Below are 121896 nucleotides of genomic sequence, written 5' to 3'. Positions count from 1 at the left end.
GTGAAGACAGAGACACGGTGTAGAACAGGTGCTCTATAAATAGAAATCCAATGACAGAGGGGCAAACAAAGGACCCTGAATAGGTAATTGGATGGTTAAGGCTGCAACAGACAGGAGCATGGATAGACTGTGGATACGTTGCTGCTTGATTTTGTGGCTGAACAAGGAGTCTTCTCTGGGGCCAGGATTGGTCTCAACTAGCCCTAGACACCCCCATACTTGGACCCCAGCCAGACCCCTCACGTCAGCCCTTAGGCAGAGGGCCAGATGGATGAACCACTAAGATTTACCTCTCAATTGCCTGTTCTCTACACATCATTGCCTCAGGATGCCCACCAGATTCATGGAGCGAGAGATGAGATTACAGATCCAGAGAGAGAGAAATACTAGGTAGGGTCACACAGCAGGCAGAGGCTGGAACAGGAGCCCGAGTGTACCGGCAGCCAGTGTGGGCCTGTCACGGGGATTCTGTGCCAAGGCTGACAGGAGCCAGACCTGAAACTGGATTATATGTGGGCAGAGCACTCAGGAAACTTCGAACATGCAGGCAGTCGGGCTGTCAGGCAAGGACGGATATGTAGCTTTCTTTCCTTCCCATCAGACAGAGACAAGCATTGGAATAAGAAGTTCAGAGAGAGAGAATCAGAGTGAAAGAGAGGGGGGAGAACCTGGAAGAGAGACCAAGAAATAGACACAATTAGACAGAGTCAGACACAAAAATAGAGATGCAGAGAAAAAAAGATGTGAGTCAGAGACATGGAGAAAGGGAGATGCAGGAGGGAGAGCCATGCAATTTAAGACATAAAGATAAAGGAAGACATGAAGTCACAGAGAAATACTGTCTCAGAGTCATAGAGCAACAGTTACATGGAGTCAAATATATACAGACAGGGACAGACAGAACTCAGAGACTGAGAGACAGAAACGAAAAAACAGGAGGGAGAAATAGAGGTGGAGACAGAAAGATCAAGGGAGGCAGAGAGATGGAGAGAGAGCAAGGAGACAAAGACAGAGTGAGGCAAAGAAAATGATCAAAACAGCAGGAAAGGGAAAAGCAGGCGACAGAGGAGAGCCTCTTGGTCTCCAGTCTCTCCAGCCTGGCCTCCCCAGGGTTTGGGCCCCCCTTTGCTATTCTTTGGTTTCCATAGCAACAGGGAGGGCAGCACTAAATTTGCATATACATTTACATCCTTTCGGTCTGCATAATTCAACAGGTTTCTGTGCATATTCATGAGACTGTGAATGAAGGTGACTCTCCCAAACCCTGCTCAAAACCTGGCTGTGGTGCCCCCTGCCGGCAATACTTGGTCATGTCTCCAGGCCCAACCTCAAGGGTTAGCCAGACCTTGTTAAAACATTCCTCCTCTTTCCCCGACACTCCCTTGTATTTTCCTATCTCCAGACCTTTCTTTAGGTGATGCCCCTCTGCCTGCCAGAGATGCCCTTCCCTCAGCATCAGTCCTGCCAGTGGTACACATGTACTCGTACAAACACACACACACACACACATACACACATTGGTGGGGTGGGGGGCATGGCAGGGAGTGACAGCTGCAGAGGAGGAGGCCCCTCAGTCACACTTCTGTCTGTTGTTTCTGTCAAAGAAGGAGGTGGGTGAAAGGACCATGCTGCGGGAAGCTGGGATGTAGTGTGAACTGAAGGCTGACACATCTACCAAAAGAATGGGGACATAGGAACTGTGGGCCTCAAATGGAAACTGACAAAGGACGCTGGTTCCAACCAGAATAACCAGGAGAGCTAAGACAGAGACAAAAGGGGCCTCTGAAACAGAAGGGCTGAGGTGGCTTAAATGGTGGTGAAGAGGGTGCCTAGGGCCAAGAACTCTTTCAAAGTGCCAGGCTTTGGAAGCTCTTGTGGACTGGGAGGGGCTTCTCTAAGGCTCCACCCATCATTTTGGCTTTACCATCTCTCCCTGGACCCCTACAGAACCCTCTTCACTGCCCTTTCTGACCTGTGTCCCCAATCTACTATCCACACTGGAGCAGCCAGAGCTCTAAGACATGAATCTGATATGCCACATTTCCTCCTAAAAGCCTTCAGTGACTCTCCATCACCCTCAAGAAAAAATCCAGGCTCCTTGGCCCAGCACTCAGGCCCTTCCTCACATTCCCTGCCTTGAACTTCATGCTCCAGTATGATCTCTGTGCTCTTCTCACCTCTATGCCTTAGTTCATGCCTGTCCTTTAAAAATTTTTTTAAAAATTTATTTGAGAGAGAGAATGCGAGAGTGAGCATGAGAAGGGAGAGGTCAGAGGGAGAAGCAGACTCCCCGCTGAGCAGGGAGCCCAATGTGGGACTTGATTCTGGGACTCCAGGATCACAACCTGAGCCAAAGGCAGTTGCTTAACCAACTGAACCACCCAGGCGCCCCAGTTCATGCCTGTCCTTTACCTAGAATGTCCTCTTCACTTTCTACTTCTGGAGTTTTTTCGAGATTCTACACAGGCATCATCTCTTCTTTGAAGCTTTGTCCCTAAAGGCTGGATGAGGGCCTCTGAACTCTTGGAGTCTAACAAAATTCTCTAATCCCTCTGTGTATCATACCAATAATGAAACTATCTACGTATGTGGCTATTGGCCTCTTGGGGTGGGAAGTTCTGAAGCCAGTGGCTGCATTTGTCACATTAAGTGTAGCCATTGGCTGTTTGTTGAACAAACGAATAATCTTTGTAAGCCTAGACTAACTATCCTGTCTTGAGGCTCCTGGAACCTCGGCCCAAACCCTGAAACAGGATGGGGCATCCCTTTGTAAATGCTGCCACCTTGTGGTCATGTTCAGAAGTGCAGCCAAACATCACCTTCCCAGGGGGAGGACGAAAGTGGGAGTTGGAGGTACCCATCAGAATCAGGCCAAGTCCCGGGGCGCCTGGGTGGCTCAGTGGGTTAAAGCCTCTGCATTCGGCTCAGGTCATGATCCCAGGGTCTTGGGATGGAGCCCCGCATCGGGCTCTCTGCTCAGCAGGGAGCCTGCTTCCTCCTCTCTCTCTGCCAGCCTCTCTGCCTACTTGTGATCTCTGTCAAATAAATTAAAAAAAAAAAAAAAAAAGAATCAGGCCAAATCCCAAATGGCGGAGGAAGGGGGCAGGGAGAGGAGTGGTGAGGAGGGAGGTCCTCAGGGCAGAGTGCCCAGAGCTTAGCGTTCTTTGAACAGTTCTGATGAGTTCCAAGCAGACAGAATGGCTCAGAAGCAGAAAATATCATGGCATGTGAGAAAAGTAAGGCATTAATGTGTGGCCAGAGCCCAAGTCCAAGAGCAGTGGGCCAAAGATGAGCTGAGCAATGGCAGTGACTAAGCAAGGGGGTCCTTTAAGACTACCCAGTGAATGGGGGCACCTGGGTGGCTCAGTGGGTTAAGCCTCTGCCTTCTGCTCGGGTCATGATCTCAGGGTCCTGGGACTGAGCCCCGCATTGGGCTCTCTGCTTGCTGGGAGCCTGCCTCCCCCTCTCTCTGCCTGCCTCTCTGTCTACTTGTGATCTCTCTCTCCTTGTCAAATAAATAAATGAAATCTTAAAAAAAAAAAAAAAAGACTATCCAGTGAATGAATTTGGATTTTGTCTTATAATCTGGACATGGGGAGGTTGAGGGAGAATGACAGATGGCCTAAATATTTATCAAGCACCTACTATATAACCAAGCAATGTTCAAGATTAATCAAAAAAACAAAGATTCCTGCCTTTTCCAAGCTTACATTCTCATCTAGAGGAGACAAGACAATAAACAAAAACACTATTTTAGAGAAGTAAATTAGAAGTGCGGGGGAAGGCAGGGTAAGGGACTGATGGGGCACCTGGGTGGCTTAGTCAGTTAAGCATCTGACTGTTGGTTTCAGCTCAGGTCATGATCTCCTGGTCCTGGGATTGAGCCCTGTGTTGAGCTCCATACTCAGTGTGGAGTCCGCTTCAGATTCTCGTTTCCTCTGCCTGCTTATTCTCACTCACATGCGCCCTCTCTCTTATTTCTTTTTAAACAAATTAAACCCTTAAAAAAAAAAAAAGAAGAAGTACAGAAGTGTTTGACTGCAATCTTAAATGGATCTGTCAGAAAAGGCCTTGCTGAGGTGACATTTGAGCAAAGGCTTAAAGGAGGAAGGGAGACAGCCAGGAAGGAATCTGGCAGAAGAGCATTCTGAATAAAGGAAACTTGGTTTGAAGGAGAGCTCAGAAGGGTGTAAAGCAAGGAGACCAGTAAGGAGAATGTCCTAAGATAATGAGGGGCATAAAACAAGAGGCCATGGGAATGGAGAGACACCTAGGAAGCAAAATTTGCAGGACCTGGTGTCTGCTTGCACGGGGAAGGTATATAACACCTCCAGTCATGTTGTGTTTCTAAGTCCTGATCCCAAGACTACCAAAATCACCTGACATGCCACCTCCAAACCAGGCAACAAGAATGCTCAGCACATTCCATCCTGGATGACTCCATTGCCCATCCTGATGCCCAACTCCTGCCCCCAACACACTGCCACCCTCCCCAGCTTCTTAATTCTTCAGCCTCATCTTCAGTGACTTTTCCTCCAGGCCACCCAGCTATCCACTCTCATGGCCACAACAAAGTCCAGTCAGCTCCTAAAACTCTCAAAACCACCTTCTTCCATCTCATCCTTTAGTTAATGTTAAATTATGTCCCTCTATAAAGGATATGTTTAAGTCCTAACCCCAGTACGAGAAAAGGTGACTTTATTTGTAAATAAGATCTTTACAGAGGGAATCAAATTAAAATGAGGCTATTTGGGTGGGCCCTAATCCAATATGATCAGTTTCCTTATAAAAAGGAGAAAACTGAACATAGAAACAGACACAAGGGAAGAAAGGGTAAAGATGAAAGACTGGAGTCATTTTAGAATGACATCTAAAAGCTAGGAAGGCCAAAGACTGACAAATCAGAAATTAGGATGAGTCTGGGGTGCCTGAGTGCTTCAGTTGGTTAAGCGTCCGCCTTGGGCTCAGGTCGTGATCCCAGTCTGAGGATGGAGTCCCAGGGCCTGAGGATGGAGCCCTGCATTGTCAGGCTGCTTGCTCAGCGGGGAGCCTGCTTTCCCCCTTGCCTGCCACTCCCCCAGCTTGTGGTCTCTGTCAAATAAAATCTTTTAAAACAAACAAACAAACAAACAAATTAGGACAAGTCAAGGAAGGAAGGTTTCTGAGGGAAAATGGCCCTGCTGATGCCAACTTGAGACTTCTAGTCTCCCAACACTGTCAGGCAATACATTTCTGTTGTTCTAGGCCACTCTGTGGTACTTTGGTATGACTGCCCTAGAAGTAGGGCAGTGCCCTGTCCTAGTTCTCGACTACTCCATTTCATTCCACCCCACCCCAGACATCTTCATGTGGATCTCCAGGACAGTGACTTCTACCCCTTTCTATCTTCACTTGTCTCCTGGCCCACTTTGGATTCCTTGACTCTTCACTACATCTTGCTATTCTCCCCACTCTTCTTTCATCATTTCTGCCAGTCTCAACCACAGTCTGGAAGAATGCAACAGTGATTTCTCTTGAGTCCTCACCTATCCTATGGATGCTACTGAAGCTCACACACTCTGATAACACTACAAGTTCATGGTCACCAGCCTCACCTGGGCTTTTAGACCTGCCTGGTCATCCTCCTGTACCTCTCTGGTTCTCTCTCCTGCAACAACTATCTCGCTCTACTTTCCCACCAGCCTCCTCATTCCACTCTCAGCAGCAGAGCTAGATTCCTGCTTCAAGAAGAAATAGAAACCTTCTGAACTCCCTTATATCCCACCTTCACCTCCACATGCTTCCTCATGCACACCCATCTTCAACTCCTTCTCTGGGAACTTACAGGGAGTCCTCTCTCCTGTCCCCTTTGGGAGGCCCATACCTCCATGGTTCTGGCTCCCATTCCCTTTTACCTCTTACAGAGTCTCATTCTGAGTTAACCACAGTCTCTTGAATCTTTCTCTTTCTCTACTAGCTTCTTCCACCAACCTACAAGTATGCTCAAATTTCTAAGTCATTAAAATAAAAAACTCTCTGTATCTCACATTCCTCTACATTTACCACCTCTCCTCCCATTCACAAACCTACTTCTGGAAAGAGCTATCTCTACTTTCTTACCTTTCATACCAAAGCATAACCTTTCCTAAGAAATTATGGAGGCAGAAGCCACACTGGAGTGGATTGAGAATGTGGGAAGAAACTGAATCAGCAGTTACACACAACTCTTATGTCCCTCCTAAGTTGGGTCAAGATTTCTGGTTCTAAAGGTCTATCTTCTCTCTGGCTCCCTCCCTATAATTCCTCCTCTAGGTTCCAATAGGGCCCCACAGAAACCCAGGAGGAAAAATACCCCAGAATCACTAGTCATCCCTCTCTAAACTTCTGGCCTATTTCCTGATTCTTGGAACTGCAGATCCTGTTCCTCCCAATTTTGACCCCAGCTGTTTCCCTCACACATACCCCTGCCATCATCCTGGAGTTGCCAGGTGGTGCCTCAGTGTGCTGCCCAAATGGGAGCCCCTCCTAGGACTCCCAGGGCTTGTGATACCACCTTACTGAAGCATTCATTCAGTACCAGTCACCATGTTTATTCCACTTGCCCATACACCATGGCTAGAGCAGACTGGATCAGGAAGGGATGTTGAGGTACGTAACAGAAGTCTTCAAGAGGCTGGTCCTGAAGTTCTGGGGACTAGGAACACTCGGAAAGCTGTTCATGGTAGAAAACACCAAGTGATGCTTAGAGAAAAGTCAATATGCAGAAGTTGGGAAGGAGCAAAAACCCGAGTTAGCCACAAAGAGAATAGGGAGAAGTCAGGCAGTTGCTGCTAGCAAGACACCAGAGTGCCTGCCAGAGCTTCTAGGGGTGTGTTAGATGCTCCTTGACCTTCTGTGTTTGAGAGGCCTGGCTGGGGAGCTGCTCAGAGGATTTCACGTCTCTAGTATACCCTGAATCTGCATCACTTGCCTCTCCTCAGAGTCTTCTCTATTACGCTGGGCAACCTCCTTGAAAAGCACAGAATCAGCATTCAAAGCTTGATCACAGCCTTCTGGCCTTACACTTGGTCTCCTAATCCCTGCCCTAAACCTCTTATTGAGGCCTCTGTCCTCCATTTCTCCCAACCTCCTAACCCCTCCCACCTAGACTCAGCCAAATATCATTTCACGACTCTCAAATTGCTGGGCCCTCCATGCCACAATGTGAGCCCAGAAGAGCCCCAAGTTCGTGCTTTCCTGGTGAATGGACACTCAGTCTACTGGATACATTGGAGACCTCAAAATCCAGTGGGAGACTCACCTGACTTAACTCTTCACTGAATCTACACTGCCCACAATCCTGCTCTGTTCCTGCAGACTCCTGGCTACTACTGCAATCTTCACCTCTCCTCATGCCCCTGCCTTACCATGGTGAATGTAAGAGTCTATGGCCAAGTTGAGACAAAAAAGGAGCAGCAAGGGATAAAAAGGAAGGATGAAACCTGGAGAGGAGATATGAAATTGAGCTATTTTTTTTTTAAGATTTTATTTATTTGACAGAGAGAAATCACAAATAGATGGAGAGGCAGGCAGAGAGAGAGGGAAGCAGGCTTCCTGCTGAGCAGAGAGCCTGATGCGGGACTCGATCCCAGGATCCTGGGATCATGACCTGAGCCGAAGGCAGCGGCTTAACCCACTGAGCCACCCAGGCGCCCCTGAGCTATTTTTTTTACAAGATTTTATTTATTTATTTGACAGAGAGGACAAGTAGGCAGAGAGAGGGGGAAGCAGGCTCTCTGCTGAGCAGAGCCTGATGTGGGGCTCAATCCCAGGACCTGAGATCATGACCTGAGCTGAAGGCAGAGGCTTAACCCACTGAGCCACCCAGGCGCCCCAAGCTATAGGTTTTTTGTTTTTTAAAGTCTATCTATTTAAGTAGTCTCTACACCTAACATGGGGCTTGAACTCATGACCCTGAGATCAAGAGCCACATGATATTCCAACTGAGCCAGCCAGGTGCCCTGTGAGTTATTTTTAAGATAGGAAAAAATATGTAAGTGGAGTTATTAATAATGATAGCAATTAACATTTATATAACACTATACACCCAGGTGGTATCTAAGAGTTGTATGTGTATATTTCTACATTTAATCCTCATAACAACCCTATGAGGTAAAACCCACATATATCCTGTGTTATGGATGGGATCACTAAGGCTCAGAGTACTACTTGCCCAAGTTCACAAAGCAGTAACTTACTAGCAAATGGCAGAACTAGGATTCAAATTGAGACCATGACCTTAATCACTACTTTGTAAATCACTACAATGTAAAAAATCTGCAAAAGAAAAATGTCCCTAAACTAGGGGTGGGATGGAAGGGTACAGGGACTCCCCCTCCTTTACTCCCACCTCCACATAGCAGATCAAGCAGAGGCTCATCAAACAAATGGGCAGAACGTTTATTTCCTAACCCACTCCCTGGATCTCTGTCAGAAGAAAGGACAGAGGCACAGTAGGTAGAATGCCAAGTAAACCCTTCTTAAGCAATCCAGACCCCAGCTGAGACCGCACACCTTTTAACTCTTCATAGCAGTCCCTTTTCACACTGCAGAAAGAAGGAAGCAGGACAGGGAGGCTGTGAATTCAAGTCTTGTTGGGGATGTTGAACAGTTACAAGAGGCTTTCCTGAGGAGGCAAAGCCATCCTAGACATTCATGCGTGGAAAACAGCTTGCTTGGCACATCTTTAGGACCAGGTGTCTCGAACCCTTCTTCGGGGTCGTGGACCACAGCTGGAGCTTGATGTGGGGCCCAGGCCAGGGGGTGCTCCTGGAGGCTGGTAGCCACACTCATTGGGGTCCAAGGGGTCCCGGCTGAGCAGTACCCACACTGCAGGTACATGGCGGCGTACCGTGAGGGGATCCAGGCCTGTGTCAGGTGAGACTGGCACCCAGCTGTCCTCGGTCTGCAGGAAGCGCAGCTTGGTAAGCTGGTGCAGGCCCGGTACACGCCGCTTGACAATCTCAGCACAGCTGACTGCCTTCCCTGCAGCCCGACCAGAACCTGAGAACACCACATGCCGTGCACCACCACCCTCCAATCGACCCAGTGCCAGCCCCAGTAGGTTGCGGATTTTGCTGCCATCTCGGACCCGCATCTCCAGGGTATCAGGAGGTAGCCGCGGCATCGGAGAAGGTGCTGGGAGTTCCACAGAGCCAGCTTTCCGGTAGTGCTCCATTCCTCTTGCTGTTGTGTCTGAATTTCACGGTCCACTGCAGGGAAGTGTCAGATGAATGCTGGGCAATATGCCCCAAGCCATCCTCTAACCCCAGCTCTCCAGTAAATGGTCCCGCTCCTCATCCCAGACTTCCCAGGAACAGGACTGCATCCCCTCATCCCTGGCTTCTCAGCACAGGTGCCATGCCTACTTTATCCTGGGAAAGGGCAGTATCCCAAATGTCCCATTCTTCTGGACATAGCCATAAGCCTCCCTCCACCGTGCAGTCCCTGACACACGGCCAAATTCATCAAAAACTGGTCTCTTTAGGATAGGCCAAGCCCCCTCATCCTAAGCTCCCTAGGACTGGGACTGAGCCTCGTTCACCTTGAGTTACTTGGGACAGGGCTGTGCCCTTGAACATGGACTTCGAGTACCTCCATTTTTACCTCAACTTGTACTTTCTAATAAAGTTCTTTCCAGTTTATCTTTCTTCCATCCTTTTTTTTTTTTTAAAAAGCTCTACACCCAACATGGGGCTCCAACCTACAACCCCCAAGATCAAGAGTTGCATGCTCTACTGAGCCAGCAACGCACCCCTTTAGCTATCTTTTAACTCGGGCAAAAAAGACCCTGCAAGCAAAGCATCCCCTGATGCGAACCAAAACTACTCCTCAAGCAGTAAGGGCTGTGTTAAGGCCAGCAAGACCCTCTTTGGCCTCAAGACAATGATGGACCTGCCTTTTACTGCCCATTGCACCTACAGACTGACCGTTGCCCCACGTTCTCCCTGTATAAACACAGAAGCACTGTCAGCACTTTGAAGACAGTTTTTGAGTTTTTGAGACAGCACTGAGTCCGCTGTCTTCTCAGTGCTGGATCCACTGAAATAAAGTCCTTTCTTGTTTTATCAACACTCATCTCTCTGCCTTTGGATTTTGTCAGCCGGGAGTGGCAGAATCTGTTCTGTTCGGGACCCCCAGAGCCAGGTGCTTTTGCGTCCCTGTGCCCCGGTTACAACCTTGCCGTAGACTTTTGAAAACAAGACTAAGCGCCCCTCACCCACAGCTCTTTAAGATAGGGCCAAGGACCCCTCACTCCGCTCGGAGAGGTTCCTACACTCCAAGCTGCCTGGCAAGAGCAAAGAACCCTCCTCCACATGCTCCTCAAACAGAACTGAACCCCTCCCCCCATTCCGGGATCCTAAGAATAGGGCCAAGCACCTCTCACCCTGAGATTCCCAGTGTTGATGCTCCCAACCCAGGTCACTCAGAAACTCAGAGGCTTGACGCGGAGCGCTGCGTGGGCTACTCCTAGAGCGGGGTCCACAGCACGGCCCGCTCCATCGCCACGAGCGGTCCAAAGCCCAGCATGCCTCAGACACCAAGGAGCCTGCCTCAGCTCTCCTCCCTGTACATCCAGACACCCGTATCACCGACCCCAAACCCGCCTCGCTCCAGCTCTCACCGCCACGGCTGCGCACACCTCCGATTAGATATGGAGCCAAGATGGCGCGCACGCTGGGAGCGCGCCGAAGCCGCGGGGCCGCGCACGCCGGGTAGAGGCGGGGCCTACGGGGCCGTGACCTACCCGGCCGTAGCCCGCGTGCCTCATTGGTAAAACGGAGTATGGCCTGGACGTCTAGGAGTGAGCTGAGCCAGGGCAACCTGAGACCATGAACATACAGGCAGTTTCCGCTGTTACGCCCTGGGGAAGGGGCACCCCTACCGGGGCGCAGAAGAGCCCCGCGGAGAGGAGCCACCATCAGAGACTCGCGTCCCAAAAATGGGGAGGATCCGGCCCTGAGAAGATGGCCGGGGGCGTCACCAGTAGAGCGCCTGCAATAGCAAAGACGAAGCAGTGGGTTTCACTTGACGGGGCAAGAGGTTCCGTTTGAAGTGGCTGCTGCTGCGCGGGGGAGAGCATTGGTCACCGAGTTCTGAGCTTCGACCTCATCCTGTGGGCATGGCGAGCCACGGTGGCTTTTCATCAGGGGCCAGTCAAACCAGTTTGTGTGCACAGCTCACTCTGGCTGCCGCCAAAGGGGGTGGGAGCGGGGAAACTGGTCTGCAACCTCGGGTGAACAGTCGGCTGGGTGCCGGGGGCGCGCCCACGGAGACTCGTATGGTGCCTAGCGCATAGTAGAAGCTCAAATATTTGTTAAATGATTTAAGAGAATGAAACAAATAGTTGGAATAGAGAAAAGTAGATTAAGTTGGGAGATAATAGGAGGTAGGTTTGGTGAGTTGGTGACTGTACTGAGAAGAAGGTTAAAATCTAGGATGTCTCCCAAGTTTCCATCTTAGGACATGCTGAATTTGAGATGCTAGCGAAACGATGCAGGTGGGGTGGCGGGCGGGCAGGCAGCTCTAAAGGGGTTTGGGGCCCCAGCGCTCCCTGAGACCACAAGGGGGCAGCAAACACTTGGTGGAGTGAGGCACCAATCTCCATCTAGGCTCCATCAAGCTCCCTCCGTCTCTATCCCAGCCACCACTCCAAAAACAGCCCATGCCCACCAAAGAGCCCAAAGCCCTGCAACCAAACCTATTCTGGGCTCCGCTTCCCGCTTAACAGCACCAAGTAAGCTCCTAAGAGAGAAACCTCAAGGATCTTGCCTTTGCACATGCTGCTCCCCAGCTCCCGAATACCCTGCATATCACCTTCCAAGGCTGCCTCCCCCATCCCTTTTTCTTTAGTGCTCCAAAGGACCCAGTGCCCAACAGGTGGGATGGGTCTTTTCCTTGATCATCTCTGCAGCTAATCCGTGCAGGGCAGGGATCACATCCTCCCCACCTAGCATGGTATCTGACATTTGGAGGATACTTGATAAATGTGAAATAAATGAATGCACAAACAAATCTTCCACTCATATTAATCAAATGAGAGTATCTGTGCTGAGAGCTCTACATCCCCCAGAAAGCCAGACCAGGATGAGTATAGCTCCCGGTCCAACCACTAGCAAGGCTGACAATTCTGCCCTCTACCACCCTCATCTTCACCATCATTCCCATCATAGACCAGGAAGTTGGCACACACCTCCAGTGATTTCTATAGTTTATTGTCACTGGAATAGGACACTGATGTGGGGAAAGGGTGCAAATAGCAAATGTCAAGTAGCTAGAGCTCTGACCTCAGAGCCCCACCTGAATGCAGGTAGGCTGAGAATCCAGTAAATATAGAGCTGCCTCTGCCCTGTTACAAAGGCAGTTTAGCACATGGCCCTGGAGCCTGGCTGTCCTGGTCCACCCAGCAATGGGAAGCAGCCATCATTCCTCTGCTGGCTTCACTTGCTTGGCGGCCTCTAGCTGGCAAAGTAGCTCATCCCACTGCACAAACTGCTTGGAGAGAAGCATCGTCTGGTGGCAGGTCAAGGTGAGAACAAGAGCTTGAATGAGGGAGTGGAGAGATCTTCCATCTGCCAAAGGGTTGGGGAGGAGGGGAATAGACAGGGTCATTGGGATGGGGTAAAACAGCCAGAGCTGGAGATGGAACAAAAGGACAGGGCTTTGGACAGCATTCTTTTAGGGGCCTGGCCGAGCAGAAAGGATACAGTCTTGTTGTATTCCTCCAGGAGAGCCTTCGACTCCTCAGTGATCTCCACACACTGGTCCTATGGGGCCAACGTATGACAAAGGAGCTGGATAAAGTCCCCACTTCCCACTAACTTTTCTGCCTTATAAGGGGCCCTCACTCCCCATAAAGCCTAGAAAAGGTAGTGTTTAACTCCAGAGCCAAAAGGAACAAATTTCTAGCAAGGCACAATCAAGCTCCAAGATGGGTACCTTAACAGCAGTCCTAAGGGGGAGTGGACCACTCATTTAAGGAAATATTCCTGCTAGTTTATAGACATATATATACCTCCTTCCCTGTCCCCTACGTTTGAATCCTCTCTGAAGGATTAATCTAAGGCCTGGGAATGGTAAAACAAAACAAAACAGAAAACAGCTCCTCCACTCATAGTCAAAGACACACCATCCCCAGAAATTCTTGGGCACCTCCCATTATCAACCTTCTGGTGTCTCAGAACAGTCCTACTCAGAGGCAAGAGACCTAAGGCAGATGGAAGATAAAGGATAAATCTTCAAGTTTCCCCTGGAGCTGACATGAGGGTAGCCTGAGGCTGCTTCCCCAGGTAGCACGGGTGGGGACTAGGAGCCTCGCCACCTCTACTTTCCCTTCCAGTCCTCTCCCATCCCATACCTGCTGCTGGATGTGGATCTGGGCCAAGCGCTGCAGGCGGGCAGCATGCTCAGGAACGGCTGTAAAACACAACACACACTGCCTGATGATGCTTGTGCCTTCCCCTGGGACTGCTCAATAGTCTATTAGGTCTTCAGCAGGATTAGAGTATTGAGTGGAGAAGCTAAGCAAACGCCAGGCTTCATCGACCACTGCAGCTAAAGGTGGCGGGGCTCCCTGCCCACCCCAGTCTTACTCTAGGACCCAGAGGGGGTGAAGATACAGGCTCCTAGGAGAAAACAAGGAGGGGGTCCCCAGAGTTGCCCCATGTCCCCACCCCAGTGCTGTAAGCAGGATGAAGTAAAGAAAGCTTTGCCTATCATAGGATCTCTCCCTTTGCTCTCAATCCAGTGGGACCAGGTCTGCCTGGAACAGGGAGCCTGCAGGTGGGTTGAAGATGAATGCCAGGTTCCTATGCTGGACACCTAGAATCCAACACCAGAGCCTTGGCCACCATGCTGGCCCTCAGCTTAAGGCTGTCAGACCCTCAGCAGATAGCTGATCAGGGGTGGGGATAGGGAACTAGGAAAAAACACCTCCAGAGACAGACAAGATGGATATCTGGATTCAATTAAAGTCACTGTCTGCCTGTAAAAACAGGCCCAGGGACTGCTCTGGGAAGTGCGGTGAGAAGAATTTACACACGTTCACAAGCCTGGCAGGAACTCGGGCTTCACAGCACCATGCAGAACAGATGCTGAGAGGGTGAGGAAGAAGGTATAAGGAATACCCAGAGTTGGGGGCTGCTGGACTTAAACTAGTGTCCTTACGTCCAAACTGCCTGAGGTTCTGAAACTGACTCTGCTCTGGCCATTTTAATCCCAATTCAGGTAGCAGGATGAGGGTAAAGATAAGGAACAGACTTAGCTTGAACCCAGGGCACCTGAGGCACAGGGAAGTCCTGGCCATCCACCCACCTCCCCAAGCAGAATAGTAGAGCTGCAGCCCCAAAGAGGTACCTTTGATGTGAGCGCTGTCCAGCATGGGCACCAAAGCCTCCACCTGCTCCAGGAGTGCAATCTGGGATAAGATAAACTGCTCCTCTGAGGCAAAAACAGACAAGACAGTGAGGTAAGCCTGGGCACTGCTACTCCTATGTGAGGGGCTGAGAACATGGCAGGGGAGATGGCTGAGTCCTGGAGCATGGGGCAGCTACTCTGCCCACTGCCCCTTCTCTAGGTGCATATTCCCCTATTCTGCCCCCACCTCTCCTAGATGCCTCCAGTATGAGCCATCTTGAGCCCAAGGAGCCTCAACGTTTCTCCAAATCCCACCGGTCTTCAAGTTTTAACTCTAGGGCCTCTTCCTCTAGCCTCCTATTATCAAACTCAGTAAGTCCTTCTGACACCACAGGAGACAGAGTACTTCAGACTTAGGTCTCCATGCCTAAGGACTCCTGGGATGGTATGAAAGAGGAGACATGCGCCAGACTACCAGGCAGGTTCTGCTCAGTGGCCCTGAGATGCAGGGACAATTACAAGCTTCTGGAGAGCTCGGGCAGTTAACAACAGAGCCCAGTGAGAAGAGCAGGATCTGGACTGGACCTGGAACAGGTGATTTCAATGGCTGCAGCGAGTAGGAAGCACATTCAAGAAGAAATGACTATTATGTCAAATGTTAGGAGGCAAGGATGCTTATCAATTAACAGAGGAAAAAGAATTCAATTGGCTGAACTGGTGCAAGGAGAGCACAGGAAACAGAACTGCATGGGAAGGTGGATCCACAGACTATAGAAGGCTCTGAATGGCAGGCTAAGGAATTAGGATTTTACTCTAGCAAGGAGAGAGATGGAGATGCTGAGGTTCCAAAGTAGACAAAGTAGCATATTGATGTGTTTGGGGAAAAGGATACTGGATCACATGCATGGAGAGAAAGACTAGGGTCAGGAAGAGGACTCGACTGTAACTATTTATGTATGAGGGGACAGACACTGAGGCAGTGGACAGGGAGGGATGCAGAGGCTGGACTCCATAGTCGGTGTAGGAGAAGATCTCCTGAACTTGGTACCTGAGCCATGGCAATGGTTTAGGGATGTCCTGGTTCACCACCATATACCTCACACCAAGGATGGTCTGGATCACAGCAGATGATCAGTCACTAAACATCTTTTGAATGAATGAACAAACACAGATACTTGGCAAGCCCTACCTCATGGAGTGGCTGACTAAACTGGGTAGCAGACATTGCCAGGTCTAGAACTATGAAATCCCAGTGCTTTCTCACATGAAAGAAAAATGTTGAAACTCATACCAATATTCTCGCCTCTCCCAAATGCAATGTTCTGCTCCCACCCTTTCCTAGAAGCTCTCCTGTCTAGTGAATGGAAGTGAGGAAGGTTCTGAAGGAAAATCCTAGAACACTGAAGTAGTTCCCACTATTGCTGGCACTATGGCCTGCAGCTGGCTCAGAATGATACCACACCCAAAGCCTACTAGAGGACTACAGGATGACCTCAGGCCTCAGCCCAGAGCTAGGCCAGAATTCCAGACAGCAGATTCCAGAGCTGTTATCCATGAAAGGACTGGCAGGGTGGCCATCTCGGTGCCCAGCTTCCCCCACAAACCAAAATCCCCAGATGCATGTGCACACATTGTCCAGCACTACCTGCTAATATGAACTGCAGCTTAGAGGCATCAGGTATGGCAATGCGGTCAATGTATTCAGGATCCAGATATTTGATCAGGTCTTCAACTAGAAAAGAAGCAAGATGGAAAATGGAATGGGGCTGGGGAGTGGGGAATCTGTCTTATGAAGGATATTAGGGGATATTAGAAGGATATCAGTGGTCAACCTTGGGGAGAGCCCTGAGTGGGAAGATGACATCGACAGTGCCCATCAGCAGACCTCCATCAGGCCCCACCTCCCTTTCTCTCCCCTCTGACCACCTCCTGGTTAACCTCAGCCTTTACAGCTGGGAACACAATTGCCTCCACTATTCTGGGGCCCTCACCTTTCCCACTGACCTATCTTCAACAAAGGTGGAAGTTCCCTTGCCCCTTAGTACCACCAAGACAAGTCAGAGCTTTTTCCAATTTTTAGGTTGCTTGCTTTGACATAGCAAAAAGACATGGATAAAAAAAAAATAAGGTATGGGAAAAAAAAATAAATTTACACCATGGGGCTCTCAGGGTCTAATTTCTTTTCCTGCCTTTGAACCTTGCCTATGGAAATCCCATATCTCTCCTCCTTACTCTACCAAGAGGATCTTTGAGGCAGAGGTCTTACCCCATAATTTAGGACACTATCATGGGCTTGGAGTTTAAGCACAACACCCCACTTTACCGTTTCAGCAGGAAAACATGTTCACATTCTATCCCTATAGGGCAATTCCAGTGACCTTGCTGGCCTGGAGGGCAAAGACCACATCCCACGAAGCACAGGCATAGGAAGGTCAGGCAATCACTTACTCTTTTTGTACAGAATCTTCACTCTCTCCCTCTTGCTGGCAATGTTCCCCAAAGCCACCTGTACCTTGACTAGGCCATCAGCCACCTGTAAGGGGATTGAAAGTTAATTCCAAGACTCACCTCTTGACTCAAGGCTTGAAAGGGGTAAAAAACACTCATTCCCTCAGACTCCCAAATCTCCTTGTCCCAGCAAAGTAGGCTGGCCCCTTCTTTTGCCTTAAAGGAGATGCAACCCCACCTTCCGGGAATCCTCAGTGTGAAGGGGACGATAATCATGTAGTCCTTGGGAAGCTTCAAATCTGATTAGGGAGATAATTAACTATAATTGCGTTCATAGGGCATTAGTATATCCTATATATTATATTCCCTGGTTCCTACCTCTCTAGCTGAACCTACATAGACTTTAGGGGTAGAGGGTGTGGAGTCCCAATATTAAAGTGTTAAACAAAGGGAGAGGCTATAGGAGTGAATGATCTCACTCAGGTTTCTAAAACCTGTATTTTAGAATACAAGATAAAGAACGCCAATATGCAAGGGTCAAATATATGGGGAGGCAAATAGGACTAAGCAGCAACAGCTATAGAGGAAGGAGGGAAATTAGGATTTAGTGTCATAGATGTCAACTGAAGCACATGTTTTGAGAAATCAGTTCTCAAATGGGACATAATCTGTTACTGACAACTTATTCCAGAAGAAATGTACAAAAAGACATCATTACCTCTGATGCACTTAACGCCAGGGAATGCCTGACACTCCGCCTTCAGTAAAAGATCTTCTCATAGTAAAAAGGGAATGAGGGGGTGGGGGTTGAGAGAACTAAGCTTCACGGTTGTCAAAATCCAGTCACTGGTGTGAAGGAGTCCGGGTCCATATCTCAACACCCGGTACCCAATCTCTTCCCCTCCTAGTCCTAGCTCTTTCAGACCTCGCCTCCCATCCCGGGGGCCTTCCTTATCCACCTTTGCTCTGCCTCCTCTGGCGTTCCATGGCCTTCTTTCTGTACAGTATTTAGCAATTAATGACACGGCGCTCTGTGACGGCCCTTCCACTGCGGACTCCAGCTCTTCACGATACTCTCTCTAGTCAGTTTTCTCGAGTGTGTTAGGTCTCCCCAAGCTAGTCCGCGAGGACAGAGGAGGAGTCTTAGTCACAGTTCACACCGAGCCCATTGCAATTGGTCCTAATAACCCGAAGTGCACGCCATATGAAAATGGACCCCGAGGATCCGATAAACTCTGGAAGGCTTCGAACCTTTATTATGTCAAAAGCCAGGCTGAGGGAGATGAAACTGGAGTGGTAGCATCCATCCCAGGGACCAGGCCAGTAGACCGCTCTTGCTCTACCCCAAAAAGAGAGCACTGGAAAACAGATCGCTCACCTTCCGCGAGCCCCGCGGCCCGCCCGACCCGTACACCCAGCGCTCCAGTTCCTCCACACGGGCCTGTAGCCGCTGCACATCGGTCACAGCCGCCATAGCTACTGCCACCCCGCCTCAACCGGGGATCAGCCAGAAGGCGGGACATCCGGCCAAATAGAGAAGGTTGGCTAATCCGACTGCGAGGGTGAACCACGATACGGGAAGTGGCGTCACGATTCAGCCCTCCGATGCCGGAAGTGACCGACTGGGCGGGTGAAAGATGTCAAAAGCTGTCTGGTTACCTAGGCAACGGTTACCCTAGCCAAGTTGTCAAGCCCTACCTTAGCTTCCTGCTTCTGCTTGTCAAGACAAGGTTTTGCCGGTCTTCTAATTCCAGGGAGCCGGAGAGGTTTCCCACCCTATTCCCCGAGATTGCCCATATAAATACACCTATTTTTAAAGGATTGATCCTTTCCCAAAGATCAGTAGGGGACTCCCTGGGATACCACAATCAAGAGTCTTAGAGGTTCAAGCGATTAAATGTCTTGCCCAAGGCCACCCCACACTCTAGTAGTAGAATCAGGATTTGAACTCAGGCAGTCCGAGTCATGAAATCCAGCCCCTCTATTTTCCTTCCTTCTTCCTTTTTAAAAAAAGATTTTATTTATTTATTTGACAAATCACAAGTAGGCAGAGAGGTAGGCAGAGAGAGGGGGCTCTCCGGAGCAGAGAGCCTGATGAGGGGGCTCGATCCCGGGACCCTGAGACCACGACCTGAGCCAAAGGCAGAGGCTTAACTTACTAAGCCACCCAGGCACCCCTCCAGCCCCTCTACTTTCATGGACCTTTGCTGTTCTCTCGTCCCCTCTGAGAACCTCTGGCCTCAACCCCCAGACCCAAAGAAAAAGGAGAGGAGGCACTGGAGAGGGAGGGACTGCAGCTTTATTATTCAGATGTGACCTGAGGGACGACTCCTTCACAACACCCCAACCTAACCCTTCACATGGCTTCTGAAGAGAAGCAGGTATGATTTGAAGAGGTGGGGTCCTAGAGATGACATTGATACAGGGAAGCACATGAGGAGATGATTGGGGTTACTGGGGGCAGAACTCTTTGGTAGATGCTGATGCTGCTGAGGCAGGCAGGGAGGAGATGCTCTCCCTTTACAATGAGGTAGATGTAACACTGAAAGAAAACTCTTTGGCTTCAATCCCACATGGCATCTTGCGGGGGCGGGGGGCATATCCCAGGGCTGGGTCCTAGAGTGGGCACCCTGAAAGAATCAAGGTGTGGGGGATGTCTCCTCCCCTCCCCTCAGCATTGGAGCTGGGACTCTTAATTCCAAGTGGGAGTTCTCATGGTGAGGTGCTGGAAGGGGGTCCTGTAGGGAGAAGAGGTGCAGGGTTGGTTGGACCCTGGGAAGCTGGCACAGGCTGGCGACGGGCAAAGAGGACACCTGACAAAGGGGTGAGGAGATGGTTAGAGGGAAAACACAGGCAGGAAGGGGTGGGCACAGAAACAGAAGAGGAAAACAAAAGTCAATGTCCTGATTGTTAGAATACCACACACATATCCCTGCCACAAACCAATGAGGACAAACCCCTTAGGTCAGTGGAGACTCCTGTGCCAATATAGATACCCTCAAACAGGTAAACAAGAAATATTTACACTCATACATAGGCCCATGACAAGGCAGACATCCCATGGTACCCATGCCAGAGAGGTCATGCCTTAGACCCCATGCCATTGTAGACACCCCTTTAACCCATGCCATTGTAGCAATCCCCTGACCACCACATTACCCATGCAAGTTTGGATATCCCTGAACCTCATGCTAGCTGAGAAATTCTAAAATCCCCATGCCAGAGCAAATACCCCTGACCTCATGCCAGTATAGACAGCCTGCAGTACCCATACCAGTGTAGACCACCCCGTTGATCTCTAGTGCCATGTTGATACTGCTGATACCACTGCCTGCCAGATTGAGAGGCCCATCCAGCCGCTCTTCTGTCCAGGAGGGGCAGGGAGTCACATTTTGGAGAATCAGGCTTCAGACTTATAAGCTCCCCCCTCCATCCTTATAGACAACCCCCATTCCACTTCTGCCCGACACCTATAATCACACAGTTGTCTATTGAGGGATCTTTCTGCCCCACCTCCAACACCTATGTTCTCCCTCAGTGCACAGACCCCTCCTCACCCCTTAGGGGAACCTTGCCACGGGGCAGGAAACTGGGGGGAACTCCAGGTCGAGGTGGGTCCATGTGCCCCATCAGCACAGCCCTCTTCTCTGGTGGCTCCTCTGGTGCCAACTTCTCCCTTGCAGTTCCCAAAGCCAGGCCCACAGGCAGTGCCAGTCGAGGGGTTGGAATTCCGCTTTCCTCTGGAAGAACAGGTCATTCAACTCTCTGGACCAACCAACTCTGCCTCTGCATTTGGTTCACCTCCCAGGCCTGGGACCAATGGAAGTTACCCAAGCTGAAGCACCAAGTGTGATCCGCCCCGCCCCCGCCCCGCCCCATCCAGAGTCTCAGCCTCAAGGCTCTGAAGCTGGCGTGCCCAAAGGGCCAGTATATGCCTAGGTTGGTCCAAGATAATGTGGGGGCTTTTCTTGTTCTTATTTATTAAATAATACAGGTCACAGGTGGCAAAAACTACATGCAAACAGGAGCCCAAGTTGGACAGGTATGGAATGGAGCTCCTCTAGATAAATGGCCTTTTTCTGAGCTTCAGGCCCACATCGCAGTAACCTGTACCCCAGACCTCCCACAGCTTCATTGACCCCAAACCTCAGTACGCCTGAACCTTAGCGATCGGCAAACCCCAGTGCCCTGTCAGTCCTTACTGCCCTCATACCTCAATGCCTCCCAGACTTCAGAGTCGCCACATTTTAATGTTCTCTATATTTCAGCACACCCCCTAGGTCTCAGAGACGCCCAAACCTCAGCCCCTCTCCCCTCACACCTTTCTTAATGGGGCTCGGGCTCAGCTGCGCGCAGGCGTGGGCCGGCAGGCCTGAGGCGGAGCCCTGGGCTGTACCGGGGCTGGGCGTAGGCGTCAGCTGGGCTGCACCGGGACCCGAGAGGTGGCCCGGGGTTCCCCGAGGGGTAGGCCCAGCTAAGCCGTAGAGCGGAGCGGCGGTATAAGCTTGACGACGGCCCTCGCGTCGGTTGCTGTCGATGGCTGCCTGGAGCTCCCCCGGGGAGCTAAGCGCCCGCGTCTCGCACTCGTAGGGGTACAGGTACTTCATGTACCTAGGGACGGACGAACAAGGCAGGGTGGGTGGGAGGCTGGACCCAACTGATCAAGCCCACCGCGAAAGTACCCCTAGGTCCTCCACGCCCTGTGGTCCCCTTCCCGCGCGCGCCTTCCAGCGCCTTCCCCAATACGCTCGCGCGCCTGGCCTCACTGGGTGCGTAGAGTGAAGGCTGCCGACGTGATGGTGGTGGGCAGGCTGAGGCCGCGCGTGACCTCCCGCCACACCTTGCGGTTGATGACTTCCACCAGGCCGCCTTTGGCTGTCACCAGACGGAAGAGCGCGTACAGGTCCAGCACCTGTTTTGCCATGATGGGCACACGGTTCACTGGCGTCCCTGGTGGGAGGTGGACAGAGCGTCAGGACATTAAGACTGAGATCCTGTCTGCGGACAAGCTCAAAGACTGAAGGAGTCAGTTACCTGGGTGGGGCCAGGGTACAGGGCAAGACCTCTGAGAAAAGGGAATAGGGAGGGATAGGGAGGTGGGATTCCAGGCAGAGTCCACAGAGCCCCCAAGTCCTGCATTGTAGCAGGAAGGACAGGAAGCTAGATCAGGGGTCAGCAAACTCTGTAAAGGTCCAGACGGTAAATATTACAGGCTTTGAGGGTCAAACCTCTTCTGTCCGAACTACTCCACTCTGCCATAGATTGAAAGCAGGTATAGATAATATTTAGAGGAATGGGCCCGGCTGTGTTGCAATAAAAACTTTATTTACAGACCCTGAAATTCGAATTTCACATGTCCTTAAATGTCATTCGTCTTTTAAATTTTTCCCACTATTTAAAAATGTAAAAACCATTCTTATCCTGCTAGATTTGGCCAGCAGGCTTAAGTTTGCCGACCCCTGGGGTAGACCCCTGGGGTAGACTGTAGTAAGGACTTCCTGATAGTGCTTTAGAGCTGGACTCCCCTAAGCAGGGGCCCCAGGATGGCTGCCCGAGACCGGGGGATGGCTGATAGGAGAAGCAGCGGCCCCCCGGCTCGGCTCGCCAACTCCGCAGCTCACACCGCCCCCGCTGGCCAGTCCTGACAAAGGGGCCTGTCTGCGCTGAGCGATGGGCCCCAGTTAATTCCTTACCGATCCCGTCCCCTTCCGCCGCCGCCTTTGGACCCGAACAATTAGCTGCGGCCTGATTAATGGGGGGAAATTATCGGTCCCGCGGGACCTCCTCCCCCAGCAGAGGGAGCGGCGGGAGGCAGGGACCGGAGGGAGGCAGAGCTCCCGGCCAGAGGGTGATGCGAGGGAATACTGGGACCTGCTCAGACCACCCTACCCCACTGCCTCAGCGGAGGCAGACCTCGAGGAAAGGAAGGGAGGGGACATTGGGACCAGAATGACTGGGCCTCCCTGGGAAGCAAAAAAGACCTGGGGTCCCACTGATGCTCCCTGGCTATAAAGGATCCCAAAAGGGGATGCTGGGCCTGCAGTGGGAGCCTGGGGGACTTTGACCAGCAGCTGCAATAAGGAAGGGGGGGGTGCGGTGCAGCTAGTTAATTAGTGGCTTATCAGGCCAAGCTCCGAGTGAGTTAATTAGCTTTGTAGAGAGAGATAATGAGTCAGTCTTCGGACCCATGAATCTGGGGAGAAGCCTAAGTGATGGACTGCCGCCCACCCTGATCTCCTAGACCCTTGCATTTTCTTCTAGCACTGAGATTCCTGGAAAGGAATTCCTCCTCCTCCACAACCTCAAATCACATGGTCCCCAGCCTACCCCTTGGGAAGTCCTTCCTTCAGTCTAATCCCAGTCCTTCCTGCTGTGGAGCACATTGGGTGTCCCCTGCCTAAAGCAAGGGGAAACTGAGGAGAGACAAGGCTGGACAAAGGGCCACTAAAAGAGGAACAAGGCATTCCCAGCCCCCCAATCCTGGGAACCACCCCCAAGCCAACCCCCTACCAGTTCCCCCTCCCACCCTCCCAATTGATCCCACACTCATTAACCTGCCAGTGGGCTGGCCACTAATTAATCCCTGGGTGGAGGAGGGGGGCAGGGTCAGAGGTTAAAGACGCTATTGAGGGCCCAAAGGATAGGTGTTGCCAAGCTCAGGCCTCTGCAGAGAGGACCCAATCTAGGGACTAAACCCTGGTGTCTCCCTTCCTCAGAACTGGTAGGTAGGGGTCCTTCCCTTACATCATCCCACTCACCCCTCTTCTGCATGAAGCTAAACAGGTCATCCAGAAATTCCTTCCTCTTGGGGTCTGCATCAAGCTCGTACAGCTGGGGAAGGACTGAGGTCATTTTTCAGCTCCACTGACTTCCCCCTCCCCCTGGGACCCCAACTCAGGTTATACCCTGAATAAGGGTTCTTAGCTGAAAGGGTGAGTAGGGTCTGAAATATGGACTCCCTGGCATTAGACTCTCTCTCCCCATGAGGGTAGGTAGGGGCACTTTTTTCTAATATACACAGAGACCCTCCATTGGCCAGGAAGGCCCTGGGAAACTCAAACGCTCCCTCTGGGGAATAGGGGACTGAGAGGAAGCTTAGCTGCCCTCTAGGGCATGCACAGAGCCCTAGGGAGGAAGTCAGGCTAGGAGAGTGCATCACATTGAAGAAACTGACAGATGTCTCTGAGGCGCTCATTTACTCTTGCTCATTCCTGCAAAGGCTTCTTGCTTTTCACATCTCCATGTATCAAGGCTGGGGACGAAGGGCAGAGATACCTCTAAACCATTCCTCAGGCAGAGTGGATGCTCAGAAGCTCCTGGATTGAAACTTGGGGCCCCTGAGCCCACCTTCTGGTCTCTTACCAGCAACAGTGACCTCTCCACTATAGAGGCTGCCACAGAGGTAATGGCCCTGCACCACTCAGGACATTTGGGGTCAGAACTTGGAAGGCCCAGAGGTCATTCCACACATTTCCAGTCACCTGAAGCCTCATCTCCAGTTTCACCTCCCAAATACCACCCAGGACAAACAATCCCAAGAGTAACAGTCATTTACCCAGAATAACAGTCCCTGAGTAACACCAATAGGTAACACTCCATTCCCCAAGAAGAATTCTCAGAACAACAACAAAAAACACCCATAAGTAACAAACCCTAGAGTTCCACTACACTCCCATAAGAACTGAGCCCTAAGTATTAGATGGATACACACAAATAACACACATGCTCTCCAAGTAATAATTCCCAGAATTATAGCCAGAAGAGACAGTCGCTAGAACCACAGAGCTCTGAATAACTCTTCCAGTTTGACGCTAATGCCACAGAGTACTAGGCACAGATGAATACTTCTGGAAAATACCCAAGACCAACATCCTACAAGTAACATTACCAGGACAACACAGCTAGAGTCAGAGTCCCTCATAATACCCTCATAGTGACAACCTGAAGCAGTGCCTTAGAATAACAACCAGATGCATTCCACAGAGAGGAAGAACCTCAAATTAAGGCTCTATGAGTAAGATCTTGTCATTCCCAGCTGTGCAGGAGTCCTTTAGTCACACTGCGGCTGTAGTGGCCATCACAGACTAGGAACTGTCACCCACAGACTTCAGGCCATGGAGAGGTTTGGATGAGGGCAGTGCACCAGGGAAGAGATGAGGCGGCTATCAGCTTGCCAGAGAACTAGCAACCTCCAGCCTGCTTCGAAAGACAGAAATAGGCAGCCCAGGAAACCCCCACTGGTTGCTGGAATATGACCTTGTGACTTGATGTGGGAGAAGGTAGGGTATGATGGTTCTGGCACTGGAATCCTCATTCCTCAGATCCCACTCCCTCAGAAGAATTCTTGAAGCTCCTCACCCCTCCCACTTTTCCTTCCAGCCTCACCAAAAGCCTCTAGTCTGTCATGCCTCCATGTTTCTGGGCGTCTCCTGCACCTTTCAGTGTGTGCCTATGCACTTCTTTCCATGTCTCTGGGTGTCTGTTTCTCCCTTCCTGTCATTTTCTATCTTTCAGTCTTCCCCCTCTCTCCAAGTCTCTGTGTCTCTGTCTTTCCATCCTGAAGAGGGCAGTGGGGGTGGTTGGGCTAAAAATCCCCTGGTTTTGCCTTTGCCCAGAGAAAGGGGAGAGGGCCCGACATCGAGGGGGTCCTACCTGCTTGAACTGTTCCTCGTAGGTCCATTCATGGGGATGAGGTCCAGGGGGTTGGCTGGAAGGTGAGCTGGGGCCCCGTGTCCCTGGACGGCTCTCCTCGGCTGCCTCCTCCTCTGCCCCGGCTTCCTCCCCTTCCTCATCCTCTTCAGCATCCTCCTCTTCTTCAGTCCCAACCTCCCCCAAGGCCCCCTCAGGGGCCTGCAGGGACCGGGGGCCAGGCAAAGGAGGTAGTGGTGGTGGCAGTGAGCGTGGGGGGGCCAATGGCCCCACCCCTTGGGCCAGGCGGGCTGCCTGCTGCCTCTGCAGGGCCTCCATTACAGCTTCCAGGCGCAGTCCCCCCGCTGGTGAGGGGGCTGGCACCAGGCGGGGCCCCGAGGAAAGGGCCGCCTGTGGGGGTGGGAATTATGAGTGTTGGGCCCTGCTGCCCCCACAACCCTCAGCACAAGAGGAGCTGGTCACTGATGCCGGGAAGTGTAAGGGGGCCACAAGAAAAAAAGCAGAAAGATAGCTTTTCCAGAGATTGACAGACACGGGTAGAAAGAGCAGGAGAGACAAGAAACGAGACCCAAAGAGATGGAAAGAGACATTGACAGAGGACAGGTAGAGACAGCAGATCAGAGAGGGTGACAAGGACTAAGAAACAGAGAGAAGAGGGGAGGGGGGAGAGAAGGCGAGAGCAAAAGAGAGATCCAAGGGAGAGACAATGAAAGGAGAGGTACAGAAATAGAAATAGAGATGAGACTGAGAGACAATGAGAGATAGAGGTGGGAAGAGACAGAGATATCCAGCAAAGACAAGAACGGAGAGACAGAAGTGGGGACAGATGAGATTGATAGAGATGCTGGGTAAAGAGGGAAGGTAAGAGACATAGAGAAGCAAGAGATAAATAACAAGACCTGAGTGGCAGGCAGTCCAGAGAGGGACAGGGACAGAGACAGAGCTGGAGAGACAAATAGTGAGACAGTGGTTGAGAGGGACCGGGAAATAGCGACGCAGCATGAAAGAGACAGAGACTGAAGAGAGAGAAGAGATTAGAAGGAAACAGGGGGAGACAGTAAATACGGGAAAACAGAGACAGAGGCAAGGAAACAGACGGAGAGACGGGGCAGAGACGCTGAGGACCAGCACTGAGGAGGCGCGGGAACAGAGGGCGGTGGGGACAGAGCCTGGGACCGGGCGGGCTAGGGACCACGACCGCGGGGTCTCGACGCCCGCTCTCTGGCTTCCCACGGCCCGCGGCGCACTCACCAGCCTGGAGCGGCCCGGTGCCCCCGGCGTCTCCACGGCGCTCCCTCTGCTCCGCCCGCCTCTCGGGCAGCCACTTGCTCCGCTCGCTTCCCTGCGCGGGGTCCCCCGCCGTGCGCTCCTGCCGCCGTGCGCTCTTCTGGCCGCGGTGCGCTCACAAGCGGCTCTGCCGGCGCGGCCGCGGGGGCGGGACCCGACAGGGGCAGGGCGGGAGGGGGCGCGGGGGGAGAGGCCCCGGGGGCCTCTGCCGATCCCAGCCCCCCAACAGGTGTTTCCCCCTTCGTACTATCAGACGGGGGCGGAGAGGGCGCTGGAGAGCTGCCGGGGATCGTTCAAAGGAGAGTGAGGAGTCTCACACCACTGGACTCTGGACCAGTGCTCCGTCACACCAAGTCGTACCCCCCAAATCCACACTCAGTGCCTGGCATTCACACACAGATAACCGTGTTCCTACCCTGTCACAAGTTCAGGCACACAGCCGCCCTGTCTCACATATCTGGTTACACGGACATTACAGCACCAGTGGCCTGGGCAGGTTGTGATCATGAGGGGACTCTCTCGGCAAGATGCTAGGTGAATGTGGAGGGCCTGCACAGAGCAAAAGCTTTCCCTCTGCCCTGCTCAAGCGCTGTTCCCAAACGCATGCACGCTGCAGCTTGCGCAGTCCGTGCCCACGGTGGTGAAGGCACACATCTGCACAGACACGCAGTCAATGAACTGCTTCGGCACCCACATCAGCAGGCTACACACGCCACGCGCAGACACATTCACACTTTGTTGTTGTTGTTTTGTTTTAAAGCTTTTGTAACCTTCTGTTATGGACATTTTCAAACATATACCCAAGGAGAATAGTATTATGAACCTCTGGTATCCATCCGACATTTCAACTGTCATTCTTATCATTTTGCCAATCTTCACATGCTTCCTCAACCATTTTGTGTGTGACTCCACAGTCTGTATTTCCAGACCCCTTCAGCCAACCGTTCCAGGCCCACTCTACCCCCTGTGATCCCCCAGAGACTGAGATTCTTTATCTTATTTGGGGGCACTGAGTGGCAGGCCACGATTTGATTTTTCCTCTGAGAGGCTTGGATACCCCCTCCCTTTCCTAGGCACCCTCATAACTTCTCCAGTTTCTTCCTGTGCCCAATGGGATGGACCTACCAAAAGCATGACAGCCATCCAGAAATGATTCGAAGTATGTGAGTGAACAACCTGTATCTGTTGGTTTGACACCTGGCTTGAGTATGAAACTCAGCTATGTCAGAGCCAGCACCAGGGACCATCCTCTGACCTCACACCCAGTGAGGCACACTGTTCCCAGGGCCAAGATTCCTCGAGGAGGCAGAAATCCAGGTGTGACTTTGTCTCCCCTGCCCTCCCTCCTCTCAGACCCAGCTTGTCCTGGCCTGGATCACTAGCTCTTCCTACTTCTCTTCTTTTTTTTTTTTTTAAATTTTATTTATTTATTTATTTGATAGAGAAAGATCACAAGTAGGCAGAAGGCAGGCAGAGAGAGGGGAAAGCAGGCTCCCCGCTGAGCAGAGAGCCTGATGTGGGGCTCGATCCCAGGACCCCGAGATCATGACCTGAGTTGAAGGCAGAGGCTTAACCCACTGAGCCACTCAGGCGCCCCTCCTACTTCTCTTCTTGTGTAACACCTTGCAGGTCTTTTTTTTTTTTTTTTTTGAAAGACTTTATTTATTTATTTGACACACAGAGAGAGATCACAAGTAGGCAGAGAGGCAGGCAGAGAGAGAGGGGGAAGGAGGCTCCCCACTGAGCAGAAAGTCCCATGTGGGGCTCAATCCCAGCACCCTGAGATCATGACCTGAGCTGAAGGCAGAGGCTTAACCCACTGAGCCACCCAGGCGCCCCACCTTGCCACTCTTCTTGTCCTCTAACCTCCACCTTTGTCCCTCGTCCAGATTCCACTGCAGCACTAAGTCCTTGTTCTCTTTGCCCCATCCCTGGTCATACTGAAACTCAGTACTGCTCATACCTTTGGCTCACTCCAGTGTTCTCCTGCTTACATTTCAGACCTGACAGCCAGACAACCCCAACCTCCCAAGCAGCAGCCTTGGTGATCCAACTGCCTTCAGTACTGATGCCTGCTCCCCCATAGCTTTGTGTGCTGTGAGTTCTCCTGAAGAGTCCTGCTCCCTCTTTGGGACCCAGAGGGGAGAATCTGAAGGTGCAGAAGCTGGCAGACATGTCTTAGGGGCTCCTGGGGAATGAGGACAGAGGGTAGAGCTCTGAAGAACTCCTGTGCCCACCTTGCTCCCCTTAAGCCCTACCCCATACCCAAACCCCTGCTTTGAAAAGAGGGGGTACCTGGAGAGAGAGATGATTAAGATTTTTCTTGGAAAGACAGAAACTGGCTTAGGTTAATTCCAGTTCTGAGAGTTTGGAGACTGCTTTGCAGAGGGTGGAGGAGGACAGGGGCAAGGGATTGGGCAACTAATCCCAAAAGGAAGGAAATCAATCTTGAATCAAGCATAGTAAACCTGTCCTTGGGGTCTGGGCCAGGAGGGCTACAACTGAGAAGGGCTGAGAGGAAGCAATAAGCATCACTGGGACCTGGTTTACCTCTCTCTTCATCTGTAAAGAGGAGACGCTGTCTCTTACACCCTCACTGAACTCCCATCTGATCCTAAACCACTTCACAGAGACAAAGACAGAAAGACACAGACCTCCATTTATCCAACACATATTTACTGAGCACCTTTATGCTAGATGCTGTTGGACATGGGAATGAATAAAACATATTATAATGGTATAATTCCAGTGGGGGAAATACACAGTATATCAGATGGCAATAATTAAAGTGGGGAAAAATAAATCTGGGTTGAGGGGAATAGAAAGGAAAGGATACATGCTACCCATTACATTGTAACAAACTACACTTAAACGTAGCAAGCTTAAAACAACATTTATTTTCTCACAATTCAGTGGATCAGGAATTTGAGAGTGGCGTAGCTGGGTGGTTCTGGCTCACTTCTCATGAGGTTGTAGTGCAAATACTGGCTGTAGCTACAGCTCCATGAAGACTGGACTGAAATTGGAGGATTCACCTCCAGGATGGCTCACTCCCATGGCTGTTGGTGGGAAGCTGTTCTCCTTGATGGACCTCTCCAGAGGACAGGGCCTTGTGCCTCAGTGTCTTCCTAACATGGAGTTGGTTTCCCCCAGATTGACCCAAGAGAGACTAAAGAGGCTGCAATGCTTTTTTATGGGCTAATCCTGGAAATCACAGTCACTTCTGACATGTATTTGTTAAAATTACATAACGAAGTCCAGGCCATATTCAAGGGGAAGGGAATTAGTCTTCATCTCTTAAAGGGAGGAGTATCAAAAATTTTATGGAGGCATTTTAAAACCACCATAGAAGGGTGCCTGGGTGGCTCAAATGGTTCAGCATCTGCCCTGCATTGGGCTTGCAGCTCAGTGGGGAGTCTGCTTCTCCCCCTGCCCCTGCTTGTGCTCTCTCTCAAATGAATAAATAAAAAATCTTAAAAAACAAAAAACAAAAAACAACTGGGGCGCCTGGGTGGCTTAGTCGTTAACTGTCTGCCTTCAGCTCATGTCAAGATCCCAGAGATCAAGTCCTGCTCAGTGAGCCTGCTTCTCCCTCTCCCTTTCCCTCTGCTGCTCCCCTGCTGTGCTCTATCAAACAAATAAATAAAATCTTTAAAACATAAAGAAAGAAATAAAAATAAAACCACCACAGAACAGGGAGAGGGACAGTGCCTGGCTGGCTCAGTCGGCAAAGCATATGACTTTTTTTTTTTTTTAAAGATTTATTTTATTTATTCTAGAGAGAGAAGGAGTGTGTAGTGGGATGGACAGAGGGAGCGGGAGAGAGAATCTCAAGCAGACTCCCCACTAAGCGTGGAACCCAATACAGGGCTCAATCTCATGACCATGAGATCATGGTCTGAGCCCAAATAGAGTTGGATGCTTAACCAACTGAGCCACCTAGGCACCCCAGAGCATGCAACTCATGTTATCAGGATTGTGAGTTTGATCCCCATGTTGAGTGTGGGTCTACTTAAACAAATAATAAATTAAAACAAACAAACACCCTTTTGTGTTTACAGAAATGTTAAGGGAAGAACCAAGTATTGAAGGAGTGGAAGGAAAGAGCCACAGGCATAGGGAAGAGCACAGCAGCCAGAACAGCAGGTGCAAATATCCTGTGGTGGAAGTTTGCTTGGTGTATTGGAGGAAAGCAAGGAAGACACTGTGCTAAAATAAGGTAGCCAGGGTAAATGATTAGACGTTTGGTCACAGCTAACATGGGCCTTAGAGTTGGTAGGTACCTGGAGGCAGTGAAAGGACTAAATGAGATGGAAACCATTAGAAATGTCTGAGCATAAGGAAAGACAAAGAAATGTCTGAGCAGAGAGAAGATAGAAGTCTGACTCAGGCTACTGTGTGGAGAATCATCCACACAGGAAACAAACATGAGGATTAAGAAGCTGTTGCAGTAATCCAGGTCCAAGATGCCCTGGACCAAATGGTAACAGTGAAAGTGGCAAGACATGGGTAGATTCTGATATGTTTTATCTTTAAAACAGGATCTGGGGGTGCCTGGGTGGCTCAGTGGGTTGGGCCTCTGCCTTCGGCTCAGGTCATGATCTCAGGGTCCTGGGGTCGAGCCCTGCATCAGGCTCTCCGCTCGATGGGGAGCTTGCTTCCCCCTCTCTCTCTGCCTACTTGTGATCCCTATCAAATAAATAAACAAAATCTTTAAAACAAACAAACAAACAAACAAACAAACAAAAAACAGGATCTGTACGGGGCACCTGGGTGGCTCAGATGGTTAAGCATCTACCTTTGGCCCAGTTTGTGATCTGGGGGTCCTGGGATCCCTGCTCAGCAAGGAGCCTGCTTCCCCATCTCTCTGCCTGCCTCTGCCTACTTGTGATCTCTGTCAAATAAATTAATAAAATCTTAAAACAAAAACAAAAACAAAAACAGGATCTGTTGATGGATATCGGATGTGAGAATGAAAGGTCTTCAAGATGGGACGCCTGGTTGGCTGAGTTAGTACAGTATGTGACTCTTGATCTTGGGGTTGTGAGTTCAAGCCCCATGTTGGGTGTAAAGATTACTTAAAATTAAAATCTTTTAAAAAATTTTATTCATTTATTCACTTGACAGAGAGAGAAAGAGAGAGCAGATGGGGGAAGGAGCAGAGGGAGAGGGACAAACAGACTCCGCACTGGGCAGAGCCTGATCCAACAACCCTGAGATCACAACCTAAGCCAAAATCAAGAGCTGGCCATTCAACCACTGAGCCATCCAGGTGCCCCTAAAAATAAAATCTTAAAAAAATACATTAAAAAAATAATAAAATCTTTTTCCTTTAGATTTTGTTTGTTGGAGAGAGTGAGCACACAAGAACAGGGGGAGAGGCAGGTGGAGGGAGAAACAGGCTCCTTGCCAAGCAAGAAGACCGATATGGGAAATGATCCCAGGACCCTGGGATCATGACCTGAGCTGAAGGCAGATGCTTAACTGACTGAGCCACCCAGGCACCCAAAAATAAAATCTTAAGGCAAAAAAAAAGGTACTCAAGATGACGCCAAGGTTCTTGGCAGCTGAGTAAATGTAGGTACCCTGAACTCAGACAGTAAAGACTGTAAGAGGTGCTGGGCTAGGAGCGAAATCAGTTTGTGCTGCCATTTTATTTTATTTTTTTAACTTTTTAAAAAAGATTTTATTTATTTATTTGACAGATAGAGATCGCAAGTAGGAGAGAGGCAGGCAGAGAAAGAGAGAGGAGGAAGCAGGCTCCCTGCTGAGCAGAGAGCCCAATGCAGGGCTCAATCCCAGGACCCTGGGATCATGACTCGAGCCGAAGGCAGAGGCTTTAACCCACTGAGCCACCCTGGCGCCCCTATTTTTTTTTTTTTAAAGTTTTATTTGTTTGGGAGAGAGAGCACAAACAGGCAGAGTGGCAGGCACAGGGAGTGGGAGAGGCAGATGCTTAGCCAGCCAACTGAACCGCCCAGGAGCCCCTCCCTGCCATTTTAAGTTTGCGATGCCAATGAAACAGTCAAGTGGAGAAGACCGTCTGGTATCTGAACCCTGAGCTCAGAGGTCTAGGTTAAGACAAAACAAACCCCCCACCACCCCATACACATACACACACATACACACACACAACACAGGAGTTAAGGCATACAGATGGTCCTCAAGACCCATCCATGTTGTTATAAATGGCAGGTTTTCCTTTTTTAATGGCTGAATAATATTCCGTGGTATGTTCATATGGACCTTCATACATATATACATTTTCTTTATACATTCATCTTTGCAGACATTATGCTAAGTGAGGTTAAGTCAGATGAAGACAAATACTCTATGTTCTCATTTATATGTGAACTCTACAAATATCCAAACCCACAGAAACGGAGAACAGACTGATAGTTGCCAGCGGTGGGGGTAGGTGGGCATGAGGGCAGGGTTGGGGGGTAGTGGAGGAATGAGGGAAGGTAGTTAAGAGGCACAAACTTCCAGCTGTAAAATAAGTCCTGTGGATGTAATGTGAAGCTTAGTGCTCTAATACTGTATTATTTAAGAGTATATGAAACACCATACAGAGAGGGACACCTGGGTGCCTCAGTCGGTTAAGTGTTTGCCTTCAGCTCAGGTCATGATCCCAGGGTCCTGGGATCCAGCCCTCCATTGGCTTCCCTGCTCCTCCTCTTCCTGTCACTCCCACTGCTTATACTCTGACAAAGAAAGATATAAAATCTTGGAAAAAAAAAAAAAAACAACTACATATAGAATTGAAAAGTTGCTGGGAGTAGATATTGGAAGTTCTCACCTCAAGAAAAAAAAGGAACTATGTGAGACGATGGATGCTAACTTACTGCGGTAATCATTCCACCATACACGTATCAAATCATTATACTGAACACCTTAAATGAACAGAATGTTATAGGTCAATATAGTTTGACGAAACTGTTAAAAAAAAAAAGACAAAGATGGTTGAAAACACCTGGGAGGGTTATATAGAGAGAAGTTTGAGCATTAACTCTTGGGAAGTCAAAGGAGCCAATCTAGGATTTATGGAGGTAAGAGCAAGGTAAGGAGCCAATTTAGGGCGAGTGGAGTCCAGGAAACTTGAGTGTTTTATGAGGAATTAACTGCATCAAAAGAAAGTTAAGAAATACCCATTGGGTCTCGCAACTCAGGGAGGAGTCTGGGAGCCTAGCCCCACGTGGAAAAGAGGAAAGAGGACAAGCAGAGCTAGGGCATTCCTGATAGATGTGGTCTCTGAGCTGAGGCAGAGCTGGGTTACAGGATGGAAGAAATCCTTAGAGGAATGGCTTTGCAACCCAGTGGAGAAGCCCCAGCCAAGACCTGTCATAGCCAACACAGCTGTGGTAGTGAGAATGGCCATCTTGCCTGGGCCTCACATTCACTGAGGTACAAACCGAAACTTGGTTTCCCAATGGTTTTATATGTAGTCTTTTGCGTTGTTGTTCATTAGGATGTTATTTGGGGATGCCTGAGTGGGTCAGTTGGGTGTCTGTCTTCAGCTCATAATCCCAGAGTCCTGGATCTAGTCCAGCACTGGGCTCCTTGCTCAGTGGGGACTCTACTTCTCCCTTTGCTTGCTGCTCTCTCAAAAGATTGTATATACTGTTGAGTTTGTATATAAAAACTGAGTATTTTGGGGGCACCTGGGTGGCTCAGTTGGTTAAGCGTCTGCCTTGGGCTCAGGTCGTATCTCAGGGTCCTGGGATCAAGCCCCATTTCAGGCTCTGTGCTCAGTGGGGAGTCTGCTTTTCCCTCTCCCTGACCCTCCCCACCACTAGTGCTCTCTCTCCATCTCAAACAAAATCTTTTAAAAAATTGTGTATTTTTATAACCAGTTTCCTTCTGTTCTTAATATAGCAGGAGGCGTAAGAAGTGACAGTGGCTTGGCTCTTACTCAACCTCAGAACAAGGCCAGGAGGAAGGTGAGTCCAGCCAGATGCCAGGGTGCAAAATTTAAGAGGTCAAAGGTGGTGTCCCTGGGAGTGACAGCACCTTAGGCACCTCTTTTACCCCACCCTAGCACCAGGACACCTCGGACACCACCAGGTAGTACCAGGAGTACTCTTGCTCTCCACCCCTGGGGGCTTCTACGAAGTCAGGTGTTCTAGAAGACAGACTGGAGAGGAAGAACTCCTACTCTGGGTGGGCATTATCATCCTAGAAAACAAACAAAAATGATTGTGCCTCCTTCAGCTCAAAAGTGGGTATACACTGCCACCCAGTGGCCATCCAGGGTTGAAGTCCCAGGACTATTTCCAGAATGGCTCAGGCAAAGGTTAAGGCAAGAACAAGTCACACACTACCTCACCCAGGCCTTAATTTCTTCACATTAGCAGGTTTTCCTGCTGCTGAGACACACGAAGAAGTGAAACTGCTCAACAGGTCTTTATTAACAGAGACAGATGGACAGACAGTGCACCAAAGGCAGTGTCTGAAAGCTGTGATGGGGGTATATGTGTGCAGACCTTCTCTAGGCAAGGGATGGTTCCCTGGACCTAGGCTAACCTCTCTAGGTCCCCTGCCCAGCAGTGGGTCCTGAGCTGAGGCCAGCCTCCCCATCATACTCCTGAGGGATGAATGGGGTTGGGGGCAGGGTCTTTCAGGATAAGAGGACCCTGACCTCAGCATTCTCCATTCTTATGGTTCCCCAGTTGACTTGGTTGCTGGGAGGGTGGGGGACAGGCCACGAGAGCACTTGCATAGCAGGGGAAGAGAATGGGGGTAAGGCATATGGTGAGGACAGGGAGATGATGGGGGCCACCACAGGCAACCCTTCATCTTTCTCCCCCCTCAACTGCTGCTAGATTAAGGGGTCAGGCCCAGACAAGAGTGTGATACCCACACCCATCCCTAATTCCAGAGCCCTGACTGCTGGCAGGGAAGCTCTGAAAGGCCTGAGTTACTGAGTCAAGCCTATAGTATGTGTGTCTCAATATGACTGGCCCCCTGGGTATATGTGGGGCTCCCTCTCTGGGCAGGTGTGAATGCATGGAACTGTATCTGCATGTATGTCCCATATGTTCCCATGAGTCTATGTTTGTTTGTATAAGCATGTATGTCCTTGCTCGTACACCAGGAACTGGAATAGTTGCATGTTGTGAATATGTCCCTGTCTTTTCACGTGAGCTCCAGAAAGAGGATGCATGCGGGCCTGCCCGCTCCTTTCTATCCACAGGTCCTCCTTCACGCCTGGCTGGTCAGGGGTCCTGGCCGAAGAGGTAGGTGGTAAACTCAAGCCGGAGGCCCCGGGCATAGGCGCGAAGAGTATAGAAGAGTGTGAGGAAGTCCTGGGTGCTGAAGATCGTGTCAGCCAGCGCGAAGGCCAGGGTGGATGGGATGACACCCCGACCATACTCCACCATCCACGTGTTTGGCCCCCATTCCACAGCCGTTGCCTCACCAGGCCCATGCACCACGGTCTCTCCTGGGGAACAGGGAGCGTGCACATAAGAAGCCTAGCCCTGTCCTTCCATTGCTGCCACTTCCCTAGCCCACGGGCTATCTAGGGGCAGGGAACAGAGCAGGAGCTTCAGGGAAGGAAAAGGCCTTACCTCACTGGCCTTGTCGCCCATCTGGAAGAGTAAGAAGCCAAGATAGCCACTCCTAAGTTTTCCTCTGTGCCATCACCTGGCTCATGTCCTCTTTGGGGGGAAGCCAGGGAGGGCCACCTCACCAGGCCATGGGCCATTGAATGGGAGTCCTGGAAGTCTGCATTCCCAAACCTCACTCATGTCAGGCAGAAATTTAGCTAAACTTGGGCTGGGCCTGTTAGATAGGGAGGGAGTGATAATAAGACTTGTGTGGCTTTCTGAAAAATGCCGCTGTCATGTGTCATGCCTGTTAACACTCAACCTCAAACTTATATGGAAGTCCAAAGCTCTACTTTTTATGTAAAGTGCTTTAACCACAGAAACAAAGAAGACGATAATCTGTCTTGTCTTTGGAGGTATGAGAACATACCTGATTACCCAACTGTCTCCCCAACAACTGCTGGAATGTTGGATGAACAGAACAGTGTCTTAACAGGAAGCTGTTTTGTTTTGTTTCCTTTTGACAGTGGGAAGCAACAGGGGCGTTTGGACCTGCTTCAATCGAGGGCCTGTGGTGCACCGGCGGGCGGTAAGGGAACCAGAAAAGAGCCCCCACCCCACCCCCCTTCCAGGATATGGCTCTACTCCAACTATGGGCACCCCAGAACGAACGGACCCACATAACAGAGCCCCCCTACCCACCTGGGTAGAAGACCTCACTTTTGGTAGTGCCCTCTCTCCACTGGTGGAAGGTGCCAGAGATGATGGTGTCCGAGATCTCAGCCCAATAGCGTCCTGAGGGACAATCAGATGGACACCGAAGATCAGGGTATCAGCGCCAATACATGGCTTGGCCAAACATCAGAAAGGAAGGCATGAGCCCCTGCACAGCCCCAGCCTCCCAGTTCGGCCCGCCGCCAGCACTGACCCGAGTGGCCGCGAGAGCCTAGGGCGGTGCCGAAGAGCAGCACGTACTCGGACAGTGAGGCGTGCAGAAGGCACATGGCGCCCATCCAGCCGCCCGCGTTTACGAACACCCACTGCAGCTCCTCGTCCGGCAACACGTGGCCTGGGTGCAGCCGCCGTAGTTCCACGATCAGCCGAGAGAAGGCCAGCTCGTGGTCCAGCCCTGGCGGGGTCAGAAGAACAACAAAGTCAGAGCCAAAACCACTGCGAACTGGAAAGGCGCTTCTGAAACTCCCAGCTCAGTTCGGGCCTCCCCAGGCCCCTGCCCTCCACCCGCTCACTCGCCCGGTCATCCGTCGGCTCACCCGCGTACTGCCTGGCCAGCTGCGCGATCTCTTCGTGCTGGAAGACGAAGCTTTGCGTGCCCAGCCAGAGCCAGACCACCTGGGTCAGCACAGCCGCGGCAGCCAGGAGCAGCGCGGCCCACACCCACCGCCGGCCCAGTGCCCACTGCATCCCGGCGGGCGGCCTGGCACAGAGAAGCGAAGGACCGAACTGAGGCCTGGAGCTGTGACTCCCACTTCCTCCAAACCTGCGGAGCGCTGTCCACTATCGTTCCCCCGCCATCGCCGTGGTACGGCTTGCCTTGGCCAATCAGAACAGTCCGGGCACCCGGGTACCGCCCCTCGGGTTGAACCATTCCTTCTCGGGAAGCGGGGAGCGCGAAGGGGTGGGGCGGAGCCTCGCGCGTGATGCGAAGGGGCGGGGCTAAGCCATCCCGGCGGCCTCGTTTAGGGTCCACAGGCTGGGTAGCTTTCCAGTGCCAAACCAGGTGTGGGTGGGGGTGTGAGTGTGGGTGGGGCTAGGTGGCCGTGACACTCAGAATGGACTGGCCTGTTTGGGCTCCCAGGTGAATAAGGCGAGCCCGGAAGTAGAGCTTCCTGGGACTTGTGATTGTCACCTTTGCTAGCACAGAAAGTAGAAGGCGCTTTTGCCTGGGAATGTTAGGGAAGGCTTTCCAGAGGCGGTGACGCCTGAGCTATGTATCTAAGGGAAATGGGGGAGGCGGAATGAGGCCTATTCCAAGTAAAAGATGCCATGAAGAGACAGCATGGGGGTTTTTTGGAGCCTACGATTCATTCTTTGTTTTGAAGCACAAAATGTGAGAAGAGGGCATTGTAAACCAACAGGGTTACAGGGAGGGTATGATAAAGGAAGAGGAGCAAAGGAGAAAAAAGGCAGCAAAGTGCAGTGATTAAGAAAGAAACTCTGGAGGGGTGCCTGGGTGACTCGGTGTGTTAAGCCTCTGCCTTTGGCTCAGGTCATGTTCTCAGGGTCTTGGGTCCTGCTTGGCAGGAAGCCTGCTTCCCCCACTCACTGCCTGTCTCTCTGCCTACTTGCGAGCTCTGTCAAATAAATAAATAAATAGATAGATAGATAGATAGATAGATGATAGATAGATAGATAGACAGATAGATAGACTAGACTGGAGCTGGACTGGGTTAATAAGCCTGGCTCTGGATACCTACTAGTTGTGTGATCTTGGGTAAGTTATTTAAACCCTGTGACTCAGTTTTCTCATCTGTGAAATGGGATGAATAAAAGTACCTACCTCATAGTACATACCTTCGTTGTGATGAAGTTTAAATGAGTTAATATTTATAAAGCAATTAGTGCCTGGCAAGTGGTGACATACGTGTTTGTTTTATAAATAAAACACAAAGGAGAAGAGAACTGGAAGAGCATAGCATCATACATGATTGTGATGGAATGAAGGGTCAACACAGTCAAATGTAGTTGAGAGTTTCAATAAAATAATGGGAAATGGTCAGTAGGTTTCTTAGTAGGGACATGTAGCACAGATGATAATATATACATTCACAAATCTATTTCCTTTTGCTCTTGGGCAGTCAGATTACATTCCACAGTATACTCTGTAGTTGATGAGGCCATATGATTGTGTTCTGGCCAATGAAGTATAGCCAGAAACCATGTATGTCACTTTCAGATCTAGCTCCTAAAACCTGTGAAATTCTTTACATTTTCACTCTTTTCTCATTTATTATCTTAATTACAGAGAATTAAGTAGTGGAGAATTCTGAATGCTGCTTTCCCTATCCCCCCACAATGGACTGTGTTGCTAAGCCACTGAGTTTGGGGGGGGTGTCATTTGCTACAGCAGCTAAGATTACTTAATCTAATACAGACCATTAGACATGTTACAGTGTATTGTACAGGTAAGAGTAAAGGCTGGGAAGATGGACTATTTTTTGAGAAACTTGGCCAAGAAGGTTAAGGTAAAGAAGGGATTATCTAGGGGCACCTGGGTGGCTCAGTGGGTTAAGCCGCTGCCTTCGGCTCAGGTCAGGATCTCGGGGTCCTGGGATTGAGTCCCGCATCAGGCACTCTGCTCAGCAGGGAGCCTGCTTCCTCCTCTCTCTCTCTGCCTGCCTCTATGCCTACTTGTGATCTCTCTCTCTCTCTGTCAAATAAATAAATAAATAAATAAATAATCTTTTAAAAAAAAAGAAGAAGGGATTATCTAGAGGAGACTGCATGATGGTGGGAAAATTATTTATTTATTTATTTATTTGACAGATAGAGATCACAAGTAGGCAGTGAGGCAGGCAGAGAGAGAGGAGGAAGCAGGCTCCCCACTGAGCAGAGAGCTGTAAGGGCCTATTTAGCCAGAGGGATGCAATCAGGTTAAACAGTGATTTTGTTGTTTATGCAGTAAATCTTAAACTGTCCCTGCCCCTTCTCTCCCCAGGGGACCTACTTAAAAATAAGTCCCGGGGGCGCCTGGGTGGCTCAGTGGGTTAAGCCACTGCCTTTGGCTCAGGTCATGATCTCAGGGTCCTGGTATCGAGTCCCGAATCGGGCTCTCTGCTCAGCAGGGAGCCTGCTTCCTCCTCTCTCTTTGCCTGCCTCTCTGCCTACTTGTGATTTCTCTCTGTCAAATAAATAAATCTTTAAAAAAAAAAAAAAAAAAAAAAAACAAGTCCCGGAAACCAGTTCCAGGTAACAAAGCCCAAATACAAGGGTGGGTCAGGCCAGGTGGAGGTATTCAATCAGTGGGGGCACATACTGTCTCCCTAGCTATCAAGGAATATGGGCCCCGCCTTTTTGGGTGCCTTTTGGGTGCCAATTCTGACCAAGGTGATAGGCTAGTTCAAATATCTACTATAGGGTAAATTGTAATTCAATTGGTCACTTTTGTGTGACCTAGCATGACTGTGCAGCTTTCTCGTGTTACAATCTCATTGGCCACCTGTGTGTGGCCAGGCCCAACCACATGGCCTTTGCCCTTAAAAGCTAGTCTGTAAGGCAGAGAGAGGTTGCCTCTTTGTAAGAGACGGCCCTGGCTGGTTAGTTTGATTCTCGATGCTTGGCGCAAAATAAAGCTTTGCTTGACCTTCAGCTTTGTATCAGTCTCGCTCCTTTGACCATGGACCCAACAGAGCCCAATGTGGGGCTCGATCCCAGGACCCCAGGATCATGACCCGAGATGAAGGCAGAGGCTTTAACCCACTGAGCTACCCAGGCGCCCCTATGGTGGAAACGTTTTTTATATTGGCTCTGGCTTCTGTGACACTCCTGAGCTGACCATTCTCTTAAGAGCCCTGAGAACCAGGGACTAACCCCAAAATCTGGCCTCTGTGCCCCTGTTCAGGCAGAACTCTCTGGGACTCTTTAGGTCTACAGTTTCCCTGGTCTTTCAGAAGGCTTCTCTAGCACAAACTGTTTTATAAAAAAATTAGTCACAGCCATATTTAGATATTACAAAACAAAATTCAACCAAGTAAATCTGAAGGCCTAATTGGCTTTATTAAACAATTCATGAATCAGGCGGCACCCCATCTAGCAAGTAGAAGGGAACTCCGAGGAGGAGGTATATAAAATGGAAGGTTTTTATTTTTATTTCTTAAAGATTTATTTATTTTGAGGAGTGCCTGGGTAGCTCAGTTGTTGAGCATCTGCCTTTGGCTCAGGTCATGATCCCAGGGTCCTGGGATCAAGCCCTGCATAGGGCTCCCTGCTCGCCAGGAAGCCTGCTTCTCCCTCTCCCACTCCCCACTTCTCTCTCTCTCTTGCTGTCTCTGCCAAATAAATAAATATATATTTTTTTAAAGTTTAAAAATATTTATTTTGAGAGAGAGGGAGAGCATGCCCCCTGTGCACGGAATGGGGAGTGGCAGAGGAAGAGGGAGAGAATCTCCCAGCAGATTCCCGGCTGAGTGGGGTGCTGACTCAGGGCTCTATCTCAAGATAGACCTTGTGACATAAGCCAGAATCAAGAGTTTGATGCTTAAGGTGCCCCGGAAGTGGAAGTTTTTTTTTTTTTTTTAAAGGAAGCAGTCTGGGACAGGAAGATTAGAAAGAGAAAAGGATTGCTCCAGGCCTGTTCCTTTTGCCTTAAGGGGAAAAGCAGGGACTCTTATTATGCAGATTACCTTGTCTTCCTTTGGGGGAGAGGACCCAGGTAGGGAATCATTGGTGCTAATCAGAAAATTCTGGTTGACCAGGGAAGACTGTATTTCTGGGGAAGTTGAAACCATAGTTAGATGAGGCATTAAGCCTCTGTTTGAAAACTTGTCATATGTGACGCCAGTTTGGGCCTACAGTTTTTTTTTTGTTTTTTTTTTTAAGATTTTATTTATTTACTTGACAGAGATCACAAGGAGGCAGAGAGGCAGACGGGGGAGCGGATGAGGGGGGTAAGCAGGCTCCCTGCTGAGCAGAGAGCCTGATGCAGGGCTCGATCCTAAGACCCTGGGATCATGACCTGAGCCGAAGGCAGAGGCTTTAACCCACTGAGACACTCAGGTGCCCCTATAATGTTCTTTTTAACAACATTGTAGAAGAGATCTTGGAGGAGAAGGGCTCGGTAGGCCCCATCTCAGCCATTTTACTCTTCCCCCAAAAAGTGATGGTGGGGAGACAGAAGAGAAGTTTGGAAAGTTTGGAGATGTTTCTGAAGGGGGTAAGGAGTTAGCTGGCATTGATGAGGGGTCAGAAGGCAAGCAAGGACAAAGCACAAGCTGACACCATGCAAGCAAGCCCCTCCCCCCCCACAGGGGGCAATGTCACACTGGTGGGACAAGTGTGACATTCCTCAGGCCCTGCTGGCTGCGGGACAGCTACGGAAAAACAAATGCTTAACTTACAGAGATCACAGTCCAACTAGACAGCGGCCTCCCTCAATTTACAAATGTTTTAGTGATATTTGCAAGAAAAAAAATTCTTATCAATAACCCAACTTCCAGAAGGAAGCTCCCAACTGTCTTCAGGTTAATGCTTTACTAGAGGACAGGGCCTCCAATCTCTAGAAGGTCCTCTTTACCATATGAAAGTTTCTTAAAAATCTCACTTTTACCCGCGCCTGGGTGGCTCAGTCATTAAGCGTCTGCCTTTGGTCCAATTCATAATCCCAGGGTCCTGAGGGTGAGCCCCACATTAGACTCCCTGCTCTGCAGGAGCCCTGCTTCTCCCTCTGCCACTCCCCCTGCTTGTGTTCCCTCTCTCACTGTGTCTCTCTCTGTCAAATGAATAAATAAATAAAATCTTGGAAAAAACAAAAACAAAAAAAACCCTTTTTCCTTACCCCCAACTCCCAAGTATATAATCAACCACTCCTCACAACTCTGGTGCAGCCCCTCTTTCTGTCCAGGGTCCTGTCCCTTTGCTTTAATAAAATCACCTTTTTCCACCAAAGACATCTTAAAATTCCTTCTTGGCCATGGGCTCTGGACCTCACCTACATTCAAAACTACATCATCACAATCCAAGAAGTGGCACCAAAGCACTGGTGTTCTTGGGAAAATGGGGCTGCCTACAAAATCCAGTCACTCCCAACAACAAAGATGGCTGAGAGAGGAGGAAAACAAATCTTCTATCTCAGCTCCCCTCACCCCACTCCAAAGAATGAAAAGCCAGTGGTATATGTAAAAGCCTCATTTCTCAGTTCCCTGCCCCCTACCTAATAGCCTCTTTAGATTCCAGTCTGAAGACCTAGGGCAGAGATTAGGTCAATGACCAAAGACCCAGTTTTTGCATCTGAGCTGCAAAACACCGGTTGGCCTGGCCTGGGTTGGGGGAAGGGGCCTCCCTGCTACTGTAGGGTTCCTAGCTCACTAGATTTCTGTCTTGAGTCTCACAGAAATCTCAGAGGCATTTTAGAGCAGTGAGAAGAGCCTGGAAACCTGGGTTCAAATCTTAGGCCACTAATCCTCTGGCTGACCTTAGGCTTCTGTCCTTCACTGTGGAATACGGAGGAGGTTGAAACAATATTTAGATGTCTTTTTGAAAGTGTCAGGGGAGGAATTAATTTGGATTTTAACTTAGTGTAAAGGAAACACCCCTGATCCCACCTAGGTGGTGGCTGGAGCTACTGGCCATGGGGTCCTCTTCACACTTTCATGATTTTTCTTTTCTTTTCTTCTTCTTCTTCTTTTAAAATTTATTTTATATTTTTAAAGATTTGATTTATTTATTTATTTGTGAAAGAGAGAGAGAGAGAGAGTGCGAGCACACGCACAAGCTGGCAGAGTGCCAGGCAGAGGCAGAGAGAGAGAGAGAGAGAGAGAGAGAGAAACAGGCTCCCTGCTGAGCAAGGAGCCTGATGTGGGACTCCATCCCAGGACCCTGGGATTATGACCTGAGCCGAAGACAGTGGCTTAACCAACTGAGCCACCCAGGCGCCCCTCTTTTGTTTTTTTTTAAACAAGAAGGTGTGCTTTCTTTTCTTTCTCTCTTTAAAAAAAGATTTTATTTACTATTTGACAGAGAGCACAAGCAAGGGGAGTGAGAGGGAGCAGGAAGCCCAATGCAGGGCTTGATCCCCAAACCCTGGGATCAGGACCTGAGCCAAAGGCAGAGCCTGGCGGACTAATCCACTCTGGTGCCCCCATTTACTTCCAGGTTTCTTTCTTTCTTTTTTTTTCTTAAGATTTTTTTTTTTACATTTATTTGACAGAGATCACAAGTAGGCAGAGAGGCAGGCAGAGAAAGAGGGGGAAGCAGGCTCCCCGCTGAGCAGAGAGCCCCATGGGCGGCTATATCTCAGGACCCCAGGACCATGACCCGTGGGAAGGCAGAGGCTTTAAACCACTGGGCCACCCAGGCGCCCCACTTCCAGATTTCTTATAGTCCCCTTACACTGCTTACTTCTTGTGCTTTCGGCACGAGCGTGTGTGAGAGAGTATGGTTACTTAGCCTTTTTTTCCAAACCTGTTTCTCCTGCCTGGAGGGGGTGGGCTGTGATTTTGGAGAGCTATCCACTCCTCCAGGTACTAACTGGAGGCCAGGGTTCAGCTAAAGCAGATCACTCCCACCCTCAACCCCATACTATTTTGCTTCTCCTCCACTAAAGCTATTGAGCAAGTAAGTGAGGTAGCTATGGAGCCAGGGTTATACCCCTACTTGGCCCTAGACTGTAAGCTGCGGGAGAGCAGAGACCATGCCTGACTGGTGCAGGGGCATCCCTTTGCCCCACATGGAGCCTAGGCTAGGGGCCTGGCACACAAATATTCAGTAAATATTTGCTAAATGAATGACCGAATGGACCACTGCATGCAGCAAAGAAATCTTGGAAATGTCATGGAGCTGAGGGATCTGCAATACGTGGCTTTTACAGAGAGTCTTCTAAGGTAGTGACTTTGCCCAAAGGTGTACTGGGATGACCAAAGCCGCCCCTCCAAAGTGCTAGGCTTTCCTGAATCCGGCTCGCGATTGGGCGGGTGCGTGGGCGGGCCCTTTGGCAGTCACGTGCTGGCTACTGGCCAGTCACCCGGGCGGGGCGGGGCAGACCCGGAGGTGAGTGAGAGTCGGCTCTGTACAGTTCCAGACGATCCCCACCCACACAAGTGGTCTAATGTCGCGCGGCGGATCAATTCCTGAGCAGCGCCGGCAGGCGTCAGAAGCAGACGCCGCCGCCACCACCTTCCGGGCTAGCGGTAACTGCAGGGCGTCTGGGACTCGCTGGAACGCGGAGCCGAGCCCTCCCTTTGCTTAGAAAGTTATCGTCCTTTCCCTCCCAGGTCGGCGCGCCCACCCCTCCAAGCTGGCGCGACTGAGTTGTGGTCCCAGGCTAATGGAAGCTGGGAAAGCTCAAGCTCGGGCCATTGGCTCCTGAGCCGGACAGGGCTGAGAGGGTGCTTCTGAGGTTGGGCCTGCTGGTGGGTGAGACCCAGGGCAGAGAGGGTCAGAGAGTTTTGCCGACTGATCTTGTCTCTCTGTCCCCAGAACATCAGCATATCCGCTACAACCCGCTTCAAGATGAGTGGGTGCTGGTGTCAGCTCACCGCATGAAGCGGCCCTGGCAGGGGCAAGTAGAGCCGCCTCTCCTGACGACAGTTCCCCGCCATGACCCCCACAACCCTCTGTGTCCCGGGGCCACACGGGCCAATGGAGAGGTAAGCCTTTAGAACCTACTTCTGCAACCGGAACAGGAGTAGTAGCTCCCTCTTAAAGCTGCCCCTCACCCACAAGGGAGTAGACGACCTTCTGTTAGGTCCCACGGAGTCTTTGACCCCACAGCCCATCTTCCACACCCCCTTGTAGTCTGTCCAGCCCTGAAGCCCACGTGACTGGTGGGTAGGGAGCAGCAAATGCTTCTACCAAAACCTTGTCAGTAGGTGAATCCCAACTATGACGGTACCTTTGTGTTTGACAACGACTTCCCAGCGCTGCAGCCTGATGCCCCCAATCCAGGTAATCTGGCTGTAGCTGCTGTTGGCGGGGGAGGGGGGGAAGGGGTGGGGAAGGGGGGAAGGGGAGAGGAGGCTGGACCTCTTAGGGGACTTCTGTTGTCAGACCACAACCTTTTACCTCAGGACCCAGTGATCATCCCCTTTTCCAAGCAGAGGCTGCTCGAGGAGTTTGGTAACTATAGATTTCCTTTTTTCAACCCAGGGCTTAGACTGAGTGCTAGGGTTGGGCTCTGCGCCTAGCAACAGCTAAGCCCTGTATCTCTCATTTCTTCTCCCACACTACCTAGTAAGGTCATGTGCTTCCACCCCTGGTCGGATGTAACACTACCACTCATGTCGGTGCCTGAGATCCGCACTGTCATTGATGCATGGGCCTCAGTGACAGAGGAGCTGGGAGCCCGGTATCCTTGGGTGCAGGTCTGTGAGGTTGCCTCCTCCCTTGGATGGACAGGGAGGGGGTGACACAGCTTTGGTGCTGGGAAGCGGTATTCCTGTTCTCAAAGGGTGTGGTCAGGAGAGGTTGATTTGGTGTCTCTCTGGCCACTAAAGCTCCCTACCTCTACCTGATAGATCTTTGAAAACAAAGGAGCTATGATGGGTTGTTCCAACCCCCATCCCCACTGCCAGGTAAGTGTGCCAGGGGCTCCAGTGGATTTCTGGGCTGAGTCCAAGGCAGTATTGTGGGGAAAGGAACTGGAGGGAGAGACTAAGTAATGTGGAGGCTTGGGGGTGAAGGATCTGCCAGCTCTTCACTCCTCCTGCCCCTTGACAGGTGTGGGCCAGTAGTTTTCTGCCGGATATTGCCCAGCGTGAGGAGCGAACTCAGCGGGCCTATCAGAGTCAACGTGGAGAGCCCCTGCTAATGGAATATGGCCACCAGGAGCTGCTCAGAAAGGTGGGAAAAACCCAGACCCTGTTTTCCCAAGGAACCCCTAATCTCACCACAGAAGAGAAAGGTCTGTGAAGGAGAAGGGTAGAAGGGAAATAGCAGGAGACTTGATGGGAAGCCATAGCAGTTATCTAAAAGAAAGAGGATGGTGGCTTACATTGGGTGGTAGTGGTGGAGGTGGCGAGAAGCCATCAGATTCTGAGTACGTTTTTTCTCCTATTTGCTGACAACTCCTCCCCTGTCTCACCTCTCCCCCACTTTGATGACTTCATGTCCACTCGGTCTGCCCAGGAACGTTTGGTCTTAACCAGTGAGCACTGGTTGGTACTGGTCCCCTTTTGGGCAGTGTGGCCCTACCAGACACTGCTGCTGCCCCGTAGGCATGTGCGGCGCCTGCCTGAGCTGACCCCTGCTGAGCGTGATGGTGAGTCTCCCAACTGACCCAGGGGCCACGTACAGGATGGGGATGGCTCTGGTAGGGCCAACATCTTGGCTCCAGCTGAGAGTCAGGCTCTGATTCCAGATCTAGCCTCTATCATGAAGAAGCTCTTGACCAAGTATGACAACCTTTTTGAGACGTCCTTTCCCTACTCCATGGGCTGGCATGGTAAGACTTTGAGCATCCATACCTATCCCCAGTGTCATTTTTGTGGTCCTGAGGCCGAGATTAGTGGACTGTAGCTCCCAGCAGGCTTTGAAATACTTTTTGTGGGGTGTGTCCTGAGCAGGGATACTGGGACTGAAAGTGGAAGAACAAACTTGGTGAAACTATGTTTCCCAGGGTTTTCCAATGCCTGGTTTACTTACTGGCAAGGAATGCTGGGAGATGTAGTTTTCAGGTACCCAACCTGGTTTGGGGGTAGAGGCTAGGCGGAAGAATTAAAAATGGGCTCTCCAGTTTTCTCTTCTTCCTGTTAGGGGCTCCCACAGGATCAGATGCTGGAGCCAACTGGGATCACTGGCAGCTGCATGCTCATTACTACCCTCCACTCCTGCGCTCTGCCACCATCCGGAAATTCATGGTTGGCTATGAAATGCTTGCCCAGGCCCAGAGGGACCTCACTCCCGAGCAGGTCAGATTTCAGAGCACCCTGGGTTCTTGGGATCCTTTTCTCTCCCATTTCTCCAAGGGAGTCTAAAAATCATAACCCTGAAAACCTCATAACCTAGACATTCCTAAGGACTCAAGCTGCTCATCTCTACCTCTGGTTATTCTGGCAGTCCTATCACCAGCCTCCTGGTCCTACAAGCCTTCCCCCCAGTGTCTGCTAGGCAGTCGTTACTACTGTTCCGCTCATACGACTCCATATCACCATTCTGGGCAGCCCTTATCCTCCCTGATTGTCCCCTGTTCCCTTCCAGGCTGCGGAGAGACTAAGGACACTTCCTGAGGTTCATTACCGCCTGGGGCAGAAGGATAGGGAGACAGCAACCATCGCCTGACCACACTGACCACAGGGCCTTCTGCTTGAGGGAACCAGGGACTGGGGTTGGGAAGATGTGGGATCAATAAAACTAAACTGTGTTTCTCAAACTTTAATCACATATTCTAATGACAGAGGAGTATGAACTATAATCCTCAGGGATCTGGGTTAAAGGCCGATGGCACAGCACCAGCCACAACTTCTTTTGCCTGCTGATACTCAAAAACTTAGAGTACAAAATTTCCACCCCAAATCTCAATCCAAGTGAAGATTCATTGCTATATCTGGCCTATAGATTCTCGTATTTCTGGAGTAACAGAGGCATCATAGTTTCAAGAAATGTTTAAAATCCTGAGTTCTTGTCTGTGGCTAAGGCTTTGGGAAGCCCAGAGCCCCTTTCACCACCACCCCTAGGATGATACGTCAGCTCATTAGGCCTAGGCCTGAGGCTTTGGTGGGGAGCTGGTGAACAGGATCCTGGTCCCAGTGGTCAGTGGCCAGACACTGGGCTGCTGGCCAGAATCCTGGCTTTGTGAGTGGCTGCAGCTTGGCTCTGCCCCAGCCCACAGGGGCTGAAGGGGTGGGTAGGGAACGTGCACGTGGCTTTGTGTCCTTGACTTGTCTAGACTTTCACGTGCAGCATATATGGGCAGGCTCTGCCCACTTGTATTGCCCATGGGCCCCCATCATTGCAGGGAAGGAAAGCAAGAAAACAGCTTTGGCAGGAAAGGGCCTGTGAGAGTTAGGAGCCCCAGCCTGGGAAGAAGGGACCCTTGAGTCTGCTCCCTCTTCTCTGCACCTGTTCCCTTGGTAAGATTATGAGAGTGTGTGGCAATAATAGGGCATGCGACCCAGGAGACCTGATGCCACCTAGTGCCCTCCAAACTTCAGGGGAGGATAGGGCCTGTGAGCAATGCAAGGATGGCCTGAGGCTTTTCATCTCAATTCTTTTCTCAATGTAACAGTTCGGGAGGGGCTCTCATGCCAAGGCTAGGCAGTGATGACTTGGCCCAGGAGTACCTGAGGATTTTCATCTTCATTCTTATCTCAAGGTAACAGTTCAGGAGGGGCTCTCATGCCAAGGCTAGGCAGTGATGACTTGGCCCAGGAGTACCTTGGCTGCCTGCCTTCTAGTCCCGGGGTTTTTGTTTCTTTTTTTTTTTCCTTCAGACCCTGCAGGGGTAGGACCTGGGACTTAGAGCGTCTGGAGGGAGCTCAGACAGACATGGTACACATCTCCCTTGAGACCGCAGTGACTGGGGAGTGATGTGAACCCTGAAGGGGGGTGGCTGGTTTCTTAAGGCATACACCTACAAACACCTGATCCTACACCCTTGACTTGGCTGCATTTTGGAATCATTTGAGAGTTTTCAACACCGATGCCAAGGCCAGCTTCCAAAGATTCGAATTTAATTGGTTTGGAGTGTGACTTGCCAGTTTTAAAACCACAAGGTCCAGCAAAGTTTGAGAACCATTGCCCCACAATAGTCCTTATCTGGAGTCTGGGGCAACTTCAGCTTCTCCAGTCACCTGCCCAATGGCTCCCGAGCCACTGAACTTGTGGCTTTGTTTTTGGACTGCTGGAAGGAGGAGGGGCCTGAAAACTTCCAGTCCTGCTGTTCCAGCAGGGTAGTGCTGTGGACGAGGACCCAGGAACCCAGCTCCACACTCTGTCCCACAGCAGTCTCCTCAGTCCCGGACGGGACAGGAAGTGTCCGGCAGAGGTGGGGTGGAGGTGATTGGCAGTTGGAGGCTCCAATGGGCCCAGACCCCCTCCCTTCTCACCCCTGTCCTTCCATTGGTGCCTGGGCGGAGCCGCCCCCTCTGCTGGGGCCCCAGGGCGGGAGGGAGCAGAGGCCGGGGCAGAGGGCGAGGGCGGAGGGCGCAGGCGGCGGAGGCCGCAGAAGGTGAGGCCTTGGCGCGGGCGGGGGAGTGGTGGCGGCGGCGGGAGTCCCCGGGGAAGGCCTGCCAGGAGAGGGCGGGGCAGAGTAGTGAACGATCTGAAGGGCATGGACCGGCTGACGGACTGTCTGTGTGTGCGTGTGACTCTTAGGCTGTGTGTGACGATGTCAGCGTGTGGACCTGGAACTGAGTACCGCTTGGTGCAGCTGTCAGTTACATGACGGCGTGTGTCAGTGCGCGTGTGGTCGAGTGTGCATGCGGCTGTGTGAGTGTGGGATTATGTGTTCTGTCCATGTGCAGTTTTTGGTGAGAGACTGGGTTGTGTGTTGGTGTGTGAGAGGGCCTGTCACAGCATGGGGAATGGGTTTGGGGAAGGTCTCTGTGGGGTTTAAGACTATGTGAGAGTGGGTGGCTGGGTTTATGTGTGCACTGTGTGACTTGAGCAGTAGCAGAGCGAGAGGGAGACTTGTAGTATGTGTGTGTCCTGTGTCAGACCGTGTATTATGTGTGTGTCCTGTGTGCTGTGTTAGACTGCGTGAGAGTGGAGCTGTGTTGTATCTTGGGGACCAACTTCATCAGTCAGTGGGACGACTGACCTTTCTGCTTAACGCCCAGCAAAGACAGACCCACGCCAGCATATTTATCTTCCCTTCCTTTCTGTGCCCTGGAATCCCTCTCATTGGTCTACTGCTTATTTTCTGTTTCCCTGTCCCAGTTTCCTTTTATTTCTTTTTCTCTCCTTACTATCGTCTTTCTAGAGCTGTCAGTCATTTGTGTCTCCTCCTCACAATTTTGTCTGCCCAGGTATCTCTTGTGTATCTGCCTCTCACATCCTCTGCATCTCTGTCTCTCTCTCTCTCTGTACCCCTGTGCCTAGCTCCCTTGCTCACCTTTGTCTCTTTGGGTACATGGGGGCCTGAGCGGTGATGAGATGTGGGATCTGCCATGCTAAGAGCTCCCTGAAAGAAGGGCTGAAACCATCATGAGGATTTGCTTTTAGGGAGTGCTGCATCCCCATCCCAGGGGCAGAGTGCTAAGTGCCTATGTGTCTGTGTGTGAGGGTATGGGTATGAGTCTGAGTGGGGGTGTCTGAGTGTGTTCATGTGACTGTGAGTGGCTATATCTGAGAGTGTGTGTCTGAGGGTAAGTGTGGGTCTTGTGTATCTGGCACCAAGGGACCAAAGGCATTTCCTGGTGCTGGGGCCCAAAGAGTGGAGGGGGAGGTGAGAAATGGCTGGAACGTCCAGGGGCAGAGGGACTGGACTCTGGGTTTTCTTTATACCTCCCAACCTGGGGCCTCCCTTCCCCTCAAAAAACAGCTAGCTGTGCCCCAAGGAAATATTTGCTGGGGAGTGAAAAGAGTGGGGGCCGGAGTCTGTGTCTGATTTTTCATTTGGTTATGCCCCTGTGTGTTCAAGGGAGTGTCTTTTTGTTGACTGTGCTTAGTTGAGTCCACGCATGAATGTGGCTGGGTGAAAACACAGGGAATCTCTCCCTGACAGGGACATAAGCAGCCCTCCTTTCCCTCTTGCTGGCCCTGGCTGTGCCTGTGGCTTCCTTTCCAGACTGGGGGGAGGCCTCTTCCCTTCCCAGGGCCTCGGTTGGGAGGGGGGGCAAAAGGGGAGGAGGGAGGAGGAATGAGGGAGGTGGGGGCCTCGCTCAGGGCGGCTGAGCTCTAGGGCCCAGAAGGGCGGAGGAGGGAAAGGGAAGGAGGGGATGATTCTGGGGTCCCAGAACTGAGTGGAGCTGGGACGGGTGCTGTAGCTGGTGCGAGGAAGTCCTGGAGGCCATGGACAGTCAGCTACTGGGATCACCGAGGTAGGGCGGGGCTGAGCAGGGTGAATGTAGCTGGGGTGGGGGTGGGGGGGAGTGTGAGCCACTAGACACATTCAGACCGATACACAGACATGTGGAGGCCCTTGTTCTGCTCTGCTTGAGAGGGCTCAGTGCTCTTCCTCTTTTGGAGCCCTTGCTTGCTTGGGCCCTCTCCCGATGTGCTCCTCCTGTGCCCATGGCCACTTCCCCACTGCCTTTCTCATCCTGCTCGTCTCCCATCCAAAATCCCTCTCTCCCAGCACTCCCACGGGCAGTGGTTATCATACACCTCCTTTGCTTTTCTAGTTCCCTCTGCCCTAGCCCAGCCCTTGCGTCCCTGAACCCCACCACCTCCTGGTTTTGATGTCGGAGCATCTTTTGGTCCTGTAGCCTCCACCCCAGGCCCCTTCCCTGCAGGCTTCTCCCTCCTCTCAGCCTTCTCTCCCCTCCCCGACACCCTGTCTCCATCTCCTGGCTCCTTGCCCACCTCCAGCCTCTGGCAGCAGCCAAGGCATCTGGATCTGCTTAACTCTGCAGCCTCAGCCTGCACCCCAGCCCCATCCAGCCTCACAGGCTCGGGACCAACAAGATTCCAGAGTTAGGCCTAGATGAGTGGCCCAGGGAACTGGGCTCAGGAGAGAAGAGGCCTGGCAGCCAGAGCAGGCTAGGCTCGTGGTAGGAAGACAGCGTGGGCTCAGACCCACCACGACAGCACCCCCACCCAAGTTTGATGAAGGCTGTCTCAGGTTAACCAGAGGCAGTGAGTCGCCCTGGGCCAGGTCGGGGTAGACCCTGGAATTCCCAACAGCTGGGTTGGAGGAGTTAATGGGAGTGACTGAGCTGGTGCCAGCACTTGGTGCCAGGGGTGGGCGCCAAGGGTGGTGTGTGTGTGTGTGGGGGGGTACTGCTGGCACAGTCTGTCGCCTCCGGCTTTTGTTCTGGGCCTTAGGCCCAGGACTGAGATGGAGGGTGTGTGTGTGTGTGTGTGTTGTGTGTTGTGTGTTGTGTGTTTGCATGTATGTGTATGGGTGTATGGTGGAAAGGGGGACCTTAGATCAGATCTCTTGCTGTTTTCTGATACCCTGATCCCATTTGGGACCAGTTTTCTTCTAGAAGTTCCCAGTTTAGAAGAGGAGGAGGCAGGCTTTAGCCTTGCATCTGGGCATGGGGGATTGCTGACCCTGCCTCTCTCTCCACAGATGAGCAGCAGCTGCTCAGGGTTGAGCAGGGTCCTGCTTGCCTTGGCTGTAGCCTTGGTGTCCGCTGCCTCCCCCTGTCCCGAGGCCTGGGGCCCCCCAGGTGAGAAGAATCCTGCTGTATGCCTCCAACTCTGACTTACGACTTGCCATCCTCCCTGTGAACCCTTTTCTTGCCTAGTTTGTGACCCCCAACCCCTGACATCCAACCAGGCAACATTCCTTCTCTGCCCTGTCTTCTGACCTCTGTCTCTAGATTATAACATGATGCTTTGAGCCAGTGACCCCACCCAGCCTTAAAAGTCTGCTGTTTACCCCGTCGTGCGCACTAAGAGGGGGCTGGGATGGGAGAGAGGGACAGAAAGAGCCTTTCCTCAGAAATGCCCTCCACAGGGGTCCAGTATGGGCAGGCTGGCAGGTCCATGACACTGTGTTGCCCTGGAGTGACTGCTGGGTAAGTCCCCCACCCCTGCCCACCGGGCTGACAGTCATGACCCTTTCTTGACTCTCTCCAGTCCTCATGCCCCTCCCACCTTTGCCCCGTGTCTTTAATCCTTATCTCTTTAGCTATGCTAACCCTCAGACCATCCTTATTTAATGGAAAATTTGAACCAACATGTATTGAGCACCTGCTCAGTCCCTGGTCTGTTCTAGGCTTTGGGATCTAGCAGTGCACATGCCTGGCAAGATGCCTGCCTGTGTAGAGGTTAGATTCTAGTAGGCCAGACAGATAATAAGCAAATATAAATCTTGCTAGGGAGTGGTACCTGCAGGGCAGAAAATCAGAAGAAAGTGATGTGGAAGAGGATAACCGATTGGTTACTTCTTCTCTTCTTCTTCTTCTTTTTTTTTTTAAAAAAGATTTTATTATTTATTTGACAGAGAGAGAGATCACAAGTAGGCTGAGAGGCAGACAGAGAGAGGGGGGGAAGTAGGCTCCCTGCCCAGCAGAGAGCCCGATGCGGGGCTCGATCCCAGGACCCCAAGATCATGACTGGAGCTGAAGGCAGAGGCTTAACCCACTGAGCCACCCAGGCGCCTCTGATTGATTACTTTTTATTGGTAATAAGGGAAGGCTTCTCTGAGGAGGTGACACTGAAGCTAATTTCTGAAAGTCAAGAAATAGGCAGCCATGCACGTGTTAGGCATTCCTGACTGAGGGAATAGCTAGTGCAAATGCCCTGAGGTGTGAATGAGTTCAATACTCTTGAACAGAAAGAAGACCAATGTGACTGAAGTGTAGTGGGTTAGGGGGCGAGAGGGAGGAGCTGAAGAAGGAAAGGAAGGCAAGGGCTAGATCACCAGGGGCTTTGTAAGCCCCTGGATTAAAAGGACCTAAAAGGGTTTTATTGCAAGTGCAGTGAGAAGCCAATGGAGAGCTGTGGCTTGGGTTAACACTTTAAATCTTCCCTCTATCATCATCTCGTCTCACCCCCAGGGCCCCGGTGTCCTGGTTTCGGGACGGGGAGACGAGACAGCTCCAGGGACCTGACTCTGGGCTAGGGCATGAACTGGTCTTGGCCCGGGCAGACAGCACCGACGAAGGCACCTACATCTGCCGGACCCTGGATGGTGCACTTGGGGGAATTGTGACCCTACAGCTGGGCTGTGAGTTGGGGAGGGAGTATTGGGTGGCCGTGATGAGGCAAGGGGCTGCTGAGGGCATCCAGGCCCTGAGTAGGCCCTCTAGGATGGGAAGGACCTGGGGACTTCTCAGACTCCAGTTGCACCTTCTGCCTCTAGACCCCCCAGCCCGCCCTGTTGTCTCCTGCCAAGCAGCTGACTATGAGAACTTCTCTTGCACTTGGAGTCCCAGTCAGGTCAGCGGTTTACCCACCCGCTACCTCACCTCCTACAGGTGTGTGCATGATTGGGTGTGTAAGCCTATACATTTGGGTGTGCGTGGGAGGCAGAAGGCCTCAGAGGGAGGGAGGATCCTCTTTTCCTTCCTGACCTCAGGTGGTCCCCTTCCTGCCAGGAAGAAGACCGTACCAGGAGCTGATGGCATGAGGTAGGACATAAAGGAGAGGCTGGGGACTCCAGCTGGATCCCCTAATGAGCATTTCCAAAACCCACAACCACATTGTCCCTCCTAGGATGAGTCCATCCACAGGGCCCTGGCCATGCCCACAGGATCCTCCAGGGGCTGCCCGCTGTGTAGTCCATGGGGCAGAGTTCTGGAGCCAGTACCGAATAAATGTGACTGAGGTGAACCCGCTGGGGGCCAGCACACGCCTGCTGGATGTGAGCTTGCAGAGCATCTGTGAGTACCCATTCCCGCTGCACCTCAGGGACCCCAGATGGACTTCAGGGCACAGATACCCCAACACCGAACCTCCACCTGCCAGAGCTCCCAAACAGTTCCCTCCCGATGGAGACCCCATTTTAGCACACAGGTAGCTACCGTGGAGACTAAGAAGCCGAAGAGATCAGCCCAGGAGGCAGGGTTACCTCAGCCTCTAGGGATTGCTACCCCTAGCTCCTCCTGGCTTCTAATGCACAAGTCCTTCCTGGGTGCCTAGCCCCAGACTGCCTCTGGTTCCAGGCCCTGTGCTAAAGGCAACCATGCCTTGTGTCCTCCCTGCCCAGTGTAAGCCCTTGCTGGCCTCTCTTTCTTTTGATCCGTATGTGGGAGGGGGAACTAAAGCTCTAGTTAAGAGCTAGAGAGAGACAAGCAGACCCCATGCTGAGCATGGAGCCTGACGTGTGCTCAATCCCATAACCCTGAGATCCTGACCCGAGCTGAAACTAAGAGTAGGACGCCCAACTGGCTGAGCCACCTAGGCGCCCCAGCTCATTTTATGACAGGGATAACAGACAGGTCCTGAGCCCAGAGGATGATCAAGCTCAAGATTTCCCCAAACCCCTTGGAAATGCCTCCTTCAGGTACCTTTAGGCATATACCCACCTTCCCTTGATGGGTATATACCTTTGTCCTGTCCTGACTTTGTGTCTCCACTACCCTCAGTGCGCCCTGACCCACCCCAGGGGCTTCGGGTAGAGTCGGTTCCTGGCTACCCCCGCCGTCTGCATGCCAGCTGGACATACCCTGACTCTTGGCCCCGTCAGCCCCACTTTCTGCTCAAGTTCCGACTGCAGTACCGTCCAGCGCAGCATCCAGCCTGGTCCATGGTGAGGCCTGGAATGTGCCCCATTCTGGGGCTATGGCTTCTGCCTCTGGTTTCATGTGCCTGGCTATTCTACGTAGCGTACTGGCAGGTGACCAGAGCCCTGTCACCTCCCCCAGTAGAGTACTGTCCCTGGGTGATCCTTTGTGCCGGGTGTTGGGGTTGCCGCTGGGTGTGAAAGGCCCAGTCTCTGCCCTGTGGGGGCTGTAACTCTGATGCCAGCCCATCTGTAGGAGGACAGGAGTGGCTTTTTGCAAATGACTTTTCTAGAAAAAGGAGTGCCTTTCACCCAGAGGCACATTCTCATACAAACATTCATATATCCAGATGAGGACAGTAGTGAATTTCCACCTCTGAAGATATTAAAAATTGGCAGGCAGCAAGTCTGGGGAGCAGCGGCTTCAGATAATGCCCAGTATTTATTGGGCGCTGCCTGCCCACCAGGGCATACTACACATTTAGTATGCATTGTCTTATTTGGGTATATTCTCCGCTATTTTACAAATGAAGAAACCAAGGCACAGAGTGGCCCAAGGTCACTCAGTAAGTGCTACAGCAAGGATTTGAACCCAGGCAGGCTGCCTGTGTAACCACTATGCACTTTCATCTTCCACACACTTGGTGTACACCTGACGCCACCAGCCACCCCACATGAGGCCCAGACAGCTCCCGCAATCTGACAGGGATGGAACTGGGAGGAAGGGGTGCTCTTTGCTAACTAAGACTGGGGGGAGATGGGCTTGGCATTAACAACCTAGATAACTGGCCGAGGAGCCATCTTCATTCCCAGGTGGAACCAGCTGGATTGGAGGAAGTGATCACGGACGCCGTGGCTGGGCTGCCCCACGCTGTACGAGTCAGTGCCCGGGACTTTCTGGATGCTGGCACATGGAGTGCTTGGAGTCCTGAGGCCTGGGGAACTCCGAGCACCGGTGAGAGACAGCCCAGGGCACAGGCACCAAGCCCGTCCTGCAGCATCTGTTGGCTGGATTGGTGTGCAAGTGGGCTGCACGCACATGCCCTGCCAGTGGCAATTGAGGTCCCAGTCTTCAGCCTTCGCTCTCTTCAGCCCTTCCCCAGTTTAAGCCCTGCCCCTCAGCCTCCACCTCCGTTAGGTCCCCAGAAGCTGGCTCTACCCTTTCAGCTTCCACCTCCTGGGCTCCCCCCATGTCCAAGCCAGGCCCTGGCCTCCCCTCGCAGACCCTGTCTTCCACCGCCACCCCGTGTGGAGAGTTCTCTTCCAAGTCTCGCTTCCATTCAGGGCCTTTGCTGAAGGAGATGCCAGCTGAGGGACAGCTACAGAAGCCCCTGGAGAAAGAGCCTCAGGCAGACAGCCCCGCTCCCCCCAGGCCCTCCCTCCTGCCGGACCCACGGCCACTTGGTAAGCTTGGGCAGTGAACAAAGGTTGTATAGTATGGGAAAGGGTTTGGTCAGGCAGCCTCACTGTGACTGTGGCCTGTGACCCTCCCCCCTCAGACCACAGAGACCCCCTGGAGCAGGTAGCAGTGTTGGCATCTTTGGGAATCTTCTCTTTCCTGGGACTGGCAGCTGGGGCCCTGGCACTGGGGCTCTGGTAAGTAACTGCCAGTAGTCCCTCAAATTTGGATCCCACACAGATGTTCTGATACCCACAGACTACACCCGTTCCCACCCTTCATGATTTCCCAGGGAAACTCTGATTCTGGAACAACTCCCCCCTTCTCCCTCCAACCCCCACTTCATTATTGGCACTGATTTCTCTCCTGACGTTGTATTTATACACTGTTTTGGAGGAGACAAAGATGCCCACTACCTTTTTGTGCTCCAGGCTGAGACTGAGACCAGATGGGAAGGATGGACCCCAAAAGCCTGGGTTCTTGGCTCCAGTGATTCCAGTAGACAAGATTCCAGGTGAGTAGGTCATCTAGGAGGTTTGGACTCAGAGGAGTGTACCCTCATTTTGAGTGTCTGGATTAATAGGCGGATGCTCTTGTCACTTTAAGGCAATCAGAGTTGGGTCACCTCATTCATACAAAGTCTGAGCTCAGGGATGGACCTTTCATTCTTGAGTCCTTGAGCTCAGAGTTGGGTCTCTTCCTTCCCTCACATGGTATTTGGGTTCTTTGATTGGGCCCCCCCTCATTTTCAGGGTGTTAAGCTAAGAGCTGGATATCTATCTTGATTCTGGGGTGTCTTAGATCAGAGCTGGGTCCTCTCCCTTATTCTCAATGTATCTGGGTCCAGAACTAGGAACACTTCATCTTCAGGGTGTTGGGGTTCAGAGCTGGGTTCCCCTACTCATTCTTGGTGTTGGGCTCAGACCTTCTTCCCCTCCCTCATTTTCAGGGTGTCTGGGCCAAAATCTAGTCCTTTTATCTTCCTTGATTTGCCTCCTGCTTCTTCTAGGAGCCCCAAACCTGTAGATGACCCAGGAGGGCTTCAGCTGATTTCACCTATAACTCTGTCTTGCTGGTGTGGATGGACAGATGGAATCCAGGCAGGATAGTAGATCCCCACGGAGGCAGGAGGGCGGGGAGTGGTCTCAGCTGGAGATTCTGTTTGGAACCCAGTTCTGTCAGACTTTGTTCCAGACTTGCCAGCTGAAAGGTGCCTGGACCTCTCATTTCATCTCAGAGCTGGAGGTCCACCTGAGGAATGTGTGTAGATGTGTGTTCGTGCCCATGTGTGCCCATGTGTATGTGAGGTAGGGAACATGTTTTCTCTCAATGTATGCATGTAGGTGCCTGGGGAATATCTGTGACTCCTTGGCACTTGGCTTTGCCCCTGGAGGGGTTTGTGAAGATGTGAATAAAGAGAACGAGGAGGTTCTTCTGTTTATTAACACGTCTCCCAGATTCAGATTCGGGGCCCACAGGAGAATGCACAGAATTTGGAAACCACAGTCAGAGACTGTTGTCCAGTGCTGCTTTATTGTTCCAGCTCCTGGGGCCCCTGGCCCATTTTCCCTATCAGCCCCAAATTCAGGTTAGGCAGAGTCCCCTGGAGCCTCCTCCCTTGGCGCTCGAACCACCGAGCCAGGCTGCGGTTCTGAGGGTGGATGCAGACACTGCGTCGAGACAGATGAAGCCTAGGAAAGGAAAGGTGCAAAGCCATAGTCATAGCTTGGCGATGAGGTTAGAGTCCAGGGGTTAGGACAAAGGCTAGATGAAAACCCAAGTCAGCATCAGAATTAGCAGTTGGGGTTGGGGTTGGCATCAGCATCAGGGGATGGGACTGAGGTCAGGGGTCTGTATAAGGGAGAGGGTCAGAGCTCACACGAAGGCCTGGAGGTGACAGTCCCCATCAGCTTCCTGCACTTCCACCCGGATGACCCTCCTCAGTAGCTTGTTCGAGAGTGGCTGGCGGTAGAGCTGAGTACAGCAGGTAATGCTGGTTGGCAGTGGCAGTGCTAGGGGACAATGGGGCCATATGTTCAGAGGGCTCCTGACCCAAAACCCTTCCATCAGACACCTGGAGGATAGACTTCCTTGGTCCCTTTCCCTCCATCCCATTCACCCAGAGGCATTCTGAGGAAATGCCCTTCTAGACTCCCCAAATGCTCACCTGCTCCAGGGTCTGGGCTCAGCAGCAGCAACAGCAGCAGCAGCTGGAGGCTGCTTGTGGATGAGGGCCCCTTCATGCTGCTCAGCCTGGGTACTTCTCTCTCTCCTCCTCCTTCTCCCCTACCTTTTATCTGGTGCCTTTTACCTGGGGCACCAGGTGAGTCAGAGGCAGATGAAGATGTATTGCTCATCCTGTGACATTCCTGGGCCCTAATTGCCACAGACCCCTTCCTCTTCCAGGGCTGCCATTTCGCTTGGCTTCTAAGCCCTGGACAGAGAAGCTGGAGAGAGGGGTAGTGCCTGATGTGAAGACTGATGGTACAGTGACTGAGTAAGGGCACCTAAGTATCCACATGTTCAGGGATGGACATTCACACTCACAAACCCACAGTCATAGTCACACCTCAATCACTCAGTCAACCTTATGTCCAGAGACAGAATCACATAGCCCCAGTTGTACTCGAAGTCCCACTCCCACATAGTTGTGTCTTCACAATCATTCAATCACACACAAATTCTCATAGGGATTGTGGGTGGGGTGGGAGCAGATGGCAGGCCAGCACCAACTTGCCTTCATCTTCCCCTCTCTCCTTCCTGCCCTAGCCTGCCTGTCTTATCAGGAAAAATTGATGGGTATGGATCCTTAAAGCAAGCTCTGCTGGCTGAGGATGAGTCTTGGCTGGGACAGTCACATCCAGAGTGAGGAGCTGGGTGCTACTGGGGTACCTTTGGGATGCTCAGGTGAGGGCTGCTTTACCCAGGGAGATGAGACAGGGCGGAAGGATGGGGTGGATAAGGCGGAAAGATAAGAGAAGATAAAGTTCTTTGGTGCCAGGTTGCTGCTGTCAAACAAGAAAAAGACCCAAGAAATCTTACCATCCTGTTTTTGCCTGGTCTTGTCCCAGAAATAGCAGCCTCTTACCAGCAGGGGCCTGGGGGTTCCAGACTCAGTCCTGGCTTATTGAGACATCAGACTCAAGAGCTCAATTACTTCTCTTTTGTTCTATTCAAATTCCAGCCTCTCCCTGCTGCCCACCCAGATCCAGTAATTCACCCCCCCAAACCTTATACATTTTGCATCCCTGCATCCCATCGTCTTGCTAAAACCCTAACTTCTCCTCTCCTTCCTGTCTCTTTTCTCCTAATTGCATTTCCAGCCCCCACTCCCTTCTTCCCCTTACCCCCTAAAGCAAAAGTCCTTCTCCTCCTCTTGTCCTTTCCAGGAAGCCAGGGACTGCCTGTGGTGGGGACAAGCTGCTAAGTTTAGTGCCTCTGGCACCTTGAATTTCCCACTCCTGGTCTGGGGATTTCAATCCTCAAGTCCTGCTTTCTTTTTGAAACATAAACTGAGTCATAACCTAGTAATCCAGACCTTATCTGGTTGTTGTAAGGGTGCCTTCTGCAGCCTTCTGCTCTGTGGCCAACTCTCCTCTAAGGGGCAGGCCTTCTCCCAGGATAGGGATGCAGACCTATCCTGGGCATCTTGCTGCTGCAGGGCTGCTGAAACAAGTGGGAGGGACCATCCGTTACAAGAGTAAGAACTAGTCCCCGTCCCATGCTGACTAACTCAAGCTTCTCCTCCTTCCTGTCTAGGATAAGGCCTGAAGGCCCTTTCCTGGAGTTTGTCTTATTGATACTCAGGAATTCTGAAAGTGTCCTGGTGAGGTGTTGGCCCGGGGCGGGACAGGGCACTCCACTTTTGACAGGGTTCCTGATGTAGACGTTCTGAGGAAATGGCTCAGGAACCTGGGTCCGTTCTTGAACGTGGCCACAACCCAGAGGTCACTCATCTTGAACTGCTAGTACCTAGAGGCCTTGGAGTCTCTCTCCCACCCTCCAGTCTGGACTTGGGTGCAGCTCTTGGGAGGCCATTTACTTATCCCAGATCTCCATCAGCTGGTTGTCTGCCACATACTTTGTGGTCTTTCCTGGACCAATCGGTCCAGATACCTGGGAAGACAAGAAATGAATTCTTCCAGGTATGCACCCATCTCTCCCCTTTGGCTCTTCCAAAGATAGGGCCAAGTCTTCTCCCTAGCCACAGTCTGCTATGATGGGGGGAGCCCCAGGCTGAAAGTTAGCTTTGCCCCATAAATTGGGCCGTCTCTTTTAACTTAATCTTCCCTGTACCTTTTCTGGTGCTGGGTCTCCTCCCTAACTGAAAGCAGGCCCACTAGGAGTCCCTCACCCTCAGCACTTCAGGAGCTAGAGAGTCTCAGGTCAACTAGGTGACAAGACAGGGGTGGCAGGGAGCTGTGTCCTTTGGGTTCTCCTAGGGATAAAGCAAGAACTGCTATGTAAGCTGATGCCAAGTATCTTTAACCTGGGAAACACTGGGGGAGCCAGAAGTTGCGGTATTAATTGTAGGAAAGATCTCCAACCATCCCAAGTCACTCCCCTGTGGCGGGCTGAGGGAGTCCGCGTCTAGAAATCTTCTCTCACAGCCCACTTCCTACAACTCTGGGCTTACAGTAGTTTAGATTCACTCTCAGAAGAAGATTCTCCAGACACCTGGCCAAGTCCTGTCTAGAAGGAAGGTGGAACACATCAATGTGGGGATAGGCTGGGAGGAAGACAGGGACAGGGTTACTTAGTTCCCAGCATATAGGCTATTTACAGTTAAGAGTGTGTGTGTGTGTGTGTGGCGGGGGGTGGGGGTGGGGGTTAGGTGGCGCAGGGCAGTGACACTGAGAAGGGATCCTTAGTAGTAACCGGGGCCAGGATATGGAAGGGCACCCTATCAGGGAGGGAAGCCCTGTCAGTAACGAAAAGCAGGCGTGTAGAGGGGCTCCCAGCCCGAATGGCGGCAGCGGCGGCAGAGTCAGGAGGGCAGCACGGTGGCTTCGGTTTAAATCTTTAATGCACCGGCTGGCTGGGCAGTGGCGGTGGGGGTGCGGCGGGGGAGGCCGCGACCGGAGCGCTGGGGTGCAGGGCCCAGGCCGCTTGACAGACAGCTCATCAGGCCTCGTAGAGGCTCCAGCTTCTGCTCCCGGGGATGCGCCGAGCTGTGGGGCAACCCGACAGTGGCATGAGGCAGGGAGGGGACTCCCGGATTCCCCCCATCCGTCCTCCTGAGGCTGAGCCTCGTATGCCCCGGGCGGGTCCGCGGTGTCGCAGCCCCCTCACCTCCTGTCCCTCCGCCACATGCGCAGCCAGGGAAAAAAGTAGAAGCAACCCCAGTAGATCCTGCAGAGAGAAGGCCGGGCCGGGCGGGGCGGGGCGGGGCTGACCCCACGGACTCCGCCGTTCAGACGCCTCGCCCCTCCCTTGGAAGGCCCCGCCCTTTGGAGGCGGTTCCCTCCGCAGCCCACGCCCCCTGATGGGCCCCACGCCTCCCGCCCGCGGAGAACTCGCGCCCTCCCCCAACCCCGGAGCGGCTAGGTTCCTCCTCCGCAGAACCCGCCTCCACTCACTCCTCCTCCGCCTCCAGCGCCACCTCGTATCTCCTCAATCCCGACATGTCCTGGGCTCCGAACGTCTCCTGGGGAGCGGCATGATTGGATCAAGAATACTCCAACCCCAGGTCCCCTCTGTCATTCTCGGGACCAGTCTGACCTGTTCTCAGATAATCTGAGGCAGGTGCCCCCGGGAAGCCTCAATTGCCACATTGGGACAGGGTGGGACTGAAGAATTGGGAGGCATCAGACGTTAAGGAATTAGGAGGTCGGTCACCGCGGGGGCCTGGTGCATCCAGGGGGTCAGGACGAAAGATTTTTCGGTCATGGACCTGGGATATTTGGGGCCCTAGGTGAGGATTTCGGGGGCTGGCATCACCTGGAGGGGGGCTGAGGGGTCGGCGCAGCCTAAACTCCCGCCCTCCCTGGCTCCACCCCGGAAACAGACCGTTACCGTTACGTCATAGGGACTCCGTCGCGCTCCAGGGGTGGGGTTTGCCTATTACCCGGAAGGGGCGAAGTCTGAGCGTTTCTTCAGAGGAGGAGGAGTTAAAGTGTCACGCGGGAGGTGGAGCCAGGGTCCTTCTATCACTAAAGGGGCGGAGTCGGGCCCTATTACCTAGGTTGCGGACGGAGTGTGGGACTGTCTTTTGTCAGGGATAGTGTCAGATTGTGGAACTCCCTCCCTGGAGACCTCAGGCCCAGGCAGCAAAATGAGAGCTTTGGGACTCTATCCAGTACTGTTTTCCCAGTCTTCTCTCGTCCTGCTCTGCCCTCTACCCTGCCACTTGTTTGGCTGTGGTCTGAGAAGGAATAGGTCTCCAGAGAGGTCTCAGCTTAGATGAAGCAGACTACAGAAGTCCTTGATGTGTGAGTGGCTTTGTCCAAGTCACTTGATGGCCAGGGGGTCACAGCCCTTCCTCTCTGAGCTGAAATTTATCTTCCTCTGATTTTTTTGTTCCTACAGTCAGTCATTCGGTCAGCAAATATATCATGCTAGGAATGGGTATACAGCAGTAGAGCAGCCAGATTATTACAGGAAACATAGCACAGTGGTTGGAGGCAATAGAGCGTGTTGCAGTAGAACCTAGAGAGCGCAATTAACCAAGCATGGGAGGTTGGGAATAGCTGTCTCTTTGAATTTCCCATGTAATAGCAATGTCTTTTTTTTTTTTTTTTTTTTTATGAGCCCCTTGGATAGTCACACCTGAGTTTATGCTAAGAGATGGGATGACTTAGGATCATCTGGGGAGGGAGGAAGAGACCCTTCTGGCTGGACTGTAGGGGAGTGACCAGAGTCATTCAGGCTTTAGTGTGGCAAATGGGTACACTACTCTTTTCCCCCATCCCACCGTTTTTCTCCCTCTCATACCTCTCTTCCCCTGCCTGGGCCACAAACAAGATTGTAGACAGGTCCGTGGGTACCGGTTGGGTTTCTACTGGAAGCATTGCTGTCTTGAGTGTAGAGGAGAAGCTGCGCTCCTGCCACACTCACTCCTGCTCACACTCACACTCCCATTGACACTCCAGGCCCTGTCTCTGCTGGGTCAGGTCTGGTGCAGAGCTGCTGGAGTCCTGGTCCTCTCTTCTGATCCTTGGTTCCCCAGGACTGCAGTGAGTCACATCCCTTCACTTGGACACAGGGCTCCCTCTGGGGCTGCCATGGGTTAACTACAGTGGTGCTCCGAGGGCAGGAAGGAGAGGCAGGGGCATGGGTTGGGGTCTTGAGCAGGGGCTGTGAGGGAGGAGGCAGGACTGGGGAGGGTTGGGGTTGCCTTTGCAGAGTTCTTCTGCAGTCTCCAGATGATGCAGTCCACCCAGGACTGGTCTGGAGGGGCATAAAGGTGGTGATTTCTCAGTGCAGTGAACCTGGAATAAGAAGGAATGGAAAAGAGTCCTGGAACCCAGCTTCCTGGCAGGCCCTGGTGTGAGGGGCAGAAACTGAGGACCGCATCTGGGACCCTGTTTCAGGGCTTCCTTGTGGTGAGGAGCTTGGCAAGGAGAAGGGAAGTAAAATGATGAGTGGAGGCCCAGGTGACAGAGGAGGTGATTGGAAGAGGAAGAGACCAGTTCATTTTCACCGCCTCCCCCACAAAGACAGTGGTACCCTACAGCCATCATTGAGAAGGAGATAGGAACAAAAAGGCACCAGAAATGTTCCTGGAAATCGGGTATTGGTTCACCAAGAGACAGTGTCCTCCGAGTTGTTGGCATCACTCAGAGCTGGGGTGTGGGTGTAAGGGTTAGGGTTTGAGGGACTTTTACATGGGAAGACCACAGCACTGACTGGAATTCAGGATGCCTATCTGCTGCACCATAGCTTTAGTGTTCCTTTCTTTTCCGTCCACGTGCACTAGCCTCCTCTTCCTCTGGAAGCCCAGGCTAAAGGAGATAGACCCTCTACAGAGCAGGGCAGCCAGAGGCCCCAGGACCCATCCAGCTGTTGACACATTAAGGAATAGCAGGGGCACAGGCACATCTGTATCACACAGGTGCACACCTGGGTCACAGGCACACCCACACACAAGTCTGTGTATACATGGCACATGAATGTGCACATGAATGTCGGGTACACCCGACAGTACACAAGAACGCAATCACAAGGGCACACCATTTGGCACGTGTACGCTCTCAGATTCACAGACTCACTTGGACCTGAACTCACAGTGTCCTCCACAGACTCCCCGATCCCTCCTCTGCCCCTCATCTTACCATTTTACCCCTTCCCCTTCCCAGGGGAGACCAAGAAAGCAGTATGCTGAGAAGAGGAGTGGTGCTGTGCAGGTGGCCACGAAAGATGGAGGGAGATGGACAGATGGTAGACTCTTTGCAAGCAGCAAGTGTGTGGGTTGCAGGAGTCCTGCTTGTGTGCAGTCTTTGGGAGACTGTGATGCTGGATGGCAGAGATTGAGTGGAAGACGGTAAGGGGGAGGGATCCATGATGGTTCTGTGATATGTATGTGAGGCTCTTGCTGTCTTGTTTATGGCCTCCTGAAGCCTTCATTTTTTTTATATATATCCAAAAATTTCTTCCTTTCTGTTGTATAATAAAGAATTTGACTGGTCTTTGTCTCTGATTTCTGAAAGGGAGATTTTAAATCTTTTAATTTCCCATGTAATAGGAATATCTTTGTTATTTATGAGCCCCTTGGATAGTCACACCTGAGTTTATGCTAAGAGATGGGATGATTTAGGATCATCTGAGGGATGGTCACAAGAAAACCATCCATGTCACTGAAGAGTTGGGGCTTTGAGGGGCACTGGAGATTGAGTTCAGCCAATTCAGTCATGCCTACATAACGAAATTTCAATAAAAATTCTGGACACCAGAACTTGTAGAACTTCCTGGTTGGTGGACACATTGATGTGCCAGGAGGGTGATGTGTCCATGAGGTTTAGAGCATGAAGCTCTGTATTTGAGACCTTCCCAGACCTTGCCCTGTGTGTATCTTCATTTGGCTCTTCCTGATTTATATTCTTTACAAAAAACTGTAAATATAGCCCTCCCGACTTTCGCGAGTCATTCTCGTGACATACTGAAGCTGAAGGATCATGGGATCTCCCTGGGCTTATAGCCAGTTGGTCAGAAATGCACGTCTTGTGGGGAACCCCACAAGTAGGGGCAGACGTGTTGGGGACTGTGCCCTTAAGCTTATGGAGTACAATGCAGAGTGGTTAGTGTGTGACCTGAATTGGAGTACGTGAGTTGGTAGAATACCTTTCCACTGAATATATTTTTTTAAGATTTTATTTATTTGATAGAGATAGAGCCAGAGAGCACATGATAGTTGTGTGTGTGGCGGGGGGGGGGAATGGGAGAGGGAGAAGCAGACTCCCCGCTGAGCAGGGAGCCTGATGCAGGACTCGATTCCAAGACCCTGGAATCATGACCTGAGCCAAAGGCTGTTGCCCAGCCAACTGAGCCACCCAGGCTCCACTGAATATTTTACCCACTATCTATCTAGAAGAACCTCCTATTCCTTTCATAACTCCTCAGTAGCCTCCCCATACCCATTTCCCGTTCTTTATCTTTTACCTCTGAGAATCTTAGTAAATCAGCAGTTTGTACAAGACAAGGTATGTGTGTGGGACCTGTTGGCACTGTCACCCTTAGGGGAATCTTTACAGTGTCCTCTCCTGGAGGAATTTGAACAATCAGTCTCAAGGCTTGGTTCCAGATTAGAGGTCAGAGTAAGGAGTACCTCCCTTTCTCAGGCTTCTCAGCTTACCTCTTCTTTGTGGTTCTAAGACACTTGGGAATGGGGGGCACTTAGGTGGCTCAGTCAGTTAAGCATCTGTCTTCTGCTCAGGTCACAGTCCCAGAGTCCTGAGTCAGACTTCCTACTCAGGCTGGGAGACTCTACCTGTTGCTTCCCCTGCTTGTGCGTGCACTCTCTCTCTCTGTGTTTCAAATAAATAAACTCTTTAAAAAAAAAAAGAAAGAAAGAAAGGAAAAAAAAAAAAGATACTGGGGGATGGGAGGAGTGGGAAAATTGGGAGTCAGCTGGTTCTCCAGATTTCCTAGAACAATGACAAAGTAGCAAGATAAAACTAGAGAAGGTGGAGCACCTGGGTGGCTCAGTTAAGTGTGTCCCTTCAGCTCAGGTCATGATCCTGGAATCCTGGAATGGAGCTCTGGATGGGTGGGGCTCTGCTCAGTGGGTGGTCTGCCTCTGCCTCTGCTTCTATGCCAACCCCTGCCCCCCTGCCCATGTGCAGGTGCATGCTCTCTCTCACTCACTCAAATAATATAAAGTCTTTAAAAAGCAAAAACAAAACAAAAACAAAACAAAACCTGGAGAAGTTCCCTTCTCAGGTTCACAAGTCTCCCTAGGCCCATCACAGTGTCTATGCTTCTGTCATTTGAGACCTGGTCTTCCCTCAGACAAGTTTTGCTAAAGGGAAAGTTTTCTGGAAGCAGATACAATTCCTGTATCTCACATCTGAGGACTCTAGGGCTTCACCCTCCTGACCCAGCCAGCACTGACCCTTTGCCCTGTTGACCCATTTTCCTATGCCCCAAGCTGAGTCAGAGGAATAGCTTGAGGGGAATCTGGCCTAGAATGCCCCTCCTACCGTGCTTTCCCTATCGTGGGAATGAAGAGAGAATTTCTGAGAGAGGCTGGTCAGCTTACAGCAACAAGGAAACTAGGTAGGAGGAAGAGGAGCAAGTGCTTTCCTTACCTGATAAGAGGATCAAGAGACAGACCAGAGGAGGAGACCTCCCCTAACAGACGAATTGTGGAGCGCTCCTCTGTTTCCTTTTCCAGCCCTAGAGCATATGATGTGACAAACTTAACTGCAGACCCAAATTTTTCTACCTTGTCTATCACCCATTCTCGGGTCCATGTCCACCCTTCTTTGTCTATCTGTCTATTCTTCCTTCTTCCATCTTTCATACATCTTTTCATATCTTCATTTCCATTTGTACATGCATATGTTCAACCATTTTAATCCAGTCATCATCTATTAATGTATTGTTTATCCATCTATTATGTTAATAATTCATATTTGTTGGTACTTGAGTGCCAGGTACCATGCTAAATTCTTTAAATTCATTGTCTCATGGCAAATCTATGAAGTAGAGTGCTGTAGGCTATGCTTTTGTTCATGCAGAAACTTTTTTTTTTTTTTAGACTGTATTTATTTATTTGAGAGAGGGAGAGAATGAAAGAGCATGAGAGGGGAGAAGGTCAGAGGGAGAAGCAGACTCCCTACTGAGCAGGGAGCCCAATGCAGGACTCCATCCTGGGACTCTGGGATCATGACCTGAGCCAAAGGCAGATGATTAACTGACTGAGACACCTAAGTGCCCCTATTTTTTAAGTATTTTATTCTTAAGTAATCTCTACACACAACATGGGGCTTGAACTCACAATTCTGAGAACAAAATTCATATGCTGTATCCACTGAACTAGCCAGGTATCCCAGACAACCTGTTTTAGATGGCTCACTATAAAATGTAGACTTGAGGGGATGCCTGGGTGGCTCAGTCGGTTAAGCGGCTGCCTCTGGCTCAAGTCATGATCTCAGGGTCCTGGGATCGAGTCCCACATTGGGTTCCTTGCTCCACAGGGAGCCTGCTTCTCCCTCTGCCTCTACCTGCCACTCTGCCTGCCTATACTCTCTCTATCTCTCTGACAAATAAATAAATAAAATCTTTAAAATGTAGACTTGAGGCTTCTAGGGTCCATATTTCCTGCTGTTAGAACAGTACCTATCTACAAGAAGAATGAACCTCCCTAAAAAGAATAAGAAGTTAAGAGGAGTTAACATCATTTGGACCCCTAGGGCAGAAGTAGACGAAAATGTATTAAAAAAAAGTTTGTTTTTTTTTTGAGAGAGAGAGCGTGCAGGTGCATGAGTGAGCATGAGTTGGGGGGATGGGCAGAGGGAGCAGGAAAGAGAATCCTAAGCAGGCTCCACACCCAGCTGTAGAGTCCAATGTGGGGCTCAATCTCACAACCCTGAGATCCTGAGCTGAACCAAAATCAATAGGCAGATGCTTCCCTAACTGAGCCACACAGGTGCCCCCAAAATCTATTTTTAATGCTCCTAGTTCTGTGATACAACAATTTTAACTTTTTGTTTAAGCACTTTAAGTTGGGTTTTTGTCATTTGCCATGGGAGGAGCTCTGAATAATGATTACTATTATTCCCATTTTACAGACGAGGAACCTAAGACACAGAAAATTTCCCAAGGTTTTCTAGCATATAAATGGCAGAACATTGGTATTTAGAATGCAAACTCTGGTATATTACCTATAGTATCCATCTACCTGTGCAATCATCCTTGCTCTATCCCTTTCATTTATTTACTTGACTAACCCTTCAGGACTAAGACTCTGAAGACAATAAGCCTTGTCTCACTTGCTAACTCCAGTTCTGAGACGGAGTTTGGATCAGGGGCTGGCAAACTTTTATCTGTAAAGGGCCAGACAGTATATATTTAAGATTTTGCTGGCTAAACCGTCTCTGTAGTGACTACTCAGCTTTGCTGTTGTAGCCCCAAAGCAACCACAGACAACATATAAATGAACAGGTATGGCAGCATTTCCATAAAGCTTTGTTTACAAAACAGGTGGCAGGCTGGATCTCTCCCACGGGCCATAGTTTGCCAATCCTTAGTCTGGATCAATATTTTTGGGAACATGATTTGGGAGTGGGAGCATGTATGCCTTGCATTTGTCCTTACCAATGAAGGAAAACAACAGGATTTTAATATTCAAACTCATGTTTGAATCTGGCTTTATGATCTTGGACAAATGAGGAGAGAGATGACCGTTTCCTTATCTGTAAAACAGAACTAATGTATATCCTATGAGGTAGTTCATGTGCCTGACTCACGATGGGAAATCAGTGAAGGTCAGGTCCATCGCCGTTCTCATTTATCACCTGGCACGTATCGCCAGTATCAAGAGACTTCTCCATATGGTACTCTGGATACAGTGAGGACAGCTCAGCCCCGCTGGCTGAGTTCAGGAAACCAGCTTCTAAGAATGAGATTTTGTACGAGTTATATAGATTAAGCTCTTGCAAACTCCAAATTTCTTTTTTTGTTTCCAAATTTCTTTTTAATAGCTCTAACCCATCTCTTATCTGTGCTGTTCCAAACGGAAAACCCCTCTAGCACCCAGCAAAACACAAAATTGTCTCTCTAGTCAATAAGTTCTATTAGACCTAGAAGCGGTTCAGCCTCCTTTTACATCACTCAGAATACTACCCTGTTCCCCTGGTGGCTTTTCAACCCATTTCTTCCAAACAAATACTCCTCTTTAGGAGAAAAGATTACATCCATGTGTGTTCGTGTGTCTGTGTGTCTGTGACATGTGCATGAATCATGTGTGTCTGATATGCCCTTGTGTCCGTCCATATTGTGATTTTAAGATTAAATGTCTACGGTGTGTCCTTTGATGTATATGAGTGATGGACTGTGTATGCGTACGTGGGTAGGACATATGTAGTGGGTGAGGGTGTCGGCACTTTGTGTGTGTGTGTGTGTGTATTCTGGTTGTTGTTCAGTCCATCCCTTTGTGATTCCCAACCTCACAGCACCTGCAGGCAGCACAGGGAAAGGGGATAGGAGGCTTCCGGCTTGGGCTCTCAACCTCACAGAGCCTGTAGAGGGCGTCCAGGGTATGCAGAAAATGAGAATGTGTGGCTCCTAGCTTGTGGAGTGGGGGCTTTGGCCTGAGGATGCTGGGCTGTCTTGTTCCAGAAAGGAGCTGGAAATGAACAAGAAACCAAATGACTCAGTCCCCGAAAGTCCCTGATCGTGGGAAGGGGTCTGCTTCACATCCCATCCTTTTCTAAACCTTCTTCCATATTCAGAGGCTCCTGGCCCAGCCAGAAGGGCAGAGCTTGGCCCTTTGGTCTCAGGGTGTGGGTAGAACATTGCACAGGACTTCCAGAGATGACAGGACATCAGGATGGGGAGAAATCTTGAGCAATAGTACACCCCCCCCTTCCTGCTTTCTGCCCTCTGGAGCTTGAAATAACACCACTGCCAGGATTTTCTAATATCCCCTCTCCTTCGTTTCCTGCAATTCGGGCTACTCCAGGCCCCAAGGTTCCTTGCTGGGAGAAGTGCAAGAAACAGGGGTCCCTGAACCCAAAATAGAAAGTGATATACAGGGGCACCTGGGTGGCTCAGTGGGTTAAAGCCTCTGCCTTCGGCTCAGGTCATGATCTCAGGGTCCTGGGATCGAGCCCCGCATCGGGCTCTCTGCTCAGTAGGGAGCCTGCCTCCCCCTCTCTATCTGCCTGCCTCTCTGCTTACTTGTGATTTCTGTCTGTCAAATAAATAAATAAAACCTTAAAAAAAAAAAAAAAAGAAAGTGATATACGTAGCTGGAGATGAAGTATCTGTAAGGCTGGAGATGAAGAATCTGTAAGGGCCTATTTAGCCAGAGGGATGCCATCCGGTTAAACAGTGATTTTGTTGTTTATGCAGTAAAACTTAATCTGACCCTGCCCCCAATCAGGGATTTACTTAGAAGCAAGTCCCGGAATCCAGTCCCAGGTAACAAAGCCCAAATACAAGGGTGGGTCAGGCCAGGTGGGGGTATTCAGTCAGTGAGGGCGCATACTGTCTCCCTAGCTACCAAGGAGTATGGGCCCCGCCTTTTGGGTGCCTTTTGGGCGCCAATTCTGACCAAGGTGATAGGCTGGTTCAAATATCTACTATAGGGTAAATTGTAATTCAATTGGTCACTTATGTGTGACCTAGCATGACTGTGCAGCTTTCCCTCTGTGTTACAATGTCATTGGCCACCTGTGCATGGCCAGGCCCAACCACATGGCCTTTGCCCTTAAAAGCTAGTCTGTAAGGCAGGGAGAGGTCGCCTCTTTGTAAGAGACAGCCCTGACCAGTTGGTTTGATGCTCGATGCTTGGCACGAAATAAAGCTTTGCTTGACCTTCGCTTGTATCAGTCTTGCTCCTTTAATCACGGACCCATTATTGGGGGACCTTTCAAACCCTTGAAGGTCAGAGAGGAGGCTACATGGAGGAAGGACCTCTGCAGAGCCTCGAGGGTGGGTGAGGCAGGAGGGAGGACATTCCAAGTAGAATGAACAGTAAGCACCGAGGCTCAGAGGAGGGAGAGGGGTTTGGGATTAATCCCAGTGTGGGCAAGGAAGGGGAAGGACAAGTGGTGAGAGGCTCTATGTGTGTGGGTAATACCTGGGGTACTTGGGGCACTTCCTCTTGGTGATGCCAAAATTTTAAAAAAATTAATAAAGTCCCTGATCAGTTGACTTTGAGTTAATCAAAAGAGAGGTTACCTTGGATGGGCCTGACCTAATCAGGTGGGTCCTTTAAAAAAGTATATAGAGATTAGAAATAAGCAGTAGCCTTAAATTTTTTTTTAAAGATTTTATTTATTTATTTGACAGAAATCACAAGCTCTCAGAGAGGCAGACAGAGGAGGTGGGGGAAGAAGGCTCCATGCTGAGCAGAGAGCCCGATGTGGGGCTCCATCCCATGACCTTGAGATCATGTCCTGAGCCGAAGGCAGAGGCTTAACCCACTGAGCCACTCAGGCGCCCCTAAAATTTTTTTTTAAAAAGGGGGTGCCTTGGGGCATCAGAATGGCTAGTTGGTTAAGCACCTGACTCTTGATTTTGGCTCAGGTCATGATTTCAGTGTTGTGAGATTGAGCCCTGCAGCCAGGCTCCATGCTGGGTGTGAAACCTTCTTAGGATTCTCCCTCTGCACACACACTGCTGTCCCCCTCTCCCCGACTCATGTGTTCAATCTCTCTCTCTGTCTCTCTCTTAAAAAAAGGGGAATGTGTCTGGATGACTCATTTGATAGAGCTTGTGACCCTTGATCTTGGGGTCATGAGTTCAAGCCCCATGTGTGGCATAGGGTTTACTTAGAAAAAAGAAAGAAAGGAAGAAAAAAAGAGAAATAAGCAGCAGCAGATGCTGTCATGTTGGTTGTGAAGAAGCAAACTGCCATGTTGTAGAAGGGGCCATGTGGCGGGCAGCTACAGGAACTCAGGACCTCAGTCCTACAAGCACAGCTGCCAATACCCCATGAGTCTGAAAGACGAATCTGAATCTGAAATGCAACTGCAGCCCGGACTGAGTCTAAGTTCAGTCTGGTGAGACCCCGAGCAGAGAGGACCCAGTCAGCATGTCCCTGGACTCTTGACCCATAGAAACTGTGAAATAGTAAATCTGGATTTTTTGAAGCTACTAAGTTTGTGGTGATTTGTTACATAGCAATAGAAAATGAGTATGAGAAGGAAGAAGACAATAAATGTTAGTTAAGCCCCAGGGGTAGTTTCATAACAACAGACTATAGCTTTTTTTTTTCTTTTTTAAAAGATTATTTATTTATTTATTTGACAGACAGAGATCACAAATAGGCAGAGAGACAGGCAGAGAGAGAGGAGGAAGCAGGCTCCCTGCCACGCAGAGGACCCGATGCCAGGCTCGATCCCAGGACCCTGGGATCATGACCTCAGCCAAAGGCAGAGGCTCTAACCCACTGAGCCACCCAAGCACCCCCAGACTATAGCTTTTAACCATGTTTTCCTCCTAGCTTTGAAATGCCCTTCTTTCTTTAACTGACTCCCCTTTTCTTTCATCCTCCTTTATTCCATTTTTTAAAAAAGACTTTATTTATTTATTTGAAAAAATAGAGAGCATGATGGTGAGACCAGAGGGAGAGGGAGAAACAGACTCCCTGCCGAGCAGGAGTTGAGGAGGGGGCTGGCGCTTGGTCCCAGGACCCCGGGATCATGACCTGAGCCAGAAGCAGATGCTTAACCAACTGAATCACCCAGGTGCCCCTATTCCATTCTTGAAGATAGATTTTTGTGCGGATATTATTACTACTCACCAAGACTTTGATCTACTTCTCCTCCCAGCCATTGTTTCCTTCAAGTTAAGTATGGCTGGGGGCACCTGGGTGGCTTAATCAGTTAAGCGTCTGCCTTCGGTTCAGGTCATGATCCCAGGGTCCTGGGATCCAGTCCTACATCGGGCTCCCTGCTCAGTGGGAAGTCTGCTTGTCCCTCTCTGTCTGCCCCTCCCCCTGCTCATGCTCTCTCACTCATGATCTCTCTCTCTCAAATAAATAAATAAAATCTTTTAAAAAAATGTTAAGTGTGGTTGTATGACACACTTTGGCCAATAAAATGTGTATAGAAATGGCATGTGTCATTTGTGGATAGACGTGTTTAAACAAGAGATGCCCATCTTTCCTGGCTGCAATGATGTTGGAAATATGTGTTGAGATGAAGGAGCATGCCAGAAGATCAAGGCAGCCTAGAATGTTGAGCCGCCACATGGAAAACAGCTGTGCTAAAGACCCGCCTAGACCCAAAGCGGGCTTGGAATGCATGGGGTTAGAGTTTTGTTGTGTTAAGGCACTCAGATTTGGTGTCATCTGTTATTGCAACATAACTAGCCTATCCTGACCAATCAGGTGTGTCGTTGGTGGTTACCAGGCATTGTGCAACAGAGATGGGATTATAACAAACTAGAAGAAGAATGGATGTCACCCTGAGATCTTGGATTTAGAATTGGATTTTGCTGTGGGCCGAATTGTTTCTGTGTGACCGTATCTGGAAATAAGATCTTTAGGAAGTAATTTAAAGTAAATGAGGTCATAAAGGTAGGGCCCTAATCTGCTAGGACTGTGGCCTTATAAGAAAAGAAAGAGAGGTGTGCCTGGGTGGTTCAGTGGGTTAAGGCCTCTGCCTTCAGCTCAGGTCATGATCCTGGGGATCCTGGATCAAGCCCCACATTGAGCCTCACATCGGGCTCTCTGCTTGGCGGGGAGCCTACTTCCTCCTCTCTCTCTGTCTGCCTGCCTCTCTGCCTACTTGTGATCTCTCTCTGTTAAATAAATAAATGCAATGTTAAAAAAAAAAAAGAGAGAGAGAGAGAGAGATCTTTTTCTCTCTGTTGTGGGACAGAGTAAGGCGACGGCCATCTGCAAGACAGGTGGGGAGCTCTCACCAGAAACTGACCATGCTGGCACCTTGATCTTGAACTTGTAATCTGCAGAACTGTGAGAAAATAAATGTCTGTTGTTTAAGCCACCCAGACTATGATATTTCATTTTGGCAGCCCAAGCTAAGACAGATGTGGTAATTGCTAAAACTCTGAAGTCTCTCTTTGAGGAGGAGTGAAGTTTTTTGGTTGTATAAGCAAAAGTGATTATTATATTAGGTGATAGCCTTAAATTTTTAAGAGGCCTAGGGTTTGAGACAAAGGGTGTATTTTGATGTTGGCTAGTCAGAGGGTAGGCTATAGAGGTATTTATTATTATTTTCACTGCCCACATCCTTAACCCCTTACAGTATTTGAGGAATTTCCTATTATATTAGTCTTAGTTCCCAATAGTTATCTTCCATCATAAAATGCCCCACGGTCACATACTAATTCCTGCCCCCCTTTGCTGTTTGACCTTGGACGTATGACTTGGATTTAGCCCATCAGAAGCACCTTCCAATGATTGTGAGTAGGTAGTTAGCAGTGATGCAAAGTAGCAGGATTAGTAGAGAGTCTATATTGATGGTGACAGGAGTGGTGGCAGAAGTGATGTGTGTTTTCCAGGAGCACGGAAGCTGTGATCCCAGAGGTAGAATCTGGCGAGCTGATCACCTAACATTTTCGGGGTTTGGAGCAATGGTACAAATGAAGGGCAGCATACCATGGATCTAAATATTTAAAAGTTACGGGGCGCCTGGGTGGCTCAGCCAGTTAGGCGGTTATTTGAGAGAGAGAGACAGTGAAAGAGAGCGTGAGCGAGGAGAAGGTCAGAGAGCGAAGCAGACTCCCCATGGAGCTGGGAGCCTGATGTGGGACTCGATCCCAGGACTCCAGGATCACGCCCTGAGCCGAAGGCAGTCGTCCAACCAACTGAGCCACCCAGGCGTCCCCAGTTAGGCGGTTAAACATCTGCCTTTGGCTCAGCTCATGATCTGGGGGTTTTGGAATCGAGCCTGGGGTTGGGCTCCCTCCTTGGCAGGGATTCTCTTCTCCCTCTGTCTGTAACCCTTCCCCCGACTTGTGCTCTCTGTCTCTCTCTCAAATAAATAAATAAAATCTTACAGACTGAGCCACCCAGAAGTCCCAGTAAATAAAATCTTTAAAAAAGTTATTTAGAAGCTATAAATCGAGCTAACACGTTGTCAGATAAAAATGTCTCTCTCTTACTGCCTTGAAAAATATGGCTTTAGAGCAATTCAAAGGCGAGGTTCAAATTTAGAATTCTTGGACTCCTTGGAGTTCTATGATGGAATGAGGTGGTAAGAGGAGAGCCAAGCTCTCGCGCTCTACTTGTCCCCTTCTCTTTCACCAGCTCCTCTTCTAGCCTCGGTTTCATCATGAACCATGAAAGGCCTCCTGTGCCTGGTGTAGACACTCTGGCCCCATACATACATTTCCCTGGAAATATCTACCTCTTGGCAACCCTCTGGATGCTGGGAGTGACACAGTCCATTCTAGGAAGGATGACTCTCAGGAAGAGGCTTGCACGGACTCTGGAAGCTGCTTGGGGCCACTTAGGCAGGGAGTTCTCTGGTTCCTGAAATGTGCTCTAGAAGGAGAAGACAAGCTCCGGGTGGATATGTCCCCTTAGCCCTGTGTACTCTTTGCTCTGTGCCCAGATAGATGACTGGCGAAGAGCCGGAGCAGAGCCCACTGAAACGTGGGAGGCAGGGCAGGGGCTCCAGCTGTCTGGGCATGAAGGTGGTGTTGGCATTTGGCATCCCTTCTAGGGATGCTGTCTGAAGGGCTGTCTGGCCTGGCCTGGCTCTATACAAGATTTGCAAGCTGTTCCAGCTGCTCGGGCTCTCTTGCTCTTCCATTCTTTCCAATTTTTCAGGGTCTTTTCAACAAATTACTTTTCTGCTTAAATCAGCTAACAAGGGGCGCTTGGGTGGCTCAGTCAGTTAAGAGTCTGCCTTTGGCTCAGGTCATGATCCCAGGGTCATGGGATCGAGTCCCACATTGGGCTCCCTGCCTCGTGGGGAGCCTGCTTCTCCCTCTTCCTCTGCCTACTGCTCTGCCTGCTGTATTCTCTGTCAAATAAATAAATAAAATCTTAAAACAAATAAAAGAAAAAAAATTAGCTAATGAGGTTTAGAAGCTTGCAACGAAGAATCCTTGTTAATAGATTTGTCTATTCACTTTTTTGTGTGTGGGGGCAGGTAGTGTAACCTTCATTAGAGGCTTTCATTCAGCTTCATGAAGCCCGAAACCATATCTGTCTTGTTCACGATGGTATCACGAGCTCTGAGAACAGTGCCTGGTAGGAATAAATGTTCTGGGTTCCAGTAATGTGGCATCCCTTTGGACACAAGGATTTGCCAGGGTTAGGACCCTAGATCATGGCAGCCCTGAGACTACTGGGGGCCCTGCATTAACAGATACTCTGACACCTAGGGCTGCCGTGCCGAGGTGCCAAGGGGCGCATTTACATGGAGTACAGGGAACATGGTGTCCTCGGAGTTATACAATGTTGATGTCTTGCCTGGAAGGCATGGTGTTCCTGATGGTCTTTCTATGTGGCCCGCTCTCAGTGGTCACTGAGGAAGTCCTCTGACCAGAGAAGCGCCGGCTTGTTCTTACAGAGGGGTTCTTGAGGAAATTCCCCACTTGGGAGTCCTGCTCCTTTGTGAGACTGTTATTTCCAAGATTTTTCTGGCTGTTTCTGAGTTTCCCGGAGGCCAGAAAAGGGGAGCCTGGGGGTGGGGGCTTACCGAGAAATCGAACATGAGCTGATGAAAACATGATCAAAACCGTATGGGGCTGGCTCTTACCAAACATTTACCCATGCAACAGAGAGCCCCAGCTCTTAAGAACTGGATGTGCTCCAGGTAGGAGTTGGGCGGGGCATCGTGGGAAAGGGCCATTTTCAGTTACATTTTTTGTTAATTAAATGAGTTCTGGGGCTTGTTCTGGGCCAGCCCCTGAACAGAGCAATGTTGGCAATGGAGACGAATAGGTTCAATCCCGTTCTCTGGGAAGCCTATCCACAGAAAGGGCAGGGAGCTTTTTGTCTATCATGTAGATGGGAGCTGGGAATTCTCTGAGCAGGAATGTCAGGTCCCTTTAGGGAGGTGTTGGCTGCTGGGGTCTTGGGCTTTCAGGGTAGGGAGTTTTCCCTCTGCTGTTGGCCTTAAACTGGTAGTAGGAGCCATGAGTCCTAGACAGGAAGGTGTCTACTCAGAGGCAGGCAGCAAGACCCCTATATTCTGGTGGGGGAACTAGTCCACACTGTCCCTTGGAGACACAGACAGCATTGTCTGGCAGGCAGGAGGTTTCTGGCCTGCCAGAACTCAGGATAGCGACATAATACTTGTCATTAAATCATAGTAAAACAGGGAGCAGGTGTGATTAGATGAAATCACAGTGCTGAGAATGTTTGGGTGGTCGGGACAAGTCACAGGTGGCTGGGCTAAGCCCTCATGTATCTGGCAGGGAGATAAGAGGCTAGGACTCAGTGCCCAGGAGAGGTTGGTGGCTGGGGATGGGGAGGCATGGGCTGGGGAAGGGTTAGGGAGGGCTGCATGCCTGCTCTCTGTGGTACTCTGGTGTCTACGCCCTTAGACTTTCTTGAAATTCTTTATTCCTCAGTCCTCCAGGGTCTGGCCAGACACTGTTCAATTCAAGCTCCTTCACTAGCTCCTGAATTATTTCCTCTTTTGCTGAGTCTCAGCTCTTTCTTTGTTCCCAGAGGGTGGCCTCTGGGGCCCCAAGAAGTAGGGACATTTCTGAAAATGACTTTGAGGGAGCCTGTGTGAATGCTAGGGGTTTAGCCTGAGACCCAAAGATTCATGAGTCAAACCTTTGGAGAAATTAAGCACCTCTCCCCATACACCTGACTGATGGGGAACTGAGGTTTTAGAGATGGGAGTTAAGGAAGAGACTTGACTGGAGTGGCACAAGGAAGCACTGAAGCAGAACTGTGGGCTGGGCACTGAGCTCAGGACTTGTTCGTGTCCCTCCCCTCAGTGGCAATGGGAGGGAGGGAGTGTCCAGAACCTCCGTCATAGCAGCATTTTCCTCAGGTCTCCTGCCCTCACTTCCTCTATTCTATCTGGGATTTTCCCCCAAGAGTCCAAAGGGGAGGCTTTATGTCTTCCTCTGTGGCAGGCTGACTTCTGCTTGGCTTCCCTGGGAACTGAGAAGGATTTGAAGCAATGTGCTCCCCTCACACCTGTGTTTGTCCTTTGCTTGCTGGAGTACAGGGCACGGGGTCCAGAAGGTGTCTGTATGTAGCTGGGACCCCTGGAGCTCCACGTTTGACTGCCTTCAGGGATGGATCAATGGATGAATGAGTACATGGGTAGAGGAGGGGAGGGATGGACAGCAGTTTAATGGGTACAGAGATGGCTCAATGGATGGACTCATGGGGGCATGAGTTGGACAGCTAATTTCTTCCAGGCAGCAAAACCACACTTCCCAGCTACAGCAGTTGTCTTGCAAACTATACTCATCCCACCTGTAAGGGCCTATTTGGCCAGAGGAATTCCATCTTGGGTTAAACAGTGATTTTGTTGTTTATGCAGTAAAACTTAAACTGACCCTGCCCCCCCACCCCCAACCACGGACTTACTTAAAAGCAAGCCCGGGAAACCAGTCCCAGGTAACAAAGCCCCAATACAAGGGTGGGTCAGGCCAGGTGGAGGTATCCAGTCAGTGGGGGCGCATACTGTCTCCCTAGCTACCAAGGAGTGTGGGTCCCGCCTTTTGGGTGCCAATTCTTACCAAGGTGATAGGCTAGTTCAAATATCTACTATAGGGTAAATTGTAATTCAGTTGGCCACCCGTATGTGACCTAGCATGACTATGCAGCTTTCTCTGTGTGTTACAATTTCATTGGCCACCTGTGCATGGCCAGGCCCAACCACATGGCCTTTGCCCTTAAAAGCTAATCTGTAAAGCAGAGAGGAGTCGCCCTCTCTGTAAGAGGCGCAGCCCCAGCCGGTTGGTTCCATTCTTGATGCTTGGTGTGGAATAAAGCTTTGCTTGACCTTCGCTTTATATCAGTCTCTCTCCTTTAATCACGGACCCATTAGTGGGGGACCTTTCACCACCCACTCCTGTGACTCTAAGAGATGGGATATCTGAGATCTTGAATACCTTCCTTCTGGGAGTAGAGGGGGGGAAAAAGGCTGCTGTGTACTCAGCTCAGCGAGGAGGGGCTGGCACAACCCCCTCACCACTGTTCCCCTTCCTAGGCTGCCCAGGCCTGGTTTTGTTACCAGATGAGGTATGTCTACTTTAAGGATGACCCCCTTCCCAGGAAACGATGCCCAGTCTGCGGTCATGGCTGTCATCCAACCCCAGTGCCACAGCCTGACTGCCCTCAGTGGGACAGGCCCTTAGAGACCCAAGTTGGAGAGCAGCAGCTTCCCCAGAGACTTCCTGGGCATGAGGAGGTCACTCCTTCCAGAGAAGCCCTTCATATGCTCCAAGAATCACAGTGCTTTCATGTCCCCAAGAGGAGACTCCTGCTCTGTAACTCCCTGGTCTTGGGGTTGCCTCCGTCCTGGAGGTTGCAGGGGTGGTGGGGAAGTTCCTCCTTGCTCAATCTCCCTGGCTTCCTGGTTGCTCCTTCTTCCACCCTCTAAGCCCTCTTCCACTCTGACTTCTGGCTCCCAGGTTTCTCTGTCAATATCCCTCAGAAATGTGACACCCCGATTGCTCAGACAGGGCTAGACCTGGCCCAGCCTGAGGAGAGAGGAGGCTATCCTGAAGGTCAGATTCTGTGTGGACAGATGGGCCCACAAAGCTGGCTGTTGAGCTTTTCCTCACATATGTATTCATTTTCTAGATAAATATTTATTGAGTGACTACCTCTTGCCAGGCAGTGACACCACCACCAGGGAGACAGTGGAAACCAAAAGAGACATGAGATCTCTTGAGGAAGGCTGACAAACTATCAGTTAGAAAGAACTCAATGGGATGGTGCTGCAAGGGGAGGGGGCGAGGGCCCTGGGAGCTTGGGAGGAACGGGGGCGGGGGGGGGCTACTTAATCTAGCCTGAAGTCAGGGGAAGCTTCCTGGATTAAGAGTCATTAAGCCCCAGAAGGGAAGGCAGGTGAGCTGCTGAGAGAGAAGTGTTCCAGACAGAGGGAAAGGCGGGGGTGTGGGGGAATATGGATGGGGAATCTCCCCCTCAACCCCCACCCACAAACAGAGCTGGGCCTCTTCTTGCCCTTGGCCAGGAAAGCTGGTTCCTGACATCTCCCCTCCTGCTGGTGACACCTGATCCCTGAGACACCTGGATACTTTGAGAAGAAGACTGGGAGGCATAAAAGAGTTGACTCAATCAGAGAAAAGACACAGGTTTGGTGTTGCTGAACCGTGGAGAGTAAGAGGGCCGTGAGTAGACCAGGTGGGGCTCTGATCGTGGGAACTCATCCCCAGAACGCTGGGTGTGAAGTACGGGTCCATGAGAAGGTTGCTCAGGTTGCAGAGGGAAAGTGAGATCCTGCTGTTGCATCTCCCCCTTTCCCATTCTGGTCCTCTCAGACAGACAACAAACAGCAGACAGACAGGTCCGTGGGTACCAGCTGGGCTTTATTGGAAGCATTGCGGTCTGGGTGTGGAGGAGAAGCTGCGTTCCTGCCACACTCACCCCTGCTCACACTCACACTCCCATTGACACTCCAGGTCCTGAACCTGCTGGGTCAGGTCTGGCGCAGAGCTGCTGGAAGCCTTGTCCTCCCTTCTGATCCTTGGTTCCTCAAGACTGCAGTGAATCACATTCCTTCACTCAGACACAGGGTTCTCTCTGGGGCTTTCAGGGGCTAACTGCCGTGGCGCTTCTTCTAGGGCAGGAAGGAAAGGCAGGGTCATGAGCTGGGGTTTTGGGCAGGGGCTCTGAGGGAAGAGGCAGGGCTGGGGAGGGCTGGGCTTGCCTTTGCAGAGTTCTTCTGCAGTCTCCGGATGATGCGGTCCACCCAGGGCTGGTCTGGGGGAGCACAGAGCTGGTGACCCCTCAGTGTGGTGAACCTGGAGTCATAGGTCAGAGGTCAGAGAGGCTGGAGCCCAGGAACCCAGCTTCCTGGCAGGCCCTGGCAGAGGCTGGGGACCACATATGGGAACCTGTTTCAGGGGCTTCCTTGAAGAGGTTGGGCTTGGCAAGGAGAAGACAGATAAGAAGGTGGGGGCAAAACCAGTGGCTGATGGGGGGGATGAGGCTAGACGAGCTCCTCCCCACAACTCACACAACAGCAGGCACTCTGCAGCCATCCTTGATGAGGAGGTAGCGAAAGGCTCTGATGATATTCCCTGGGATGGGGCGCTGAGTTACAGACAGGCAGCAGTCTTCCGCATCGTTGGCACCACCCAGAGCTGGGGTGGGAAGAGGGGGGTGTCAGGACACAGGGACCCTGAGGAGGGGAGGCCAGAGCCCTATAGGGATTAAGGACACACACATGCCTGTGCTTGTGCATGTGTGTGTGTGTGTGTGGGGGTGTCGTGGAGGGGAGCAGTTAAATCTGTTGTTTAGCTGGTATATACCCATATGGCCCTAATTGTTGCTATAAATACTGGAGTACTTCTGAGTATTTGGTAAACCACCACTGCCCTGAGCCCCACAAATGCCTTCCTCCTGCCCTGATCACCCCAAGCTCTCTCCCAGGATCTCTCAACTGCCACATAAATGCAGAGTTGATGCTGCTCACAGCATGGGGCTGGGGGGTGAGGGGTAGGGGTAGTAGGAGACCGAGATTAGAGGACTTATGAATTGTTAAATATTTGGACTATTAGCCCTGTCTCAGCATCTCCCATCCTCCCCACCGTAAACAAATGCGTACTGTTCTCTCCAGTCTGGGAAACAGAGGCAGCAGGAAACAGGCTCCTGAGGGAGGGGTAGCCACAGACCCCTGGGATACAGACACCAAGAGACAGACATTGGCATTCAGGGTCCCAGGTATACCCACACTCACAGGTACACACACAGGGCTCAGGGCACCCCCAGGTTGACCCAAATGTGCAGACCTAACTCAGTGTCCCTCATGGCCAGCACCCTGAGATTTAGACACCCCCTCCCCTACGCCCACCACAAGCCTTCCCTCAGCCTTACCAGGGGAGGTGCAGAGAGCCAGCAGGCTGAGGGTCAGTAGTGTTCCAGCTCGGGATGCCATGGAGGGCGGACAGAGGCAGAGCGACAGTGAGCTGAGCGTGAGCGCGGGTGAATCCCTGGGGGTGTGCTGGAGTCTTGCGAGGCTGACACTTGGCTGGCAGTGGGAGGGAGCAGTGGGAAGCGCCCAGGCGTCCTTGTGGGGTGTGAGGGGCTCTGGGAATGTGTGTGAACGCCTGCGTGAGGCTGCAACTGCCTCTTATTTATGGCTCAAAGCTTTCACTTTCCCCCGCTCAGAAATTCCCCTCCACGTCCATTCCATGGATTCCCCTCCCCTCATTTTCTGAGGGAAACTGCCCCTGCCCCCCCCTTCCTCTCTCAATAGTTTACTGCTTTTCTGCTTTTTTTGGCTTCATCTCTGAGAATCCAAGCAGTTGGCAATCTAGCCAAGAGAAGGGACCTCGTCCCCTCAGCCAAAGATAGGGTGTCTGCACTATCACCTTCTAGGTGGTATTTGCGTCATTAACCGTAGAGCTGGCTTTCAGAGGTGATGTTCAGGACTCGGGGGTCAGAGTGAGGACTTGCATGTGCTTCCCTAAGTTTATGCCTCATTCTCAGTCTTGTATATGTGGTTCTTCTCTTCTCTGTGGTGTGGGTGGTGGTGAGGACGGGTCTCTGGTCCTCAGAACAATCGTGAAGCCTGAGGTACCCTCTCAGCACTGCCCATCTGTTATCTGGGAACCAGTCCCTTACTTGGGATAAGCAGAGTTGAAAGGGAATGTCCCTTGGGAAGAGGCCCGGCACCCATCCCACATCTCAGGCCTCTGGGATTCAGTCTCTTGGCTCAGCGAGCACTGCCCTGTTCTCTATTTGCCATATTCATATGTCTAACACCTGGGTCAGCAGAACAGCTGGAGGGAGGCTGGCCTAGAATAGCTCCCTTCATCTTTCCCCTACTCTCAATCCTGGGAACCAAGAGGGGATTTTTAAGGAGAGGGGCTGGTCAGCTTATACTCAGACAATCCCCAAATTTCAAGGAATTGACAGATGGAGGAGGGGACAACTGATTTCCCACCCTTATGAGAAAGACCCAGGACTCAAAAGGGAAATTAATATGTGGAACACCCGTTCAACAAACCCGCCCAAGCTCTGGATCCTCTTTTGGATGGGGTGGTGTTTCTCGCATCTTTTACCTTTCTTTATCTTTATCTATTTCATCTCTTATCTTTCTTTCCATCCATTAATAATAATAATTAATAATAATAGTAATATTATTATTATTTCATATTGTTTACTCTGTACTAGGCTCTGTATCAAGAATGCCACTTTACTAACTTTCCCAACAAAACTATGAAGTAATTTATTTTTATTTATTTATTTGTGAGAAAGAGAGAGTGCTCAAGTGCGTGCTTGTGCAAGAGTGGAGGAGGGGCACAGGGGGAAGCAGACTCCCTGCTGAAGAGGGAGCCCAGTGTGAGATTCAATCCCAGGACCCTGGGACCTGACCTGAGCCGAAGGCAGACTCTTTTTTTTTTTTTTTTTAAAGATTTTATTCATTTATCAGAGAGAGAGAGAGGGAGAGAGAGCGAGCACAGGCAGACAGAATGGCAGGCAGAGGCAGAGGGGGAAACAGGCTCCCCGCCGAGCAAGGAGCCCGATGTGGGACTCGATCCCAGGACCCTGGGACCATGACCTGAGCCGAAGGCAGCTGCTTAACCAACTGAGCCACCCAGGCGTCCCCAGACTCTTTTTTTTTTTTAATTTATTTACTTGACAGAGATCATAAGTAGGCAAAGAGGCAGGCAGAGAGAGAGAGGAAGAAGCAAGCTCTCTGGTAGGATGTGGGGCTCCATCCCAGGACCCTGAAATCATGACCTGAGCCAAAGGCAGAGGCTTTAACCCACTGAGCCACCCAGGCGCCCCCGAAGGCAGACTCTTAACTGATTGACCCACCCAGGCGCCTGTAATTTTTATCATTAACATATTATTGTTTCTATTTTATGCATAAAGAGCATGAGGTTCAGAGCACAAGACCATACGGTGAGTAAGCGTCGTATACCTAGGTGTCTTTCACTCTAAGGTTTGCACTCTTTGCCGCTATCCCAGGCTGCCTGTCTGCCAAACGTCCATTGATCACAGAACAGTACAGATGAGTGAAACTCTACAGATAGAATGCCTTGCTTAGGATTCCAATTCCATCACTTGTTTACTGTGTCACCCTGTGCAAGTTATCCAGTTCCTGTGTCTTACTGACCTTATCTATAAAGTAGGAATGGTATAAGAACTACTTCTTAGGATTAAGTGAGGTAATCCGAGCAAAGCCCTTAGTTCAGAGGTTGACATGTAGTAAATACCTATCAAATGTTGACTAGTGTTACTGTTCTATCCTTTCATTCAGGTATATGTCAGTTCATCTATCTATCCATTTTTCATTGACCTATGCATCCTCCTGCCTCTGGTGGTTCTGATTATTCCCCATTGTCCCACCCTCATTCACCCTCCCACTCATCTCTCCCCTGCTCTGTTCTCTGGAAGACTGACCTCTATAGACTGAATTACTCAGGATCCCTTGCCCTCCAGTTTCTATTTGCGTTTGGTCCACAAGAGCAGCAGCAGGCAATGTGTCGGTGATAGGAGAGAGATGTTAGGAGTCTTGTTAAACTCCAGATTCTGATTCACTAGGTCTGAGATGAAACCCAAAATGTCGCATTCCTAACAAACTTCTAAGTGATGCTGGTGTTGCTGGTTCTCAGACTATATACTTTAAGGAGCAAAGTAGAGGAAGGAGTGCAAAGTTTAGAGAGGTGGGAATGTTAGACTGTACCTGTGGTGTGCAACCACTAACTGTACACCTCTGAAGGCCCCCCAAAATGCTTCCTTTTCCAAGGCAACAAGAAGTGCATTAATGAGGGGAACAGTAGCTTCTTGGAAAAGCACTGTTGTGGCTTCCTTAATAGGCAAGAGATAGGGTTAGGGGATACCTTCTTGGGACTGGGCAATCTTATTTCAAGCGGAATAATGGAATCCATAAGTGGAAGAGGTCAGATATTGGCACATGACCATGAGCAATAAGGTAAATGAGATTACTATATAAACTGTAGGGACAAGTGGTAATTTATGTGCTTTGCCCAGAGGGATCTGCGGTGCTAGCTAATTGATCATAGTGTTCCTAGTAATGAAATAGATGGATAGCTTACTGATGTGTTACTTGACCTGTGTAAGTGGAAACAGCTAGACCTGGTGGGAAGAAATTTGATCCAAATTGTATTGGGGATTTACAGTCTTTTACCCAGTTCCTCTACTTAAGTCATTTTGCCAGACTCAAAGCCCTTTAATCAGATGGGAGGTGGGAGGTGGGACGGATCGAGTCTCTTTGATAGGTGGATTCTATAAATCTTTCTCCCAGTTAGCAGTTCTCCTAGTACATCTCCAACAGCATCTGCATCACCTAAGAACTTGCCAGAAATGTAAATTATTGGGCTCTGGCCTAACTTGACTGGATCAAAAACTCTGCAACTGGTCCAGCAATCTGTACTTGAACAAGCCTTTCTCGTGATTCAGATGCATGCTAAAATTTGAGAATAACTACTCCAAGGCTTCTCTTCAGAGAGATCTGTAGCCATTTGCTAGGGTGAATCTGAATGTGGAACTCAGAACTTTGGGACGTTATTAGATGCCGTCTGTCTTATGTTAGTACTAATCTTGGAGACCCAAAATCCCACTGGGATCCACCAGTCGGAGTGAGGCTTTATAGAGGTCAAGTGACAGATTTGCCACTGGGCCCTGGTCTAAAGTTCAGGCTCTAAATCCCTCAGTGACAATGTGGTCTAAGAGTGTTACCTATAGCAGATCATATAGTTGGAGGTGCAGAACAGCACTCCATTGTTAAATGGTCATTGAACATACGAGATCAGGCCTCAGAAGTTTCAGAAGGTGCGAGTAAAAGCATGGGCAGGTGGCTCAGATGCCTATCTGTATAGTGTCTTCCTCTGATTACGCTCACGCCTTCATGGAGAAGTTTTCTACAGTCAACAGAGAGAGAAAATGCATGGTCTTGATTTTTAGATGGGTGTTTTTTTTTTTAAAGATTTTATTTATATATTTGACAGACAGAGATCACAAGTAGGCAGAGAGGCAGGCAGAGAGAGGAAGGGAAGCAGACTCCCTGCTGAGCAGAGAGCCCGATGTAGGGCTCCATTCCAGGACCCTGGGATCATGACCTGAGCTGAAGGCAGAGGCTTTAACCCACTGAGCCACCCAGGTGCCCCAGATGGGTCTTTAAGGCAGGCTGGCCCTGAAAGATGGTGATGAAAGCAAGTCCTTTCAGTGGGCAGAATTTCAGGCAGTACACTGAATGTGAACATTGTCTGGAAGGAGAGATGGCCTGAGGTTTGGAGGTGCCACCAGCAATGGCTGCCTACAACAACTCTGCCCCACTTTTGTAAAAGTTTCCCTCACATTTTTTCCCCATTAAACCTTTTTGAACATGCAATTTATTTCCCACCAAGATCCTGAATGATATAAGAGTATAGTGCCGAAGCTGACATAGAAGTTTCAATTAAATTTTAATGCTGTCTGCCTGGAATGCCTGTTGGGAAAGATCCAAAGAATCAGCAGGAAAGAGTGAAATAATGAAATAATAATAAACAAGGGATTTGTAACACATTCATTCAATAAATATTTACTGAAAGCCCCCTATGTTCCAGACACTGTTCTTGGCACTGGGATATAGCAGTAAACAAGACAGACATTTCTGCTCTTGTGGAGTACTTAATCTAATGAAGGAGACAGGCAATAAGCAAACAAGCAAAACATATAGTATTTCAGATGACAGTAAGTGCTATGAAGAAAAATAAAGAAGGCGAGAGGGATAGGGAGCACTGGGGAGGATGGTCAGGGAAAACTTAACTGACAACATTTGAGAAGAAAGCTTGTGTGAAGAAGGTGAGGGAGAGAGCCTTGCAGAGATCTGGGGAAGAAGTTCCAGGTGAAGAAAATAGCAAGTGAGTGGTGCCTGGGTGGCTCAGTGGGGTTAAAGTCTCTGTCTTCAGCTCAGGTCATGATCCTAGGGTCCTGGGATTGAGCCCCGCATCGAGCCTGCTTCCCCCTCTCTCTCTGCCTGCCTCTCTGCCTACTTGTGATCTCTGTCTGTCAAATATATAAATAAAATCTTTAAAAAAAATAACAAGTGAGAAGATTTTGAGATGAGAGTGTGTTTGAGGAATAGAAAGGAGCCCCGTGTTTGGAAGGGAAGTGAGCAAAGAATAGAGTGGTAGGAGATATAGTTAGATAATAACAGGGGCCAAATGATGTAAGGGTTTGGAGGCCATCGTAAGGTTTATGTATTACTGTAAGTGAGATTGGGAATCAATGGAGAATTGACAGAGGTGTGACATGATATGACTTGTTTTAAAGGCTCCTCTGGCTGTCTGATGGAGAACAGACCAAAGTAATGCAAGAAGGGAAGCACAGAGACCAGGTAGAGTCTCCTGCAATAACTGAAAGGGGACATGATGTTACTGGGAGTTGGTGAGAAGTGGTTAGATTCTGGAATATTTTGAAGGTAAAGTCATGGCTTTGCTAAGGGGTTCAGAATAGGATGAGAGAGAAAGAAGAGGCAAGAATACTGCAATATTTTTGGCTTGAGCTGGGTGATGGCCAGAGTTGTATTTATCACAATGTGGATGAGTACCGAGGAGTGGGTTTGTGGGAAGATCAGGGGCCTCTTCGGACTTGTTAAGACGAGGCTACATTTTGAACATATAAGTGGAGATGTTACGTAGGCAGCTGGTAATACGAGTCTGAAGATCAGGGGAGAGATTTTAGCTGAAGATACAAAGTTGAGAGCATATGAATGGTATATAAGGCCATAAGACTTTGAAATCTCCAAGAGAGTGAGGATAGATAGAAGAGGTTCCTGTTCTAAGTCCTGAAGCTCCCAAGTTTGACAGATCAGGGATATGAAGAGGAATCAGGGAAGGAGGGGAGCTGTCAGTGTGATGATGGTACCCATTATCATGGAAAAAAGTGAAAGGACACAGGGCCCATGGAAGGTTAAAGCACCCACTTCCTAGCCTTTGGTTTAGATGATCTCATGGGGGTGGCAGTGGGAGATTGGATGTCAAGGAGGTGGGTTTGAAACAGTTTCTGACCACACACACAGAACCCTAAGTAGGCTGCATGCTTCACCTAGTTCACTCTTCCCAGTCAAGTCGTCTTTGTGGGGTTCTTGGTTCATTGCGAGCCCTGGAGCAGTCACCTTACAGCTCAGGGCATCCCATTCCAGCCTAGACCCACACTCCTCCAAGGATCCCACACAGTCTTCATGCTTCCTGGTCCTACCAGAATCCCTGTTCCAGGAGCAGAGATCTTGGATGGTGGGTATCTTAGCTATTGGGGCAGGGGAGGTAGTACCTGGGCCTGGGAAGTCAACCTTGGTAGGGGTGAGAGTACAGGGGAGTGAATGAGTGTAGGGAGAGGACCTCTATTAGGTGCTTAGTGTTTTTTGAGTGGATGAATGTTTCCTGGAGGGAGGGAGGGAGGGAGGGGTGGGTGGTGGTGGTGGTGGTGGTGGTGGTGGTGGTGGGGTGTGTGTGTGTGTGTGTGTGTCTGTGTGTGTGTGTGTGTCTGTGTGTGTGTGTGTGTGTGTCTGTGTGTGTGTGTGTGTGTGTGTGTGTGTGTGTGTGGCTGTGTGGCTGTGTGGCTGTGTGTGGCTGTGTATCACCCCTCCCAGGCCTGCAGAGGGCGCTCCAGCCCCGGAAGGGAGCCCTGGAGTAGGGTAGGGCTCTGGTGGAGTGGTGAGGGGAAGCTGTGGCTGGTTGGGGGTGCTCTAGCAGGAACGCGTGGAGGCCTTGACTCTGCGGGCCCCTCAGAGGCTGAGGAGGGCGTTGGACCCAAAGTCCCTGGGCCCGGAACCGCTTCTGGTGCCCTCCCGGCTCCAGGCACCCGCGGGCCCCGAGGCCGAGTATCCTAGCCCGCCCCGGGGTCCGGAGAGCGGGCCGGAGGCACGGCGGGGAGACTCGGACTGTAGGTGGGATCCCACCCCCGAGGACGTGGACTAGCGTGGGTCTCGGATGTTCCCGGGAGGCGGTTGCCCCAGGCTTCGGACAACAGCACTCCCCCACATCCCCGCCACTCAGGTCCTGAATCCGTCAGGTACCAGGCGGGCTGGCGGAGACGCGTGGGCGGGCGAAGTCCCGTATTTGGCTACGAATATTTCTCTCTCCCACCCCCACTGCAACCTACCCTGAGTCCAAGGCACCCAACTTAGAAGACTTGACATAATGTTTGCCTTAAACGCTAAAGGAATTTCACACCCCCTCCTGCACTTCCTTCACAGAATAACCTGCACCCGATCGACTCCTTACGCCACATAACTACGGTACCAACTCTAAGAAAAGGTTTCTTTAGGCAGCGGGGGTTTATGGAAAGCCTAACTGTACCGGGCGCCAGAAGATGAAGGGCTTTAATACGGGCAGAGCAGAAAAGCAGTTTGTCCTACTTGTCAGTGGACACGGGAAAACTCTAGGCCTCTGGCCTATCATGAGACGCACTTGAGGACAACTAAAAAAAATAATTAAAAAAACTGATCCCGGAAAAAAAAACAAAAACCAAAACCCAAACAACACATCGCAGAAAGATGAAGGAAATGAGAATAGAAAATTAAACTCTGCCTGTTTGCCTTTAGCAAACCGAGGATCGCGGCGACGATGCTGCCTCCTGGTGGCGGAACAGGGCGATGACGCTACACAGCCAAGTGGAGTTTCGCGCGGTTGTGGTGATGGTGGTGACGGGGATTCTGAACCAAAATAGGTTCTGGCTGCCCAGGTGACCAAAAGCGGAGTTTGGTTATTTTAATATTATACTGGCATTTATTATTACCACACTCCATAGCTCTAAAGCAAAGTCTTCAAGAACACGGCATCAGAGTTTGCCTGGGATGTTTTGGTTTGCCACCAACCGAGAAAGGGATGTCTTTAAGAAAACAAAGTCTTCAGCTTCTTGGCATAGCTAACACATTGTCTGTAGGGGAGCTGTAGACACCAATAGAAGAAATACAAATATAGGTGTTAGGAAACAAGGCTTGGCAACTTCAGCATTGATAATCATTGGTTAAGACTGATGCCAAAGTACAGAAGCATTAATGATTTTATTAAAACAGTATAGCATCATTTTGTCCCAAATATAAGGAAAAATAACACTTGGATATGGGAAAGAAAAAGAACTTCACATGAGAAGCCAGTGAAGCTGAAGACATTTTCACAGGTAAGTGACAAATTGATTTTGTCAAGGAAACAAATTGATTTTGAGCTTCATAAATAGCAGTTATAGACCTAGTCCCTCTGACCTTCCTGTACCATAATGCAAAGTAGAAGATGCCAAGTGTGTCAGTGGTGCTGTGTTGTTAGCCCCATATTGTTGCGTTTTTAATTTAAAAATTTTTAAGGTTTTATTTATTTATTTTTTAAAAGATTTTATTTATTTATTTGACAGAGAGAAATCACAAGCAGGCAGAGAGGCAGGCAGAGAGAGAGGAGGAAGCAGGCTCCCTGCTGAGCAGAGAGCCCAATGTGGGGCTCGACCCCAGGACCTTGGGATCATGACCTGAGCCGAAAGCAGAGGCCTCAACCCACTGAGCCACCCAGGCGCCCCAATTTTTAAGGTTTTTAAAAAATTTATTTGACACAGTATTAGAGAGTACAAGTAGGTAGAACAGCAGGCAGAGGGAAAGGAAGAACCAGGCTCTCCACTGAGCAGGGAGCCTGATGCGAGGCTCGATCCCAGAACCCTGGGACCATACCCTAAGCTGAAGGCAGTGGCTTAACTGACTAAGCCACCCAAGCACCTCTAATTTTAATTTTTTTTTAAAGGATCTTGTTTATTTATTTGACAGAGATCACAAGTAGGCAGAGAGGCAGGCAGAGAGAGAGGAGGGGAAGCGGGCTCCCTGCTGAGCAGAGAGCCTGATGTAGGGCTCGATCCCAGGACTCTGGGATCATGACCTGAACTGAAGGCAGAGTCTTTAACCCACTGCGCCACCCAGGTGCCCCTAATTTAAAAAAATTTTTTTTTAAAGATTTTATTTATTTGACAGACGGAGTAGGTGCAGAGGCAGAGAGAGGCAGATAGAGGCAGGCAGAGAGAGAGAGGGAGAAGCAGGCCCCTGGGGCTTGATCCCAGGACCCTGAGATCATGACCTGAGCCAAAGGCAGATGCTTAACTGGCTGAGCTGCTCAGGCGCCCCAAATCTCCACTTTTTATAATAGGAAGTCAGTTGGCCATATTTAAAATAAATAAACCAAGAAACAGAAGTAGGAACAAAATATTTAGATGTATGGCACCAACTCCTAGAAGAAGTACCTTAAGAGTTAAGATTTGCAGGAAATGGTTTTCAGAATAAGCCATTTGGTACATTTCAATATTTTTAAAAAACCATGAATATGTATTATTTGATCTTGTAAAAATTATGCATCTTACAGGAAAAAGGAAGAACAGGATAACATTGTCAGAGATGATGGCAGACAAGGAAAGCGGTCACTCTTTTTCTGACGGAATAGAGAGCATATTGCACATCTGCTCAGGGCAGGGCTTGAGAGACAGATGCAGCATGCAACGTGGCAGGATAATTTAGCAAAGTAGGAAGTTTTGTTTGTTCTGCCTATGTGTTTCTTTTCTCTCTGGAGCAAGCAAGAGTTTTGGCAGGGCTCAGAACAGAGGCATCCTGATGTCAAAGGACCTTCTGCCTTTGTAAAAGTCCAAAGTAAACCTGGGGAAAGGTTATGTCCTGGAGGGCCTGGGAAGAGGATTTTGAAGAGAGGCTTTCATGACTGGGAGGGGATTGGTGTGTAGGTTCAGCAGTGGGTTGTGTTGAAGCAAGTGGCAGAACGTGAGTACATGGCTCTGGGGGTGTCTGGGGAAGCCAGGTACAAGCCTAGAGGCTCTCATAGCTGAGTTTCCGTATCTCGAATATGGCACAGAGCTAAGAGTTTGAGAGTCCAGCACCTGAAAAGCCATATCAACTAGTATTATAGGGACCTTAGCAATCACTGGTAAGACTGATGTCCAGTGATGGGATGGTGTGTGTGTGGGGCGGGTAGGAAGTCTCCTTTGTGCCTTGGTGTTTCTCTGACCTTTTGCACAGCTCTTGGTAGGTGGGAGCTCAGGACTGCCAGATGCTGAATTCCTCACTAGCACCCTAGTACAGAGACTTGGAGTAGGATTGAGGTCATTGGAAGAACTTTTTATTTTATTTTACTTATTTTTTTAAAAGATTTTATTTATTTATTTGACAGAGAGAGATGACAAGCAGGCAGAGAGGCAGGCAGAGAGAGAGGAGGAAGCAGGCTCCCTGCTGAGCAGAGAGCCCGAAGCGGGACTCGATCCCAGGACCCTGAGATCAGGACCTGAGCCGAAGGCAGCGGCTTAACCCACTGAGCCACCCAGGCGCCCCTGGAAGAACTTCTTAAACATGCAATAATTCTTGCACACCTGACTTTACAGACTAAGATCACATTTGCTGCACAAGGAGAGCGAGGCAGAGTCCCTGTTTTCACTGGTTGCAGGAGGAGTCAACAGCAAGTACTTAATGACTTCATGATAGGTAGTAAATGAGATGGTGTGCTCAGGCTCCCACTGAAGGAAAGGCTGGTGGGGCAGTCACCTCTAGCTTCTTGCTCCTCCAGGATCTATTTCCTTCTTTCTCACATGGCCTGGCCCACCTGATGGTCATCCCTCTCCCTATATACGAGTGAAGGAGGGAGTAAGAGGATCTCTGCTCTAGGGAGAAAGAGATAGAGAAGACCCAGGCAAGAGTCTTTCTTGCTCAGGACACTGATTTACATCTGAATTCTGGGGTTCTAAATCACTGCTGGAGGTTAAAGGGGCTTGGTGTCCAGAGGTTAGAGGGGCTTGGTGTCCAGAGGTTAGAGGGGCTAAAGAACCCTAGGGGAGAAAAGAAGGGAAGGGGAGGAGGCTTTCCCAACTGGAAGGGAGCTGAGGGAGTCAAGAAGCCCAGATAGGGATAGAGAAAGCACACAGCCCTATTAAACAAAGAGGGGCCCAACTTCACTGATTAGGGCAGAAGGGAATCCTCTTGGATGTTTGAGAAGAGATGGGGCTCTGAAGGGGTCCCAGGGCTGGAGCTGTGCAATAGGGTAGGGTCTAGTAGAACTTGAGTTTGCCCGTGTTACAGGTCTCCTGGGGACCCTTCCAAAGGAGGACTTGGGAGTTCGCATTCAGAAGGCCCCAGGGAAAGTGGAGTTAGTCCCAGTAGAGCTAGGAAAAGATCTGGAGGTCACTCCTGGAGTGAGAGAATGCTGGATAGAATCAGGAAAGGGCTCTCTTCAAGGTCTCAGAGGCCTGCAGAGCCTTTGGGGATATGTGCTATGGGTCCAACGTCTCTTATCAATAGGAATTTCTCAGAGACCAGGGGCATCCCAGGTCCCTTCTACTGCCAGGGTACCTGGGGGGCAGAGAAACTCTTGGACTAGGTGAGAAAATAGGATTTTCCAGGTTTAGCTCTTGGCTGGGACCCCAGAGTGTGTGACCTCACCCTGTAGCGACACTGGCTTCCCCCAGGACACAAACACACAGGAACAGATATTTGGGTGGGAGGCTGGAACAGTTTTTTATTGTTAGGTAGAAATCATGTTTACAAGGAAGCAGTAGGGTGCAGCGGGAACAGGGTCAGGTCCAGAGGGTCCTGGGTGACCTTTCCTCAGAGAGGACAGTCCTGCTGTCTCCTCTCATGCTTTCTGGGAGATTCTCCCTCCTCTGTGTTTCTGGGCCTGGCCTGGTGTGGGCAACTCAGCCATGCAGGGTAGGGCTGGGAATATAGAAGGGATAGTTGAAGCAGGAGAAGGGGTGAGGCAAGGCCAGCATGAGGTGGTTGCTCTGGGACCCCTGAGCAAGAGGACCCCATCCTTTCTCCTAGCCCACTTCTTGCTCCTTGGATCGGGGCTCCAAGCCCTGGTGAGGTTTGGGGGCCTCCTGGTCACTGGGAGGCTGATCACTGGGCTGTGGACCTTTTTGGGGTCTGTGGCGGTTCAGTCCTGGGAGGGCAGAAGAGGGGAGGGGCTTGAGGGGCGAGGCTCCCCTTCACTCCCCCCTCCCCACCCCCGTTCCTTTAGCTTCCTCACCTCTTACAGCCTTTGGAGCCCTTTCCCTTCTTGCCAGACTTAGGAGTCCCTTTGTCCTTCTTACAGCCCTGGACTTGTTTCTGCGGGGCTGGCGGCTGGTCCAGACGCTGCATCAGCTGCTGCACCCAAGGCTCTTTAGGGTCTGCACACAGCTCTGGTTGAGAGCGCTTCCGAGGTGAGAACCTGGGGGTTGGGCATTAGCAAGCCTGTCCAGTCTTGCCCACCACACCCTCCCACTCAGTGGCACCCACCTTCTTGCATTCACTCACAGGATAGCCGGGATGGGGCAGCCCAAACTTGGCTCCTGCTTCCTGTAGCTGCGGACAACGCGGGCAGGAATCTTCCTTAGGCTGTACTTGAGGCAACAGTCCTGGGCTCCTCCATCACTGCCTGCAGGGTGGGGTTTACAGGGAGCCAGGGCTTCTTGTAGGCTCCCACCCAGGCCTACCATTGTCCCCATCCTTGGTAACTCCCTCCTCGGTACCTTGGGTCCAGGGGATGCAGAAAGCCAGGACTAGGACAAGAAGGCTAGGAGTCAGTAACTGAGCCATGGCTGTGGTGGAGGGTGAGGGCGAGGCCAGAGTAGTGCGCGAGGTGGACAGCTGCAAGTTGGGGGTCCGAGTGTCGGCTCGCACTGGTCTGTTGCCTATTTATGCAGCCAGGCACTTACCCTTCCTCCACCCCCAGTCACTCTGTCCAGGCAAGAAGAGGGATCTCCCTCCTTTCCTTCCTGAAAGGCAGATCCTGTCTTGGCACCCAGCCTCACTAGTATGTGGAAACAAAAACTGCACACGGCTCATCGGGGTCCTAAGCCGCCCGAGTCTTTCCCCTCAATATCAGGTGAATCTGTCAGACCCTCTTCCTACCTTTGACCATTGTCTTGGTGCAGGCCTCACCACCTCTCCCCTGGAATGTTCCCCAGGAAGACTGCCTCTTCACTGCATTCCAGGTTCCATACTCTCCCCATCCTTCTAGCAGGCTGAGGACTGTTCCTAAAATGCACATCTTTTTTTTTTTTTTAAGATTTTATTTATTTATTTGACAGACAGAGATTACAAGTAGGCAGAGAAGCAGGCAGAGAGAGAGAGGAATGGAAGCAGGCCCCCTGCTGAGCTGAGAGCCTGATGTGGGGCTCGATCCCAGGACCCAGAGATCATGACCTGAGCCGAAGGCAGCGGCTTAACCCACTGAGCCACCCAGGCGCCCCTAAAATGCACATCTGATTACTGTATTGTAAGAGTTCTTTCTATGTTCTGGATAATAAACCTTTGTCAGATATATGATTTGCATATATTTCCTCCCATTCTGTGGGTTTTCACTCTCTTGATAGTGTCCTTTAACATACAGAATTTTAAAATTTTGTTGAAGTCCAACTTACCTATTTATTTTTCTGTTTCCTGTGCTTTTGGTGTCATATTTTTAAAAAAGATTTTAAGAACCAAGATGCCCTTCAACAGACTAATGGATAAGGAAGATGTGGTCCATGTACACTATGGAGTATTATGCCTCCATCAGAAAGGATGAATACCCAACTTTTGTAGCAACATGGACAGGACTGGAAGAGATTATGCTGAGTGAAATAAGTCAAGCAGAGAAAGTCAATTATCATATGGTTTCACTTATTTGTGGAGCATAACAAATAGCATGGAGGACAAGGGGAGATGGAGAGGATAAGGGAGTTGAGGGAAATTGGAAGGGGAGGTGAACCATGAGAGACTATGGACTCTGAAAAACAATCTGAGGGTTTTGAAGGGCAGGGGGTGGGAGGTTGGGGGATCCAGGTGGTGGGTATTGGAGAGGGCACGGATTGCATGGAGCACTGGGTGTGGTGCAAAAATAATGAATACTGTTATGCTGAAAAAAAATAATTAATTAATCTAATTATGTTCAGTTAACCAAAAAAAATAAATAAATAAAAAATAAATAAATAAAATAAATAAAATAAAATAAAATAAATTATTAAAAATAAAATAAATAAAAAATAAAAAAGATTTTATTTATTTACTTGACAGAGAGAGATCACAAGTAGGCAGAGAGGCAGGCAGAGGAAGGGAGAAGCAGACTCCCTGCTGAGCAGAAAGCCCGATGCAGGCCTTGATCCCAGGATCCCGAGATCATGACCTAAGCTGAAGGCAGAGGCTTAACTCACTGAGCTACTCACCAGGTGCCCTGGTATCCTATTTTAAGAAACCATTGCCAATCCAAGGCCATGAAGATTTCCACTTGTTTTTCCCCCAGCTTTATTGAGGTATAACTAAAAAGTACAAATTTGTGTTTATTTTAAGCATTATAATGTGATGATTTCATGTAGGTATACATTGTAAAATAATTACCACAATCAAGTTAATGAACAACTCCATCACTTCACATAGTGACTTTTTTCTTTTTTTGTGGTGAGAATGTTTAAGATATACTTTCTTAGCAAACTTCAAGTGTATACTATAGTATTATTAACTAAAGTGACCATGTTGTACATTCATTCCTTAGAACTTATTCATCTTCTAACAAAGTTTGTACCCTTTGACCAACATTTTCCCATTCTCTCTCTGCCCTGAACCCCTGGCAACCACCACTCTTCTTCTGTGTGTTTGAATTTTTTTTTTAAATTGCATATATAAGTGATACTGTGTAGTATTTCTGTTTATCTGTCTGGCTTATTTCTCTTAGTAAAAGGATATCTAGGTTCATCCATGTTGTCTCAAAGTGCAGTTTCTTTCTTTTTTTAAATGGCTGAATAGTATTCCATTGTATGTATATACCACATCTTCTTTATCCATTCATCCATCAATAGACACTTAAGTTGTTTCCATGTCTTGGTTATTGTGGATAATGATACAATGAACAAGGGAGGACAAATATCCTTTGGATATATACCCAAAAGAGGGATTGCTGGATCATACAATAGTTCTATTTTTAATTATTTGAGGAAAATCTATACTGTTTTTCATAATGGATGCACCAATTTACATTCTCATCAATAAGGTACAGGGTTCCTTTTGATCCACATCATCTCCAACATTTGATATCTCTTGTCTTTCTTTATAATTTATTTATTTGAGAGAGAGAGAGAAAGAGAGCGCAAGAGCACAAGTATGAACATGAGCGGGGTGAGGGGGTTGAGGGGGAGGACCAGAGTGAGAGGGGTGAGGGGCAGAGGGAGAGAGAGAGGTAGAAGCAGACTCCCCTTGATGCAGGGCTAGATCCCAGAACCCTGAGATCAGGATCTGAGCAGAAGACTAATGTTTAACCAACTGAGCCACCTAGGCACCTCACTCTTGTCTTTTTGATACTAGGCATTCTAACAGGAATGAGGTGATATGTCATTGTGGTTTTTGTTTGCATTTCTCTGGTGACTCTCCACACCTCCTTGCCCAGTGTGGAGCCTCGCTGAAATCAAGTTGGATCCTTAACTGACTGAGCTGCTCAGGTGCCTGGATTGTATAGCATTTTACTATAGTTTGAAATCAGGAAGTATGATGCTTCCAGCTTAGTTTTTCTTTTTCAAGATTCTGGCTATTTGGGATCTTCTGTGGTTCAATATGAATTTTACATTTTCATTTTTATATTTCTGTGGAAGAATGCCATTGGGATTGTGATAAGATTGCTTTGAATCTGTAGCTCACTTTAAGTAGTATGGACATTTTAACACTATTAATATTCCAATCAAAGAACACAGGATATCTTTCCATTTATTTGTGTCTTCTCTCAATTTCTTTCATCAGTGTCTTATATTTTTCAGTTTATAAGTCTTTACCTCCTTGGTTAAATTTATTCCTAAGTATTTTATTATTTTTGATGATATTGTAAGTAGGATTATTTCTTAATTTCTCTTCTAGTTTGTTATTAGTATATAGAAATGCAACTGATTTTTGTATGTTGATTTTGTATCCTGCAACTTTACTGAATTTGTTTATTAGTTCTAACAGGTTTTTTTGGTGAAGTCCTTGGGATTTTCTATATGTAAGATCATGATATCTACAAGCAGAGACAGTTTTACTTCTTCCTTTCTGATCGGCATGCTTTTTATTTCTTTTTATCTTTTCCCTCCCTTCCTTCCTTCCTTCCTTCCTTCCTTCCTTCCTTCCTTTCTTTCTTTGCCTAATTGCTCTGGCCAGGACTTCTAGAACTGAGTTGAATAGAAGTGATGATAGTAAGCACCCTCATGTTTTTCCTAATCTTCCCCAATATGAGGCTCCAGCTCACAACCTTGAGATCAAGAGTCACATGTTTTACCAACTGAGCTGGCCAGGTGCCCCAAATATTTTTTTAAGTAAACTCTATGCCCAATGTGGGGCTTGAACTCAGACCCCTAGATCAAGAGTCTCAAGCTCTACTGACTGAGACAGCAGGTACTCCAGTTTTGTTCCTAATCTTACAGGAAAAGCTTTCAACCTTTCACTCTTGAGGATGATGTTAGCTGAAAGCTTGTCATCTATGACCTTATTTATATTGAGATATGTTCCTTGTATACCTAATTTATTGAGAGTTTTTTTTATCATGACATGATGTTGAATTTTGTCAAATGCTTTACTGCATCTGCTGAGATGATCATATAATTTTTATCCTTCATTCTGTTAATGTGGTGTTTCAGATTTGTTGATTTGAGTATATGACCCATCCTGGGATCCCAGGGATAAATACCATTTTATCATAGTGCATGATACAAATCATATTTGTAAGTATTTTGTTGAGGATTTTTGCATGTATGTTAATCAGGGATATTGGCCTGTAATTTTATTATCTTGCAGTGTTCTTGTCTGGCTTTGGTATCAGAGTAAGGCTGGCCTCATAAAATGAGTTTGGAAGTGTTCCTTCATCTTCAGTTTTGAGGAAGAGTTTCAGAAGGATTAGTATTAATTCTTCTTTAAATGTTTGGTAGAATTCACCAGGGAAGGATTCACCTGGTAGAATTTACCAGGACCATCTATCTGGTCATGGGCTTTTCTTTGTTGAGAGACTTTTTAATTGCAGATTTAATGTCCTAATTAGTTATAGGTCTATTTAGATTTTCTATTTCTTCGTGATTCAGACTTGGTAGGTTGTATGTTCTTAGGAATTTATCCCTATCTTCTAGATTATCCAATTTGTTGGTGTATAATTGTTCATTGTGGTCTCTTATGATCCTTTGTATTTGTATGGTATATGCTAGAATGTCTTCTTTTTCAATTATGATTTTATTTTCCAGTAGAAACCTCCAGCTGTTTCCATTGCTGCATGAATTTACATCCCTACCAACGTGTATTGTGGTTCCCTTTTCTCCACCAATACTTGTTATTTTTTGTCTTTTTGGTAATAGCCAATCTGACAGGTGTGAGGTGATATCTCATTGTTTTGATTTGCATTTCCCTGATCATTAGTGATGTTGAGCATCTTTTCATGTGCCTCTTGGCCATCTGTATGTCTTCTTTGAAAAAATGTTTATTCAAATCCTCTACTTATTTTTAAATTGAGGTTTTAAAATATTAAGTTATTAATATTAATAAATGTAATATTAGGTTTAAATATGAGTTCTTTATATATTTTGGATATTAACCTGTTCTTGGATGTGTGATTTGAAAATTTCTCCTCTGATTCAACAGGTTGCTTTTCATTTTGTTGATGGTTTCCTTTACTGTGCAAAAGCCTTCTAGTCTGATGTAATCCCATTTGTTTATTTTAGCTTTTGTTGTCCTTGCCTAAGGAGATTGCCTCCCCCCCAAATATATTACTAAGACTGATGTCAAAAAGTTTACTGTCTACGTTTTCTTCTAAGAGTTTTATGGTTTCAGATTTTATAATCAAGTCAGACTCAATAATTTTGATTGCCTTATCTTCAAGTATCTGATCCTTCCTTCTACCTTCTCAAGTTTCGTTGAATTCTGCCAGCGAATTTTTTCACTTAAGTTATTATATTTTTGGCTTGGGGCACCTGGATGGCTTGGTTGTTTAAACATCTGACTCTGGGTTTTGGCTCAGATCATAATCTTAGGGTCTTGAGATCAAGCCTTGCATTGGACTCTGTGCTCACTCTTCCTCTCCCTCTGCCCCACCTCTCCCTCTCTCTCAAATACATAGTCTTTAAAAATTAAATTATTGCTTTTTTGGTTCTAGAATTTTTGTTTGGTTCATTTTTTAAATGATTATTTATTTATTTATTTGACAGACAGAGATCACAAGTAGGCAGAGAGGCAGGCAGAGAGAGAGAGAGAGGAGGAAGCAGGCTCCCCGAAGAGCAGAGAGCCCAATGTGGGGCTTGATCCCAGGACCCTGAGATCATGACCTGAACCGAAGGCAGAAGCTTAACCCATTGAGCCACCCAGATGCTCCTGGTTCTGTCCCTTTTAATATTGTGATTTATGCCACTGTGGAAGCTGCTGTAGCCCAAGAGGTCTGCAACCAAGGCAAGCATTTGCACCTGTCCTTCAGGGAACCGCCAGACCAACCAAAATGCATAATCCCCAACTCTTGGAGGACAAGATTCTCTGCTACCAGCCAGACACTCCAGGAATGTGGGCTGCTTTCCCTACAGCATTAGCTAGTAGCTAGTTGATGCATGATGTTCTCTTATGAAAGATCAAGCATCCTCTCCCTTCATCAAGCATACCCCTGATTGTTATAAGTGTCTAATCAAGTTACAGAGTTCTGAAATAGGTGCTTCCAATTGCTCTTTCCAGCTCAATGGTTGCTTCATTGGGGGGACCAACTCCTAGAGCTTCCTGCTCTGCCATTTTGCATGCTGTCATTACTTTAGATTAGTTTTTAACATTTTAAGACTTTAATCCATTTGAAATTTATGCTGGTATATGGTATATTATTAGGTTATATCATAGAATCTATATATATATATATTTATTACGTTATATTTTGATGTAGTGTTCCTTGATTCATTGTGTATAACACCCATGTTGGAGAAATTGTGGAGAAAATACAATGGATATAAAAGGGGAATCCTCTTACACTGTTGGTAGACAGTGTTTAACCAGCTTGGGACCTCAGAGTTGTGATTATCAGGTTAGGACTGGAAAATTCATCTAGTTCCCAGAGTGCTAAACTCAGCACCATGCCTTCTCTTCCCTAGGCTTATCCCAGATTTCTGAAAGACAGTTTGTATTGGGATAGGGAGACCACAGAGAAATGTGGAGAGGATAAGAACTGAGAGGAATAAAATCAGGACAGGGTGGTTCAAGTACAAGATAGTGACAGAAAGATTGTGCCTTTGATTGGGGTGTTTTTGTGGGATTCAGCAGGGATGGGGATTGGAGATGGGGATATTGTTGGTTGGGGATGAGGATGTGGTGTTTTATCCCATCCACTGAGTGGAGAGACTGGAATCTGAATGAATTAAAGGAGAGATAATTGAGCTCTTGAACTTGAGGTGTTGTTGTTGTTGTTGTTTTTGAGCTTGAGGTTTTACAACAGGCTGAGACTTTAAGCAGAGCAGGGATTGACTCAGCTGGCAAGAGCCTGGCATTTTTGGGACAGGACTGGGCAAAAACAAGGAGATAAGATTTCTTGGGTCATTTACCTGGTCTGATGGTAAATCCTGGCATGAGAAAGCTTTTAATTCCCATATCTTCAATCTCTCCTTCCCCATCTACCCCCACCCTCTGTGGAAGTGACTAAGTAAGGAGTGAGCAGCCTGTTTCTGAAGAGTTCCCAGAAAGGTAGGATAGCTTGTGTCTGGGGTGGTGGTGGGGGCATGTAGATGATTCCAGAGGTATATCATATTAAATTGTTTCTACTCTTTCCAAATTTGGCTGTACTTCAGAATCACATGAGGAGCTCATTGGAAATATAGAATTAGAGACACCACTCTAGACCAACTTTTTTTTTTTTAACATTTTATTTATTTATTTATTTGAGAGAGTGAGCAAGCAAGCAATCAGGGGTAGGAGCAGAGAGAGAAGGAGAAGCAAACTCTGCTCTGAATGTGGAACCTGACCTGGGGCTCGGTTCTATGACCCCAAGATCATGACCCAAGCCAAAATCAAGAGTCTGATGCCCAACCAACTGAGTCATCTGGGTGCCTCCCTGCCTCCCCCTACCCCCCCACCAGACCATCTTAAATAGAATCTTAGAATAGAGTCAAAGGATTTGTGTTTTTTTAAAGTTCTCCATACACTTTCAAACATTTGGTGGGGTGGGGCTGGAAGATCCACCTGGTCTGTTTTGCACCCCATCCCAAACTCCAGATGGGCACAGAACCTGTAGTAGGTAACAAAGATGGTCTGGGAGAAGAGGAAGCTAGAGTAATACACCCCCAACCTTCCTGAGAGAAAGGACTTTCTGTCCTGGCACAATGTATAGAAAAAGGGAGAGATGGCTGGGAAGAATTGGGGACAGTCTATTTCCTCTCCTCAAATCCTGGCTTCCCTCTGTCTCCCAAGACATCTTGTCCTTCCCCTTGTTTATACCATCATGGAGGGAGGCTCTTTTTTGTCAAATGGTCCAAAGCCCCCTTAGGTCCCATCCTTGACTGAATTTCCTCTACTCAGGAGGCTTTTTCTAGGGTCTACTATAAGTCCCTACTGCTGGACTTAAGCTTATAGTGGTAGATCAGTTATTGAGAGATGTTTCATCTTGGAGGTGGATGTTTCATCCATGCTTATTCCTAGGACTTAGAACCTAATAGGGGCCCCGGGAAAAGCAAGGGAAAGACTAAAGACTTTGCTGGAGGTAGATACTTGGCTGGACAAAAAGCTAGAACTGAAAAGAGCTGCTGTCAGAGCAGGAAGGTGACAGCAAGTCTCTTCCACATACAGGGCTGCAGGTGACTGAGCCTATGAGGTGGAGGTGGGAGACATGGCAGGGAGACAGTGAGAGTCTGGAAGATAGTGGACACCTGGTATAGATACAGTCCACAGGACAGGGGTTGAGACAATAGAAGGAGTTGTTATCCTTCTCTGGGAACACAAGTTGGCCACACAGCCATTCCTGAGCACTCAGCTGCTAGCCTTGGCTCATTCCACTCATAGTTCCACTTGCCTTAAGCTTGGTGTGGCAGTCTGGAACTTGCAGCCCTGAACCAAGCCCCTCATTTGATCCTCAGGATAGGCTGGAATGTAGACATTGGAGAACAGAACACAGAGACTTGGATGAATTTCTGTTTAACAAGGATCAAATGGCCTGGGTACCTTGGTGCTCCTAGGTTCCCAGCTGAGCACTGAGCCCTCCAGGGACATCCTGCTCTGATGACTCTGCAGGTGTTAATGAAGGGGCTACTGATCTCCTGGAGTGCAGATGACTTATACTGTCATAAGTGTGTGATATTTGTGGGCCTAGTGGAGGCACAGACATTTCTCAGTGTGTAGCCATCTAGGGTTAGGTAACTGCTTGGAATAGCATTGATTTAGTTGGTTACAGATTCGAGGTAGACAGTGTTAAGCATAGGGCAAGGTAAAGATTTTGGGAGGCAATACCCACCAGCATTATCTTGAAAGGTCTGGTTTATTCTTCCTTTAGGTCTGTGTCTGCTGAGAGGCTGGGGGTCAGGACCCTGCAGTAAACTGGGGACACTCCTGGGGATGGTGATGGGTGTATAGGTGAAGGATGGGGCTGCTGAAGAGGGCAGTGGACTCACTTGCTGACCTTGTCATTTCTTTGAAAGCCCACGGCCATGTTGTTGAGACCAGGGTGTGCATGTGAATCCAAGACTGTCCTTATTAAAGGAGAAGCAATGAGACAGAAATCAGAAAGCAGAGTTTAGAGGAGGGAAAGACAGGCCTGCTTTAAGGTGACCTAGGAGCTTTATGGAGGAGAGCAATGTTGAGGGACGAATTTGGACTGCATTTGTGTTTGTAGGTCTGCAAAGTGGTCTGTATCTGTTTGCAGACACAATGGGGAGGCTGTCTTTGTGACTGCATGGTGCTTGTGCCAGCATCTGCTCCTGCATGTCTGACTCAGGGTGTTCTTGAGTCTAGCTAGGTGTGTTTCCTGGACATGTCTCTGTGTTCTCTGAATTAGTTTTGCAGTGGCAACATTGACTTTGTGTCTTTGTGTTTATGCATCTGTGTGGCTGGATGTCTGTGTCCATGTGTCTTTGACTATGTGTGGGATTCTGCTCTGGCCTCTCACTTTACCCTGCCCCTCTTCCCTGACACTCCCCAGCTGCCAGCATCATTTACCGCAAGGAATGGCTTCCTTTCCCTTCCCGCTGTCTGGATTCCCACGAGACCAGCTGTCTGCCCAGGGTCCTGCCCCTGTGGCCTCTGTAGCAGACTCGACCTTGAGAGCGATATACTCTGGAAAGCCCCCAACATGCTCCTTGCATGGCCATGGACCCAGAGAAGTTACAGTGGAGAAGAGGGGGAAGGCAGAAAAGGGGGGGCAGTTGGCAGAGCCCACCCCTCCTTCTGGAAACAGAGATCTCCCTCTGGCCCCTTCCCAGGCCCCCTTTCCCTCGCTATGCTCTCATCTAGACCAAGTATTCAGGGTCCTGGCCTCAGTATCTCTGGGGATAGGAATGAACATTCCTCTGCAGGCCCTGCCAGAGCCACAGGGATCTGGTCTTCTGTGTCCCCCAGTACCTTCCATGCCTGCATCGTGTCCGTTCCTCATCTCTGTACCTGAAGCCCAGGCTGTCTTCTCTTCTTTCCTCTTCCTATGTTGGACGCAGTAACCACTCTTGTTCCTTGTTCTGTGACAGAACTGGCCTCTGCCATGGGCCCCTGACCCAGGTGGAACATTAGGCTTTGGATGGCTGGGAAGGAGCAGAAGCCCAGGCCCCTCTCACATGGTACAGAAAGTAGCATCTGTGGGGTTTACTCCTGTTCCCATTCTGTGTTCACTGTTCTCCCTGGATGGGCTGTGGTAAGCAGGTACAAAAATGAAGCAGTCATGGTCTCTATCCTCTAGGATTCAATGTTTGACAGAAGTGATTTTGTGGAGAAGCCACTTTCCTCCACCGCAGGTAGTCAGGTGCCTGAAATTCTCTCCATAAAATTCTTAGGTGTCCTCCGCAGAAGTCGGGAAGGGCTCCAGAAGGTCCGAACCTTTCACCAGGCCATGTTACTTGTGGGGGCCAGAGGTGTACTCCAAGGTTCCCAAGCAAGCACTGATATATTCCTAGCACCTGCCACCAACTCTGGAGGTATAAATGCTTGAGTTTCTATCCTCCATGAGGCCTTTTATTCTGATTTTACTTCTGTTGAGACTAGGGAAAGCTGGAGGGTGGGGGCTGTGCTAGGGTAATGGGATGGGATGAACAAGGCTTCATCTCTCAACAACATCCTGTGTGAATCACAGGCTCTGACCCTATCTTCTCTCAGCTCTTGGCTTTGCTGAAAACTGAGAATCCTGAAGGTGTTTGTTCCAGCTCATCTTTATGCCTTTTGACCCTTTGTTGTAGGGCTTTGGTCAGCACTATGAACTCACACTGTTCTGGGACAGGTAGAAGCCTGAGGGGACCATGGGAAGGACCCATTCCACCTAAGTCAGGATGTGTGCACATTAACCTTGGCTTCCCACATGATGCTGCTGTGACCTTTCTGGGTCATTCCCTTCATGCTGTCCCCTCTCCCCCACCCCACATCCTTGCTCCATGGCTCTCTGCCTAATTGCTACCTGACAGGGAGGATGTGTCTGTCACAAGACCTCCTATGATCTCTGGGGATGCTTTAGGAAAACACCTGGAGGGTGTTGGCTCAGCAGGCTTGAGCCTTGTGCCTCCTCATCCTGAGGGTCACAAAGGGGCTGGGCTCCCATCCCTTAGGCAGAGTCACCATTCAGAGGAGGGACACATTCATGCTTCTTTCCATCCTGGCTTTTCTGCATCCTGCTAGCAGTGGACACATTAGGTCCTATCAGAGGAAGAAAGTCCTGCCACCACCTCTTGGTTTAATGGGATATTGAGTCATCCTGGATTTCCTTAGGAATTAGTAAGGCAGGGGCATCTAATAGTCCCCATACCACATTATAGGGAAACTATAACACTTCTTCCACTTCCTTGAGCTCTTGGCTCCTGTGAGGTAGGCCAGAAGGTGGGAATGCAGAGATGCCACCTTTTTTTTTTTTTTAAAGATTTTATTTATTTACTTGACAGAGAGAGATCACAAATAGGCAGAGAGGCAGGCAGAGAGAGAGGAGGAAGCAGGCTCCCTGCTAAGCAGAGAGCCCGATGTGGGACTCGATCCCAGGACCCTGAGATCATGACCTGAGCCAAAGGCAGTGGCTTAACCCACTGAGCCACCCAGGCGCCCGAGATGCCACCTTTTGAGAGATACAGAGTGTCCAAAACAGATTCTTTCCATCCTCTCAGGCGAGCCCTCAGAGGCTTTTTGTCTTTTGCCTTCCATTTCTCTCTTCCCCCCTCCAAACTACCATAGTCCCTGGGAGGACACCAGGACACAACAGCTGCCCTATTTCTCTGTCTCAAGTCCTCTCCTCTTCCTTATGTTCCATGCATTTAGAGCTTTCTCTGCCATCTCTTCTACTGTGTTCCAAGAGCAACTGTTCCACACAGATGATCACCAACTTCAACCAGTTTTTCTGACCACCTGGGCTCACATGCTACTACCGACTTCTTAGGCATTAAATATAACTCACCATGGTACTTTCTAGAATTCTCCTCCACATATGACTTTGGCTTTCCATTTTGTCCTTTCCACCATTTGCTATGATCCTTTCCCAGCTTCTCTTTCTCCCTTCTAGATTTTTGTTCCCACTCTCTTAATTGTGGGGGAAACTTTTTTCTCTTGATATACAAACTCCTCCCTCATTAATGTCACCTGCTCCTTACTTACCACCAGTGCATCGTCTGTGCTTAGTCAAGTCCCCCCCCAACCCCTTTTTGGGGGGACTCACTCCTATTTTGTTACTTTGTTCTCTTGCATTGTCAACTTACTCCTCTCCGTTGGGTCTTTTCCATCAACATCTAACATACTATGTCTCCCACCTTTAAAAACCCTGCTCTATGTCCTCATTTTTCAGCATGCCTATGGAACAGAATTCCTTGGAACAGTTGCTTATAGTTGCTATGACCACTTGCTCTTCCATTCTCTCTTGAATCCACTCCAATCACACCTTCATTTCCACTACTCTCCTGACTCTATTCTTCTCAAGGCATGAATGATCTCTATGTTGCTAAACCTAAAAATCATCTGAGTCCTCATCTTACTTGGCTGATTGGCAACTTTTCATACAGTTTCTCACTATCTCCTTGTAATACTCTTTTCCTTGGCTTCTGGTATATTGTACTCTACTGCTTTTCTTCCTACCTCACTGGCTACTACTTTGCAGTCTTTACTTATTGGTTCCTGCATTCCCCTCTGCCCCTAATTTGTTAATATTAGAATGTCTCAGAGCGCAGTCCTAGAACTCTCCTTCGTTTATACTCGTTTCTTTGGTGATCCTATCCAATCTCATGGTTTTATACCTACCTATCTATCATCTATTATCTCTTTCTCTCTCTCTCCCTCTATCTATCTAATCATCCACAGCCTGCTAGGACCCTCCTTGAGGACTATCAAGCTTCTGTGTTGATAACAGGCTGTTGAGATATAGTCTCAGAAAGAAACTGGAAAATTAGTTATGTGGCTACTGCAGAGACAGAATGTTCTCAATTCATTTTTTTAAAAGATTTTATTTATTTATTTGCCATAGAGAGAGAGATCACAAGCAGGCAGAGAGACAGGGAGAAGCAGGCTCCCCGCTGAGCAGAGAACCCCATGTGGGGCTTGATCCCAGGACCCTGGGACCATGACCTGAGCCGAAGACAGAGGCTTAACCCACTGAGCCACCCAGGTACCCCTTCTCAATTCATTTTGTAGGTGGAGACAGGATTTACTGATGGCTTGGATATGTATTATGGAAAAAAAGGCCAAAGATGACACCAATATTTTTGTCCTGAGAAAATGATAAGATGGAATTGCCATTAAGTGATATGGTAAATACTGTCCAGGAAGTGTGTTTTGTATGTGTGATTGGGTAATGGTGATGGGTGGGGAATCAGTTGTTCACTTTTCTGTAGTTTGAGATGACTATTGGACATCCAAACATATACTGTGATTAGACAATATTGGCATGTGAGACTCTATCCCATGAGATCATGAGCTCCATTGTGTAAGTCCTCTGTTTTCTTCATTGTTGTGTTTGCTATAGTACCTTGGATATAGTAAGTGCTCAAATATTTTTACTGTTGAATGTAAGACACTTCTCAAAGTCATTCTTACTGTGATCCTTCTGGGGTCCTCTTCCTCCTGTGACAGGATCTCCCATTCCATAGACCTTATCATACTAATGTGATTTGTCTGCTTCCCAGCTCAGAATTTTATTTTAAGTAGTATTAATGTATTACTGTGGATCAGCCACTATTCTAAGCCCTGGGGATACGAGCCATTATTTAAACTATTCTGTCAAGAATAGATGGAAACGGAATACAAATAGGCAATAATAGTAGAGGAAAGGAGCCAACTTGACAGATATCAAGCTTAGAACTCAGTGACTAACTTCATATTTGGGCTAAGCAAACAATGTGCTTCTAGTTACAACATTACAAGACATTGGGTCACAGTTTGGTAGGGTACAGGGAGAGTGTTCTGATTTTGAATTTATTTGTATTATCTTTGGATAACAAGGCTCAGCTGGTTGCTCTTTATTACACCATGGGCAAGCAGATTGAAGCTCAGATTTACTCATTCATTTCCCCCAAAGAGCATCTGAACCTTGGATTGGCTTCCTGGCTCTATGCTCTTTTGAGTGCAAAGTAAATTGGCTTTGCTTCCTTATCATACCCTGGTCAGGAACAGTCAGCCTCTGTCCCAGGTACTCGAACCTCCATCTGCATGCTCCCCCTCCCTGATTCTCTCCCTGCTTGCCCTTGGGAGTGGGGGACAAGTCCCTTTTCATGACCTACTCTGATCTTCATTCCAAGAGTCCATGCAGCTGGCAGGCAGTGGGCAAGATATAGGCAAGAGAGTTACAGCAGCTTCCCAGATGAGCTCTCCAGAAAGATCTTGCCAATAACCATCAGGGAGCAGAGGAGGGGGGAGATTCTATCATTTGCTTTTGACATCCTGTCATGTTAGCTACATATTTTTGATAAACACAACGTACCTCCTCAAGGTTGGAGCACATGGCACTCCTCTAAAAACCTCCCCCGCAGACTGTGGGCCTCTATGGAAGTCATGAGTGATTCTGCCTGTGGGATTCGTGGCCAATCCTCCTCATCACTACTATCCTCAAGTCCACATTGCTCCTCTGGGCCTAAAGACACCAATGGGAAGCCATGATAGAATTCAAGCCTGACCTTTATTTACCTTACCTTTCTTCTCTGCTCAAGCCCCTTTATCCATAGTCCAGCATGGGCCAGGAGGAGTTGTGTGGAAAGCTGACCCATCTTAAGAGTGGATTAAAGTTCCTTCTCTATATGGGAAGGACACTTCAGCCTCCCCTCATGCCTTCCCTTAACACACCACAGTGGAGAGAAGGAGGAGACAGACAGTGCTTTGCTTAGAGACATAGAGTGAATTTTGGGTGGCACTCTGCCCCACCTGCACCATAAATGGAAATGACAGTAGCAGTCCTCTTCAAGGGACACAGATAAGAGCCTACAATGACTTTTGATTGTGTTGGGTCTTCTTGAGCAGACCAACGTTTCTCTCTGAGGTGGGAGGTGAGATCTAGGGTACATTCCCTGGTTGTGTGGCACAAGCCACTCGAGGACAGTGCCGAGGGCAGTGGCGGGGGTGGCCCAGGACTGAGGCAGAATGGAGCTGGTGAGAGCAGGAGCGGTGCCGGAGCTTACTGTCAGGGGAATGGGGACCATCCAAGAAGGCCAGGCCCTCCTTCTTCTCAGTGGGGGAATATTGGGCCTTGGAGTCCCCTCTTGTCCTCTCTGTCTTGGTTTGTCCCATGGAACTTTTGGCTGGAGCCAGGCCCTTTTCTGCATTTTCTTTTCTGGTGTTGGCCCCTTTCCCAGCTGTAGAGGACATGGATTCCTCATGCACTTTGCCTTTTGCCTTGGAGTTAAAACAGTGCAGAAAGGATTTCATCTTACTTCTCAAGCCTGATTCTGGAAGGCTGGGCCTCTTGTGAGTGTGGACTGGCATCACCTGTCCCTGCAAAACCTGACCTTTCAAAGTTTGGCCCTGCAAAGGCTTACTTACCCTGAACAAGTTGGCCCAGGAAAAGCTGGCCCTGTGTTGCCTGGGGCACCACAGGCTGGGCATTCTTAGGAATTCTTGCTGTTGAGGAATACATTAAGCTTGGTTTGACTGCTGTGCAGGTCATTCTTCTCAGGTACCTTCACCCCAAAGATTCCTGGAGGTGGCTCTGGAAGCTTAATCTGAGGGTGATGTCGGGTACTGTGTTCACAGGGAGCATCAAGATGAAAGCTATGGCTCCGTCGCCAGGGGCTGTGAGGTGTCCTGTTCAGAAGCATCCCTTTTGGCCTCTGGGTTTCATCAGGGTGGCTTACGTCTCTTGTGGAGGAGTGTGCAAACCCTGCATCCCCTTCTCCATGGTCCCCTGCCAATTTGGGTTTCCCTGGGTCCTCTCTCTTTTCTGCCAGCATGGGGACTTGGGCTGAGTCCTTGCTGTGGCCAGGGTTTCGGGACTCAGGACTCCAGGGCTCCTCCCAGGCTGTGGCTGTTCACATTGGCCTCCAACTGAACACAGAGCACCTGGGCCTCTGTCATGTCCCCACTGGGTTGTGATATCTTAGAGGCCCAGTGGGCAGAACCATGAGATACTGCTCTTGAACTAGGTTGCTTCTGGTTCTGCTGTACCGCCTTTAACTCAAGGGCCAGCTTTCCTTAAGGTGGAGCCATTCTGGATCTGGTACATGAGGAGTGTCTGGTGAGATGGGGAGATCCTGGAGCAATGTTTCTCCTAGGTTCTCTAGACTAATCCTGTGTAGATGTGTTGTCTAAGGTTGCTACAGTTTGTTCTCTGGACAGCCTTACCTTTATGGGAATTCCCAGTTGTATCTCTAGGATCTTCTTTCTTAGATGGAAATTTAGTTTGGCTAAGATGGGTTTCTTGAGTGTGTCGGGCCCAGAGGTCTCTGCCTGGCTTTCTTTTTTTAAAAAAATTATTTGTTTATTTATCTATTTTTTTTCAAAACAGGAAAAAATATACAGTGGAAAAAAGACAGTCTATTTATCTATTTTTAATAAAACTTTTTATCCACATACAATGTATTATTAGCCCCAGGGATACAGATCTGTGAATTGCCAGGTTTACATACTTCACAGCACTCACCATAGCACATACCTTCCCCAATGTCTATAACCCCACCACCCTCTCCCTACCCACCTCCCCCCGGCAACCCTCAGTTTGTTTTGTGAGATTAAGAGTCTCTTATGGTTTGTCTCCCTCCCGATCCCATCTTGTTTCATTTATTCTTTTCCTACGCCCCAAATCCCCATGTTGCATCTCCACTTTCTCATATCAGAGAGATCATATGATAGCTATTTTTCTCCAATTGACTTATTTCTCTAAGCATAATACGCTCTAGTTCCATCCACATTGTCGCAAATGGCATGATTTCATTTCTTTTGATGTCTGCCTGGCTTTCTAAAGGCACCGTCTTGATCATTTCTTCTACCAGCTCTTCAACCTGGAGCTCATCTTCAATGTCTGCACAAGTCTCATTGACATCTTGAAAGCTTGGCCCAGGACTCAGAGACTGCTCTTCAGATGAGATCATTTGAGTCAGAGGTTCAGTTGGGAATTTACCAGGTCCAGGCACCATTCCTGTGATTACAGCTTGGGTAGAGATTGCTGGTGCCATGACCCTAGAGAGAGCCACATAATAAAGAGCTGGCAGCCCTGACAAGAAGGCCAGGTACTTGTGCCGCAATGTTGTCTCCAGTTTCTCAATGGCTCCCTCGGACAGGGCTTGGGGCAGCTTAGGGTGTTCAGGGACAGCATCTGGTGAGGCCTGTTGCTGTTGGTCAAGGGCCATTGGTATCCAGGGCATAGCTTTCTGCTGTAAGGCAGGGTCAGTTGCTGCCTGTAGCACCAAGGGCTTGTTTTCTGGGATGCAAGTGAAGGGAGCCACTTGCAGGCCCCCAGGAATTATGCACTGCCAAGAGCTATATACACCAGCAAGGACCTCGCCATGGTGAATCTGCCCACATTTGGAGTTGATGTGGCCCTGCAATTTTGCCTTGGCCTGGTCAAACGAGTGTGGCATGGGGATTGACACTGGGTCTGTGATGGGTGAGAATGGGTCACAGGCCCCAGTGGCCTCCAGGGCTGTAGGTTGGGAATCATGCACGGTGGCTAGGGCTGGGCTGCTCTAGGACAGAGTTGACTGATCAGTGGGGGACAGAAGTAACTGGATGGACTCCTGGATATCTTGGGGGCAAGCCCTAGTGATGATGAATCACCTGTCACTGGGGGTGGATTTTCTAGACTACTTTGTATCTAAAGATGGACATATGGACCAATTCTGCCTAATACAATATATGATGAAATTTACTGGGGGCTTCTGGGGAAGAATTTGCATTGGGATTAAAGAGACAAGATATGAGAACTTGCTTCTATTTCTCCAGTCCATGACCTGTTGCTTCCTATCTTGAATAAGAAGTGCAGGTGTAATGTTTGCATTTTTTTTTAATGTAAAGATTTTTACTTTTTTATTTGAGAGAGAGGGAGAGCAAGAGAGCATGCACACACATGAGCGGGAGAGGGGTGTTGGGGAGGGGCAGAGGAAGAGGGAGAATCTGACTTCCCGCTGAGCAGGGAGCCCAGTGTGGGACTCAATCCCAGGACCTGCATATCATGACCCAAGCTGAAGGCAGATGCTTAACCAGTTGAGCTACCCAAGCACTCCTGTAATATTTACATCTAGAGCTGCCATCTTATGATCCTGAGTTGATATCTCTAGGTTAAAATATCATTATCTGAGGATGATGGAGATGAATGGATAGTGGTTAGATGTTTGATGGTATCAATAAATTGAAAAGAAACTGGAACCTCTTGGGTTTGACTATATTTTTTGAGCCACAGCACTTATATTTCTTTGAACTACCTTTCATTTTCATGTACCATAGTTCTGGGTTATAGCTAGCTATTTCCTAGTTTCACCTAAGGTGTAGTTTTCAATTGTGTCTTCCTTGTTTTGAGGTGATTTTCTAGAAGAAAATATTTCTCAGATTGAAAAAAAGTTTGATTATAAGATATATTAGGAAAGATGTGGGAAAAATGCTTTATTACATACTTCTGGTTGAAACATAAAAAGGAACAAGCTTTTGGGGTGCAATTAAGGATAGGAAATGTAAAATGCACATACCCCTTGACCTAGCATTTCCTCTTCTATGAATTTATCTAATATATAAACTCACAGAGACTTATGTGTAAAGATATTTACTGCATCATTCTTTGTAACAGTGAAAGAGTGGAAACAACTTAACATGAGGCTGGTTAATTAAATTATGATTTGGCCACACAATGAAATACTATGCAACCATTAAAAAGGATGAGATCAGTATATATGCTCTTGCATGTAAGTGAAACAAGTATATCTAGTACCCTTTCATTTTTGTAAAAAAACCCATGGGAACACACAAATATATATTTATATTATATATATATTATATATAATTATATATGATATATCTATAATATTTATTATATTATATATAATATTACATATGTTTATGTTATATATTATATTATGCATAATATAAACATGTATTTATAAATAATATATTTTATATTATATTTACATTTATATAAATATATTTATATTTATAAATGTATATAAATATAAATAAAGGACCATCTTGGAGGCTGGGTATTAGACAGGCAGATGAAATCTCTCTCTGCTCTCCAATAGATTGCTACAAAATTACACTGTTTCTGTATTCCCTGTTCAGAGATGTCTTGCATGGCTAAGTGACAGTTGGGCTGCCTCTGTAATTGCTTTCCATCTTTTCCTACCTCACTTCCCTTTTCCTTCATTCTCTCTATAAATAATTGGTACTTAAGCTTTTCCTGGGCTCTGTTTTCTTGGGAACTGGGGCTAATACCAAGAATATAGCTTAAATAGTCCATGATAAATATTTTAAATGGGAGGAAAAAGGGAAAAGAGAATACTCTTAAGATATGCAGGGCTGGGTGACTGGGTCGCTCAGTTGGCTGAGCAACTGCCTTCAGCTCAGGTCATGATCCTGATCCTGGAGTCCTGGGATCAAGTCCTGCATTGGGCTCCCTGCTCAGCAAGGGGTGTGCTTCTCCCTCTGACCTTCCCCCTGTCATGCTCATTCTCTCTCTCTCTCTCAAATAAATAAATAAAATCTTAAAAAAAAAAGATATGCAGTGCTCACTGTGTTGCAACCATGTATTCTCGTCTTGAGAAAATTCTTGAAAGTACAGAGCAAAGAGATGTCATGGTATAAAAGAACTGCCAATGAACACTGAACTCATTTAACTAGATTTATTTTTCCATTTAATTATTTTCTCTTCAAAATCACTATTGAATTGTCCAAGGAAATATAGTAAATAGGAAAAAATCCAATTCTGTACTGGAAGGGCATTTATATTTTGTGAAGTTTCAGGAACGTATAGGGCAAATGTACCTGGACTGAGGGCACATTAACCAGCTTTCAATTTCGTGAATATAGAAATCCACGATCAAAACAACAGACTTATGAGTGAGAGTGGGCTGTAGGGGGAGGGAACCAAATGACTTTGAACACTGCCCCCATGGCCTAGTCCTGGAGTACCTCTCTCCTTACTCTCAGCATTTCCACATAGTAGACACCTCTGGGAACATTGCTGCAGGTCCTCCAACAAAGAGTTGTGTTTCAGGTGACTTCTTTTTTTTTTTTTTTTTTTTAAAGATTTTGTTTATTTATTTGACAGACTGAGATCACAAGTAGGCAGAGAGGCTGGCAGAGAGAGGAGGAAGCAGACTCCCCACGGAGCAGAGAGCCTGATGCGGGGCTCCATCCCAGGACCCCGGGATCACGACCTGAGCTGAAGGCAGAGGCCTCAACCCACTGAGCCACCCAGGCGCCCCAAGGTGACTTCTGGTTGTCACAACCAATACAGAGAAAAAGTGACCACTAACGACATCAGTGAATATGGTAGATCTGCTCTTTTTTTTTGCATAGGGTGAAAAATTATGTGCCCTATTTATACGAATTTGCATTGAACACTTGCATTTTAAAAAATCACACCTTTTAAAAGATTATTTATTTATTTATTTATTTGACAGAGAGAGAGAGAGAGAGAGAGAGCAAGTAGGCAGAGAGGCAGGCAGAGGGAGAGGGAGAAGCAGGTTCCCCATTGAGCAGGGAGCCCAACACGGGACCCGATCCCAGGACTCTGGTATCATGACCTGAGCCGAAGGCAGTTGCTTAACTTAATGAGCCACCCAGGTGTCCCAAAAAGTCACATTTTAACATAACTATTACCTATAGTAAAGATTGCTTCATGAAAATGTAGTACAATTCAGATATCAAGTTGCCTATTTTTGTAAATAAAGTTTTTTTGGAATACAGTCATGTCCATTTGTTGATGTATTGTCTGTGGTTGGTTTTTCAGTACAATGGGTGAGTTGGGTAGTTGCAACAGAGACCGCTACTCTAAAATATTTACTATCTAAAAATGTGGCTTCCAACAGCACTGTAGTCAAATGATACCAGTAGTTAAATGAGAAACAGTTTCAGTAACAGTATATTCTCTCATTTGTATCACACATTTTCCCCAAGCCCTTGTGCAAGTATATATACCTTACCCTCAAAGACTTTATATCTCTTTCTATATTTTATTTTATATTATATTTTCCCCAAGTCCTTGGGCAAGTATATATACCTTACCCCCAAAGACTTCTCTAGGTACAAATGCTATGTAAAAATTTTTCCTTTATCAAAATTATAAATCTTTTATAAATATTTTAATCCTATATGGCATATTGCATTGCATTTCTACAAAGTAGTAAACTCTGTAAAGCACCTTTAGGTTAGCACCAGTTTTTATACTGAAAAAGGGACACATTTTAATATAGAATGGAAAAAATTGAACTTTGAACACAAAAGGGATAAAATCCCTCTAGAGTATCCATTTGGGAGGATTATTTACAACCATACTAAACCCTAAAGTTGACATTGGTTTCTTGTTCTTAACTCTCCAGGTAACTGCAGAAAGATTTTTAGGTTGTTTAGCCATTTCTATTCATCTGCATCTATCCCTTGAAAATATGAGGACCACAAATTGATTTAACTACCGGGATTTGGGAAGGACCCATGACATTAGCCAGCATTCTTATGTCAGGGAATATCCCTCAAGTATCATAGGAGTGTCTTTTTTTTTTTTTTTTATATTTACAGCTCTTCTTAAGTTTGGGCAAAGAATTTTGAATGGGTCCAGTAGACGTGCCTAAAAAACATTGCCTCTTTTCCTTCAGAAGATGGCTGGTCCTCTCCTTACTCTTTTTTTTTTTTTTTAAAGATTTTATTTATTTATTTGTCAGAGAGAGAGAGAGAGAGGGAGAGCAAGCACAGGCAGACAGAGTGGCAGGCAGAGGCAGAGGGAGAAGCAGGCTCCCTGCAGAGCAAGGAGCCCGATGTGGGACTCGATCCCAGGACGCTGGGATCATGACCTGAGCCGAAGGCAGCTGCTTAATCAACTGAGCCACCCAGGTGTCCCCTCTCCTTACTCTTTCCCTATTTCTCCTAAACAACCTTAATTCTAAGCTGACAAAAGTACCCACGATTAGGGGCTAGAGACAAGAATGGCTGCCAGTGGGGAGCCAAAGTATAGTCAGATACCTGATTCTCAGTATTGTATCAGTGACTTCATTGGAGAATAAATAGGTTTGGGATTTTGAAGAACCAATAAACTACCTGTTTATTAGAGTAAGAAAGGTATAATGCTTAATCATGGACCTGTAAGTTTGTGTTCAGCCTAAAAGTTATAACAAAAGTAGCTTTTTTATGACCAACCACATATTGGGTTGCAACACAGATCTGTGCTGTGTATCAGAAGGTTCTCAGTAATTATTTTCCAATGAGAAGAATAACTACTTTCCTCCAAAGCAGTGTTTTTCAACCTTGATGATTTTTCACCAAATAATATCATGCAAAATCTATGGAATGTTTTATCCAATGAAAAATAAACATGATTTAAGTTTATCTCTCTAATACACTGCTTTTTCTCACCTTCCTTCAGATGTTCTTGGCTGTGTGGGAGAGAAAGGGGTGAAGTTACAACATGTATGCTAGAAATTGTGCCCAGGAATATACTGAGCATTTGAATATCATTTGTCAAATGTGTTGGGGCAGAAAAAAAGTGTGAGAGCCACTTCTCTAAACAACATGTCCTGCCAAAATCAGATAATCTTTGGCACAGGAATATTCCTAGTAGGTAGAAGAGAGAGTATCAAATGTTAGAGTGGTTTTCTTTCTTTTTACACATATATCCAGGACCATAACATACTCATTAATTGCCTGCTCCACTAGCCGACAGGTGTTGGAAGAAGAAGACATGGCTTAAGTACAACTCAACAGGAATACCTTAGCACAACGCAAAGGAGACAAGGCCATCTCCTTAGTAGCAGGCTTAGGCAGAAGCTAGTACTATTGGTGGGTTGGATGCTGAAGGAGTAGTGTGGGTATTCTGAGCACACTGAAGTAAAGGAGAGATTAGACAAAAGAGTGGACAACTGACAGACTAATTTCCAGGACTCATAGCAGAGGAGGGGGCAGGAGGAAGCTGAAATAGGCTGAATATCAGGTTTCCATAGCTAAGGTATTACTAATTCTGATCAAACCTCCTATTCTTCCTCCCCAGTACCTGGCTTCTTTGCTTAACAGCTACACTGGCCAAACTTGGTGAGCCATGACCAAGAGGTTGAACAGAGTGGGCTACTGTATTTTCCATCCACCATTAGTTTCTTTTGCATAGGCTAGCTGGTTCACTGGGGTGTAAGAAAGAGCTATAGGTATTCTCTTGAGAGAATGAAAAAAATGGTGTTTAATTAATCTTTTGGAAAAATGGTATTTACAATGAGAAGTAGCTACGTAGAATACTGATGTGATAAAGTTAGGTAAAGAAGCAAGCATGTGTAATTATTTGAGCATCACAAGTGTAATTGTGTAAAAATGTACCCATAAGAAAAAAGATCAGAAAGAAATAGCCCAGACTGTTGGCAGTGATTATTAGGGAGGTAAAATTGTTAAGTATATACTTTTTCATTTTCTGAATATGTCACTTTACTTCTACAGTTTTTTTTAAATTTTTTTTTTAAGATTTTATTTATTTGTCAGAAAGAGAGAGTGAGCACAGGAGACAGAATGGCAGGCAGGCAAAGGCAGAGGGAGAAGCAGGCTCCTTGCTCAGCAGGGAGCCTGATGTGCGACTCAATCCCAGCACGCTGGGATCATGACCTGAGCCAAAGGCAGCCGCTTAACCAACTGAGCCACCCAGGAGTCCCTACTTCTACAGTCTTAAAAAGCATGTCAAAGTAAATAATTAGAGGGCTGCCAATCTAATGATAGATTGTTTATTCAGACCATCCCTCCTGCTAAGAACAACCAGAAAAGACTGGCAAATGTTTAAAAATGTTGTTTGAGGCATGATCCTTGAAGACAGAGACTGGGAGAAAATATTTGCAAAAGACACATCTGATAAAGGGGTGTTTTCCAATATATGCAAAAACAAACAAATACTCAACAAAAAAAACACAAGCAACCCCATTTAAAAATGGGCCAAATATCTTCTCCCATTCCGTGGGTTGCCTCTTTGTTTTTTTGACTGTTTCCTTTGCTGTGCAGAAGCTTTTGATTTTGATGAAGTCCCAGAAGTTTATTTTCGCTTTTGTTTCCTTTGCCTTTGGAGACGTATCTTGAAAGAAGTTGCTGTGGCTGATATCAAAGAGATTACTGCCTATGTTCTCCTCTAAGATTCTGATGGATTCCTGTCTCACGTTGAGGTCTTTTATCCATTTTGAGTTGATCTTTGTGTACGGTGTAAGCTCTAAAAAACAGTCTGAGGGGTTTGAAGTGGCGGGGGGGTGGGAGGTTGGGGTACCAGGTGGTGGGTATTATAGAGGGCACGGCTTGCATGGAGCACTGGGTGTGGTGAAAAAATAATGAATACTGTTTTTCTGAAAATAAATAAATTGGGAAAAAAAATGGGCCAAATACCTTAACAGACACCTTACCAAAAAAGATAGAAGGATGACAAATAAGCACATGAAAAGATGCTCCACATCATATGTTATCAGGGAAATGCAAATTAAAACTGTGAGATACCACTACACATCTGTTAAAATGGCCCAAATCCAGAACACTGACAACAACAAATGTTGATGAGAATGTGTAGCAACAGGAACTTTCAGACACCATTGATGGGAATGCAAAATGTTGCAGCCACTCTGGAAGACAGTTTGGTGGTTTCTTATAAAGCAAAACATACTCTTATTATACAATCCAGCAATCATTGTCCTTGATATTTATGCAAAGAAGTTGAAAACTCATGCCCATACAAAAAACAGCACAGAAATGTGTATAGCAGTTTTATTCATAATGCCAAAATTTGGAGGTAACCCAGATGTCCTTCAATAGGTGAATGGAAAATAAACTGGTACATTCAGACAATGGAATATTATTATTCAGCACTAAGAAGAAATGAGCTATCAAGCCGCAAATAGCCATGAAGGAAATGTAAATATTTATTACTAAGAAAGAAGTCATACTGATAAGGCTATATATCATATGATTCCATCTATATGACATTCTGGAAAAGGCAAAACTGTGGAGACAGTTAAAAGGTCAGTAGTTGCCAGAGATTAGGGAGGAGGGAAGGATGAGTAAGTGGAGCACAGAGGATTTTTAGGGCAATGAAACTATTCTTGTGTGATGCACAGTGGTGGATACATGTCATTATACATGTGTTCAAACCCATAGAATGTACATCAACAAGGGTGAACCTTAAGGTCAGCTATAGCCTCTAGGTTATAATGATGTGTTCATGTAGATTAATCTATTGTAACAAATATACCACTTATGGTGGAGGATGTTGATAGGGGGGAAGGCTGTGCATATGTTGGGAGA

The 121896-nt window shown here is 48.9% G+C and overlaps 10 protein-coding genes and 1 pseudogene across 20 annotated transcripts; 2 read left to right on the top strand and 9 right to left on the bottom strand.

The window, feature by feature from the left end:
- Positions 1-8397: 8397 nt before the first annotated feature.
- On the bottom strand, positions 8398-10702 carry RPP25L (ribonuclease P/MRP subunit p25 like). Of its 2 annotated transcripts, none has more exons than XM_044265477.1 (2): positions 10643-10702; positions 8398-9230 (listed from the first exon to the last, which is right to left on the bottom strand). In XM_044265477.1, the coding sequence occupies exon 2, from the start codon at positions 9194-9196 to the stop codon at positions 8705-8707; it is 492 nt and encodes a 163-aa protein (XP_044121412.1). In that variant the 5' UTR covers positions 9197-9230; positions 10643-10702; the 3' UTR covers positions 8398-8704. The 2 variants fall into 2 exon arrangements, with proteins under 2 accessions (XP_044121412.1, XP_044121413.1); XM_044265478.1 differs by lacking the exon at positions 10643-10702 and adding an exon at positions 10406-10636.
- Positions 10703-12217: 1515 nt separating this feature from the next.
- DCTN3 (dynactin subunit 3) lies at positions 12218-18339 on the bottom strand. 2 transcript variants are annotated; one of them, XM_044265475.1, is made up of 7 exons: positions 18200-18327; positions 16822-16906; positions 16019-16105; positions 14374-14457; positions 13376-13434; positions 12726-12785; positions 12218-12531 (listed from the first exon to the last, which is right to left on the bottom strand). In XM_044265475.1, the coding sequence occupies exons 1-7, from the start codon at positions 18293-18295 to the stop codon at positions 12442-12444; spliced, it is 561 nt and encodes a 186-aa protein (XP_044121410.1). In that variant the 5' UTR covers positions 18296-18327; the 3' UTR covers positions 12218-12441. The 2 variants fall into 2 exon arrangements, with proteins under 2 accessions (XP_044121410.1, XP_044121411.1); XM_044265476.1 differs by lacking the exon at positions 12726-12785 and having other exon boundaries at positions 12507-12590; positions 18200-18339.
- Positions 18340-19115: 776 nt separating this feature from the next.
- ARID3C (AT-rich interaction domain 3C) lies at positions 19116-25843 on the bottom strand. The gene is made up of 7 exons (XM_044265474.1): positions 25474-25843; positions 23580-23652; positions 21588-21771; positions 21143-21432; positions 20379-20561; positions 20096-20185; positions 19116-19634 (listed from the first exon to the last, which is right to left on the bottom strand). Exons 1-7 carry the CDS (start codon positions 25786-25788, stop codon positions 19534-19536), a joined length of 1236 nt encoding a protein of 411 aa, XP_044121409.1. The 5' UTR covers positions 25789-25843; the 3' UTR covers positions 19116-19533.
- Positions 25844-35141: 9298 nt separating this feature from the next.
- Positions 35142-37837, bottom strand: SIGMAR1 (sigma non-opioid intracellular receptor 1). Its single transcript, XM_044265473.1, has 4 exons — positions 37577-37837; positions 37234-37434; positions 37008-37100; positions 35142-36199 (listed from the first exon to the last, which is right to left on the bottom strand). The coding sequence occupies exons 1-4, from the start codon at positions 37725-37727 to the stop codon at positions 35973-35975; spliced, it is 672 nt and encodes a 223-aa protein (XP_044121408.1). The 5' UTR covers positions 37728-37837; the 3' UTR covers positions 35142-35972.
- A 7184-nt stretch (positions 37838-45021) lies between these two features.
- Positions 45022-48351, top strand: GALT (galactose-1-phosphate uridylyltransferase). Of its 2 annotated transcripts, none has more exons than XM_044265470.1 (11): positions 45022-45166; positions 45456-45625; positions 45848-45923; positions 46046-46094; positions 46210-46339; positions 46493-46549; positions 46695-46817; positions 47103-47235; positions 47335-47418; positions 47730-47884; positions 48174-48351. In XM_044265470.1, exons 1-11 carry the CDS (start codon positions 45085-45087, stop codon positions 48252-48254), a joined length of 1140 nt encoding a protein of 379 aa, XP_044121405.1. In that variant the 5' UTR covers positions 45022-45084; the 3' UTR covers positions 48255-48351. The 2 variants fall into 2 exon arrangements, with proteins under 2 accessions (XP_044121405.1, XP_044121407.1); XM_044265472.1 differs by having other exon boundaries at positions 45057-45250.
- Positions 48352-49164: 813 nt separating this feature from the next.
- Positions 49165-66260, top strand: IL11RA (interleukin 11 receptor subunit alpha). 6 transcript variants are annotated; one of them, XM_044265464.1, is made up of 13 exons: positions 49165-49287; positions 53152-53251; positions 53542-53602; positions 54587-54756; positions 54892-55006; positions 55127-55159; positions 55245-55411; positions 56117-56280; positions 57067-57208; positions 57538-57657; positions 57753-57849; positions 58084-58166; positions 65950-66260. In XM_044265464.1, exons 2-13 carry the CDS (start codon positions 53152-53154, stop codon positions 65973-65975), a joined length of 1278 nt encoding a protein of 425 aa, XP_044121399.1. In that variant the 5' UTR covers positions 49165-49287; the 3' UTR covers positions 65976-66260. The 6 variants fall into 6 exon arrangements, with proteins under 6 accessions (XP_044121399.1, XP_044121397.1, XP_044121398.1 ...); XM_044265462.1 differs by lacking the exon at positions 49165-49287 and adding an exon at positions 50107-50142; XM_044265463.1 differs by lacking the exon at positions 49165-49287 and adding an exon at positions 50302-50345.
- On the bottom strand, positions 59167-60020 carry CCL27 (C-C motif chemokine ligand 27). The gene is made up of 3 exons (XM_044265467.1): positions 59820-60020; positions 59532-59664; positions 59167-59343 (listed from the first exon to the last, which is right to left on the bottom strand). Exons 1-3 carry the CDS (start codon positions 60007-60009, stop codon positions 59184-59186), a joined length of 483 nt encoding a protein of 160 aa, XP_044121402.1. The 5' UTR covers positions 60010-60020; the 3' UTR covers positions 59167-59183.
- Positions 62656-63754, bottom strand: LOC122917506. 2 transcript variants are annotated; one of them, XM_044265469.1, is made up of 4 exons: positions 63668-63754; positions 63232-63299; positions 62945-63004; positions 62656-62823 (listed from the first exon to the last, which is right to left on the bottom strand). In XM_044265469.1, exons 2-4 carry the CDS (start codon positions 63276-63278, stop codon positions 62667-62669), a joined length of 264 nt encoding a protein of 87 aa, XP_044121404.1. In that variant the 5' UTR covers positions 63279-63299; positions 63668-63754; the 3' UTR covers positions 62656-62666. The 2 variants fall into 2 exon arrangements, with proteins under 2 accessions (XP_044121404.1, XP_044121403.1); XM_044265468.1 differs by lacking the exon at positions 63668-63754 and adding an exon at positions 63593-63654.
- Positions 66261-82246: 15986 nt separating the features above from the next.
- On the bottom strand, positions 82247-84055 carry CCL19 (C-C motif chemokine ligand 19). Of its 2 annotated transcripts, none has more exons than XM_044264296.1 (4): positions 83778-84055; positions 82918-83044; positions 82609-82702; positions 82247-82515 (listed from the first exon to the last, which is right to left on the bottom strand). In XM_044264296.1, the coding sequence occupies exons 1-4, from the start codon at positions 83836-83838 to the stop codon at positions 82498-82500; spliced, it is 300 nt and encodes a 99-aa protein (XP_044120231.1). In that variant the 5' UTR covers positions 83839-84055; the 3' UTR covers positions 82247-82497. The 2 variants fall into 2 exon arrangements, with proteins under 2 accessions (XP_044120231.1, XP_044120230.1); XM_044264295.1 differs by having other exon boundaries at positions 82247-82518; positions 83778-84053.
- Positions 84056-95375: 11320 nt separating this feature from the next.
- Positions 95376-96570, bottom strand: CCL21 (C-C motif chemokine ligand 21). The gene is made up of 4 exons (XM_044264294.1): positions 96396-96570; positions 96181-96301; positions 95912-96094; positions 95376-95824 (listed from the first exon to the last, which is right to left on the bottom strand). The coding sequence occupies exons 1-4, from the start codon at positions 96460-96462 to the stop codon at positions 95782-95784; spliced, it is 414 nt and encodes a 137-aa protein (XP_044120229.1). The 5' UTR covers positions 96463-96570; the 3' UTR covers positions 95376-95781.
- A 14937-nt stretch (positions 96571-111507) lies between these two features.
- LOC122916722 lies at positions 111508-114273 on the bottom strand (annotated as a pseudogene).
- Between the last annotated feature and the right edge of the window lie 7623 nt (positions 114274-121896).

This window comes from Neovison vison, chromosome 9 (assembly GCF_020171115.1).
Source record: "Neovison vison isolate M4711 chromosome 9, ASM_NN_V1, whole genome shotgun sequence".
In the NCBI taxonomy this organism is placed as follows: Eukaryota; Metazoa; Chordata; class Mammalia; order Carnivora; family Mustelidae; genus Neogale; species Neogale vison.
The sequence above is the reverse complement of the archived record's forward strand: the minus strand, read 5'-3'. Positions and strand labels throughout refer to the sequence as shown.

Excerpts from the sequence above, each read along its gene's own strand:
- DCTN3 (XM_044265475.1), bottom strand. The coding sequence starts at position 18,295 with ATGGCGGCTGTGACCGATGTGCAGCGGCTACAGGCCCGTGTGGAGGAA. Across the intron at positions 12,786-13,375 it reads AGATCCACATCCAGCAGCAG|GACCAGTGTGTGGAGATCAC; the intron begins GTATGGGATGGG and ends TTGGCCCCATAG. Across the intron at positions 12,532-12,725 it reads TGGAGGAATACAACAAGACT|ACGATGCTTCTCTCCAAGCA; the intron begins GTATCCTTTCTG and ends ACCTGCCACCAG.
- CCL19 (XM_044264295.1), bottom strand. The coding sequence starts at position 83,838 with ATGGCATCCCGAGCTGGAACACTACTGACCCTCAGCCTGCTGGCTCTC. Across the intron at positions 83,045-83,777 it reads GGCTCTCTGCACCTCCCCTG|CTCTGGGTGGTGCCAACGAT; the intron begins GTAAGGCTGAGG and ends TTCCCACCCCAG. Across the intron at positions 82,519-82,608 it reads TGCAGAAGAACTCTGCAAAG|AAGAAGCGCCACGGCAGTTA; the intron begins GCAAGCCCAGCC and ends TTCCTGCCCTAG.
- RPP25L (XM_044265477.1), bottom strand. The coding sequence starts at position 9,196 with ATGGAGCACTACCGGAAAGCTGGCTCTGTGGAACTCCCAGCACCTTCT.
- CCL21 (XM_044264294.1), bottom strand. The coding sequence starts at position 96,462 with ATGGCTCAGTTACTGACTCCTAGCCTTCTTGTCCTAGTCCTGGCTTTC. Across the intron at positions 96,302-96,395 it reads CTGCATCCCCTGGACCCAAG|GCAGTGATGGAGGAGCCCAG; the intron begins GTACCGAGGAGG and ends CCCACCCTGCAG. Across the intron at positions 96,095-96,180 it reads TGCCCCATCCCGGCTATCCT|GTTCTCACCTCGGAAGCGCT; the intron begins GTGAGTGAATGC and ends CCCAACCCCCAG.
- IL11RA (XM_044265464.1), top strand. The coding sequence starts at position 53,152 with ATGAGCAGCAGCTGCTCAGGGTTGAGCAGGGTCCTGCTTGCCTTGGCT. Across the intron at positions 57,209-57,537 it reads CTGGGGAACTCCGAGCACCG|GGCCTTTGCTGAAGGAGATG; the intron begins GTGAGAGACAGC and ends GCTTCCATTCAG. Across the intron at positions 57,658-57,752 it reads GCCGGACCCACGGCCACTTG|ACCACAGAGACCCCCTGGAG; the intron begins GTAAGCTTGGGC and ends CTCCCCCCTCAG.
- SIGMAR1 (XM_044265473.1), bottom strand. The coding sequence starts at position 37,727 with ATGCAGTGGGCACTGGGCCGGCGGTGGGTGTGGGCCGCGCTGCTCCTG. Across the intron at positions 37,435-37,576 it reads GCTGGCCAGGCAGTACGCGG|GGCTGGACCACGAGCTGGCC; the intron begins GTGAGCCGACGG and ends TGACCCCGCCAG. Across the intron at positions 37,101-37,233 it reads AGGCTCTCGCGGCCACTCGG|GACGCTATTGGGCTGAGATC; the intron begins GTCAGTGCTGGC and ends ATTGTCCCTCAG.
- GALT (XM_044265470.1), top strand. The coding sequence starts at position 45,085 with ATGTCGCGCGGCGGATCAATTCCTGAGCAGCGCCGGCAGGCGTCAGAA. Across the intron at positions 45,167-45,455 it reads CACCACCTTCCGGGCTAGCG|AACATCAGCATATCCGCTAC; the intron begins GTAACTGCAGGG and ends CTCTGTCCCCAG. Across the intron at positions 47,419-47,729 it reads CTACTCCATGGGCTGGCATG|GGGCTCCCACAGGATCAGAT; the intron begins GTAAGACTTTGA and ends TCTTCCTGTTAG.
- ARID3C (XM_044265474.1), bottom strand. The coding sequence starts at position 25,788 with ATGGAGGCCCTGCAGAGGCAGCAGGCAGCCCGCCTGGCCCAAGGGGTG. Across the intron at positions 23,653-25,473 it reads ACGAGGAACAGTTCAAGCAG|CTGTACGAGCTTGATGCAGA; the intron begins GTAGGACCCCCT and ends GTCCTTCCCCAG. Across the intron at positions 21,772-23,579 it reads TAGCTTCATGCAGAAGAGGG|GGACGCCAGTGAACCGTGTG; the intron begins GTGAGTGGGATG and ends ACCTCCCACCAG.
- CCL27 (XM_044265467.1), bottom strand. The coding sequence starts at position 60,009 with ATGAGCAATACATCTTCATCTGCCTCTGACTCACCTGGTGCCCCAGGT. Across the intron at positions 59,665-59,819 it reads GAGCCCAGACCCTGGAGCAG|CACTGCCACTGCCAACCAGC; the intron begins GTGAGCATTTGG and ends ATTGTCCCCTAG. Across the intron at positions 59,344-59,531 it reads TGTCACCTCCAGGCCTTCGT|GCTTCATCTGTCTCGACGCA; the intron begins GTGAGCTCTGAC and ends TTCCTTTCCTAG.
- LOC122917506 (XM_044265469.1), bottom strand. The coding sequence starts at position 63,278 with ATGTCGGGATTGAGGAGATACGAGGTGGCGCTGGAGGCGGAGGAGGA. Across the intron at positions 63,005-63,231 it reads GCGCTGGAGGCGGAGGAGGA|GATCTACTGGGGTTGCTTCT; the intron begins GTGAGTGGAGGC and ends TTCTCTCTGCAG. Across the intron at positions 62,824-62,944 it reads ATGTGGCGGAGGGACAGGAG|CTCGGCGCATCCCCGGGAGC; the intron begins GTGAGGGGGCTG and ends GTTGCCCCACAG.